At 41.8% G+C, this 108,331-nt stretch overlaps 2 protein-coding genes across 3 annotated transcripts; one reads left to right on the top strand and one right to left on the bottom strand.

Annotated features, from left to right (window-relative positions):
• Positions 1-320: 320 nt before the first annotated feature.
• ABCB7 (ATP binding cassette subfamily B member 7) lies at positions 321-76,890 on the bottom strand. 2 transcript variants are annotated; one of them, XM_060692037.2, is made up of 16 exons: positions 76,861-76,890; positions 60,084-60,161; positions 52,224-52,310; positions 44,778-44,897; positions 27,284-27,416; positions 26,590-26,858; positions 23,166-23,254; positions 22,997-23,084; positions 20,344-20,518; positions 18,891-19,048; positions 18,206-18,369; positions 17,910-18,039; positions 16,508-16,679; positions 10,503-10,606; positions 8,760-8,867; positions 321-2,015 (listed from the first exon to the last, which is right to left on the bottom strand). In XM_060692037.2, the coding sequence occupies exons 1-16, from the start codon at positions 76,873-76,875 to the stop codon at positions 1,797-1,799; spliced, it is 2,109 nt and encodes a 702-aa protein (XP_060548020.2). In that variant the 5' UTR covers positions 76,876-76,890; the 3' UTR covers positions 321-1,796. The 2 variants fall into 2 exon arrangements, with proteins under 2 accessions (XP_060548020.2, XP_060548019.2); XM_060692036.2 differs by lacking the exon at positions 76,861-76,890 and adding an exon at positions 71,046-71,247.
• A 1,311-nt stretch (positions 76,891-78,201) lies between these two features.
• Positions 78,202-102,643, top strand: UPRT (uracil phosphoribosyltransferase homolog). The gene is made up of 7 exons (XM_034435120.3): positions 78,202-78,714; positions 94,615-94,657; positions 96,957-97,026; positions 99,938-100,000; positions 100,257-100,418; positions 101,250-101,348; positions 102,199-102,643. Exons 1-7 carry the CDS (start codon positions 78,368-78,370, stop codon positions 102,303-102,305), a joined length of 891 nt encoding a protein of 296 aa, XP_034291011.2. The 5' UTR covers positions 78,202-78,367; the 3' UTR covers positions 102,306-102,643.
• The last annotated feature ends 5,688 nt before the right edge of the window (positions 102,644-108,331 follow it).

Below are 108,331 nucleotides of genomic sequence, written 5' to 3'. Positions count from 1 at the left end.
TCCCTGGAGGATTAAGTGAAGTATGACGTATTTTTCTAGGTGTTGCATCACATGTCCGTAATATTCTAACTTTTGCTTTTTAATGGTTGAAATCCACCCATCTTAAAAGTCGCCAAGGTTGATAAACATCATCCTAGAGCATGCTTGCAGTGATGTCATTTTGTTGCAAAGGTACTCTGGATATAAAACTGCTGAAATAAGGCCTAAAGTTGCTAGGATCATCGTACCAATTTTTACAAGGAACCAATCACAGTTCAAATTGACTTAGCCCCGCCCTCCAACATTTGCATGGAGAAGATCAGTAGGCTTGACACAGATGATGTATTGCTTGTAGTTCTGGTGAAAAGTATTTATTCAAATGACCATTGAACATAGCTGATAAGTTACAAATCACAGCGCTATGAAGCCTCATTTACACACACGCTCCATGAGTGCAGGATATGTGTACCTTTCACTGGAACAATGGCCAGCTCATGAAGCTCTAGTGGAAGAGGCATGAACCCTCCAGGGAGGCACAGATGGTGCCTGGAGGTATATACCAGTCTCTTAAGATAGACGAGCATTTTCATTTTGGGAAAGAAAAATAAACACTGAAAAGAAAAATAAACACTGAAAGGATAAATTATACCGTCAATTGTTGGAATTTAATAATGACTGTTTTTTCCTCTTTCCTCCTCCAGTGGCCCGGAAGGAAGGAAGGAAGGAAGGAAGGAAGGAAGGAAGGAAGGAAGGAAGGAAGGAAAAAAGGAAGGAAAAAAGGAAGGAAAAAAGGAAGGAAAACTTTTTCCATTAATGCCATCGAAGAGCAACTTATCCAGTTGAAGAACGAATCCCCAATTCCCACTCTGACCTATTACCACATATGAAAGGGATTTATTTGCAGGGCACAGCAAAAGTTTCTCATCTTTGTATTGAAGGGCCTCACATTTCTTTTCCAAACAATACATTTCCTTCATCAATACTTATTGACATAACTGGGCCCAAATGAAAGGCAGTCCGGATAATGCCTGAGGAATGAAGATACTCTGTGCCTTGCTACAGAAAAGCAACTTATTGGCAAGACAATAATTCTAACAATATTTGTATTGAATTATCATTAGAATTTAATAGAAACATTTCCTTGTGCCGTTCTGGGAAGATTACAGAACTGAGATGAACCAGCCTTTACTGCTTTGCTTTGAAAGACGCACTGATCATTTTGAGATGCTCTCTTTTGTTCTTAACACTGAAAATTTAGTCCTTGCAGAAATATGTACTTCTTTTGAGGGAAACCAGTAAATATTGAGGCAAAAATGTTTCTGCATTGAACTGCAAACCCAATGCCTCCTTTATAAAAGGATACAAACTCTATCAAATGCAACAACTAAAGAATATTAACGGCATCCTTTTCCCCCATGTATATTCGTACTTGATTTAATTGGTTTCTCTTAAAATCAATATCTTAAAAAACACCTTTAACTCTGCAGTAGTGAGGAACAGCACTAGAATGCAACATCTTAACAGTGAATGCCAGATAATTTGATTCTGGCCGGGTTATAGCCATTTCTGCCACGTTACAAACAATTCCAGGTGGATTTGAACCTTGTCTGAGATTATTATCAAATGTAAGTGTTAATGAGGCAGTCCAGGTCAGTTTTGACTAATCCTCACTGACAAGCAGATATAAAATCCTTTGGCCACCAAGATCCGGTTTCATGGAGAAAGCAAACAAAATCTCATCAACTCTGTACTTGGTTGATTGCAGCTTCAGTGCAAACTTTACTTGGCACCAACCGGGGGTGGATTTAGACTCAGGCTCAGCAGGAGCAATTCCCACAGCCTTTCACACTGTTGATTATTTCTTCTTGCAGTTTCTTCCTTTCCTCCTCTTTGGACATGTGGTTGTTTCTCTCCTCCCACCTCTCACTGGTGCTTCTGTTCAGCATCCGGCTGCTCTGAGTGTGCCACATCTCGTAGTAGAGGCTGCTGGGGCTGGTAAGCAGATCAATATGCTTGCCACGCTCTGCAACTTTGCCCTGTTTTTAAAGAAAGCAGAAGTCCGTCATCACACAGCACTGCTTCTCTGGAACAAGGAGGCCATACCTGCCTTAGGAGAACATACCTGGAACCGTGTGGCTTCAATAGGAAAGAAGCAGCCCATTAGCAACAGCAATAGCACTTACACTTATATACCACTTCAAGTTGCTTCACAGCCCTCTCTAAGTGGCTTACAGAGTCAGCCTCGGTAACCTCTCGGAAGGATGGAAGGCTGAGTCAACTTGAGCCAGTCAGGATCGAGCTGCTGGCAGTGAGCAGTGAGTTAGCCTGCAATACTGCATTCTGACCACTGGGCCACCACAACTTGGCCTTAGATTAAGCTGAAAACATCAGTGGATTTCTAGCTAGAGGGCTGCATACTTCTACAATTGCAGGGACCCTAATATCCAAACCATAAGCTCTCTCACTCATATCGGTAATAAGCCAACCATTGTTTACAGGTAGTCCTTGACTTACAACAGTTTGTTTAGTGACCGTTTGAAGTTACAATGGCACTGAAAAAAATGACTTATGACCGTTTTTCCCACTTTCGACCATTGCAGCATCTCCATGGTCACATGAACAAAATTTGGATGCTTGGCAACTGACTCAATTTATGATGGTTGCTCTGTCCTGGGGTTATGTGATCAACTTTTGTGACCTTCTGACCAGCAGCGTCAATGGGGAAGCCAGATTCACTTAGCAACCATGTTACTAACTTAACAACTACAGTAATTCACTTAACAACTGTGGCAAGGAAGGTCATAAAATGGGGCAAAACTCAGAATGCCCCCGATTCTGAGGTTGCCTGGACTGAGTCGCTAACAGCCATATTTTTCTCTCTTGGTCGTTTATGGATGGTTTTCTATCCATTAATCTCCCAGCCTCTCTACATTCTCTTATATAAGTCTGACCCATCTGAACTATTGGCTTTTTCTTTTTCAAATTTTCTGTATTCCCTTTTCAAAATGGCTGAGTGGTGTATATAATCTACCAGAAGCCACCAGAAGGGTAAACTCTAAAACAACCTTCGGAGGAAGTGATCTAAAGGGATTTACCAAAGCAGGGGGAAATAATGCAGTGACCCCATAGATATGTATTACGTCTGGCTCAGAAAGCAACAAATGACTGACTCAAAATCAGAGATTTTGTACTACAGAGCCTGTAGTACAGTGGACTAAAGGACTGTTATTAACATCTGCTGCTTGCAATTACTGCACGTTCAAATCTCACCAGGCTCAAGGTTGACTCAGCCTTCCATCCTTTCAAAGGTAGGTAAAATGAGGACCCAGATTGTGGGGGCAATAAGCTGACTTTGTATAAATATACAAAAGTATGAAGGCTATTGCTTAACGCATTATAAGCCGCCCTGAGTCTCCGGAGAAGGGCGGCATATAAATTAAAGCAAAAAAAAAAAATGACATATTTTTATTAGAGGAAGGAGATGCAGATATTCCAAAAGCCTTTTAAAACTTTCGGGAAGAGTTTGCTGTCCCTGCCTGTTCCAATGTCTGGAGGTTACAGTGACATCAGAAGCAACAGTTTTGATTTAAACTTCTGATTTATAATTGAAGCTTGCAGCTTCCCAACATCTGTTGGGTGAACAAAGTGGTAAATCAACGGGACTCTTATCCACATTTCTCTTTTGCTTTCAATCATTTTTTTTTTAAAAAAACCCATCAAGCTCACAATAGGTCAGTCTTAATTTACAATTCATTGGTTAAAAAAAAAAAGAACCCTGATGCGTTTGAAGCCGTTTTAGAGGAACAGAAAGCTTCCTATTCAGCAATGAAACTGGACAGATTGTCGTCATTGTGTATTTATTGCACTATGTGTATTTATTACAACTACTGATTCAGAGTTTTATTATACCCTAAACTACAAATATTTATGCTGAACTGGGAAGGGGTCATAGAAGAAGTCATTCAGCCTTCTCACCTCACCTCCTAATTTATTTTAATATTTCCGTCCTGTCTATCTTTAGCTGTGCTGGTCCACAACACTTTGAGCTATCTATTTTCTAAGAAACCAGCATTTATGAGACAGCTGGGAGCCAGGCATGCATGAAGCCACCTCACTGAGCTCATCACAACATTTCTACTCTATAAGAGCTCACAAAGGCAGGATATGTAAGGGGGCCTAAGCGTTCTCTGGCATTTCATTATTACTAATGAGCCAGCCCAACTGGGCCTTTTAAAAAACCCAGTAACAATGATATAATGGCCCTATTAGGCCAATACTTTACAATGGTTAAATTTCTTTCATACAATGGTCACGTAAAATGAAAATATGAAATCATGGAGGTACCCAGAGGAAGAATATATGAGAAAGATGGCCAGAGGCAGCTTCATCAAGGATAGTTTTTGAAAACAAATGCTTTGAGAACCTAATGCATCTTATTTGTTGCTTGTTTTCTTCTTCTCAAACTAATACAATGCTCAGTTTGTTTTTAACTTGTTCAGGGAAGCGGAATGGGACAACTTGTCACGTGTTGTGGCCTGTCAGTGGCCTGTGCAGTTAGTAGCTGATTCCGACAGCGAGGAAGCTGGTGTGGTGCTGCGCCAGCAGCCTGTGCAGCTGGCACTCGAGTCAGACAATGAAGAGGCTGGAGAAGATGTGGTGCCAGAGGCGGGGATTCAGCCAGGGCCTTCAGAACCTCCAGAAGCTCCCATAAGTGAAGAGGAAGAAGAGGAGGAGCCTCTTCTCAATGCATGAGCGTGCAGAGCTGTTAAAAGGCAGGAGTGGCTCCTCAGGAGGAGGTCTCCTCGAGAGTAAGGCTTGGGGCTAATTGGCCACTCCCCTAGCCTATTTAAGGAAGGACGACAACTGATGCAATTTGCAGGAAACAACTTCGTTCACATTCCTTCACGCCTTGATTCCAGAAACATTTGATCGGCTCTTGCTACTCTCGTCAGTTTTCCTGCAAATTGCTTCTGGGCATTCTGCCAACCACAGTAAGATTACGGCTATCTGAAATACTGTACCTCAGAATTGAGTTATTATTCTTTGGATTCTTGTCGGCTGTTAATGAAGTTAAATTAACAGCTCTTGTTCAGAAAAGACTGATTTAAACTATACTTGTATTCGAACAACTAAGAAAACTCATTAGTGGTCCTTAATTAGTAAACTAATGTTTGTATGGACTTTGTGTGTGCTGTGTTCTTTGGGATCTGTAGCTGGGGCAGAACACCATGGCCAATTCAACATGGCCAATTCACCATAGCCAATTTGCCACAGCCAACTCACTATGGGACAACCTGCACCGGGGCAATTCAACAATTCAATTTAATTATTTAAAACAATTAAACAATTATTTTTCATTATTATTTAAAATTATTTCATTTTATCCATTCTTTTGCATCCTTTCTTTAATGATTCTGTTCCACCATTTCCTCAATATTAGCGTAACTCTTGTCCTGCAGCGAGTTATTCCATGGCAAGTTGGCCCCCAACAATCCGAGTCCTCATTTTACCGACCTCGGTATGATGGGAGGCCGAGTCAACCTAGAGCTCCGTCAGGCTATGGGCAGAGTTAGCCTGCAATGCTCTAACTACTGCGTCATCACAGCTCATATACATAAAATGTATAAGGAGATGACAAGTGAATCCACAATTGCACTTTTGCTGGAAGTTATTAGCTAGCAGACTGAATTTAAATACCTTGAAAGTAATAAAAGTCTTTACATTTGATAATAGGTAAGAAACATAATGATCAGCTGAATGTTTAGGAAGCGGTAATAAAATAAGGAAAAACAAGCCATTGAATTTATCATTATTAAAAGAACTCAAAAAGAAGAATGTGGCCACCCCTCTCGATGGTTTCAGAGCCAGGAAAAAGGGGACAATCCCATTATTAAAAGGAACATCTCTGAATCTACCGTCCCACAAAGAGAAGGAAGGGCCCAAGTAGCTCTCCAGGAAAATATTTTCTTCCATATGGGACACTGTTAAAACAGTAACAGGGGCTGGTTCGTATCTGGATTCAGCTTTCAAGAGTTGAATTTTTCAGGAACTCCACCAAAATCATTTTGATAGCTTTCACGGAGACTAGAAAATCTGGTGAAAGACCAGATGGTAGCAGCTTCCTTCAAACAGCCTTCAGCTGGCACTAGAGGAAGACATCAGTAAATATCTATGGAGATCCTCAGTCATCCAGGTCATGGTTGTCCCAAAGGTCCTTTTTCAGAACTGAAGAAGCTTCTTGGATAGGAAGCAAAAGGTCTTCAAGAAAAAACGAAGTCCAGTTGCCTCTTGAAAAAACACCTTTGGGGCATCAGTAAATACAAGAAGCACCTGGGAGGAATAGGAATTTGAACCTAATCCCTTACTAATGACTGGTTGTTTAATGACCGACTGTCCAAAGCTACAAGGGCCCTGAAAAGAGTGCCAAATGACCCCCCACCCTCACCCCCAAGAGCTCACATCTGCAACCAGCTGCTAAGCACCCCATCATCATAGTTTCTCTATTTACAATCTTCTCTGCTGGCTTCCCCAGAAAGTCAGTGGGGAAGTTGGCAGGGAAGGTTGCAAGCAAAGGGAATGGAGAGGAGCTGAAATCTTTCACAGAGCTGTAGAAATGTTTGAGAAGACTGCCTGCTGAAATCCTTCCAGCAGGCAGCTCTTGGGGAGCAAAAAGGCCAGCTACCAGAGGATTTCGGCCTCGTGGAACTGAAATCCTTCAACTGGTGGCTTTTCTCTCCATCTGCTTAAGGTATTGGGAGATCACTTGACAATTGCAATGGAGAGTGCTGGGATTGTGATCACTGAGCTGAACAGTCACATGGGCATCTTGCTTAGCAACTGCTTTGCTCAACGACCAAGATTCTGGTCCCAATTGTGGTCATAAGTTGAGGACTACCTGTAGGTAACATACGAACCCACCTAATGATGGCTTGGCATGATTTTTGAAAAGTTTACCATTTTCCTCCTTTAATGGTAAACATCAAGATACAATTTCCAGCTTTTTTTCTTTGCTTGGACCCACTTAGTGTCCCTTTCTAATTTACTAAGGTTGCTAAAATGGCAAAGTGAGAGAGACAGGGAAAAAAAAAAAGACTCTGCTTGCTTTAGATTTTTGATGCCTGCATTTAGGCACATTCAGCATGAACTTGCACACCAAGACAAAGGAGTAACTGTCACATACTGATAGTGATAGTCGGGGGGCTTTGGACTCCCAAGGCTTCATCAAGTGGAGGGTGGCAACAGAAGACCTTTATTACGATCATTGACCAGAGAAGAGAAGGACAATTTGGTGGATGTAGCTGATCTTTAATTTGGATTAGCTTGGCTTGATCACATTTTTGTAATCATAATTCTGCATTATAAGCATATTAAAGAAACAATGCAGACCTAAATTAACGGAGCAGAATCTTAAATCGATCAGGGCATTAAAGCTATGCAAAAGGGAACCTGTTACACTGCAATGGCTCCAAGGAAGACAATTCGACCCTCTTGTCCCTAAGCATCTTTTCTCATTATCTAAAGCTCATTGCCATCTTGGTTTCCAGGGAGATCAGAGCAAAGAAACAACAGGGGGAATAATTCAAGTATAGGTGACATCTGACTTGGAATGTCCTTCAACCAGGGACAGATTCTTTTACAACGCAACCCCAATTGACATCAGTCATACTGTTTTAGAGGTAAATAAAAATCATATTAATCTCCGGAATGTCTTGATGTCGCTTGGATTTACTGGTTTTGTTTTTTAGCTGCTGATAATTGCTTGGGCACTGTTTGGATTGCGTTTAATTAAGCATTCCAGTGTTTTTCAAACTTGGCATCTTTAAGATATGTGGATTTCATTTCCCAAAATTCTCCATCCAGCACGTCATGGCTAGCTGGGGAATTCTGGGAGTTGTTCCACATATCTTCGTGGTGCCAAGATACTAAACTCTGCTGTTTTGCTTCTTGCAGGAAATGCTCGCAGGAAAGCACAGATAAAGGGTTTTTTTTGGCCAACTACACCTTTTTCCGATGATACTCCATTCCAATCTTCCTTCTGAGGCTTTTTACTTACCGCTTTCTCCTGACTGTGTGATCAGACAGCATTCTATGGTCACTGAATATGCTCATGACTCCCTTTATTTGTGTAAATCTTGAATTGCTACACATGGGTTGTGTAGTCTTCCTATACAACGATTGGTACTCTAATTTTGTTACTGGGCTATAAGTCACCAGTGGCATTTATGTGAAAGCGGGAATAGGACAAATATATATTAATGACACATTCTAGAGAGAGCCAATACCAACACAAATTGTCAAACCTATTGTTTAATAGGAAGCACCTAACCCTTCACAAATGTTCATGGAAGCAGGATAGAGCCTGTTTCTATCTTTTTCTTTCTTTTGAAAGGAAACATAAGGGGCGTATGTGTAATATGGACTCCAGATATATATTCTTGGAACAATAAAACTACCATCAGATTCACATTAGGGGATCTAGCCTAATAAAAACACAAAATCATTAGAATTTGAAAAAGGGGTATAATGCTCGTACCATCGCTGAGCCCCCAGGGAAACTAATTAATGATAATCCACTTCAAAACCCAACATGTTGTTCCCTCAATCCATCTGTCTTTCTCTGTCACACACTCCACATACAAATATGCATCCCCACATTCACGACGTTTCAGTATTTCAAATCAAAAGCTTTTTAGGGAAAAGTGGCACTGGGAAATTGCGTAGCCCCAAATGACATTTGCATGTCTGCTGAAGTTCCTTCCCATCAGGAAGCTGGGTCTCACCTGATCCAGGACGATTATTTCATCAGCATCAACCACTGTTGACAACCTGTGTGCAATGAAGACGGATGTTCTGTGCCTTACGATGTCTCTCATGGCATTCAAGATGTTCTGAAAGATTAAAGATAGGTGGCAGGAGGGGGAAAACTCATCTTAAAATAAATTAGCAAATGAGAATGATTTAATCACACATAGAAACAAGCTGTCAGCCATTCCAATGTCATCAACAAAGAAAAAAGTCACAATTTGAGGCACAGGTAGTCCTCCTCTTACGACTGTTCGCTTAGTAACATTTTCAAAGCCACAACCAATTTCCGCAGAGCTATTTATGACTCGTGTTTGAAATCACAATGGCCGCATCGTCCTCCCATGGTCACATAATTGCATTTCAGATGCCTGGCAACTGGCTCACCTTTACGACAGCAGGGTCCTGTGGTCACATCTCTGTGATTTGCAATGGGTAATTTTTTTGCCTGTTTACTTTTGGTTTCCAGCAAAAAAAAATAAAAAAAAAAATAAAACACTCACTGGGGGAAATGGATTCACTTAATGACTGCATCATTTAAGAACTGCCAGAAAAAATGGCGAAAAAATTGGGTCCATGATGCCTTGACTTGACTTGTGATCGCACCGACTTATGACTATAATTCTAGGCTCAGCTATAATTGTAAGTCAAAGACCACCTGTGTTTAATTTAATGTACATGCTATGAAAACTACGAAAACCACAAAAAGATTCCTTCATTGTGAAATCTAGATATCCCAGGGGAAACATTAGGGGAAACTTTAGTTGCTAAACAGGAGAAATGTGCCTGCTCCAGCAGTGATTTTTTTATTATTTTTTTTGCTTCCTTTATAATATAGGAAGGCAACAGACAAATTCTGCTTTTCCTTAAATACCCTTTTGATTGCCTGTTGCACACTTTGGGGGGAAAGGAGTCATATTTTACTAGCTGCTTTTAAAGTGCAGCTGTGTTGTGTAAACATTCAACTTCATTTGACAACCTCATAATAAATATAGCAAAACGAACGGCAACAAACAAGTAGAATAAACAAGCTCACTAAAAATTCTTATCATGATCAGTGAACGGAATCCAAGGAGATTTTTCTTGACAGGTGCATCTGTCTCCTTCTATTCTTTAGAAATGAACTATGCGTCAGCCATCCACAGACCCCCTTTCATGATCAGAGGTCCTGCTATGTCAAGTAACCTAACACAAACAGACACGGTGAGCTTTGCCTTCGGACAAGACAACTTAGCGAAGTGGTCGGGGGTGCAAGTGTCCATGTATAATATTATGAAGCTGCCACTGTGATGTCACAGCACCTGTTTCACAACACGCTCATGCTTTACAGCCCTACCTGCGAATATAATTTGGTGCCAAATGAAAGCATTGTCCACAGTCAACTCTCCATCCCAAGAACGATGCACCATGGTTCTATGGCCCACGTGCAGAAATAATTTGAGAGGGCCAATTTTTATGAATATTAAGTGGCAACCAGCTGCTTTCCTTCAAATTAAAACCTCACCTCTTAAGAGTGAGCAGGTCAAGCAATTCCAACTGCTCTACTTAATACTTTTGGGCTATGATTTATTCAGAAGTGGGTTCATTTCTCCATCCAATTCTAGGAAATTCGGTTCTCCCACTGTTCCAAATTTGATCTTGGGAGCCTGGGATAGCAAAATGTAGGACTGCAATAAAGATGTTGTGTGTGTGTGTGTGGGGTTGGGGGGTAGCCAACCTACCTCTTCTGTAATGGAATCTAAGGATGACGTGGCTTCGTCATAGAGAATAATGGGAGGATTCTTCAAGATGGCTCTGGCTATTGCAATCCTCTGCTTTTCGCCTCCTAAAAAAAAGAAGACACATGCACATAAAGTCAGTGAAAACTATTTTTGCTTGGAAGGCCATTCTGAAATGAAGGACACCAGAGAGCCATTGTGGCAGAGTAGCAGAATAACAGAATTGGAAGGGACCTTGGAGGTCTTCTAGTTCAACCCTCTGCTTAGGCAGGAAGCCCTGGCCTATACCATTTCAGACAAATGGTTATCCAATCTCTTCTTAAAAACTTCCAGCGTTGGAGCATTTACAACTTCTGGAGGCCAGTTGTTCCACTGATTGACTGTTCTAACTGTCAGGAAATTTCTCCTTAGTTCTAGTTCTTAGTTCTGCAATGTTCATAAGTCTGGAAAATGGTCATAGGTCACTTTTTTCAGTACTGTTGTAACTTCAAACAGTCACTAAATGAACTGTCATAAGTTGAGGACTATCTGTAACCGAGACTGTCACTTTGTCCCCCCCTTCGCCCCCAAGGATTTCGGTGTCTTCGCATGTTCTCCACTATTAAGAACAGTCTTTGCTCCCATTCTCTAAGGCTACAATTAGGGCTATTTTTCTAGGCCACCATATTGCCACATTATTACTTTGGGACGTACAGCCCTGCCTTAAAATATTTAAAGTCCATTTCGGATTTTGGAGGCCTTGAAAGTAATTAATGGTTATATATGCGCCTGCTTTCTTGTGCTACATGTCAAAAATCTGACAAGCTTCCATTTTAATGTTTTCATGTTCCTGGCGATGTGCCCTTCTAACTAACATAGCCTTGTTTTAGCAAGCCACTTTAGGAGGATAATAATCTCATTTCACTTTAAGCCTTAAGTGGCTGTCCTGAAGCTGAGCAATAAACAGAAATTGAACTATTCACCCAAGATGTGATTTCTGCTTCTCACTTCCTTTATAAAATGCTCACCCTGAAGTGCATTGTATTTGCTATTGGCGGTATTTATAAAAGCAATGCATTGGTCCATAATGCAAGGTCTTTTTCTCAGGTCTTCCTCCAAACCCATTTCAAAGACCACCCATGACAATCTCAGGATAAATGTGAGAAGGAACTCTTCAACGTGACTGAATCACAGTCTGGTTCTTAGAACAGTGTGGGAAGAGAACCATTTCAGATCCAATAGAATTACAAAGTCCTTCTGTTTAAGATACAACATGAATTCTGTGCAATAGTCACAGCTGCTTATACACTGGAAAATGACCATGAGCTGTGGCATCCTAGCACATACACTTGCATTCAAGGACTGTCTGTCTGTCCGTCTGTCTACCTGTCCATCCATCCATCCATCCATCCATCCATCGGAACCCCAAAGGGTTGGTTTGAAAGAGGGGTCAAAGAGACCATCTACATTAAGATTGAACGGCCCTCTCTCAATGGGGGAGGGGTGGGGTGGGGGGAACAGGGATACAACACCACCTACTGTATCTCCTGTTCACAACACATTCCTTTCACCAGTTCCAAGAAGCCTCCACACCCCTTTTGCACTATTCAGATGGCCCTGAGGGTACAGATTAACCTCCAAGTGGCCTCAACGACTCTCAGAAAGAGTGCTAATGACCAGATGACTGCAAGGAATATAAATCCTTCCACCCTCCACCATTCAGTCAGAACTGAAGAAGCTTCTTGGAGGAGAAGTGAAACATCTTCAAGGAAAAACAAAGTCCGGTTGCCTTTTGAAAAAGCATTTTTCGGACAACCATGACCTGGATGACTGAGAATCTCCATCAGCATCTATTAGATTTATATGACTCTCAGTGACTCTAGGAGGCCTACAAACAATAAAAGAGCCAATATAAAAAGAATAAAAACTATAACCCACCATTACGATCTCCCATGATGGTCATATTATATACATTTCCCCATAATTTTATTTATTTTGTCTCCCATCTTTATTCATTTTAACTAATAACTCAAGGTGGCAAGCATATCCAACCAACCTTCCTCCTCCTGGTTTTCCCACAACCTCCACCCTGTGAGGTGAGATGGGCTGAGAGACAGTGACCGGCTCAAGGTCACCCAGCTGGTGGTATTCATGGCTAAGGAAGGACTAGAACTCCCCACCTCCCGTTTTCTAGCCTGGTGCCTTAACCACTAGACCAAATTGGCTCTATGAGAGCTATTACTAACCGTGGTTTATGCAAAAGCCTTTCATAGTATTTATAAAGTCAAGGAAAACCAGATTTTAAATATACTCATAAAAATCATTTAGAACACTTCTTGACAATGCATTTCCAGCAACATGATAACATAAAGGGAGAGGAGTTTACCATCTGTAATGTCCACAATGGTTATTGCATCTACTTGGGGAAAAACAGGTTTCATTTCTGCAGCAGGGACCTTCCTGCAAACCTTCTCAGCATAAGTCAATGCCATAATTAAAAGTATAGCATTTGATTAAGGAACAAATGGCCATTTCTTAAACTGAGTTACTGCGTGGCTGCAATTTCCAAATTAGAAATTAAAAGTCCAGTAAGAAACAAGAAAGACATTTTACCCTAATAAATGCTGAGCTTCTATAAACAATGCATTACATAAATCATGAACAAATAACATTCCTCTCCCCTTCTTTAGGTTTAACGTTTATAAAAGTACCAGAAACAACTCTGAACAGATTTTCAATGGAGATCACTATCACAGATTTAACTATCCTGAAAGACTTAGGCATGCAACTCTTGGCCTGATACCAGGAAATCTCCCAGGCCACCGTAAGATAAACAGCTTAGCAGAAACTGGGTTTTCTGACTCTAGAATCAGGGAGAGGAGAGAGGGGGACAGGGGCTCATTTGGAGAACAAGATTCCCTGCCTCTCATCCAAAGCTTCCTTGAATAAGGAGCTACCCAAACAGGGGCAGTATCCATAGGAATTACAGACTGCGAAGTCCCGAGAGAGATTTTAGAAGTGCAATATGTTTCAAAATGTAATACAGGTAGTCCTTGACTTACAACAGTTTGTTTAGTGACCGTTCAAAGTTATAACAGCACTGAAAAAAGTGATTTATGACCATTGCAGCATCCCCATGGTCACGTGATTTACATTCGGATGCTTGACAGGTGGTTCATATTTATGATGGTTGCAGTGTCCCTTTTTGCAACTTTCTGACAAGGAAAGTCAAGGAGGAAGTCACATTCACTTCACAACCATGTTACTAATTTAACAAGTGCAGTGATTCACTTAACAAGTGTGGCAAGAAAAGTCGTAAAATGGGGCAAAACTCACTCAACAAATTTCTCGTTTAGCAACATAAATTCTGGGCTCCGTTGTGGTCGTAAATCAAGGACTACCTGCAGTTTCCATTTCATCAGAGGCTGCATATTAGTGGAAGTTGCTGCCCTGTTACAGGTAAGAGCCAATCATGGTTAAACTAAGTTTATTCCATGAAATATGCAGCATTTGATTCCTGTTTCTTCCATTGTTATAACTGTGCTGGGCAGTATGGAATAGTTGGCACTGGATGGGGGTTCATTTATTTACTAGAAGTTTATCCTGCATTTATTACTTTATATGTAACTCAAGGTGGCAAACATGCCTAGTACTTCTTCCTTATCCTGTTTCCCCCACAAAAACAACCCTGTGTCCCTGCTGAGACGGAGAGATTGGCCTGGAGTCACCCGGCTGGCTTTCATGCTTCAAGTGGAACTAGAACTCACTGTCTTCTGGTTCCAGCCTAGTGCCATAACCACTAGATCAAACTGGCTCTCAAATTACAGCACAAGTAGTCCAGCTCCAAATTTGTCCGTGCTAATACAGCTACACATCCTCCCAACGAATAATAAACCCTTTTGTTTGCATTTTCCTCCAACCCATCATGTCATACTTTCATTTATGGTGATGCAAATTAGATACAGAAATGAAGGCAAATATTATGTGTCGCAGGATAATGTTGTAGGATCCAACTGAAGTCAGTTACCGGAACCAAAGGTTTCGTTTTCCAAGCTTTCAGAGACTCCTGCTGGAGCCCATCCTCAGGGAACGTCTCTCTCACCAGAATGTCTGCTTTGGGCTATTGTGTGAGTAATGTTTATCCCTGGTTGTGTGTGGCTTTTTAGTTGTTGATTGGGGTGTTGATGGCTGATTATTAAGTCGTTGGTTCTTGTTTCCTTGTGCTCGGCGCATAGAGTAGCCCAAAGCAGACATTCTGGTGAGAGAGAAGTTCCCTGAGAGGATGGGTTTGGAAGACTGAACATCTGGTCCTGGTGACCGACCCAGATTGGATCTTCCAAATTAGATACAAATTCTATAGCACTATATAGCATCTACTTAAACAGTGATTCTTCCCTTCTTTCGATCATATATTTAGGCTGTAATGTCAAACAATCTTAGAATGCATCATCCCTTAACAAAAATACCTTTTTCTACAATACAACACATGAATGCTTCTTTCGTATCATTTAAGACTCTCACAAGGAAAATTAAACAGGATTATCGTAAGTGTTCACTATCATCACTGCCATCATCCCCCTCAACTAAACGTTGCCATTAAATAGTCAGTTAAGAGACACACGTCAACCTTTAAACAATTTGGACATCTACTGCTTCCAATTTTGATTTGTATCAGATATGTCAGGGGAAACTTTACAAATTTCCTTGTACAGATGGACAGACAAGAAGTTTCACCCAAACCCCAGCAACCCAGAGACAGTGTGTCATTTTTTTCCTGGCGAGGGGAGTAAAGGGGCAAAGTAAGAAAGATGAATGGTACCCATTTTAACCACTTAACCCAAGCCAAACAAGCCTCTCTGATATTTTGGACTGAGAGGAAAACGGAAGATTTAAGGCACAATCAGCTTACCTCTCTCCCCACCAAAGAGAGTCACCCTACTGTGACTGATAGCTTGCTGGTCTAAAGTACTCACAGCTATGATGATACCATGTTTGGATGTTATCCTATGACATTGTGATGAGTCGAATGTCTATGAAGATTCCCAGTCATCCAGGTCATAGTTGTATCAAAAGTGGTTTTTATCTTCCAGTTGCCTTTTCAAAAATAAAAACCACTTTTGATATGGTGATGAGTCCTTATGGAGACATAACAACAATGATGATGATGAAGATACAATTACTGGCTGCACGACAGCTCTGTATTCCTCCATCTTTAAATCTGTGCAGCTACCGCTAATTGTCCCCATCTAATCAAATACTTCTTTGGCCATCATCCTGGGGAGGAGCGTGTGAAGAGCCTACCAGCCCTCGGTTCCTGACAATAAAGCTTTCTGAGCTGCTTCCAGAGAAGCCTCAGACCAGCTGCTGGATGACCATTCAATATTAAACTTGGCATCTATCTGCCTGCTGAGAAAGGTCAGGTTAGGGAGGCCTACCCTTTACTTACTTTACTTTTACTTTTATTTGATTTGTATACCGCCCTACTCCCGAAGGACTCAGGGCGGTGAACAGCCAACAATAAAATACATATATACAAAATTTTAAAAGCAGAAATAAAATCGAATTAAATAGTTTGGCCCAGACAAATTAAAACCCCAATCAATTTAAAACAAATTTAAACTTTGAGTATTAAAAATATTAAAATTATTAAAATTGTTTAAAAAGAGGGAGAAAGTTAGGTCAGGCCCGCCTGATGAAATAAAAAGGTCTTTAGAGCGCGGCGGAAGGTGTGCAGATCCGGGATCCTCCGTATCTCCGGGGGGAGCTCGTTCCAGATAGTAGGTGCGCCCACAGAGAAGGCTCTCCCCCTGGGGGCCGCCAGTCGACATTGTTTGGCCGACGGCACCCAGAGAAGCCCCTCTCTATGAGAGCGTACCGGCCGGTGGGAGGCTATTGGTGGTAGCAGGCGATCCCGCAAGTACCCAGGTCCTGAGCCATGGAGCGTTTTAAAGGTGGTACGCTGAGCATCAAGCCTGAGGCAAGACAGGAAAAGGGAGGTGCAGAGACCAGCGGCCCATTGATTTCCTTACCTGACAGTTTCAGACCTCGCTCGCCTACTTGGGTGTTGTACCCATTGGGCATTCTGAGAATGGCATCGTGAATTCCTGCTAGCTTTGCCACCGCGTAGATGTCTTCCACGGAGGCATTGATATTACCATACTGGAGGTTGTAGAAGATGGTGTTGTGGAAGAGAACAGCATCCTAAGATATACGCAGACAAAATAAATACATGTGGTCCTCAGCTTACAACAGTTCATTTAGTGACCGTTCAAAGTTACAACACTGAAAAAGGGACTCAGCACCGTTTTTCACACTTACGACCATTGCAGCATCCCCATGGCCACGTGATCAAATTCAAATGCTTGGCAACTGATTCATATTTATGACGGTTACATGTCCTAGGTTCATGTGATCACCTTTTGCAACTTTCCGACAAGCGAAGTCAACGGGGAAGCCAGATTCACTTAACAACCGTGTTACTCACTTAACAACTGGGTCAAGAAAGGTTGTAAAATGGGGCAAAACTCACTTAACAAATGTTTTGCTTAGCAACAGAAATTTTGGGGCTCAATTGTGATCATAAGTCGAGGACTGCCTGTATCAAATGCTAACTGGCAATACAAAGGGCGTTTACAAAGTCAGAGTTGGCTAGAATTTTTCAAAAAACCACAGAGCTCCCGGGACATTTGAAGGGTGGTCCAAGATGCTGCTGCAAGGGTCATTCTAACCCAAGCTAGAGCGGCCGAGAGGAAGAACGGCCCCCATAATAGGATGAACATTACTTACAAAACAGCCTGGAAAGCTGACGTGGCAGGACAAGCCTACCAAGGGCCTACAAATCATTCAGATTTCAACTCTCAAAGGCTCTAATTGGCGTCTTGCCAAAAATGACAAGAGAGTGTAAGGACCAACAAAACAAACCAGAAGGGCAGGAGGCTGTTTACCCCCTTTGTAGAGTAATCTGGAATGCGTTAAAAGTGAGAAAACATTTCCAAGCCAGTGCCATGGCAAGAATCACCTAACCTGAGCATTATTAAGATACGACTGCTTCTCTGGAGCAGTGTTTCTCAACCGTGGCGACTTAAGTGTGGACTTCAATTCCCAGAATTGCCCAGCCAGCAGCTTCCACGGGATTATTTTGCTCCAGCTCCAGAAGCAACACAGGATTTAGCAGGAAATCCTTTTGGTGGATGTTTTCAGCTTTTGTGACTAGTTTCAGAAGGACATCAGTCTAGACCTTTTTTTCTGGGGGATTTTAATCATCTGATAAAAACTGTTTTATTCACACAAGCTGGGCCTGCTGATCTGATCTGGTTTTGTTTTTTTCCTTCTTCTATTTGGCTTCATCGCCTGAGTTTCCTCATTATTACATCAGTCTCTGGGCCTGCAACATTAGGATGATTTTCAAGGGAGGAAAAAAAAAAACCATACCTGTGGCACAACTCCTAAAGCCTTCCGCAGGCTTTCCAAACTGACATTTTGTATATTCTTGCCAGCGACATAAATCTCTCCCTTCTGAGGCTCATAGAAGCGAAATAATAATCTCATAATTGTGCTTTTCCTTCCAAAAAAAAAAAAAAAAAAAGGAGACTCAGGGTTAGAACCATGTTTTGCACATTGTTAAAATCCAAGTTTTACAAAAACCGAAGTTTTTATTGCCGTTAAAAAAAAGAAAAGAAAAAAGAAATCAATCAATGATGCAGAATTTTGTGCATCCATTTACCCACCCTGACCCACTGCCTCCTACAATGGCCACTTTTCTTCCTGCAGGGACTTCAAAAGACACGCCACTGAGGACTTTCTGCCCCTCAAGGTATTCAAAATGCACGTTATCAAAGGCGATGGTAGCCGTCTGTGGGGTGATCTGCAGGGGTGGAGCCAGTTCTTTATCCTATTAAGAGAAGAGTCCCGCTTTACACACTGCCCGGAAGGTATTTTAAAGAGCTTAACAAGCTAAACAATCGATCTAATTGAAAATGAGGCACAAGCAAATGCCTGAAAGAAGTTAAAAGTAATGATAATTTTTTTTTAAAAAAACAAACCCTAGCAGTTTCAGCCACAGGTAAATTTCTTTCTTTCTCTCTCCCCTTTTCTTTCAAGTTCAATAATTTTGTTTGCCAGAACGGTCTGGCTCCAAAGCAGCCTTTCGCACAATCAATTCTGCATCATTAATTAAAATGACAGAATAAAATTTCAATGCACAGGGCACACTTATATAAAATGCAGAGATTACACATACCCGCTTGGCGGCCCCCCCCCCTTTCCAAAAAATGCTCTTTCAGAAATGCAACATTAAAATGAAGGATCTTCAGTAACTGCTCAAATCTTGCCATTAAAAACAAATCTGGATTCCTTTTAAACTAGCATACAAGACCAATGTTTAAAAACGAAGATTTTATAGACAATACTCACTTTGATTTTAGTGTCGATGTTAAGCAGTGTAAACAATAAGTTCATGTCTATGAGCGCTTGCCTTGTCTCTCTATATACCGTCCCCAGGAAGTTAAGGGGCAAGGAAATCTGGAACAGCAATCCGTTCACCATGACCAGATCACCAACAGTCAAATCACCTTCGTGACAAAGAAAAGGCAGATGAGCAATAAGGCAGTTGTCAGCTGTGTAGCTTAATGGTTCAAAATAAGATACAGCAGGCTTATTTTTTCCAAAGCACCAGAAGGCAAGGCAAGAAACAATGGTTGGAAACTAACCAAGGAGAGAAGCAATCTAGAACTAAGGAGAAATTTCCTAATGGTGAGAGCAATCAACCAGTGGAACGGATTGCCTCCAGAAGTTGTGGGTGCTCCATCACTGGAGGCTTTTAAAGAGAGACTGAAATGGTATAGGGCAGGGATGGCTAACCTTTCTGCCATCGCGTGCCAGGAGCGTGGGTAAGCATGGGGGGGGGTGTTGCATGCATCTGTGCCCACACCCATAATTCTATGCGCCTCGCCCCCACGCATGCACCCCCCCACTCCCTCCACTCCTGGCACACAATGGCCCAGTGGGCCTGTTTTTCTGTCTCCCCAGGCTCCAGAGCCTTTCTAGGAGTCTGGGGAGGGTGAAAACAGCCTTCCCCATCGCCCCTGGAGGTCCTCTGGAGGCCAGAAACGCCCCATTTGCCAACTTCCAGTGGGACCGGAAGGCCCATTTTTTGCTCTCCCCAAGCTCCAGAGCCTTTCTAGGAGGGCCTCCGGAGGGGGGGGGAGGGAGGCCGTTTTTGCCCTCCCCAGGTTCCTAGAAAGGCTCTGGAGCCTGGAGAGAGAGAAAAACAGGCCTCCCCCCCCAAGACCCTCCAGAGGCAGGAAACAGCCTGTTTCCTACTTCTGGTGGGCCCAGAAGGCTCAAAAATCAGCTGGCCGGCATGCGTATGCACACTGGAGCTGAGCTTGCGTGCCCATCAATATGGCTATGTGTGTTACCTGTGGCACACGTGCCATAGGTTCGCCATCACGGGTATAGGATCTCTTGCTCGAGCAGGGGGTTGGACTGGAAGATCTCCGAGCTCTCTTCCAATTCTATTATTCTATGTTCAAAGCTATAATGAACCCGACTCAAATTCATATTCAGCACAGATTCATATTAAAGCTGAAGTCAGCGGACAGCCACATGTTTAGATCACATAATTACAGAAAGGTAGCAGAAAAAAGGGAGGGGGGACCTGCAACCCCTTGCTGCAAAACCCGCCTTCCTTGTCCTTGGTGGTGCCAGCTGGCGTGGCTGGGGGGAAACACCTGGGGGGCCACCACAAATACAGGACATGCATTTGAAAAGAGCAAGGAAAAGGATCAACCTGTGGTAGAGCAGGGAGGGGAAGTGAAACATGAGTTTAATATGAAGAACTAGGTTTGGACGCGTTAAGAGGTACCTGCAATAATTCCCTTGCTGGCCATCACCATGATGGCCGTTAGTCCAATGCTGAATATAGCGCTTTGTCCAAAATTAAGAAGAGCCAAAGTTGAGGTAGTTTTCAGTGAGGCATTTTCATAGGTCTTCAAAAATCCATCATACCGTTGGGCTTCATAATTTTCATTATTGAAGTACTACGAAAAGGGAGAAAAGATGGCACCGGGTTCATCTCCTTAGGAGAATCCTCGGCATTTTATGATTTAGGATGCAATTACAGGTAGACCTCGACTCATGACCACAACTGAGCCCAAAATTTCTGTTGTTAAGTGAAACATTCACCTTTTGTTGTGGCCTGTCGGCCCTTCCAGCAGCCGAATCAGAGGAGGAGGAGGAGGTGGCGTGGGAATCAGGGCCAGCATCAGGGCAACCTGAGGGCTTTGAGGAGGAAGAGGGAATGGAGCTGGCAGAGAGAGAGAGAGACAGAGGCGGAGTCTGGGCCGTCCGTCAGCCCTCAGATGGAGAGTCAACAGCCTCCAGGTCTGGAGGTGGCTGATGAGGAAGAGGAGGAACAGCTGGGTCCAGTGCCTGATGTGGGGATGTGCAGAAGGCAGAGGAGAGGAGAGCAGCAGAAATCTATGGGCCCATCCTTGGGACAGAAGAGCCACCGCTGCTAGCGAAGCCCCACCCTAGCTCTGGGGATAAAGGACAGGGGGTGGAGATGAATAGATGTGGCAGACAACTATTTGTCTCCCTGCCGGACAGACTTGTTAGCCTGCGAGAGAAATTTTTGCCAGGGCTGCTGGCGCGCCTAATAAAGGAATCATTGCTTCAGCTACAGAGGGTTTGTTGTGTTTGGGGAGCTGAGTCAGAACACCTTTCTTGCCACAGTTGTTAAGTGAATCACTGCAGTTAATAAGTTATTAACCCGGTTGTTAAGTGAATCTGGCTTCCCCATTGACTTTGCTTGTCAGAAGGCCGCAAAAGGGGATCACTTGACCGTGGGACACAGCAACGGTCATAAGTATGAACCAGTTGCCCAGCATCTGAGTTGTGATCACATGATCATGGGGATGCTGCAATGGTCGTAACTGTGAAAAACGGTTCCATTTTTCAGGGCTGTTGTTACTTTGAACAGTCACTAAATAAATTGTTGTAAGTTGAGGACTACCTGTATCTGTGTTTTCTGTGAATCAGTTGGACCAACCATTGAGTATGATCTGGCGCATCGAGACATACCATGTTTCATATGTTCTTACCGGCCAAATGCAGTCTTTTCATCCTAATAGCACATTCTCTTGTAACACTGATCCATGGCTCATCCTCAGTGGTTAAAGAGCCAGGCAAGACAACAGGTGTCGTATGGGGTTAAAGCTGACCGTCCCAGAATTACTATTCAGTTTTCCAGATGAGTATGGATTCAGATTGGGACAACCCTACTTTTACAGCTGCACCCAGGAAACATTAATGATATTGTTCCAATCTGCGTAGCAAACTGAGTTGTAAGCTTTTGAAATCCTTGTCAAATATTGATAAATAAGAAATGCCATGTGTCTGCCCAATGAATACTGCAAACTTGGCTGATGTGAAAAAGTTTCCTGCAGAAGTGGGGAAGGCAACATTTTTAAAAATGGCTTGCCATTGCCTTCTTCCTAAGGCTGTGAGAGAGTGACTGGCTAATTCTTCTGGAGTCATATACCAGCGATACATCATTTTATAGAAATTTTGTTTTAACAAAGGTTTAATGAAAATTTCAACCCTTTCCATGTTTTCTCACTCTCCCAACAATATTCTATTTGAAATTCTTAGCCCATTTTATCATACTCTCTTTCATTTGTTCATCCTCCGTTTCCAATATCAGTAAGAGTTCTTTCATTTTAACAATTACATGTTCGCCATTTATACATAATTCAACTTCAAATTCTTTCTTTTGTTGCTCAATTCCAAATGTCCTGTTATCTACCTTAATTCGTTCTCTGAGCTCTGCAAACAAAACACATTGAAAACTAAATCCCCCCCGGAGCCAATTGTTCTTTTGATTTCATCTTATATTTTCTCCATGTTTTTGGTCTAACAACTCTCAATAGGTTAACCGTTTCTCTTTACCTGCTGTTTCTCTCCTATAAAATGCTGCTTCTGCTGAAACCAAGAAAAGCATTTTTGAACAGAGTCTAGGTTTATACTATTCCATATTCTCAATACGGCAGTTCTTGATATATTGATTTTTAAAATTGAGATTAACCTTAAGTTTATTCAGGCCATCCACATTAGCTAGCCCTTAAACTGTGTTGCCCATCATGGCTTGGTTTCTGAGCTTGCATTTCTGCTTTTAGTTGAACAGGAATGAACAAACTGCCCTACAGCTGGTCAAACACACTTAAGCAGAGTTTTCAGTGAAAAAAGCATCTGGCTCCTTTAAGACGCAAATCAAGAGGGAAAGTATGAAAGGAGAAGCAGCATTCTTATATTACACACAGGTAATCAACAGCTTATGGCCCACGTAGGTGAAAATTTGTTTACCTATTTAGGCTAAGAATAATCCTTTCAGTCATTATTTGTAACATCAAAAAATCATCTTTTTTGAGTAAAGGGTACAAAAAAAGACATGCCTTGTTAATAATACTTGTTTACCCAAGAAATGACAATATGAAAAGTTAAAAATATTAATGGCTTACCTTCACAGTTTCATAATTCAGCAGAGAGTCAATGGCGGCGTTCCCTGCATCGTTATCTGCTTTGTTCATTTCGATCCTAAATTTAGTTCTGCAAGACAAAAGGTTGGCAGAGACAGTTGTTCCCATCCAGTTCCACCAGGCAGTCAAATCTCATCAGGGACTGTCTTACCTCCACTGCGTAAGTCCTATTGTGAATGCCGTGTATGCTCCTAATGTCCCCAAGGTTACAAGTGCAAAATGTGCACCACATTTATAATACTGCAGGGAAGAGAAAAGAAAAAAAGGGGGGGGATTCCAATCATTTTAGTTAGAACATCGATGTACAGAAAGCTCTCTGGACAAGACATACATATAAGAGATAACATAATAATTGTCTACAAGCCAAAGAGAAGTGGAATGGGAAGATTATGGTACAGGAAGTTTAGCTCCTTGACACCATGTGCACTTAGGAGCAGCTCCACAAGGCCACAGACTCTCAGATACAAACACTTAACTTGTGCTCTTGAGCTACTGCACTTACAGCAGAGGAGGGGAAAGAATCTTTATCTACAAGAAGTGCATACAGAGAGCTGTTTTCAACCAAAATGAATGGAAGTAATGAATGGAATCCAGGAGCTTTGATTCAAGAAAAAGATGGGCAGATCTTACCAGATTTGTCAGGAAATAAGCTGCAATGATTCCAATTAAGATAAGATAACCTTTATTGTCACCTTTTTCTGCGTACACACTGGCATACATTAAAAATGAAAATTCTGATGCGCGCTCTCAAAATACACACACACACACATAAATTAATTAATCACAGTCCATTTTGAATACATACCGGTAGTAGGAAAAAAAAAGTCTTGAGAGTTAACAATAGCAATAGCACTTAGGCTTATATACTGCTTTACAGCCCTCTCTAAGCAGTTTACAGAGCCAGCTTCTTGCCCCCAACAATCTGGACCCTCATTTTAGCAACTCTGGAAGGATGGAAGGCTGAGTCAACCTTGAGCCGGTGACACTCAAACTACTGGCAGTTGGCAGTCAGCAGAATTATCCTGCAATACTGCATTTTAACTACTGTGCCACCAAGGTTGAACCTGTACAAAGATATTCCAGAACAGTTTTACCTCTTTCACTAAATATCTCCATATCCAATATGGACTGGTGGTCATATAACAGTCTAGCATTACTGTACAATTCTGCTTTCTTGTCATAATTCTTAAAGAATCACTCAATCTGGATGGATCTTTCATTTCCAAAACCCCAAAACTTGAGAGCTGAAGCAGCTGCAGCCAAGCGAGGCATTGCCGTAACTGTGAATAAGGCGCCATTGTATGATGATATTTTAAGCCCATAGAAGTGACTCCAAGATTTCCAAAGGAAAAATTGCTATTCTCTTTGAAAGTTTTGGGATAGTCCAGCCTGGCATATTTGCACGACCTCAGCTTTGATGAATGAGAGCTTCTGGGCACATTTTACCATCAGCAGCAAGGGCAGGAAACAAACCCAAGGCACCCTAAAGCCTCTGTTTCTTTTCCTTTAGGCCAGTGTTTCTCAATCTTAGCAACTTGGAGATGTGCAGACTTTAACTCCCAGAATTCCTCTGATAGCATAACTGGCTAGGGAATTCTGGGAGTTGAAGTTCACACATCTTCAAGCTGCCAAGTTAAGAACACAGTCCTAAAATGATACTTATTACTCTGTCATGTGTGAGTCCTTGGCATTTGCTATCTGGAGAAACAGCTGTGAGAGATTTCATACTTTAAGCTCCAATTAGAATAGGGTTTATTTCCTTTTCTTGGCACAATGCAAACCCCACCCATTTAAATGAAAGATACCGGGCGTTATTAACTCAAAAGCCACCACTGTTTGACTTGGGGATGCGTTTCATATCCTGTCTTTACATTCCTGCTTGAGATTTGGCACAACACTTATGGGTCTCCGGCTTGAAAGCCTGGCTAATTTAAGGAAGGAGAAGGATTATGTGCCTGCTCTTAAACGTCAACCTGGTTCAAATGCTGTGAAATATTGAGAACACCAGATGGAAAGCATGGAATAAGAAAAAAAGCATCTGGGCTATTGTAACTATACTGACAGCTAGCCTTCGCGGCAATAATCTGTGAGCGTTGCTCTCTCTTAGTTTATATGCTGCATTATTGAGAAGTAGAGGCTATCAACAAGGGGTTTTTTTTCCAGAGAAGTGGGGAGATATTATCCAGGCAGTCTTCGATTTAGGACCAAAATTGGGCCAGGAATTTTGGTCGTAAATTGAGGTGACCCTTAAACGGGTCACCAAATGATTGTAAAGCGAGTCAACATGGTCATTAAGCGAACCACACGGATGTTAAGCAAATGCAGCATTATCCAATGTGCATTTTTTTCTGTTTTCTCTGGAAAGGATATTGCAAATCACGGTCATGTGACCATGGGACGCTGCAAACGCTTATAAATGTGAACCCAGCATCCAAAATGTAGTCATGTGCCTGCATGGGGCGGGTGTGACATTTTACAATTGTCAGAAGTGCTTTTACAGGGCATAAAGCACCCTTTCCAAGGCCGTCATAATGGTCACTAAGCAAGACCTACCTCTACTTGTTAGGATCCTCCGGTCACTGTAAAGTAAACATGGAGCATTTTGCAACGTAGGGAAGAAGGCTGTGCAAAGGAGGCTTTTGCAAAACTCACTGGGGCAAGCAAAGCACTCATCCTCCAAGCACCAGAAAGAGTAAAGCTCAGTGCAATGGCTCTCAAGGCTTTCCTCAGCGGCTTCTGCGTGCCCAGGTTTGGACTGAGCTTTTGCCTTGCAAAGTGGCCATTTCAAATGTTTTGCATGAGTCTGATACAAACGGAGCTCAGGTGCATTTAAGTTGTAGAAAATGCATTCTTAAAGTAAATGCAGAAGCAGCTCTACAGCTAAAGAGAGGTTTTCAAACAGACACTGGGTACTTCTCCTGGAATCAAGTTAGGTTCTGCTGTCTTTATTCAACCAGTTAGCTTGCTTATCATACCAGCTCCCTGTATCAGCATCACATTCAGATGATGTTTAGCGGATGCTTCTATTTATAGATTAACAGCAATGAACATCCAGTGGGGCCACTTTTTCTATGTCTGTATTTCCTTAAGAATAATAAAGCACCAAGAGCTGCCCTGGGGATGCCAAAGCAATAGCAATAGCACTTAGATTGATATAGTGCTTCACAGTGCTTTACAGCTCTGTCTAAGCAGTTTTATAGAGTCAGCATATTGCTCCCAATAACGGTCCTCATTTTACTGACCTCAGAAGGATGGAAGGCTGAGTCAACCTCGATCCAGTCAGGATCGAACCGTTGGCAGTGGGCAGAGCCAGCCTGCAACGCTGCATTCTAACCACTGCATCACCAGGGCTCTCAAAGGGGGTGAAACTGAAGCAAAGGGTGGGTGGGGCCATGTTAGATGGCTGCAACAGCCCTCCTCTGCCTTTCTGACCCCTTCTTTTTCCTCTTTTCTTCAACAGGGTTCTGGGAAAGGCAAAGACTGGGCCACACCTATTGCCAGGGATATCCGAGAGCCACTAGACGTGGATCTCAAACTAACGATTGGTGCCGCAATTGAATGAAAACAACACGTACCAAAATCCCACTCACGAGGGCAACTTCAAACAAGGTGGGGCCCAGATTAAACACCAGGGCACTGAGCACAAAGCTGATGCCGCGGGTGCCTCGATCGATGGCTTTGGACAACGCTCCCGTTTGCCGACTCAGATGGAAGCCCAAGTCCAGCTGATGCAAGTGGAGGAAGACATTTTTGGCTATCCTCCTGATGGAACTCTGGGCCACTTTCCCAAAGACGGCGTTTCTGGCTTCGTTAAACAACGCCGCGCCTGCTCGCGAGGTGCCGTCTGGTAAAAGGAGGAGGGGAGAGAAAAAGGCTTTAATTTCTAATTAATTTTACTTTATTCATTTTCAGCAGATTTTAATACACCCCCCCCCCATGTTAATGTTTCTGGATGAGAAGTCAAAGGTTATCAGTTAAATCACTTTGAAACAGATTTCATCTTCAGATATTTGGATTAAAAAAAAAGAAGAAAAAAAAAAAGAAAACACAACGCAAAAGCAGGCCTGGAGACTAAGCTATTATTCCAGCAGATAACACAACTCAAGCGAATCGCAGTTCTGTTCATTCTTCATGATAACAAAGTAGGAGAGACTCCAGCGGACAACGTTCACCCCAGATGCTTCCCCGTGAAAGGTCAGGTGCACCAATGTTCCCAAGCCTTCCCGAAGAAAGTCAGCACCTGTCAGCAGATTAAAGCATCGCACTTACATCCAATCAGAACAGCTGTTGCCATGGTTGCAACTGTATTGGGTGCATCACTCAGGTTCAGAACATTTCCAGACAGCTGGTTGAGGTTGTCTACTGCATATTTAAACATGAAGGGAACCACTATGTTCATAGCCTAAAAAGCATAAGATATTATGCAAGATCATTATATACATGGTTATGCAAGACATGCTAAAAATGCTTTATTTATAAAGTATAAATGTTTTCTCTGAAGAAGCTGAATGATGATATTTTGCTACAGTCTACTTACTGGCAGAGCACTGCGGCCTTCAGGCACAACAGTGTCAGAGTACAAGGCCTGCCTGCCCAGAGCAGAAGTGACGAGTTTTCATAAACTTTTCATAAAAAAACAGCCTTCATCTCCACTACCCTTGGTTGAGAAAGTGCTCGTTAAAGTGTTGACAAGACTGGGAGACACAAAGGAAAATAACTCTAGCCTGCATGGAATGTATTTTTAGAGCCACTGGAAGCTGCTCAAAGCGTTTCAACCCCAAGACTTTGAGGACGGAACTCCATGGCCTTTCTTGACAAGGCAGACATTAAGCCAAGATAAACCTGGTATATCAAAAGGCACAACGGGGGAAAGGTTACCAGGAACCTTGTCAGACAGAAACTGAAATTCATCCCTGAAAATTGGCTGAGGGGGAAGAGGAACATTCCTATACAGGTAGTCCTCAACTTACGACCACAATTGAGTGCAAAATTTATGTTGCTAAGTGAGAAATTTGTTATGTGAGCTTTGCACCATTTTATGACTTTTCTCATCACATTTGTTAAGTGAATCACTGCAGTTGTTAAATCAGTAATCCGGATGTTAAGTGAATCCGGATTCGCCCCATTGACTTTACTTGTCAGAAGGTCACCCTGGGACACTGCAACCGTCATAAATATGAGTCAATTGTCAAGCATCTGAATTTTATTCACGTGACAATGGGGATGCTGGCATAAGTCTGAAAAATGGTCATAAGTCACTTTTTTTCAGTGCCGTTGTAACTTCAAACGGTCACTAAGCAAACTGTTGTAAGTCAAAGACTTTTAGTTTTTACAAAGGATGTGCTCAAGGTAGAAATGAAATTCAACAATTAATTTTAACTTATTCAATTTTGGCGTTGCCTGACTCCAGATAACTCTGGATGGCTCACAACGTAAGAACTATAAAATTTAGCACAAGAATAATTTTTAAAAAAAGAGAAAAAAGAGCTTGAAAAATAAAAGACACAATGGTTGTCTAGCCAACAATGCACAGTGAGTGCAGTTCGAGTGCAAAAATTCAGCACCATGCGGTCAATTGAGAGCAACGTGGTGCACCTAGGATATCGTTTCCTGATTTGGATCTGGACCTTTTGCAGGTGAGCTTCTTGTTCAGGTAACTGTACCAATGTGCATATGCAATTGCACACACAGCTGTGCTGCCTGCTGCTGCTTGTAAAACCTATGTAACATTTAAGAAACTTTTGACCCCTTTACTCTGTGTGTACTTGGCATGGATCAGGATGGTAGCTGGGAGGGAGGCAGGTTTTTCTAATATGTTTGAAGCTGGCAGCAGCTCGGGTAATGATTTCATAGCATTACTCACACGGGAGGTGAAAATCCTTACCGGTTTCCCATTTATAGGGGGATATCCCTCCCCCCACCTTTTTTCTTCCGGCTACACCTAACTAGTATACAACACACAGCTTGATGAGAAATTATATACACGGTTTGGGGGTGGGGATACTGGAACCAGATATCACTTTCAAGATTCGGGTATGTGTTGCTGCATTTCAGAAATGTGGTTCTGGTAGGCTCTGAAGATTACCAAAAGGATTCCAGATAGTGATCCACCTCTGGGTTGCCCAGTGCTGATACACAGGTAAAACGGACCATTTGGCGGACCATCTGCAGCCAGCGACAGCTCCCCATCGCCCGGTGCGTTCCCACAGGGAGGGCCTCCTTGGGGTGCCGTCGGCCAGACAATGTCGGCTGGCAACCCCTAGGGAGCGGGCCTTCTCTGTGGGTGCACCTACCCTGTGGAATTAGCTCCCCCTGGTGGCCCCTAACCTTCGCTCTTTCCGCCGTGACCTTAAAACATGGTTATTTCGCCTGGCTGGTTTCGACTGAAGGGGTTTTAAAGGGGATTTTAATGGTCTTTTTATAATCTTATTGGGTAGTTTTAATATTTATTTTTCTTGTTTTTATTGTTGTGAGCCGCCCTGAGTCCTTCGGAGATAGGGCGGCATACAACTTTAAATAATAAATAAATAAATAAAAACACAACAGCACCACAAGCACACTTCTGATTCACCGCTCCTTTTAAAAGCTGGAGAAAAACCAGCCATTTTCCTCCTTCTTTGCAAAAACCAACCAGCGACCATCGGGTGCTGACCTACTCAGCAATCGCTTTTTCCCCATGCTAAATTCAGTAAGACAGCCTGGTTTACTTTCATTTTGACTTTATTTTTAAGCTACCTGCCTGAAGGCGACATAGGACAGCAGCAGAACTTATAAGTGTAAAAAAAAACCAAAAACCCAGCAATGGCAACACTTTAAACTTTTATGTAATATAAAATACATTAAAATCTATTTCACTCAACTGAATACACTCCTAGCAATCCCCGCAGGACTAAAACATCAATAGAGGAGCACTTCCCTAATAAAAGCCAGTTGAATCAGGTAACATTTTTAAAGTCAGTGCAGTTATGGCAGTAAACTGCGCACAAATTGATGGCTACGTCCTTTTGGTAGATTTACATAGATGTTAAAAAGCGCCGAGGGCATGCTCCAACCCTGGGGAGTCGTGAATGCCACAGACCAGCATTATCTTCTGAAATAAGGTTCACATTACACACTAACCCGAAATGAGATTGCTTTAGCCTCTCCCCTATTGTGTGATACAAGACCACCAATTTTGGATTACCAATTAATCATGGCTTACAGCAATGTGCAGAACCAGCCTGAGATTGCCCTTCCCTAGCTAACTCAGATACAGAAGCAGAAAGGATACCAAGCTAGAAAGTCATGAATGCTGAAGAGCAACTAAAAGTAACCAACATCAGAACATTCCTCCTATCTGGAGTGGTACATTTTTCCAGGGCCACCACTAAAAAGGCCCTGAATAACACAACCCCCAATGATCTAATGTTTAAATAGGATAAGGCTTCATTAAAGAGAGACCAAAGTTTTAGAGAGAGACTTCTCTCCTCTCCTGTTCTGTCCCTCAAACTGTTCACTGTGGTGGCTGCTTTGGGGGTATTAGAGACGTAAATGCTTCACATCACCATTTGATATTGGGTCTTGCTTTGCCTCTAGGAGTTTACTTGGATTAGAATTACACAACATCCCTGAAGGTTTCACACATTTAAAATGTTACAATCACAAATCACAGTCAGTAGGAAAAAAACCAGATTGTTGGAAAATTCAGACATAAAACTCTAAGGAATTAGAGAATGTGTTCAACAGATGTTAAAGCTTAAAAGAAGCATTTTGTTTTAGAATTTTAATTTCTAACTATGCTTTTCAGATAAGCAGCAACAAGGGTTGGTCAACTCCCTTCGGTCCGGCTTGCCTGGAAACTCAATTTTAATTCATTCTTCTGTTTTTGGCACGATACCACTCCATCTGCACTACATTGTGGTGACCATCATTTAGAGGCCATAAAACCGGTTTCCCTGCGAGAGCCTACTCTGTAGTAATGACATTTATTATAATGACAATTCTGGAAAGCTCCCTCCCCAGCTATTTTTTTTTTTTAAAAAACAGGCTATACACCACGGTGAGTTTTAAGAGATACATATTTTATATGTATATAAATATACATACATACATCCCCAAAGTTAAAAGGGTAAAGGCTCCCCACCAACCCTTTAGGTATCCATCTGAATCTTCAATTAAATTAATTGGCTTTACTATAATTTTGCAAAAAATAAATAAATAAATCCTCCTCTGATACCCTACCTTTGAAAGTACTTACACACATTTTAAAATCGGTCTCTCCCATTCCCAAAGGGTAAAAGTATGAATCTGAATGAGGCACCACAATATTACATCCCATCGTCTTCTCATTTTCCCTCTCCTTCACCACTTACTACCCGTCAAAATCAAAAGTGTCACGTTCAGCTTATTTACCTTCCTCCTGTACCAGTGACTGATTAACAACTAAAATGAATTTTTCCAGAGAGCCACTTTAGGAATTCCCAGAAGGTCTCGTGATCATCCATCAAATGCTTTTCAGGGGTTCTAAAGTTTTCATACCTGAAACACGTTCCCAAAATTTATGGTAAGTATTAAAGACTTTACAAATATTTCAATGACCTACCTGCACTCTTTCTGAGTCTCATGTACCACCAGTTTAAAACTATTACTTTAATAGCAAAACACCCCTTGTTTTATAAAAGCAGAAATAAGTTTTAAATTCCCTTCTGCTTTCAAACAGTCTGTAATTGCCAGATAACTTAGAGAACCACTACAAGCTGCAGCTAAATATCTCTTTAGGCAAATAAAATTAGAATGCATTTCTTTGGAGCGAAGCCATGCTTATACAAGCAAGAATTGGTTTTCTAGAAAAGAATCCTTTAGTATTCATGGAAGTATCGAAAACTGACCAAATACTTGGTTCTAAGTTGAAGTTTTTAATTATGCGCCACCATCAAGTTGGTACTGACTTAGTGACCAGAGATTTTCTCCATAATGGTTAACTTGGTTTTTCAAGTCATCGAATAATGTATTCATCACAAATGTAACTGAGTCCCTCCCTCCTGATGCTGGTCAGCCTCTTCTTCTCTTACATTATAATCTTTTCCAAAGAGCTACAAAGTGGAATATTTTGAGCCTAGTCATGTGAGGCCTCTTGGTTGATTTGATCATCCATTTCCTATCCTGCTACTTATCACTGCTTCAAATATTCTGATGTACTGTGATATTGTGGCATCTGAATATCTTCTCCAAGGTCTTCGTGAGTAGTCTTCCAAGCACTAGTAGTAGTTTTAATCATCCAGTCATGTCCGACTCTTAACGACTTTATAGGCAAGTACTCTCCACGCTACCCTGTCAAACATGGCTTCTTTCGGTTGATGGATGATCATCTTTGTTTCAATTTTGACGTTATCAAGGCAGCAAGTTCTTTGCTTGCCAGGGGTGAGTTCTAAATTTTTTTACTACCGGTTCTGTGGGCGTGGCTTGATGGTCATGTGACAATTCTTTAGGATTTAGCAGAGGTCCTGGTCTACCAGGCTTTTAACTGCTTGCAGAGCTGTACCGGTCTACCCATTTATTTTTGCAGGCACTGATCTACTCATGTATTTTTGCAGGCACCGGTCTACTCATTTGTTTTCTTTTAACACTGATCAGCTGTAGGCGGCTCTTTGAAGCCCCGCGGCAAGAGTTTAAACAGTTTTTTTCCCTCTAGCCATCAGCTGGGACTCAGGAGGCAGCAATAGATTGGGGGTGGGACCAAATAAAAGGTAAGAATAACACAGGGGGCGGGGTGTGGGGGGGCGGGGGCAGGGGGGGCAGAACCGGTTTGGTGACGTTATATCGTCACCACTACCGGCTCGGCAGAACTGGGCCGAACCGGGAGGAACCCACCACTGTTGCTTGTCCCTTCTTCTTGACCCATTAACCATTCCTAGCATCATTGCCTTCTCCAATGAATTTGCACGCATGAGGTGGACAAAGTAAATCAGATGCAGTCTTGTAAATTTGGCTTCTAGTGATGTTTCTAGTTTTATACAATTCAGCACCTCTCTGACGGTTGCTCTGGCTGCCCATGGCATATGCAATACTTTGCGCCAGCATCACAGTTCAAAGGCATCAATTTTTTGATCAGCTCTTAAGTGTCCAACTCTCACATCTGTACATCATTACAGGGAAACTATTGCTCTAACTAGCCTGTTTTTTGTATTTATATCAGTATCTTTGCTTCTCCACATCTTATTCATGTTAACCATTGCAGGGCGGCTTAAGTTTATCCTGCATTTGATTTCAAGTGTACAACTGCCATCATGAACAATTTTTGATCCAAGGAAGATGAATTCAATTTCCACCTTGTTGATTTTAAACATTTCATGTCCATCTGCAGCTGTTATTGTTCCAAGTGCTAGTCTGTGGCTTATTTCTTAACTACCTCTTTCTGTATGGTTGATGTTCATCCTAAAAGACAGATGTTACCTACCACTTCAATATATTCAATATCAATTCTGAGATTAGTTGTTATACCTGCTGTCATTTGCTTGGTCTCCTTTTAATTCCATTTTTTCACTGTGTTCCTTCACTTTTATTCCTAGAGGTAGCAGATCCTCTGCATTCTTGACTATCAGAGAAGTGTCACCAGCATTGAGCAGGTTATTGATGTTTCTCCCTCTAATTTTAAAACAATCCAGCTTTCCTTATGTCTGCAGCATTTAAGTTGAGTAAGTAAATAAATAAGGGAAGAACATACAGTCTTATCTCACTCTTTTGTCAACCTGGAGCCAATCCATTTTTATCACCTTCTGTCTGTAGTGTGGCTTCCTGATCTGTATATCTAATATTTCCAACTTTGGCATTCCGGTCTCCACTCACAAGCAGCTCATCTCGGTTAGCTGTTTTGTCACTTTCAAATTGATCCAAAAATTTATCAACCTCTTCTTCTGCATCGGTGATTGCAGCATAAACTGAATATGAATGATCACCATATTAAAGGAACATCCATGAAGTCTAATTAATATTATCTGGTTATTGATTGCATTGTAGTAGAATATTGTTTTTACTGTAACCTTCTTAATTATGAAAACAAGATTATTCCTTCTTTGTGTCTCATGCCCCAACAGTGTGATCTTCTGGCTGAAAGTATATCTCAATTTGCTGATGCCTAATATGTCAATCTGTAGTAGTTTCATTCCATCTTTCACTGTGTTCTTCATACTTCTTTGTTCCATCTTCCATCTTATCCAGGATGACAATGAAAATTCTTATAAGGAGGAGGTGAAGGCTCTGGTGGGCTGATGCAATAAAAATAACTTGGTTTTGAATATTAACAAAACAAAGGAGATCATTGTAGATTTTAGAAAGAGCTGGCAGTCATACTCCACTTTGTATCAAGGCTGCAGCTGTGGAGGTGGTCAATAGTATTAAGTGTCTGGGGGTGCAGATAACTAACAATCTGAAGTGGTCTCTCCGCACGTCATCCTTAGTGAAGCGTGCAAAGCAGTGTCTGCGTTTCCTGCATCGGATGATGAGAGCACATCTTTCTCCTTCTGTCCTGGCCACTTTTTACAGAGGCCCCATTGAGAGCATTTTAAGAAACTGCATCACTATTTGGTTTGGTGGCAGCAGTGCCTCAGATAGAAAGTCCCTACAGAGAATGGTGAGGATAGCAGAGATTATAGGAAGCTCACTTCCTGTTATTCAGGATGCTGCTTATAAGCGCTATGTGCCTAGAGCTTGAAGCATTTTTAGAAACCCCACACACCCAGTTTACGGTCTGTTTCTGTTGCTCCACTCTAGGAGGAGGTTTCGAAGTATTTCTAGCAGGACTACTAGATTCGGTAACAGCTTTGTTCCTCATGCCATCCATCTTGTAAACTCATAGGATTCTCTTTTTTTTGCCATGTATATGTATACAGCTGAACTAGGCTGTAATGTTTATCTGTGTCATATATGTTTGTGTATGTGAGTATATGCATAATATTTATCTTTTGAGAGCTGAATGCTACAAAATTTAATTTTAATGTATAATGATTAGTGTACATTTAAAGTGACAATAAAGTTTCTATTCTACCCTACTCTTCTATCTTTGCAGCTTTGGGTTTTCTCTTCCTGTATGGCAACTTGGGCAACAAGACCTCCCAAAGACTTTAACTATGTCATAAATACAACTCTATATTGAGGGTTAAGCAAACTACTGTAAATGATGATAAAAGTAGTTAAATGTACATAGAATAGAACATAGAATAAGAGAATTGGAAGGGACCTTTGGAAGTCTTCTAGTCCAACCCCCTGTTCATGCAGGCTCAAAATGGTAAAATCTACCATTTTAGATCAATGGTTGTCCAGTCTGTTTTTGAAAGCCTGCAGTAATAGAGGACTCCCAACTTCTGAAGGCAAGCCATTCAATTGGTTGACTGCTCTCACTGTTAGGAAATTTCTCCTTAGTTCTTCTAGGTTGCTTCTCTCCTTGGTTAATTTCCATTCATTGTTTCTCATCTTGTCTTTTGGTGCTTTGGAAAATAGTTTGTCTTTGTAGTTAATTATCCTAATTAATGGATATAAGAGGAAGCCAATATTCCCCATTTAACCTTACTCTGACTGCATGGTAAAATATGGGGAAGTGTTATTTTGATAAATCTGTCCTGGCAGCAAACCCAATTTTTAGTTTGCCCTGGAGCTCTGCAAAGGAAGAACTTTGTGCCCGGAACAGAAGCAGCTGACTCTTTTGGTCCTACTCTTTTTAGCTTGTATTCACTGTTATTCACTACTGAATAAGAACTTATTTTAGTGAGCATTTGGAATGCAATGATGGTTAACTTCTTAAACTGAGGATGGTTAAATATTATGATGTATTGCTTTAAGAAACACTCATATCTCCAAGCATTTGTGAAACATAAATATCAATGTGGCACCTACATAAGTTATAATGCTACAAAGCTGCTCTATTTACATCCAATATCTTTTTGATCCTTTATATATATAAAAAAACGATGGAATTTTAAAGGATTACTCCTTCCTGTTCAATCTGACATGCTAAACGTACACTATTTCTTTCTTTCTTTCTCTCTCTCTCTCTCTCTCTCTCTCTCTCTCCCCTTCTCCCCCCCTTCTGTTTTTATATGTTGTTATCAATTTAGCCTGTGTAGAGACCCAAGGATTTCAAAGCCTCTCTTGCTGGCAGATAATTTCTCACGGGAGAGATAGCAGTTCACATTCCCACAAAGAGAACAGGAGCAGGGTTTCCATTCCAGATCCGGTAATGAGACGAGACAGCCCGGTGCTCTCGGAAGGGAAGGCAGACACGGATCCAATATGGGCACCCAGAGCAAGAGCCCAGCTGCCTCAGCATAACATGGTGCTGGGGAAGAACTAGCGAGATGAGCAGAGTTTTCTGGGGTGTTATGCCTGGAGGGGCATCTTGGTCCTACCAGCAGCTGTGGGAGAAGCAAGCTGAAGATGTTTCATTAAAAGTCCTCCCTTAAGGGTCTATATCGCTGACTCCAGCTAAATGAGTTTAGATATTGCCTTGACATATCCCTTGCTGATTAGGTAGATAAGACATCCTCATGAGGCGAGCGTTGTCATCCATTTTAAAGTTCCCCTGGCACTCACTCGGTGCACTTCACATTTCCAGCCAGTTCCCCTCCCAGATACAGAAAATTAGCAGTCAGAGGCGCTACAGAGAAAGACATGCCTGACTCATAAATAATGGATGCTAGGCCCATGAGCAAAAGGCCAAAATGATGGCAACTGTGACAGGAGGTGACAGCAGCTCTTATCAAATTCCTGAGTTTAATCCAGCTATTATGGGGAGATGGATGGATGGATAATATCTATATATATCTCCTCACCACCTAGCTGGCTAGGGAGCGTAATGGTTAAAGCACAGTCTTTGATGCTGGAAATCGAGGTTTAAATTCCAGCTGAAATCTGGTTGGGGTCCTTGTCAAAGACCCACTAATGCAGGGGTGTCGAACACAAGGCCCGCGGGCTGGATGTGGCCCGCGATGTGGTCGGATCCAGCCCGTGGGGCTGTCCGGGAAAATATAAGGAGCTGGCCCACATTGCTTCGGCCCGGTCTACCCAATGCAAAGAGAAAACATCGGGCCAGCATGGCTCCAGCCCAGTCTACTAAGTCCAAAGAGTAAACATGCCAGCAGTTTGGAGAGTGGCGTCAAGCTGGCTATGCCCACCCAGTTGCCCCCACCCCGGTCAACCAAAGCCCCGATGTGTCCCTCAATGAAATTTGAGTTTGACACCCCTGACCTAATGCTTCACCTGCCTACCTCAAAAATATGAGTGACACGAACTAGGGGAGTTCATGCTGGCTTAGATGTCCCCCAGGCTGAACAAAGTCCACATCAGATATTGAGGAACCAGGACAATTTGCTGATAACTGGAATAAACCATACATGGATGAGACAAGAGAACTTGACACTGATGGAATGCTACTACAACAGGAGATAAACGAAATGCATGAGGAAACTATGGATGGATAGAGGACCTATATCCACACTAACTGAGAAACACCTTGTTACCCAATGCTTCAACACAGTGAAGAGGAAACTCTTCTCACAACTTGAGACAGACCAGCTACACATTACAGACTCAAGAAGCCTCAGAAGAACTGCACAGCTGCCACCTGACACTGGAATGTCACCACCGCCTCTTCCATTATAGAGCACAGCAACTAATATGAAGTATGAGATCATGGATAAACTAGCCACAGTCAACACTCACGACTGGCTACTGATAGTTCCCTAAAAGGTGTCAATACAAACCTCACAACAATCTCCAATGAACTGGAATACACTGCAGCTATTGTAATCCTGGAGATGTTTGGCTACGCAATCAAAATAGTAGTACATACCCACCCCACAGAAAATAAAGTTGAAGGCTAAAATCAGTGACTTGGAGAGAGGTTAATCAGCTGGTAGAGTTACAGAAAAATGTGAAGATTAGAGTTAAGACTGAAAAAATATAAGGGGCTGACTCCATCTGAAGCCCTGGAGACTGCTAAGGCTCACGGCACTAGCTACCAGGCTAAGGAGATAAACTAGAAAAGCAGAATCCAAGAAGATCAATGTCCTGTTCTCCAAAGAACATCCAAGGTCTACTCCCAACTGCAGTGCAATAACAGACTAACAGCAGAGCCACCAACAGTAGAAACTGAACACTACTAGAAGAACATATTGGAGAAAGAGAAGGCATGTAACAGTGATGTAAAGTGGCAGCAAGACCTGAGATGATAGCCACCAAGCTATGGGACCATATGGCCAGGACATGAGCACAGCTCAGAAGGGCACTGGGAATACCAGGGGCTCAAAACAGCAGTTGCTCATAGATAGAGAAGTTGTCCAAGACTCAAAGTCTAGAAGACCAATCTGAGCACAGCCTGGATTGACTTCAGGAAAGTTTACAATTCAGTGCCACACACATGGATCTATGAATGCCTGGCACTGGAAAAAGTCAACAGAGCACTAAGAACCTTTCTCAAGAACTCAATGGGACTGAAGAAGACAACACTGGAAGTCACCTTAAGACAGCTCACACAAGTGATCATTAAATGTGGCATACACCAAAGTGATGCACTGTCCCTATTGCTTGATTCCCCTCATCCAGATAATCAAAGGACAGGATATGGGTATAATTCAAAAATTGAACTACCATCAGCCACTTCATCTATGTGAATGATATCAGGGTGTATACAAAGAGTGAATGAGACATCGACTTGCTAATCCACCGGTCCTGATTGGGTAACCAGAGCTCTAGTGAGGGCATTAGGATATCATTCAGACTGGAAAAGTATCTGGAGAAGTGTGATCTGATAATAAGAGGGAGAATAATCAGATTGAAGGGGTGGAACTACCAGTAGCAGACATACAGACCTGTTACAACTACCTTGGTATTCCACTATCACAAGGGAGCTATGATGAAGAGGCAAAGAAGACAGCAACATCCAAGTACCACTAACAATCAGGCAGGTCCTGGAGAGCCAGCTCAATGGGAAGAATGAGATCCACACCATCAACATGTATGTTCTGCCAGTCATCAGATGCCCTTCTGCTACAGTGAAAGGAGAATGTGGAAACTGCTGATGTGAAGTCCCAGAAGCTCCACACAATGTGAGGAGTTTTCCACCTCTAGTGCAACAGAGACTGTACACCAGCCAGAAAGAGGGTGGGTGGGATCTAGTAAGTGTCAAAGCTGCTGTCATGGATGAAACCCAGAGCATCCGGAAGGACATCAGCAAGACAGCACCCAAAGCGGAGTTTCCGAGAGAATGACTGAGGCAGCAGCAGATATGGGAAGATGATCAAGTAGAGGAAGCATTAGGGCAAGGCAAGACAAGACTCTGTGTGGGCTGTACCATCAACAGGCAGTTGAGGTGGAAGACATTGGAAATCCCTACCAGTGCTGGAAAGAGCTGAATAAAAAGACAGCACTTCAGCTCCAGATCCCATAGCAGCACAATAACAATAACACCACATCCATAGGAGCAGGGGTCTGTCACACTAGACAGGATCCAAGGTGCAGATTATGCCACAGAGACAGTCCAACATATAGTGGCAAGGCGTAAGATGCAGATAGAAACAGCATCAACTGAATGGCACAACCAAGTAGCTGGCATTCTGTACATGAACATTTGCAGAGTGTATGGTCTAGACCAGTGATGGCTAACCTTTTTGCCATCACATGGGAAGGGGGGGGTGTCGCACGCATGCATGCCCACACCCATAATTCTATGCGCCCTGCCCCTGCGCATGTGTGCATGACCCCCCCCCCCCGTGATGGCCTGGTGGGCCTGTTTTTTTGCTCTCCCCAGGCTCCAGAGCCTTTCTAGGAACCTGAAGAGAGCAAAAACGGCCTTCCCCACCCGCCTGGAGGCCGGAAACAGCCCGTTTGCCAACTTCCGGTGGGGCATGGGAAAGGCCATTTTCACTCTCACCAAGCTCCTAGAAAGGCTCTGGAGCCTGGGGAGAGCAAAAAAATGGGCCTTCCTCACCACCCCCAGGCCCTCCGGAGGCAGGAAACAGTCTGTTTCCCTACTTCCAGTGGGCCCAGAAGGGCCGAAAATCAGCTGAGCTCGTGTGCCCATCGATATGGCTCCGTGCACCATCTGTGGCATACATGCCATAGGTTCACCATCACAGGTGTAGACCTCCTAAGTGCAGATGGGAGATCCCCCAGAAGATCATGGAGAATAAAAAAGCTAAGATCCTGTGCAACTTACAGATCCAGACAGCCAACCAACCAGACATTGAGGTAATAGACAAGGAGGCAGTGGTAGATGTAATAGTGCCAAGTGATAGCAACGTGAAGAAGGAGTATGAGAAACTGGAGAAGCACCAGGGTCTGAAGGAGGAACTGGAGAGGTTATGAAAAGGCCAAAATGTTCTCAGTGGTGGTAGGAGCACTGGGGCTGTGACTCCCAAGCTGGGACAGAGGCTCCTGTCAGCGTTCCAAATTAGGCTTTCTTCCAGCGCTGACATAACAAGTTGAAGCAGAAAGAGCGGAAGCTTGATTTATTGCTGAGATGAACTTTTACCTAGTTTTGTATATACAGATAGGGTTTCCTGGGAGACGAGGGTGGGGGCTGCATTCCTGTGAAAAGAACGTGCCGGGATGTAGAGATGGATCTGTATGATGGCCAATGGGACGTGGGGGCTGGAGAGCGGAAGAGGAGGGGGTTGGAAGGAGGGGCCAGTTTGGCTGCAATTTTGAGTCAGAAATGTCGGATTCTGCTATGCTTAAAAATAAAATGTTTCATTAGACAGCTTGCGCTTGAGAATGAAGTTTATTCAAGATAGCACCGAAACCTGGCAGCTCCAACAGATCCCGGGAACAGAATGGGGCAACACACCACAGCCAACTTGCTGCGACCACGGGACAACTCGCTGTGAGACAATTTAGCAATTCAATTTAATTATTTAAAATAAACTAAAAATTATTTTAAATGTTGTCATTCACATTTCATTATGTCCTTCCTTTTTCACCCTTTCTTTAATAATTCTGTTCCACCATTTCTTTGATCTTAGTGTAGCTCTTGTCCCGCGGTGAGTTGACTGTGGCAAGTTGGTCATGGCAAGTTGGATGCGGCAAATTGTCATAGACCCTCAACAGATCCCAGGAACATCAGAGCTCTCTTTCCAGAAGAGTGCAGTGCCAGGCACAGCTAAGTGCAAGCCGTCTGTGCAAACCCTCAAACTCCCAGGCGTCTGGTAGAGAGGATCCAAGATTGAGTAAGACACAGACCCCCACAAGGGTGAGAATTTTTTTTCCTCCCTGCCCTTCTAGCTGAAATAAAGGGCTTAAGCATATTGGACACCAATGTCATCTTTGTTTAATTCCAAGTACTTTAGATTTAAATATATTACAGGCGCAGTTGTCAGCATTCTCAAGAGTGGGAAAATGTTTTGAAGAATTAAGCAATCTGGGGACTGGCCTTCTCTAACTCTACTTTTTAGATGTTTTGACATTTCTACTCTAATCCTTAGGCTAAGATGGTCTACAACTGATTGGAATTGTAGTCCAGAATGTTGAAGGCCACTAGACTTGGGAGAAGAGTGCCATATATCTTAAAAAACAAACAAACCTGGCACTCCCTTCTCGAGTATTTTTCATGACTGCAACCTTGGGGCATAGGCTGGGCATAGTGGCTGTCTAGATGCCTCTGGGGTGCTCTCAAATCAGAGATGGCTTCAATTAATTAATTAACTGAATACCTGCAACCGCCCCTTGAAGATGTACTGATTGCTGGCTGGGTCTTTTGAGAATTATAGTGCAAAACAACATCAGTATTTGCCCTTTGAGCTCAGCCATAGTTAACACTGTAAACTCACTCTCATTTTCTGCACTGGGCATATCATACTAAACGGTAGCCTAACTATACGAGTCCTGCATTGGTAAAACATCCCAGGCTAAGAAGTTATACTGCAGGTTAATTTGTTATTCCATGTGCCATGTGAACTACTGCTCCAATTTACAGTAATTACACATTATCCTTTGGTTATACAAAACCCACAACTGCTGAAGCTGCGTTTCTCCGGTGAGGGTTATTTCTTTTCTTGTTCAAAATGAGAGCTGGCATTTGAAGGCGCACTTTTATTTTATTAAAAGATTTAGTGGAGAATACCAAAATCCCCTCTTCCAATGAAGCAGCTTTCCATCTCTTCCCAGTTCTAAGACAAGACAGCGTATTCTGATCTCAGCTGCACTTACCTGGCCAAGGCAGCTGCTCTTGCAGGAAATTGAAAATAATAATAAAAAAAAAATCTGTAAGCACATAGGTGCTGGAATATATAGCGCTTCAATTTTTAAAAAGTTAGTACTTGTCAAGGCACTCCCTGTGTAATTCAAAGTAAAAGCTGAAGTTGACAAGGGATTCCCACAACAGTAACAGTAGAGGCAGAGAGCTTGATAAAGGCAACCCAGAGGGATGGTGAGCTGGTGTGATTACATGTGTGCAGATCAACTCCCAGATGATGCAAGCAGCACCTGATCAACCCAGGCATGGAAGCTCTCCACTGCTGTGATGGAAGTTCACACAATGGCTACCTTATAATTCAAGCAGTGTTTATACTCCAGTCAAGAACTTACTGAAGGGGGGGGGGTATTTCCATGAGTACAAGTTGCTGTTCCCCACTGAATCACCTCAGACCTCCCCCCCCACTTTACAGGGGTTTCTTCAGGGAGGAGATCAACACATGTCACACATTAAAAAGGGGTACAACTCTGATGACCCCACTGTGGCCTCTTTCCCCTTTTTGGCCATCCTGCCTTCCTAAAGCCTCCTCTTATTCTCTACAGACCCCTCAAAGCTGATGAAAAGAGTGACCGGATTGTCTCTAGCTGCTTGGTGCCCATCACTTGCTAAGAATGGCTCTGCAACCTGGTTGTGGGGAGAGGGTTCGGGTTAGGGTTCTTAAATAAAATGAAATGAAAGGAGATTCTGTGGATAATATGTAGTCTATCTAAGGTAAGTTCCTGGTTGCCTTCTATGAGATCTAGCAAGGAAGCTCATTTCCATACTCCATGCCCCAATGTAGGCTGGGGAGCTACTTGCTTAAGATAACTTGCATTGCTCTTTGTCTCAAGGTTTCTGACTGGCTTTCCCAGAAGCCCTTTCCTTCCTTTGCAGCTTAAAGCCATGGCTTGAAGTTAGTGCTTTAATCTGCTGGACTCCTTGTTCTTTTCTCTCCTGTGCTCTTATCTTAAGAAAAAAACAAAGTCAATAGCAATTCTTTTGGGGGGGGTTGTTAATGTAAAATACAGTGCATTACATTATGGATGGGGAGATCCAGATATAAAGCTAGCCTTAGCCATGTTTGCTCGCTGGACATATTTGGGAGAGCTGTGGGTTCTCTGTCTAATAAGGCTGCTTTTGAAGGGAACACGGATTGGTGCAGAGAGTGCTCCTGTATGTACATATTTAACTATGCAGGCTGCAGAGGTGTGCATAATTCCCTTAACAATTTCCATGGGCCAAAATATTTATTTGCATTCTGAACCCCAGCCCTGCATGGTAGCTGCATGAAGGATTAGGTCAGATAGTTGCCTAGGAAAAGACATCCTGCCAACCTTTTTCCTGTTTCCCCCTCCTTGAAAGTGTTAAAGTGCCCTCCTTTACCGGCCTCATGTACTCTCCCTGCAGCCTCCTCCTTCGCTTTCTAGTAAGGAAAGTCTGGTGAATGCAGATAAGAGAACACTTGATTCGACCTGGTGCAGCACCAAAGGCAGTATATTCTATTAATGTGAGGCTCTCCTCATAATAAAATAATTCTTTTTATTTTGGAATTTAAGCCCACTGGCAAATTCACTCCAGCACCATGGACTGACATTGCTTGCTATACTAAGGCACTAGTCTGAGCTACTAGAATTAAATTAACACTTATCAAAGATGATTTCTTTGGGTCCTTGTTAGAGAGAATACAAAATAAAAAGCCCACAAATAAATGGCTGTCTTGAACAAAGAAAAAAATACGTTCTTCTTGTCATACTTTCTGTCCTCTTTCAGAATAGCCAGTGACACCACAAGCATATATTACAAGCCTCTCTCTCCAAATGCTTGCAAATAAGCTACCAAGAATACACTTACGGGTATATTCTATTTCAATACTGTCCAATCTCATCAACTGTGGTGAAATATATGATCACACAGCCTGGGAAACTCTCAACAGAAGAACCTTAGCAAATACCACCAAGAGAACAATTTGAGTTATTGTCATTTAAATTCAGTCTCTATTAATGACAGCCTGCATAAATTAATTCCACAGCAAAGGATTCTTGATTTGAGCCTAACAGAAGATGATGTACTATCTCTGAGGGCTGCTTCAAACTGGAAGGGATGAAGGCCACCAAGAGATAGCAAGTTGTCTATTCAGAATTGCCACAACGCCTACAAGTGATATGAGCTATGCATATTAACTGCAAGCTTATCAAAATGAGTGTCTGCACAACTGCATAAATGAAGATTAAGAGTAGCTAGTTTTGGGGTTGAGGGCAACAAGAAGGATGGGATATGCAGCCTGGCTTAGCCATGGACAGGACATTGTGAGCAGCGCTTGAGAACACGCTTTTAATGTTTTCACCAAATGTCTACACCAATGAAAATATTTTATAGGCACTTATAGCAGTCTCAAAGCACAAAGGAAAATAACGGTTCTTCAAGACAGCCTTTAATGGATCTTCAAAAAGGGTTTGTGAGAATAACGCCAACCAAAGTATTTTGTATCAGCTTCTCTTTCCCCTTACAATATTTTGTCTGGCACAAAGCCTGGCCACCAATTTCAGCTTGTATTAGTGTTCTTACCTTTGCACCTGCTAAAAATCCCAACGATATGGCAACTCTGGCACGAAGGTCAGGCCGGTCTTTGGGCCAGACATATGAAAGCATTGCTTTGAGGATCTTCCCACCATGTATTTCTTTCAACTGTGGAGAGAAAAAAGGTTGTGAGATGGAAAGGATGATCTCAACAGGTTTCCAAATGACGTTGGTTCCTGAGTCCCAATCCAAGAAATGTGAGCTATTTTTAGTTAGCAACAGGTAGATGAGAACTTTTGAATTAAAATCAGCATTAAAGGGAATTGGTTCAATGGATGTAAAGTAATAGCACTCTTAAGATTAAGAAAATTGTTCTAGGTGGTTTAATTGCATGTAAAATGTCAAATCTTTTGAACTAAATGGCTATGAGGTTGAGTAATTGAGCATTACAAGGTTGCTAAAGATTCAAGTACAGAACTAAGTTTCCTTCATAAACTGATTGTCCTGTCCTGTATTATTAATTCCTTTAGAGCTCAAGTGAATTACAGACACCCTTTTTGTCACTTCAAGGGTATTTTTAATCAGTGAAACTAAAAACATAGGGATAATTTTATTCAAGCATAAAACCTCCTGTTCCAAAGATCTTCAATTGATGTTCTCACATTACAAAATTGTAAATAATATCTACAAAATGTAGACCTGTAAAAAAAATGGAGATGTATCAAAAGCAAGTTTGTAAACTGGATTTAAGGATCAAGGCACCTGCTTCCCTCCATGCTGGAGAGGAGGAACACTAAATCAAAATTCCAATAACTATGAAAGATTCTGAGTTCTAAAAGTTAGCATACTTTTAACATACAAGATTTGGGCAAGCACGGCTACAAGCAAAAATTAAATGCTGGATGAGGGCATGTGAAACCCAAAGAAGCTTGTGAGGAGGTGGAAGCAGGTGTGAAACCTTTGTGCTTCAGTGCTCTTCCTTAATCAGCATTAACAGCCAACTAGCATTTGAGTCAGACTAGCTACTAGCAATCAAACGTAGGAAATCCAGATGTAACAGTATTATATGGAAGCCTCTAACCCTTTTGGGCCAGAAAGCTCATCTGGAATTTTGGGAGCATGTTATGGGACACTCTATAAAATGGTTGCCATGGTGGACATAGCTAATCACAAGCCACACATTTAGCAGAAGGCAAACTAACAATGGTGTACAGCCATCAACCATTTTATTTTTTAAGAACCCTTTAGGAGTCTATAAGAAGCCCCAGAAGTATTATTGGAAATCTAGATTTCCATTCATCTTTCTTCAAATAACATTCTAAAAAGTTTAAATTTAGCAGGTCAAGAAGCTTAGAAGGCATCAAGAAACATGTCAACAGCTGCACAGTAGCTCCTGCAGTCCATGTAAGGGTATAATGCCTGCACCTGCTCTAAACCATAGTTAAAAATCATCCTTAGGAAGATTTAGACCAGGGGTGTCAAACTAGTGGCCCATGGGCCGGATGCGTCATGCGCGGGCCACGCCCACCCTGGCTCTGCCAAGGCAAAAATGTCATGTTATGTCATGTGACGCAATCGAATTTAACACCCATGATTTAGATTATAGATTAAAATCAACGATGACACCAAGATGCAGTATTAACTAGTAAACTGGTTTCTATTTATGGTAAGGCAACTTTCAATTAAAACAAAGCTCATTTTTAATTTTTCAAATTTTCAATCAAAAGAGAAATGGGCTTCTATAATTTTATAAAGAACAAATGGTAAGCCCAGATGGAGCAAAATAAAAAAAAATCAGATTCTGCTCTGTTACTGTATTCTCTCACACATTGTTCTACATACAGAAACAACAACAACAAAAAAAGATATACTTGTTATTGACAATGTTTGACAATACATTTTCACCAAGTTATACAACAGTACAAAATTTTTAATTAGATATGCTGTTTTATTGCCCTATTCTTTTTCCCTTCCCTAATAATTGTATAAATTATTTCCTTTTCCCAATAAATGCTGTATTACACTATTTCTCTTTTTACTGCATTCTTCTATTATACATGCTGGTCAAAGTCTGTCATAAAGATATTTGATTTGATTTCACAATACAATGTTTGTGAACAGAATCAAATACAAATCCCAAAGGTGCTTTTTCAGGAGGCAACTGAAATTTCTCATTTTTTTCTTTTGATGATGTTTCACTTCTCATTCCAGAAGCTTCTTCAGCTCTGACAGGATAGTGGGGAATGGAAGGATTTATACTCCTTGCAGACAGCTGATCATTTGCATTCTTTTAGGTGGTCATTGAAGCACTTGGAGGTTTATCTGTGTCCTCAGGATCTCCTGAGAATCTCTTCAGACTTTTAGCTATACAATTTGGGATGAACACCCTTTGAATGGTGTGGGAGTAGGAATGGATTTCCAGAGGAAACATTGCAGACTACAGGAATCAGGAGCACCACTCAGGTGACCCTGAGGACACAGATAAACCTCCAAGTGCTTCAACGATCCTCCAAAAGGATGCAAATGACCAGCTGTCTGCAAGGAATATAAATCCTTCCATTCCCCACTATCCTGTCAGAGCTGAAGAAGCTTCTGGAATAAGAAGCAAAATGTCTTCAAAGAAAAAGCAAGAAAATCCAGTTGCCTCTTGAAAAAGCACCTTTGGGACAACCTTGGTGGCGCAGCAGACTAAAGTGCTGTTAAGTAGCACTTAGCTGCCAGCTGCCTGCAATTACTGCAAGTTTGAATCTCACCAGGCTCAAGGTTGACTCAGCTTTCCATCCTTCCGAGGTAGGTAAAATGAGGACCCGGATTGTGGGGGCAATAAGCTGACTTTGTATAAAAAAAAGAACACCGCTTGGGGGGGGGAAAGCCCTACTAAGCAGGTATATTCAAAAAGTATGAAGGCTATTGCTTAACGCATTGTAAGCCGCCCTGAGTCTCCGGAGAAGGGCAGCATATAAATCGAACCAACAAACAAACAAACAAACAAACAAACCATGACCTGGATGACTGAGAATCTCTACAAATCAGATATAAAGGCTAAGGCTTAAAACAAGAATCCTGGCAAGTTCCCAGCATTCAAACAAGGCACATATCTGTAGCCAATTAGGATAGCTTGATCCTTGTCGTGTTTCCTCTCATTTCTCATCCAGGCTAAATGTCCGTTTGTGAAGGTGGGGTACTATGCACCTGTTCACTCTTTTGCCAACAGGGATATCGGTCAGTGCAAGATGAAACTCTCACTCAAAGTGATACAGTGGGCCACATATAGCTGCACAGATTTATGCTGTATGTGCAACATCAAATGACAGCTTTCAAACAGCCTTCACTCATGTGTAAAAAGCCACAGCGAAAGGTGGGCAATTAATCTTCCCAAGAACCACAGGAGAAATTGGGATTATTATGGAGGACTGCTACCACCCCCTCAACATCATTGGCCAGTCAAAAGGCCTGAGATGGCCTGCAGGCCGTAAAATGCCCAGGTGTGCCATAGAAAGTGACTCCATGTCTTTTTTAGGAGAATGACATGGCAAGAAAGTTCAGACAGGCTCCAATTTGCCAGAGAATATGCAGCTGCTGAAGTCTTTCTATTCCCCAAACGTCTACAGAGATTCTCAGTCATCCAGGTCATGGTTGTCCCAAAAGTGCTTTTTCCAAAGGCAACTGGACTTTCTTAAAGTTTTTCTTAAAGATGTTTTGCTTCTCATCCAAGAAGCTTTTTCACTTCTGACTGAATGGTGGCGGATGGAAGGATTTTTATTCCTTGCAGTCATCTGGTCATTCGCATTCTTTCTAAGAGACATTTAGGCCACTTGGAGATTTATCTGCTATTGCTATTCCCCAGTTTTCCATCAGAATTGATGTTTGGTCTCCACTATCAGCAAGAAAAAGTCCAGCAATGAACTGTATTACATTAAGCAAGAGCAATACCAGAGAACAGGAATCCGCATGCAACTGGAGACAATACCAGCTTCCAACTAGCCACTTAGCGGTTAATATTTCTAAATGGATCTCCCCTTTTGTTTTTCCACTGTCCGTCCTTTGTGATTCTTCCCTGCAAGCCCAAAGGTACAACCCTATGCTCATTTTCATTTAATGCCATTCGCTAGGCTGGAGTGAATTCTAAAAGGATATGACCCATTTTGAAAGACAGTGTTTGTTTAACAAATGGGGCAAATAATCATCACTATTAAAAGCTTGCTGATTTAGGCCAGAGGTAAAGCTACCCCATGCTGGCTTAAAGCTTCACAGAATAAAGGAATTGGAAAGCTCCAGTAAACATGTCCTAATGATGCTGAACAATATTGGACGGAGACTTGAGCAATTAAGCCAGTTCATAATATGGGCCTCTCTATAGGCCTTATGCATTCTACCCTTTGCATCCAAACCATAAAAACACGACTACACTGGAGCCGGTCAGGATCTGCGGCATTATATCCCACTGTTCCTTGTCACAGTGGATTCCTCTTAAAAGATCAGCAAGTTCCAATTCCCTGATTTGATCTAGGGTGGGTATCCATGACTGCATGTCGCACTAAGCACATTTGGCTTAGGAAAGTGTGTGGCCCCATCTCGTGACAGTGCTATGTTTCCTTTTAACAAATCAGAATTTGAAACGGTGATTTGTCACAGTCTTACTAATGATTCATATCATGCCCAAATCATGGTTTATTGTCATTTTTCTTGTCCTCTTAGAATTTACCTACGAAGAAACTATGGATGGAGGAACAAATGTTGAAAAGTGAAACCTTAGGACAGTGCCCGCCAACCGTTTGGGCACCAGGGACCAGTTCCGTGGAGATTTTTCCCAAGGACTGGAGAGGGTGTGGTTTCACGTACTGCCTGCATCCCTTGAATGGGGCTTCGCTTGTTTGCAGGGCCTGGTTTCTGGCATGCCGTGGACTGGTGCCGGTATACGGCCCAGGAGTTGGGGAGTCCTGTCTTAGAAAACCAGTATTATTCTATATGTTTTACCTATGTTATATATTCCAGTTTAATGTGCCTGAAACCTGGATTAAATCCCTTGCAGCTACCTGGACACATACAGCTCATTTTAAGTGTGTGTGTGTGTGTGTGTGTGTGTGTGTGTGTGCAAATTGCAAGGAAAGGAAGTGCAACAAAGACAAGCAACTGAAGATAAAAACCACGGAATTTCTTTCCATCCAGCGCTGGTCTCTACAAATTCTTAGGTTCAATCAAGGAAAGTGAGATCATTATAGCCAATTCAGATGCTGTTTCCTTGTTAGATTTGCCCTCACTGGAACTACTCAAGGAAGGGGCACAATCTGATTCCAACAATATTGTATAAAAGTTTAGAGTACAATGCCAGATCTTGGCAAGTTAATTTACTGCTATCTCCTCCGAAACACTTGGTGGGAAAAAGAATGGTACAGGTGGTCCTCAACTCACAACAGTTCATTTAATGACTGTTTGACGTTACAACGGCCTTAAAAAAGTGAATTATGATTATTTTTCACGCTTATGACTGTTGCATCATCCCCGTGGTTACGTGTGCAGAGTTCGGACTCTTGGCAACTGGTTCATATTTATGAATTTTGTTGTGTCCTGGGGTCATGTGATCTCCTTTGGCGACCTTCAGACAAGCAAAATCAATGGGGAAAGCAAATTCACTTAACAACCACGTTATTAACTGAACAACTGAAGTGATTCACTTAGCAACTGTGGCTAAGAAAAGTGATAAAATGGGGCCAAACTCACAACAAATGTCTCAATTTAACAAATGTCTCAACAAAAATTTTGGGCTCGGTTGTGGTTGTAAGTAAAGTACTACCTGTATTCAAATCGCTCCTCATAACACAGTGTTTCTCAACCTTGGAAGCTTGAAGATGGGTGGACTTCAACTCCCAGAATCCCCGAGCCAGCAGCGCTGGCTGGGGGATTCTGGGAGTTGAAGTCCTCCCATCTTCAAGCTTCCAAGGTTGAGAAATACTGTCATAACGGAAGGAGAAGAAATTAATAGTTGTATCACATTCTTGTCCAATCACTGAAACATGTCTATTTTTTGTATTTTTAATACAAAAGGAAATTTTCATAGCATCATCTAATAATGTATTGCATCATAGCATCATCTAATAATGAACTAAAAACAGTTTGCCAAATGAATGATGGTCCAACAGGCCTCATTTTATAAGCAATATTGTCTTGGCTCTTATAAAGGCATAGCTCCTTTTTCTTTTGCAACACCTTAAATAAAGGTATCCCACTGTGCTCCTTGCATATAAACATATTCCACAATCTTGGGAGTGCTACAACTTTGACAGGAACCAACTTTGTTCTTTTAGAAAATTTCAGTACAAGCCCACTAGCTCTCCACAGTGTATAGATTGTGTGACATCTGATCAACTTTCCTCCATCTCTGAGTCAGCAGAAGTAGGAAGAGTGGCTTGTTTGTGTAAAGGGAGTCCTGTCATTTTCCCAGCTCCACAGGAATAGAGGGAAGCTGGTGTGTTCTCAATAAACGTGTGATCGTAGGCTTGGGAAACCAGGCAGTGTAAAACTTAAACATTGTGCCTTCAATAACCAATGGGTGGGACTAGACACTGTTGCCTAGAGATAGGCCTATGTAATTTTAAGGCAGCTTTAATCAGCTTCAATCCAGTTTTCCCCAGCCATTCTTTCCTGCCAAAGGTAAATAGCCATTGGGAAACTTATAGGATGGGGGTTGAAGTCTATCCTTCTAAACTTACAGAAGCTGCCTTCCTGCAAATTTTACATTCGGAAGTTGGATGTGGCAGGAAAGCGGAGAACAATGAATACTAAACTGAAAAATATGAATTCATGTCAAGAGCAGGAGTTTAAAGAAGCAAGGTCTATAACCCGAGAAGTCAGTTACCGATATATTTAAAAATAGTTTGATATTGCCTTTCAGGGCATTTTTTCAATGACGACCATGAAATAATAACTATCTAAAAACTGACTAAAGCAGCTGAATAGGATATGGCATCCCTTTTTTTCATCCACCGCCACAATTGAAGAATCCTGTGTTTCTTATATATTAATTTGCGCTGCTTGTCAGCTGCCCCAGAGGCCTGTTGTCAGAAAGATAGGAACATTTTAAATAAATAAAACAGATGCTGTCCCCCGCTAAGATATAATCAAGGAGGAGAGCGGAGGAAAAGAGGCATGAATGTGTAATGGAAAAGGCAGTCCTCTCCGTGATTTTTCACACTGGTCAAAGCCATCAAAAAGCTTTAAATTGACACCTTTCTCCCCAGGATGCAGTCATTTCCAATCACAGGCAGATAAGCTGGTGGCTTCCTTCTTCTGTCAAAACTAATTTTCTGAACAATTTATGCAAATAGGAATTTGCTTCCAATCAACCTGCTTCAGAGAACCCAAGGCAAACTTAAGAGAAATCGACAGAAGGATTCCCCCCTCCTTGCTTCCTCGGAGGCAAACACGCCAGCAACTGTGTAGACATGTGTTTCTTGGGTGCAGAAAACCCAGGATGGATTAAGGGGTGATATTTACCGCATTCTTCGGGTCTGAATGGAGGCCTCCCCCGGCATGCCCATGCCAACAGGTTCTTTTGTCTATCTGAGACCACCCCTGCAGATGCTGGGAGAAGAACACAACAGAGAAGGATGTCAGTGGTTGTACAGTCACAGTAAAATCCATTACAGGTAGTCCTCGACTTACGACCACAATTGAGCCCAAAAGTTATGTTGCTAAGTGAAACATTTATTAAGTGAGTTTTGCCCCATTTTACAACCCTTCTTGCCACTGTTAAGTGAATCATTACAATTGTTATGTTAGCACCACGTTTGTTAAGTGAATCTGGCTTCCTCATTGCCTTTGCTTGTCAGAAGGTTGCAAAAGGTGACATGACCCCCACCCCCCAGGACACAGCAACGGTCATAAATATGAGCCAGCTGCCAAGTATCTTAATTTTGACCATGTGACCACGGGAATGCTGCAATGGTCATGTGAAAATCGGTCATAAGTCATTTTTTCAGTGCTGTTGTAACTTCGAATGGTCACTAAGCAGACTGTTGTAAGTCGAGGACTACCTATACAGTCCAATCCCAACTGAATTTTGCTAACATCTTACAGTGGCCGAGGATGGACTGGTGACTAAAAGTTCAGGAACATTACGGGAAACCAGGTCAGTAGAGTCGAGAAGCCGTTCATTTGTAACTGCTCTCTCTATAAATTACTTCTCTCAGGAATCCTTGCAGGCGGCTGCATAAAGCCTGACTGGAGTCTCTTTGGTGTAGTTGATACCTCCTTATATTCAGAGAGATGCTTAGAAAGCAAATGCTACAGCAGGGCTCTCCAACCTTGGCAACTTTAAGCCTGGAGGACTTCAACTCCCAGAATTCCCCAGTCATTTGGCTAGGGAATTCTGGAAGTTGAAGTCCGCCAGGCTTAAAGTTGCCAATGTTGGAGACCCCTGTGCTACATCTACTTTGAATTTGTGTAATGAAAGACATAATAAAAAAGTAAAAATCTTTAAATACAGGACGACTCAAATCCTAAAACGTTTCTTCCTTCAACAAGAGCAGAACTCCTCCAGAAGATAAGAAATGCTTTGGTTCTTATACAGGTAGCCCTAGACTTACAACAGTTCATTAGTGACTGTTCGAAGTTGCAACAGCATTGAAAAAAATAACTTATGACTGTTTTTCACGCTTGCGGCCCCTGAAGCGTTCTCGTGGTCATGTGATCAAAATTTGAATGCCTGGCAACTAGTTCATATTTATAACGGTTGCGGTGTCCTGGGGTCACGTGATCGTCCTTTGCGACCTTTTGAGAAGCGAAGTCAATGGAGAAGCCAGATTCACTTAAAACCACGTTATTAATTTGACAAATGCAGGGTTTCACTTAACAAATGTGGCAAGAAGGGTCGTAAAATCAGGCAAAATTAACTTTAACACCTGTCTCACCTAGCAAGATAAACTTTCGGCTCAATTGTGGTCGTAAGTCAAGGACTACCTGTATGGGGAGCATTGGACTAGAATATCTAATCAACAGCAACCAAAGTCTTGCTTCCTAACATCTTGCGGGTATCTTCATGTCAGAGCAGGTCAACTATTAAATACAGTCCATTCTGTGGATGGCATATTGCAGCAGAAAAACCGCAAGACACTGGTGTAGGCATGTGTGTGCGCACAGGTGTGAACCAGGTCTACAGTTCTCTGAGTCTTGGGTGAAAGGGCTTTTAGAGCATTAGCAGAGTGCAGGTCCTGGATGATAAATCCAGCAGTTTTGGGGAGAAATGGAATCAGTTGCAGCTTCTGCCACCTCTCAGCTCATCCCCATGGTTGTGTAATTGTCACACAGTGTACCACTTGAAGTCAAATGAACTAACAACACAATCTCCTTTATTTTTAGCCTGAGCTCTTACATTTTCGAGTAAAAAAAAAAAAGAATGATATATTCGGAATGTCATTTCTGAAAGTGCATCTAGGCTTCAAAGAAAATGCTTGATATCTCTATTATGCTAGAACACCAAGAGCAATTTGGTGAGCAACATAAAGCACTTACAAAGAACTTAAGAAATGCTTGCAAATACATAAAAGTGTGAGAAAGCATTAATTCACAACCATTCTTCACAGGAAACATGATTGTTTCTGTTTTTAAGAAGGGGAACCAGGAAGTTATAGGGAAAGGAGGAAAATGAAAGAAAATGGTATTAACATTCTATTAATAAGCATTTTACCAAAAACCACTAGCTATATGACATGCTATACGCAATATATGTGGGTCAAATTAATGCTGTTGGTCTATTTTAAGTATTTATCTTGCTACTTGTTTCTTTAAATTTACATACCACCAAGGATTGACATCAGCTAACAACATAATAAAAACCAAATAATTTAATTCAAATGTCCTAGTTAAAAAAAGGAATAGAAAAAAGGAACAAACACAGACCCAAGTAATAACAAAGACTCACATTATTAGAGACTATACATATGACTCTTCCAACATTTTTATTCATAATTTTTATTGTATGCAGTATGTAAAATAAAATAAAATAATATATATTTAGATGTATGGGTTGCCCAAATTCCAATCTGTTCCATACCAAGAGCCTTGGTACTACAGTGGTTTAAAGCACCCTGTTATTAACACAGCTGCCTGCAATTTACTGCTGGTTCGAATCTCTCCAAGGCTCAAGGTTGACTCAGCCTTCCATCCTTTCTAAGGTAGGTTAAATGAGGACCCAGTTTGTGGGGGCAATAAGCTGACTTTGTATAAATATACAAAAGTATGAAGGCTATTGCTTAACGCACTGTAAGCCGCCCTGAGTCTCCGGAGAAGGGCGGCATATAAATCAAAATTAAAAAAAAAAAAATATTGTTCTTGAGATGTTCAAAACATTTTAAGAATAATCTTGACATTTCTACAAGCTGGAATTTAAACTGACAAATTTTCGGTAAATTTCCCCCCTACAGGACCAGTTTTTCAGGAAGATACAACTGGAGGAAAAGTGCAGGAAAGTCCCTTCTGCTAGTAAACACAATTCTTTTAAAAGCCTCCTACACTTTGATACTTTTAATGATGATCAGATAGCTTTTTTTTTTAATGGATATTTTTATTTGACAATGCAGCCTGCATCTTCTGAATTAATGTCCTACATTTGAACATTCCAGATGGACAGAAAGGTGACAGAATATATTTGTAGCTGGGTTTGCATATCATGCTAGTCTAGGCCAGGGGTCTCCAACCTTGGCAACTTTAAGCTTTGCTTTGCTGGCTGGGGAATTCTGGGAGTTGAAGTCCCCCAGGCTTAAAGTTGCCAAAGTTGGAGACCCCTGGCCTAGGCTATAGTGAATGGATTTACAGTGTTGTGGGATCCAGTCTTTATCTTCATGTGGTGTGTGAGAAAACATTGTTAAATTATAATCGGAATTATTCATTTCGGCAAAGCAGATGAAGTGAACACCGCCATTTTGTCCTAATCACCTTAGGGTTAAGCATGCTGCGTGAATGAAATGAAAGTGGTTAGAATGCAAATTGCAGGCTAACTTTGCTCACACTGCCAGGAGTTCAATTCCTTCCATCCTGACCGGCTCAAGGTTGACAATGATTCAGCCTTCCATCCATGGAACTGTGGTGTGCATGTGATTAAAATGCAGTACTGCAGGCTAATTCTGATGACTGCCAGGAGATTGATCCTGACTGGCTCAAGGTTAACTCAGCCTTCCATACTTCCGAGGTTGGTTAAATTAAGATTCAGATTGTTGGGGGCTGACTCTGTGAATTGATTAGAGAGGGCTGCAAAGCACTGTGAAGCGATATATAAATTTAAGTGCTATTGCTATTGGTCTGCTAGTGCTAAGTGCTATATCAACATTTGATTGAGAGCATCAATAGGCTGCCAGTTTCTCTGACGTGCTTCAAGCAATATTTCCTATGCAGCTGACTACTTTTATAAGGTTCCAACTTCTCCTTCCTATTCCTAAATGTTCTTGGGTGCTTTCTAATTTCCACAAAGTGGCTTCTCTCTTCCGGGAACTCAACAGCAAAATATTAATCAGATTACAAAGTTCTATTCCAGTTGAGATGTTTAAAAAACAAAATTAAAAATAAAGGAAGGAAAATTAATCATTTGTACACTGGATCTACAACTAGGAGTATATTTGTGAATGCAGTGGAAATCTGTACTTAGATGCTGAAGATAAATTCCTTTCTAGCTTGGGAGCATGAGCTTAAAGGCTCTCATTTATTACTTTCAAGAGTACAAGTTGTGCATGACCAAATATAAATAGGGAGTACAGTCAGTTCTCGAATTACCACATTAATGGAGCCTACCCATTGCGGTTGAAACATGTGACAGTAGTAACAGTCAATTACATTTTACAACCTTTTCTGTGGTGGTCATTAAGCAAATCACAGCATACCAATGGTTCCCTATGGTGTGGTTTTGCTGAAAACCAGAAGTAAATTCCGGGGTTCAGGAAAAACGTTGTGAAATGTGGTCACATGCTGTGGGATGCTGCAAATAGCCATAAATGCAATCATGCTGCTGAGTGTCTGAAGTGTGGTCATGCGACCATCTGGGAGTGGGGGGAGGGGGAATCATTGTAAATTTGAATCTGGGTTGTAAGTACCTCCTAGGTAAGTCTGTCAGAACAGTTGCTAAGTGACCGGTTGTAAATCAAGGACTACCTGTGTGGCTGTATACTTGGATTAAGGATGATGGAGTAGTAGTTCTTTCTTTCTTCCAGCTTATCTCTGGAAGATCTGACATCACCTTTTAAACCATGCTTCCCATTTCAGGCTGAAGAGGAAAATATTGATAGGTAGGCTTCAGAGGTGCTATTCAACCGGTTTGCACCGGTTACCACAAACTGTTGGCAGAAATTTGGCCAAGGTCGCCAAACCGATAGCGATGGCCAGCTGGCCACACCCCTGACCCCCAGTCGCCGCTCGTTCACCCTGCCCGCCATATTCATCGCCATGTTCTTCGCGCAAGCGTATCCCATTGCCTTGCAAGTCCAATGGGATGCATATGCGCGAAGAACATGACGGCGACGGCAGCAGCTTTTTCCGTGACCTCCGGTACTTTTTGGTGGCCTGTGGCCAGCCACCGTAGTCGCAAAGCTTGAGAGGCTTCTTTGCCAGCTGCTTTCCAGCAGCGGCGGCTGGCTGGGGGCTGCCGAAAACTCCGGTCAGCTTGCCTTCTGGACTCTGGACCAGCTGCCGCGGAAGGTAAGCAGCCCGAACAAGAGGCAGTGGTGGGGGAGGAAGCGGGACTAGGGCAGGGGCCGCTAAAGGAGGGAAAACAGGGGCGACTGGTGAAGGGAGGGCGGGGGTAGATAGGTGGAAATTCCCAAAATTTTCCTACCTTTTCCTGTAGGCATGGCTAGGTGTGTGTGTGTGGGGGGGTGTCACGTGACTGAGTGGGCATGAGTGACGTCAAGTTGGCCACCCTCACAAAGTCACATGCCCATCTAGCCACACCCACTTAACCGGTAGTGAAAATTTTTGAAACCCACTACTGGTAGGCTTGCTTCTTGTTTTCAAGACTATGTAACTGAGCCTCAGCGTTGCCTAGATTGGGGCTTTACGATAAAGAATACTGATAAGTGGTTATCCTTTAAAACAGACATTTGCAGCCAGATTAGCCTTGCTGGCCTTGGGTTTATTTCTTAGGCTCAGTGTGCTTCTGAACACAGCTCTGCCTAGCATTGCTGGTCACTGGGAAAACAGGAGGCCTGTTGGGACACCAAACGTGGCTCATGAGATGCAGTTAGTGAAGCCGTCTGCCCACCGTGGGGCCACTATTTGAGGCCTTTTTCTAATGATTTTGGTAAGGGCTGACTGGTGGCCTGTCCATTTCAGATGCCTGCAATGCTGTGTACAAGGGAAGTTGCTGGTGCTCAGTTTCTAAAATGGGCAAAGTAGGAAGTTTGTTTTCCAGGCCCTTCTGGATAGGAATGCTTTCACATGCACTCAAAGATACTACTAGGGTACAAGCCTAGATTCTGATTGGCTGGTAATTTACAGGTAGTTCTTGACCGTTGTGACCGTTCAAAATTAGGCCAGATCCCCCCCCCAAAAGTACTTCTGAAGTTCCAATGACCACTGCCCCCCCTATAGTCACATGACTACATTTCAGGTATTCAGCAACCAGCCGACATTCACATGGCCACAATTCATAACATTTTTGCTCAAATCAGGGTTTACTTCCAGTTTTCAGCAAAAGCACAGATAACAAACAATTCACTTACGAGCATGGCGGTTGCGTAATGTTTGCCACACATGCAGTACTACTGCCAAAAGGTCATAAAATCTGGTCCTGTCACGTGATGAACCAGTTTACGACAGTCACAATTTAGGACTATAATGGGCAGACTCCACTACAGTCATAACGTGAAGACTACCTGCACTACAAAGCCTGAATCTATTGTCAAACCTGTTGCACTCTAAGCCTGGCTTTGGTAACCAGAAGTGTGGTTAGTTCAAAATAAAAGTCGCGACTGCTAACCTAAAGTAGTGGCAACTCATTTCTGTAGGGTTGCAAAAAGACTTTGGATTCTGTTTATTTCTAAGAACAACTGGAAAGCTTGCCAGCTTGGCATCAGTGCAGCTGGCAACTCCCTGACCTATAGACTTAGGTCATCTTCATAGACTTCCCCTTCAGCCGCTTGGTGTGATGGTGTTCTCGGATGGAATGGGACAACTTGGTGCAGCCAATTCACCATGTGTTCTGCCCCAGCTACGGACTCCAAAGAACGCAGCACACACAAAGTCTGTACAAACCTTAGTTTACTAAAATAAAATCAGTTTTTTCTTCAAACAAAGGCTGTTAATTAACTTTCTTAACAGCCTGCAAGAATCCAAAGAATAAATAATCTTAATCTTACTATGGTTGGCAGAAAGCCCAGAAGCAATTTGCAAAGAACTAAGATCAAGGCACGAAGGTATGTGAATGAAGTTGTTCCCTGCAACTTGCTTCAGTCGGCATTCCTCCTTAAATAGACTAAGGGAGTGGCCAATTAGCCCCAAGCCTTACTCTCGAGGAGACCTCCTCCTGAGGAGCCACTCCTGCCTTTTGGCAGCTCTGCGCGCCCGTGCATCGAGAAGAGGCTCCTCCTCTTCACTTATGGGAGCTTCTGGAGGTTCTGAAGGCCCTGACTGAATCCCCGCCTCTGGCACCACATCTTCTCCAGCCTCCTCATTGTCCGACTCAAGTCCGACTCAAGTCGGACAATGAGCTGCACAGCTTCACAGGCTGCTGGCGCAGCACCACACCAGCCTCCTTGCTGTCGGAATCAGCTACTAGCTGCATAGGCCGCGTACGGGCCACAACATCATGGCCAACTTGCTGTGGGACAACTCATTGTGGCCTACTTACCATGGGACAACTTGCTGTGGGACAATTCATCAAGTATTTAAAATAATTTAAAAATAATTTTAGTTTCTGCCAGTCACATTTCATTCTGTCCCTCCTTTTTCAGCCTTTCTTTAAGATTTCATTCCACCATTTCTTCAATATTAGTGTAACTCTTGTCCCAGGGCAAGTTATCTCATGGTGAGTTGTCCCGCAGCAAGTTGGCTGCGCTGAGTTGGCTGTGCCAACTTGTCCTACTAGACCCTCCTCCAAAGCGATACCTGTACTAGAAAGAAACTCTTTGTTGCTGCTGAAAGCTTGCTTTTATTTTTACAATCACATCCATTTTCTTGAGTCTTTACAAAAATAGTTCTCTAAGAAGAAAGTTTTGCTTTTTAAATCTAAATTCTTTGGAGTTGGAAAGCAAAGTTATAAGGATTAAGTAAAAAGCAGGACATAAACTGGGGCCAAGCTTGGAGGGAGAGTCTACAAGTCTTTCTCATTAGCAGAATGTCAAGAGAGAAAAAGAAAAAAATGCTCAATACTACCTTTGCAGCATCTAATAGTTGCCTTGAATAGCATTTCCCTGAGCTGTGCCATGAGGGCCGATTTAAAATTGGTAGAACCTGGAAAGAAAGAAAAAACAAGGCTGTAATAATTAATAGCACAATGTCCACAACTGAAACACTCCAATCATTTTGCAGAGACACGTCCGGCATAATGAAAGAGCATTTGGTTCTGAAAAGAAACAAAAGAAAAAATGAAAACTGTTGGGGAACATGTGTAAGTTATAGTAGCAACTATTTAAAGAGCTAAATGGCAATTCTCTGCCTGCTCCCCTTAATATTTCTATTACCTCATATTATTTCTTTATTAAATTTATATGGCCACCCACCTCACAAGAAATAAATGGGTGGAGTTTAGCTAAAGAGGTATATAAACAATGACCATATCACAAAGTCAGTGAGAATTTCAGATGGCTCCATTACAATCGAATTTCCTCCCTCCCTCTCTTCAGGGCCTTCCAGAAAACAAGGAGGGAAAGAGCTACTCAGACTTTGAGTGGGGAATATATTGCATAAGGCAAGCACCACTGCAGAGAAGGCCCATCTCCCTGGCCCCACCAAGAGGACTTCCTTGAGGGACGGGACCTGCAGAATGTTTCTCTTGGCAGATCTGAGGCGACGAGCAAATATAATTAGGAGTTGATGATCCTTCAAATAACCTGGCCCAGGACACAACATTTTTAAACTTAGTATTATCTACTTGTCAAATATATTAGATACAGATAGTCCACGACTTACAACCGCAATTGAAACCAAAATTTCTGTTGCTAAGTGAAACATTTGTTAAGTGAGTTTTGCCCTGTTTTATGACCTTTCTTGCCACAGTTAAGTGAATCACTGCAGTAGTTTAGTTAATAACACCATTGTTAAGTGAACCTGACTTCCCCATTAACTTTGCTTGCCAGAAGGTCGCAAAAGGGGATCATGTGACCCCGGGACACTGACACCATCATAAATGTGAATCAATTGTCAAGTGTCTAAATTTTGATCACATGACCATGGAGATGCTATAACAGTTGTAAGTGTGAAAACTGCTCATAACTCACTTTTTTCAGTGCTGTTGTAACTTTGAACGGTCACTAAACAAACTGTAATTCTAATTCTACCTCATTTTCTGTTGTCCCCTTCTTCTTTTGCCCTCAATCTCATTAGGCCCTTCTCTAGTGAGTCCTTCCTTCTCATTAAGTGGCCAAAGTATTTGAGTTTCATCTTCAGGATCTGACCTTCTAAGGAGCAGTCAGGGTTGATCTCCTCTAGGACTGACCGGTTTGATCCCCTTGCAGTCCAAGGGACTCACAGGAGTCTTCTCCAGCACCAGAGTTCAAAGGCCTCCATTCTTTGGCGCTCAGCCTTCCTTATGGTCCAACTTTCACAGCCATACATTGCAACTGGGAAAGACATAGCCTTGACTATATGCACTTTCGTTGGCAGGGTGATGTCTCTGCTTTTTAGTATGCTGTCTAGATTTGCCATAGCTTTCCTCTCCAGGAGCGTCTTTTAATTTCTTGGCTGCAGTCCCCTAATTTAAATGAATATCAGACAAAACAGTAGTCCAAAATACTAGTGTCAGGGATTGCTAAGAAAATTATCAAAAAACTGTTTAAAAGTGACGAGATTGTACACATTATTTGAACATATAAGAATGATAGATCATAAAGTTATTATCTTGGCTTCAAAACTTTCAAAACATAAAATATTACATCTTTATCATCATCTAGGATTTTACTTATTGTACTTAAATTTTTATTTGGGGATTTATGTTTTGTCTGTTATTTGATTTACAATAAACTGAGCTCAGTCCAAGTTATTTATGCATGTACCAACTATAAGGGGAGAGCAAGTATACTCTTCCATATGAAATCACATACAAATTGGCACATTTTATACCTCATTCTCATTCTGCATCAGTAATATTAATACATTCTATATTTTATTACAGAATGTATACCTTGCAATATTTATAAAACCCTAGATAAACTGTATCCATTAAGATTAATTTGCCCTTTGCAAAATTAAATAGGATTTTGCTAATGAGTGAGGAATTTATTACACAAAATGCAGAAAGTGATGCTCCTTCTTAGTTTTCTACTTATGGCATTACTGATTCAAATAACATCCAGTCTCACAAGAAAGGCCACAGAGTCCAAATTAATTAGAGTCCAAACTAATTAATTAAGATTAATTAGTTAAACTTTCATTTTTCTGAACAACTCTTACAAGGCTACCAATTACTTGCTTTAATAATGATTTTTAGAAGAATCAAAATGCATGATACATTTTATATTCTTTTTTTAAAAAAAGATTCTTTAATCTTTTTTTTAATACAATGCCTGCATGCTTTAGAGCAAAGTGCCAAGCTCAACTTTATTTACAGCAATGCTTTGGGATCTGCCAGGCTTCTACCTGGACAGCAGAAAGCACCTTGGAAAGCTAGCTGACTCTGCAAATCAGGCAGGAGCCATTTATGAAGGCTAAGGACTGCATTTAACAGCGGAGGCTGGCCTGACAGTCATGAAGTGGCTGGGGCCGCATCAGGTGGTCATATACTACTTTTAAATTACGGTTTTTACTTATGTTCCATCTCATAAAAGTGGGAAATTTATAGCTTCAGAATTTGGCATGGGGGCTGAGGGCAAACCGAGCCACTGTGTCTGGAAGCAATTACTGAGCTTTATCTGGAATATTCAGGTACCTCTGGGTGAAATATTGTGCACCGGTGATCAATAATTTATCTTTGTTTCATTTTTGCTAAATGCAGTATCTAATTTAGCATGATTACAAATCCTGGTTTTGAAAAACCATATATGAGTTCAACAGATACTCACAGACATACCTGGGTATTTCCCTGAAGTAACGTTGCTAGGCTGATAATCATCTATATTCAAGTTCCCTTATCTATTTGGTAAGTTCAAAATTGGTGAAGTTATCACAAATTCTAACATACCATTTTTTTTCCAGAATACTGAATACTAAGAACACTCAATCAATTACAATTACACAGGCCCATTAAATTTTTGCTTTAAAAAAGGAGAAGCGAAAGACCCATGGATCGATTATTTTCCACCAAATCACCAGTCACTGTCTAAAATCAAGATACTGAGATTCCCCCGGCAACCAATACTGCCAAATGCATGTAAGCCTGAGATGGTTTAAAGGGGAATAACTAACTTATTCCCATTCTTTCAGCCAACTGTCCCCTTCCCACAACTATTATGTATTAGCACACAAACTGATTTTTTAAATAAATGGTTTGCTTCAGGCCGAAAAAGACAAAGAAATAACACAGAATAACAGATTGGAAGGGACCTTGGAGATCTAAGGGGGCCTTGCAGATCATTGGCTGCCTATTCTTGCCATGTACTAGCTTTATAAGCCACACAGCTTGGTGCAAACAACATGCTAAGCTAACACTAAATAAACCTTATTTTAACTTAATAGAGGAGTTCTTAAACTGGAGGTTGTGATCCTGAAAGGTCTGAAAGAAAGCTGTTTTGAGCTTGTACATAAAAACAGAATTATTGTCAGAATTTGCTCCTGTTTTGCCTGGATAAACCAATACCAAAGTCCACAAAAGTTAGCAACCATATGATTGCAAGGAATTCCATTCTCCACTATTCAGTCAGAACTGAATAGGCTTTTTGTGTGAGAAACAAGAAACCTTCCAGCAAAACAAGAAAGCGCCTTTAGGACAACCATGACAACCATACTCTCTACTGAGAATATCCAGATATTTAATCCTGCAAACTGCAAGTATTATTGCTTTAGTATTGCAAACTATGATCTTATTATATGATAAAAAAAAATTAAACAACATATTACTTGGTCATTATATGACCAAAATGTCTATGGAGACTCTCAGTCATCCAGGTCATGATTGTCCCAAAGGTGCTTTTTCTTGTTTTAATATGACCAAAAATTTAAATAAGATATTGGAGAGGAATGGACACTATTTCAGAATGTAGGCAGCATTCTATGCTTGTAAATATTGCATTTGTTTGCTTGATGAAGCAGAAATTTGACAATTAAAAGAAGTTCTATAAATCAATTGTGCTTCATGCACAGATGAAGTCGTTATTTACAGAACAGATACATAAAATGTTACCAACATGATCAAACAATGTAACTGAAAAATTGCAGAATTTGCTATTAGTTCCCAAATACAGTGGTACTTGAGTCTTTTTCAATTTTCAATATTTCTGCACAAGTATGTCTTGAAACATGATCTGATCCCTAGTCAGGTCTTAAAAGTAGCTAAAGATAAAAAATTGTACTTAACACAGTGGTGAAGTGAATGACTGCAGTTGTTAAATTAGCAACATGGTTATTAAGTGAATCTGGCTTCCCCATTGACTTTTCTCATCAGAAAGTCATAAAAGTGCATCACATGACTCCGGGACACTGCAACCGTCATAAATATGAACCACTTGCCAAGCACCCAAATTTTGATCACGTGACCATGGGGATGCTACAATGGTCACAAGCATGAAAAATGGTCATAGATCAATTTTTTAAAGGCCACAAGTCAAGGACTACCTATAAGTATGTTCCCTTTTCAGAAGCAATAGCTACTGGATATTTCTGACAACTGTTGGTTAGTCCTTTACGTTGTGTTGTGGGAATTTTAGTCCATTTCTCTGTACAGAACAGCTTCGACTCAGGGATGTTGTCAGCCTTCCTCACATGAATTGCCCACTTCAGGCAATTCCACAGCATTTCTATAGGATTAAGGTCAGGATTTTGAGTTGACCATTCCAAAATAATAATAATAATAATAATAATAATAATAATAATAATAATAATAATAATAATAATAATAATAATTATTTTATTTCTATACCGCCCTTCTCCCGAAGGACTCAGGGCGGTGTACAGCCTATTTAAAAACACAGACAAAACAATGATATAAAATTTAAAATAATTAAATAAGTGGCTCAAATTTAAAACCCCAATAAATTTAAATACCCCAATTTAAAACTATTGTGTTGATAGCCCGGCCTGGCGGAACAACAGGGTCTTGAGTGCACAACGAAACACCCGGAGGTCGGAGATCTTACGTATTTCCGGGGGCAGTTCGTTCCACAGGGCTGGGGCTCCCACAGAGAAGGCCCTCCCCCTGGGCGCCGCCAGTCGACATAACTTGGTTGACGGCACCCTGAGGAGACCCTCTCTGTGGGAGCGGACTGGTCGGTGGGAGGCTATTGGTGGCAGAAGACGGTCTCGGAGGTACCCGGGTCCTATGCCATGGAGCGCTTTAAAGGTGGTAACCAACACCTTGAATCGCACCCGGAAGACCACTGGGAGCCAGTGCAGCTCGCGCAGGAGGGGTGTCACATGGGCACAACGGGTTGCGCCCATAACCACCCGCGCGGCCGCATTCTGGACCAGCTGGAGCCTCCGAGTGCTCTTCAAGGGGAGCCCCATGTAGAGAGCATTACAATAGTCCAACCGGGAGGTGACAAGGGCATGAGTGACCGTGCGCAAGGCGTCCCGGTCCAGAAAGGGCTGCAACTGGCGAATCAGGCGAACCTGATAAAAGGCCCCCCTGGCCACGGCCGTCATATGCTCTTCTAAAGACAGCCGTGCGTCCAGGAGGACACCCAGATTGCGAGCCCTCTCTGTGGGGGGCAAAGATTCACCCTCAATAGTCAGCGATGGCACCTGCTGACTATATCGGGGCGCCGGAAGCCACAGCCACTCGGTCTTGGAGGGGTTGAGTCTGAGCCTGTTCCTCCCCATCCAGACCCGCACGGCCTCCAGGCAGCGGGACATCACATCAAGGGCATCGTTGGGGTGGTCTGGGGTGGAGATGTACAGCTGAGTATCGTCAGCGTACAGATGACACTTCACCCCAAAACCACGGATGATCTCACCCAGCGGCTTCACATAAATGTTGAACAGGAGGGGTGAGAGGACCGACCCTTGCGGCACTCCCCATGCGAGACGCCTCGAGGTCGACCTCTGCCCCCCTGCCAACACGAACTGCGAGCGGTCGGAGAGGAAGGAGGAGAACCACCGCAAAACGGTGCCCCCTATTCCTAACCCCCTCAACCGCTGCAGCATGATACCATGGTCGATGGTATCAAAAGCCGCTGAGAGGTCTAACAGGACCAGGACAGAGGAACAACCCCTGTCCCGAGCCCTCCAGAGATCATCCACCAACGCGACCAACAAATACTATTGCTATTCAATGTTCTCCTGATGGTAGTCTCATGAACACTGACATTTGTCAATGCAAGAGAGATCTTTAGTTCCTTACATGTTAACCTGGGGTTCTTTGAGACCTGCCAGATTACTACACGACTTGCTTTTGATCTGATCTTGGTCAGCCACTTCTGGGGAAGGTAACAATGGTGTTAAATGGCTTCCATTAGTACACCATCTACTTCAGGGGTGCTCAACCTGCAGCCCAAGGGCCTCATGTGGCTAATACATTACAGCTAATAATACAGCCCCACAAGATTATAACTTTCTCATAACTTGGAGGACAGCTCTATATTCCCTTACAAACAGATATGCTACTTATGCTACAATGGCTAATGAGAAGATTGGAGAAAGAAAGAAAGAAAGAAAGAAAGAAAGAGAGAGAGAGAGAGAGAGAGAGAGAGAGAGAGAGAGAGAGAGAGAGAGAGAAAGAAAGAAAGAAAGAAAGAAAGAAAGAAAGAAAGAAAGAAAGAGTTAGTTTGTAGGCATTTTTATAAACTTCTCATTTTGTCAAAGATCAACCAACAGCAGCTATGATTTTAATGATTTTTCATACGTAAAACATTATCAAGATCAATACACTTCCCAAAAGAATGAAGAAATTAGTTTTAAAGTAAAGAAAAACCACACAAATCTTCCCTGTACGGCACACCTAGCTCTGAAAAAATCCTAACAGAAGAAACTGAGCTGGAACATACATTGCAATGAGGTAAAGTACCAAGTCAAGAGGTTACCAACATTGGCGGTGAACAGTGTTAGTAACATTATCAGGAGGGAGGGAAAAGACATTTCTTCCTCTTCTAGAAAATGACCAGTCTTAATGAGACAAAAATGGAACTAAGGTAGATAAAAAAATTATAGAGAAGGTAATTGAATTATTTGCCTCTGCCAAACAGCAGAGAAAATGCAGGGTAGATGTGCAGATAACTTTAAGAAGAATGTCAGAAAACGAAGGCAAATGCAACTACTGGCAAGATAGCTTCAAAATCTGAAAATAAATTATTTTGTCTGGATGATATATCTCTGTTTAAATTTTCAAATATGAAACTGCCAATTATTCAACAAAATATGTAACATTTTCCAAAGTCTGTATTTAAAGACTGCAGAAAGAGTAAAGTAATGGCATTTCTAAAAAATGAATTTATTAAATGCATGTACTCTTGGCAGTTTCAACCAAAATATTTTATTTGTTAAATAAAATTCCATTTTCCTCAATAAATAAAGGTAAAGTTAAAGCTTTCCCTGTCCAGTCATGTCAGATTCTACGGGGGTGGGGGGGGGGTGGGGGGGGATGTTCATTTCCATCTGCTAGTCAAAGGAGCCAGCATTGTCTGAAGACATTTCTGTGGCCATGTGGCCAGCATGACTATAGACTGAAGAGCACAGAACATTGTTACGTTCCTACTGAGGTGATGACTATTTATTTTCACAAATTTTAAAGTATTGTTGTACCATCACAGCCATTAAGCTAAATTAAAATGTGATATGTTTAATTTTGATAAGGATGTTGTGTGAATCCACCCAGTTGATTTGTTCAGTGTCCAAGAAAAGCAAACTATTCCTGTATAACAAAAGTAACCACTTCAGGGGCTCTGGTCTTCCCAAGTACCAGTTGGAATAACATGGAAAGGAATATTGTGCTTTTGTGTTAGGACCCAAAAGGCATGGCATTTGTTAAACGGTAAGATAAGATAGGTCCTTGATCTGCAATCTTCTTATGCACAATTAACATGTTCTGGAAGCTGTATGATTAGCCTAAGATCTTCCAAGAAAATATTGCTTTTAAAAATGTAATGCTAGCCTTAAATGTGCAGATGTCAACTCAGTTATCAAAGACCATGTAGCATGACCATCTTTCTCTACTATCATAGTGTAGGAAGTTAGCACCCACCCCTTTCCTAGAAGAATATTTTAGGAAATATTAAAAAGGCAGAATATTATGTTTCCCTGGTTGAGAAATGGAGAAACATGTTTTAAAGACAAAGCAACTCCCACCTTCCTGCCTCCCCCCCTTTGTTAATGGGCCAGAGGCAGAAACTCAATCTTTGACAATAGGACCCATCTAGCAACAGAAACTCACCACATGGCACCTGGGAAGATTACATCAGCCAGCAAGGCTAGCTAAAACCCCCACCCCCTGGGAGTCTGACAACCAATCAGGATACTCTTTTGGGGCCCCAGGAAGTTCAAAGCCAGAGAGAGCATAAAACCCAGGGACTTGCTGTATCTCGTCCCCTTTTTTGTTCAGGAACTCAAGCCATGTGATCCTGTCCACCATTAAACCATCTTTCCAAGCAGTCTCCATATTTCCAGTGTCTTTTTCCCCACTTGGAACTGAACCCAGAAGGATATTTCTTCCTACAATTGAAATAATAAAATTGCACAAGACACAATTTTTAAGTGAGACTTTCCTTTCATGCTCAGCAAAGCTTCATACCTTTCCTAAAAATATTTGGTTTTTGTCAAATCGGCCTGAGCAAATTCACTGTATTCATTGCTGTGGCAATCAATAGCTTAATCAGTAACTTAATGAAAGCAAATAAAAGAATCTGCATTAGAAGTCTAACATTTAAAATCTAGCCCAAATATCAATTGGGGAAAAAAATCATTTTTGCCTTTTTATAAACTCTTTGTTCCACTTAGCCAATATAATAATTCAAAGAAACGAATACCTCTCTGTCCTAGAGCTAAAGAAAAAGATTTGAAGATAAACACAATATGACAGATACACTTTTATATGTTGATTATAAAGCAAATGACTACATTCTTATGAAATTATGAATACATTTTTAAATTTTGCAATGCATTTCTCAAAAGAAGAAATATCCTCAAAGAGAAAAGCATCTTAAATCAATGTTCTCCCATTTAACATCAACACAAGAAGCCTAAGATTCATTCACTTTCTCCAAAAAACCAAAACCAAAAACCCTTTCCCACAACTTCTGTACAGCAAGTAACGTTCTAAAGCACATTCATTTACTACATGGCAACTTGGCCAGAGCAAGAAGTTACTTTTTTAATGATTATGAGTACAGACAATCAACGATCCTGACAGTCATTTCTGAAGCAGATGGGGTCTCCTGTGCAAAGCCACTTTTGAGAGGAGCTCAACTCTGAACCAAACACCGAAGTGCGAAATGCTCCTGTGCAAACTCCCAGCCCTATTTTGGGACACTTGTTGTTTGCCCCTTCCCACGGTTACTCCTTTCAGAGAATCATACCACCTTCCGACCTAGATGAATTATTTAAAATGAAGGGGGTGAGGAATTCATCCTAACAGCAGTGTCAAAAAAGAACCTTTAAAAATCCCCAGAGTTCTTGGTGCAGGGTTTGCCGGCTTGTTTCCGGTGTTCCAATATTTGAGGAGCTGCTACAAAGAAGAGGGGTGAACCTATTCTCCAAAGCACCAGAGGACAGAACAAGAAACACTGGATGGAAAATAACCAGGGAGAGAAGCAACCTGGAACTAAGGGGAAATTTCCTAATAGTGAGAACAATGAACCAGGTTCAGGGGCGGGCAATTGTGGCTCTTTTACAACCTGTGGACTTCAACTCCCAGAATTGTGGACTCTTTTACAACCTGTAGACTTCAACTCCCAGAATTCCTGAGACAGCCAAGCTGTCTCAGGAATTCTGGGAGTTGAAGTCCACAGGTTGTAAAAGAGCCACAATTGCCCACCCCTGAACCAGGGGAAGGGTTTGCCTCCAGAAGTTGTGGGTGCTCCATCACTGGAGGATTTCAAGAAGAGATTGTACAATGATTTGTCTGAAGGGGTACAGGGTCTCCTGCTAGAGCGGGATGGGGGGGAGGGGTTGGACTAGAGCAGGGGTGAGCAAATGTGGCTCTTTTACAACCTGTGAACTTCAACTCCCAGAATTCCTGAGACAGCCCCCACCTGCCAAGCTGTCTCAGGAATTCTGGGAGTTGAAGTCCACGGGTTGCAAAAGAGCCACATTTGCCCACCCCTGGACTAGAGCCCTGGTGGCGCAGCAGACTAAAGCACTGTTATTAACAGTGCCTGCCTGTAATTTACTGCAAATTCAAATCTCACCAGGCTCAAGGTTGACTCAGCCTTCCATCCTTTCTAAGGTAGGTGAAATGAGGACCCAGTTTGTGGGGGCAATAAGCTGACTTTGTATAAATATACAAAAGGATGAAGGCTATTGCTTAACGCATTGTAAGCTGCCCTGAGTCTCCGGAGAAGGGCGGCATATAAATCACCCCCCCCCCAAAAAGAGCAAGGCTCTCCATCCTTGGCCACTTTAAAACTTGGGGACTTCAACTCCCAGAATTCCTCAGCCAGCAAAGCTGGCTGAGGAATTCTGGGAGTTGAAGTCCCCAAGTCTTAAAGTGGCCAAGATTGGAGACCCCTGGACTAGAGGACCTCTACGGTCCCTTCCAGCTTTGTTATTCCATGTTCTATGCCTGCAGCTGTTTCTCTGTCCAACGAGGCAACTTCAGCACCTTCGGAGAAACCGGGAGCCAGAATGCGGGGGAGGGGGGGAGAAGGGGGGAGGGGCACCCCTGGAATTCCTGGACACACTCAGGACAACTACTTTAAGCCGCCCAGCCGCTCTTCCCCTCCCCGGGTGGGGCCTAAACAACTTCTCCACGAGCGTCCCCGCTAAGGCGGCCCGGCCCCGGAGTCCTTCGCCTCTGCCGGCCTCCCCGCTCTGTCCCCGGCCCCGTCAGGAGGCGCCCCCGCCCGGCCTTTCGCTAACGCCAGAGCCCCGCCGCCTTACCCGAGAGACCTCCGGGAGCGACCGGCCCCGCCAGCGCAAGCAAACCCGAAGCGGCCTGGTCCGAAGTGCCGTGGCCGCCGCGCGGTCACCTGAGAGGCTCGGTAGAGCCCTCAGCAGCGCCATATTGGGGGGGGGAAGGGTAATGACGGGGGAAAAAGCGGAAGGGGCGGGCGCCGCCGGCGGAAGTGGGCCTAGGCTCGCGCGCGCGGGGCAGGGAGAGAGAAAAACAATATCAGGACGATAGAGTTGGAGAATAGAGTTGGAAGGGACCTTGGAGGTCTGAAAGAGGGAGGAGGGAAGGGGAGGGAGGGAGGTTGGCTAGGAGCAGAGGTCTTCCAACTTGGCAGCTTTAAGACTTGTGGACTTCAACACCCAGAATTCTCCAGCCAGCTATGCTGTCTGGAGAATTCTGGGTGTTGAAGTCCACAAGTCTTAAAGCTGCCAAGTTGGAAGACCTCTGGCTAGGAGTGTGAGTTGGGTTTGTGGAGCTGCTGAAGATGGTTGTGTGTTGTCTCCCACACTATGAGGCGTGGTGGTGCGGCTGGCACACCTTTTCTCCAGCACCCGTGGAGGCTCCCCAGGCTGACTTGATGGGTGGATAAACTGAAATCCAAGGATTGCTTCCTCCTCCTGGAGTTGCCTCTTGTTTATTTGGCTTGTTGTTCATTCATTTCAGGGGTGGGGAACGACTTGTGGATTTCAATTCCCAGAATTCCTCAGCCAGCCATTTACTACATGGCAACATAAACCAGAGCAAGAAGTTTACATTTTAAAAAAAATCCTGGCTCAGGAATTCTGGGAATTGAAGTCCACAAGTCAATAAAGGGTCCCTCGTTCCCCACCTGAGAGCTTATTCCGTCGCTTGCTTCTTTCCTGCCGAGCAGAAGCCACGCCTGTGACTTGATATGTATCCATTCCTTCGGTTGATAGGGACACCTTGCTCACTTTTATGGGACTCGAGATGGCTTCAGTATCGCTTTTTCATGTCTCCAGCATGTTCTAGCTCATTTCTGCCGGCATGCTGCAGCATGGATGTTGCACTTCACAGAAGTCAGTGACAAGAAATGGGCTGGTCTCTTCTTGCAGAATCACAGAATACAGGGAGCCTTCGATTTACAACAGTTCACTTAGTGACTGTTCAAAGTTACAGCGGCACTGGAAAAAGTGACATGACGGTCACGTGATCACAATCCAGAGACTTCATATTTATGATTGCAGTATGAGGTCATGCAAGCCATTTTTGCAACCTTCTGACAAGCAAACTCAGTGGAGAAGCCAGGTTCACTTAACAACCGTGTTACTAACTTAACAACTGCAGTGATTCACTGAACAACTGTGGCAAGACAGATTGTAAAATGGGGCAAAATTCACTTAACAAATGTATCACTTAGCAACAGAAATTTTGGGTTCAATTGTGGTCATAAGTTGAGGACTACCTGCAGGGGTGAAATGCTCCCGGTTCAGACCGGATCGCCTGATCCCGTAGCGATGGTGGTGGGTGGTTCGGAGAACTGGTGGCAAAAATCCCTGCGCCCCCCCTCCACCATGCGCAGGTGAGCCGCACAATCATCAGAGGTTTTTTTTTTTTTACTTTTAAAAGCATTTTTTCTACAACCTCTTCCGAAGAAAAAATGCTTTTAAAAGTTTTTTTAAAAAAAGCCTCTGATGATCACGTGGCTCAGCTGGGACCATCAGAGGCTTTTCAAAGCATTTTTTTCTGCAACCTCTTGGCCGAAGAGGTGGTAAAAAAAAAATATTTATTTTATTTGTCATATTTCTATGCTGCCCCAAAGTATACACCAAAGGCAATATACTAAATAGCATATTGCCCCCAACAATCTGGGTCCTCATTTTACCCACTTCGGAAGGATGGAACCTTGAGCCAGTGAGATTTGATCCGCTGATCTGCTGAACTAGCAAAAAAAAATACTTTGAAAAGTCTCTGACGATCCCAACTGAGTTGCCTGATCGGCAGAGGCTTTTCAAAGGATTAGAAAAAATGCTTTGAAAAGTTAAAAAAGAAAAAAGTTGGCCACGCCCACCCAGTCACATTACTCCCCCAAGCCACGTTCACAGAACCAGTAGTAACAAATTTTACATTTCACCCCTGACTACCTGTACTCCATGCATCATGGCTGTGTTCTGAAGAACACAGCCATGATGTGAAGGAGCCATGAAGGAGCCTGAGTGGCGTAGGAGGCTAATGCCTCCTACTAAGGCAGCATTTAACATCCAGCTGCCTGCAATTACTGCGAGTTCAATTCTCACCAGGCTCAAGGTCGACTCAGCCTTCCATCCTTTCTAAGGTGGGTAAAATGAGGACCCGGTTTATAGGGGCAATAAGCTGACTTTGTATAAAATATACAAAAGTATGAAGGCTATTGCTTAACGCATTGTAAGGCATATAAAAATAAATAAATTTAAAAAAAGACCTGGAAAAGATCCTAATGTTATAGGACAAGCCAGATCCTTGGAGGTGCCGCCTGAGATCTGCAGGAAATTCCCTTCACTTATACCCACACATCTATTAACCGTTAAATATTAGAAAATGATAACATTTATTTTCTGTATCAATAATATATCTCTTGGAATATTATTATTCCCTTGGAATTAGTATGTGGCACACCCATCTGCCTTACTGCATTGTAGGTTTTTTTCATATCCTGCTGGTCAAAAGAGTTTACAAGTGTCTCTTTCTGTCAGAACTAGATATAGAATCAAAGTAAACAGTAGGTGGTCAGAATCACTTCATGTATGAGATTTGTGTGCAATCATTCTTCAATCATCAGGATGCCATTGGTAGATCCAGCACAGTTGAAACTGATGAGAGCCTGCTCATTCAGCAAAAATGCAATGTGGGAAGACTGTGGAGGAAACAGGATTGTTGGACACTGCTTCATACCTGCTGTTGACAATTAGTCTGCATCAACACTGGCAAATGTCATCTGTTTTACCTGGCTGCATAATTGTAACAGATTGTTGTTGGCATGGTAATATAAATTGGAAAATATTCCCAATAAAAGTTACCACCATCTGTCAATCATCAGGAAGAATTTGGGAATCCTATGTGTTATACAAACACACACAGCGGAGGTATGTAGAATCTCGCCAAAATGAAGAATACTGGGGTGTGATTGACAATTACCTCTTTGATTTTAGATACTGACATGATAATCATAACAAGGATATCTGCATTCTACATCATATCATATTTTTCAGCAACATTCATGTAATTGAATCATTGATTGCTGAACTTTTGCAGAATTTCCCAGTTAATTTATTTGCTGCCAACCAAAATCTTTTAAATAAAATATCACTAGTGACTGGCAAAAAAGGAACAAGAGCCTTGGAGTGATTAAGAAAAGAAAGTTATACTGGGGATCTATAGTAATGAAATACTAAAATTAATTGACTGTCCCCTGAATTGGTCATGCTTGCAATGGACTCTTTGAGATAAATGGATATAAAGTAAAAACACTTTTAAAATTAAGGGTTATGAATTAAATATAACTGTAAATTTAATATAAATGATTATTCTATTGATCAGACACCTGAACACATTTTTTATTCTTAGAGTTAAATGTACAATGTTGCAGTCTTATGTACAACAATTTATAAATAAGGCTTAAAAGATGGGAGGGGGTGTTCCATATAAGTAACAGGAATTTAGGGTGAAGGAAACAAAGCAAAAGTTTTGAAGACTGGAATAAATTCAAAGATAAAAATCCTTTCTTGCAGTTATAACTTTGTGATCATTCATCCTGCTGAATCTTTTGCTTATTTTTTGGGCTGATGTGCACATTTAAAAGCGGAAGAGCTAGAATAAGGAACAGGAGGAGAGGAGAAACTGAAGTAGAGGTGTTCCTTGATTAACAACCCTAATTGGGATTGGAATTTCCATCACTTAGGGAAATGGTTATTAAGCGAAACATCTCATGACTGCACCAGTACTTCTGTAGCCCCGTTTGCAATAATTAGAATAACGCTGCATTGTCATTAGTCTGTTTATGTTCTGCTGCACTCATTTCTCCCCCACCCACTATCTTCCCCATCTCTGCCCTATTGGCTGCTCTACACTCTACCACCCTTGCCACCTCCCCAGCTAACCTTCACTGTTTTCTTCTGCTGCTGACAAGGCACACCCGGCCTGGCCTTTCCTGAGAAAAGATTCATTGCACAGCCAGCAGCTGCCTTGCAAAAGGCAGGCCAGGCACGTCTTGTCAGCAGGGCAAGAAGACAGTGAAGGTCAGCTGGGTGTGGCAGGGGGGGAGGGCAGAGGGAGTAGCAGAGGCAGTAGAGTGCAGGGCATCCAAAAGTTGAAAATGCAGGCAGGCTGTCAAGCATCCAAATTTTGATCACGTGACTAAAAACATGAACAGTTGCAGGAATTGGGTACCGTATGTCTAGTCTAGTGAAAAGAAGAATTAGGGGTGACATGATAGCAGTCTTCCACTATTTGAGGGGCTGCCACAAAGAAGAGGGGTCAACCTATTCTCCAGAGCACCTGAAAGCAGGACAAGAAGCAATGGATAGAAACTGATAAAGAAGAGAGCCAATCTAGAACTAAGGAGAAATTTCCTGACAGTGAGAACAATTAAGTAGTGGAATGGCTTGCCTCTGAAGTTCTGGGTGCTCCATCACTTTTAAGAAGAGACTGGACAGCCACTTGTCTGAAATGTTATAGGGTCTGCTTGAGCAGGGAGTGGACTAGGTCCAAGGTCCCTTCCAACTCTGTTATTCTGACCATGGGGCCACTGCAAAACCCATAACTTTGAGGACCCAACCTAAGTACCAATTGTTCAGTGCAGTCACAACTTCTAACAGTCACTTCATTAAATGACTACCTGTAGTCCCGCCCCCCCAAGTGAAATTTTAAACTGCATCTTGATTCAATATATGTATACTCAAGATGGAAGGATGGCAATTTTGATCATTTTACAGGTTGTGGAGTGTTTTCCGTACTTTCCACGCAATCCTGAAAAATGATCTAGTTTTATGGCTCATGATGTAAGATAAAATAGAACATGATGGAATTGTCTATTAATCTAATGTGCTGGCACCGTTTCCAATACTATTAACTCAGTGCAAACTCTCTTCTACTGAGGGAAACACAGCAGCCAATGGATGGAGTCCATTGGCTTTATAAATTGAGCACCAGTCTAATTGGACAACCACCTGAAAAGGGCAAATCTAGAACATTTGGAGTGATTAGCATCTTTTCTTTTACATATCATTTTATGAGAATAAATTGCGCTTTATTTACTTTGATTTTAATATCAAGTCCTTAGTCTCTTTTATGTTATTTAAGCATAATTTAAATTACTAAGTAAAAACCTCAGGTTTCTTTTCTTGTGGCTTTTAAATACAAAAAAAGTAGTTAATTTTGGAAAAACAATTCTGAACCACACAATTCAATTTAATTTTCTGAAGCTCAAAATATTTAAGTATAAAATAAATATTAAATGAAAACAATACATTTAAAATCAGAAAACAGCAATGAAATTAATATAAACAGAGGGACGGAAAGAGAAAAAAGTTGTAAAACTAAGTGGAAAGAGGTAAAAGTTTGCACCTGTTTCTTCAAAAAACTAGGAAAACTAGGACACAATTGGTACGGACCTTCGCTGTACAAACTATATTCTATATTAGGATGAGTGTTTCTGTTCAAACTGAACTCTGTATAAAAGAGAAAATTAGATACTATGGTGTTATACGCTGCACTATAAACCTAAATACAGACAGCGGCTACCAGTAATCCTCGGCTTGCAACCACTCCTTTAGTGACCATACAACAGCACTGAAAAAAGTGACTTACCACCGGTCTTTGCATTTATGACCTTTGCAGCATCCTTACATCAAAAGTCAAGCTCTTGGCAACCAGCATGGATTCACAACCGTTGCAGCTTCCTGGGATTGCCATTTGTAGCTTTCCCAGCCAGTTTCAGAAGCTCAAGGGACTCGATGTGGGATTCGCCCTGGTAGCGCAGCAGACTAAAGCACTGTGATTAACATCTGCTGCTTGCAATTACTGCAAGTTCAAATCTCACCAGGCTCAAGGTTGACTCAGCCTTCTATCCTTTCTAAGGTAGGTGAAATGAGGACCCAGTTTGTGGGGGCAATAAGCTGACTTTGTATAAATATACAAAAGGATGAAGGCTATTGCTTAACGCATTGTAAGCCGCTCTGAGTCTCCGGAAAAGGGCGGCATATAAATCAAATTTAAAAAAAAATTGCACGACTCCCTTAACTGCAGTGATTTGCTCAATTGCGGCAAAAAAGGTCGTAAAATCGGTTAGGACTGCTCGCCAACGGAATTCTGCTCCCCATTATGGTAATAAGTCAAGGGCTGCTTATATCTGCGATTTCAAAGGCATACAAAAGTAGCTCTCGACTTCTCAGATCTAAAACAGAAGGGAAATGCGTCCTATTTTCGCCCCCTGGGCAAATGCAGCCCTTGCGGTTTGCCAGCAGCAGGATCGGCGGCTTGTCTGCCTGAAGACGCTCCCTTGCGGTTTGCGCGCAACCACAGCCGAGGCAGCCCTGCCTGCGTGGAACGAGAAGGGGGCCACGGCAGCAAAGGGCCAATTTTCCCACCCACAATAATATACTGCTCAAAAAAACTAAAGGGGAGACAAGCAGAAGACATCCGAGATCTGAATGAATGAAATAGCCTCTTTAAATACTTTGTTCGTTACATACAGTAGTTTTGTGTTCCCTTTAGTTGTTTGAGCAGTGTATAAACTACGGTATGTAACGAACAAAGTATTTAATGAGGCTATTTCATTCATTCATTTCTCCGATGTCTTCTGCTTGTCTCCCCTTTAGTTTTTTGAGCAGTGTAATAATAATGTAAGCCGCCCCTTTAAGAGGCCTGGTTTCGCGCGAAGGATTCTGGGAAATGTAGTTTAACGATTAGGGCGCTGGGAAACTTTCCACCGGCGCGAACTCTCTTTTCACTCAGGGAGACACAGCAGCCCATGGACGGACTCCGGGGGGGCCCACGCGAGGCCAGCAGCCGCCCGGCCCACGGCACTTCCTCGCAGGTGAACGGGCCCGGGACGCAGGTCCTCAGGTGTGCCGCGCAGCTCCTGCCCAGGCCGGAAAGGGGCGGGGCTAGAGCCCGCCCGCGCGCTCGCTAGGGGGCGAGAGTGGGCGGGCCCCGGCCCCTCCTCCGAACGGCGGGAGTGGCGGCGCGGCGCCGAGCGGCAGGCGCGGCGGCCAATGGGAGCGCCCGAGGCCGGCGGCGTCACGGGCCGGCACGCGGGCCCCGGGCTGAGGTAAAGCGGAGCGCGTGGCGGGGCTCCGTGGCTCTTGGGCGGCGCATGGAGGCGATGCCTTGCCGCGACCGGCGCGTGGTGGGCCCGGCGGCGGCAGAGCCCGGGATGCCGGCGAGCGGCGAGGGCGGGCCTCGGCAGCTGCGCTTCGCCGACCCCGGCCCGGGCAGCGGCGACAGTCTGAGCCCGGACAGCAGCAGCAGCAGCGCCGACGGCACCCGATGTTGCTGCGCCGGCGGGAACGGCTGCTGCGCGGGCGACGGGAGCGCCGAGGCGGCCACCCCCACCCCCACCCCCACGACGCTTCACGACTGGCCGGGGTCGGCGGCGGCCCAGCTCAAGCTCCTGCCCATGAACGACCAGATCCGGGAGCTGCAGACCATCATCCGCGACAAGTAAGCGCGTGCAGGGCGCCGCCCCCGGGGAGGGTCCCGCGCGGGGGTTGCAAGCTGAGCGCCTCTCCCCAGACCGCAGCCCCGCGTCGCCGCCCTGCCCAGCCAGCCAGCGGGCGTCGGGGGAGAGGAAGCGAAGGGCCGGCCGGGCTCGGGGCTTCGTCGGCAGGTGCAGCAGAGAGAGAGAGATCTTTTTTTCTCCGGGGGTGGGGGGGGGAAGAAGGGGGAGGGCAACTAAGGAAAGGCTGGAAAGTTGAGTGGCATCTGATATTCCAGAAGGAGAGATGGCTCTTGTGATATCAATATCTATCTATCTATCTATCTATCTATCTATCTATCTATCTATCTATCTATCTATCTATCTATCTTCCTATCTACCTACCTACCTACCTATTCTATCCTATCTATTCTATCCTATCTAATTTAACTTGCATCTGTGTATATTATATAGGTCACCTCAAGGCAGCGAACATCTCCAATAAGTGCAGGTAGTCCTCAACTTACGACCACAAAGAGACATTTGTTAAGGGAGTTTTGCCACATTTGTTAAGTGAATCACTGCAGTTAAATTAGCAAGATAGTTGTTAAGTGAATCTGGCGTCCCCATTGATTTCACTTGACAGAAGGTCGCAAAAGGGGATCATGTGACCCCAAGAAATGGCAGCTATCATAAATGAGTCAGTTGCCTCTGAATTTTGATTACGTGGCCATGGGGATGCTGCAATTGTCATAGGAGTGAAAAATGGACACGGGTCACTTTTTTCCGTGTCATCGTAACTTTGAACAGCCACTAAATGAACTGTTGTAAGTTGAGGATTACCTGTACGTCTGCCTCCTGTTTTCCCTACCACAACAACCCTGTGAGGCAGGTTGGACAGAGAGAGAGAGAGACTGCCCTCACTCACCCAGCCAGCTTCTGTGCCCAAGGGAGAGGCTAGAACCCACCTTCTCCTGCTTCTAGGTCAGCATCTTCACCATGACACAAGGCTGACTCTCTATATTGTGCCAGGTGCAAAATTGTCTGGAAGAGAGTTCTTTCTTTCATTTTTCCCTTTTTAGTGCTTTAGTATACAGAAAGAAACAAAAAGTGTTAGAAACAATGTTACAGTCTTCTTTAAAAAAGTGAATTTAAGATAAAGCATTACAGCTGACTAGTGGAATTATTTTCCATCAATTTTTTAAATTTATGTTTTGAGAAAGAACCAACTTTGTAAGCAGAGAGGGGTCTTTATAGGTAAGCCTGATGATGTAAAAATGACAGCCATGCTTCATGCAATGCAATGCTTCAGCCATTAAATGAGTACACGTATGTGGATTCTTGGTTCAGTTCCTCTGAAATACAGGCATGTTAACTCTTGCTGCGTAATAATAATGCTTGGGGTAATATTTATCAGAAATGCATGATAGATAGGTGAGTCATCCATCCAGATTTTACCCAGCTTAGAGGAGTATTACGAAAGTACAGCCACACCAGATGACACTGGCCCAAGGCATCTTCTATTCTGTAAAGAGACCAACCTGGGTGGGGGCAAGTGCCGACGTCTTTGAACCATCAAAGGAGTGTAGAGAAGCCTGTTCTGAAAGGCAGGCATTCAGGGTAGGGCTTTCAGTTCAAGTCTGCGTCAAAGTTCATAGTGTGTGTCAGTGCAAATCCGCCTCTGCTGTCTCACTGTTCTTGGCTTGCTCTCCGATCTAGTTTTGTCATAGTACTGTAAGACTTGATGAGTCCAGCTGTCTTTTATTAAAAACATTTTCCTTTGTACGTAGATGCAGAAGAGCTTTTTGGCTAGGCAGACTTTTGAGATGAAATGAATGTTCTTGCAATAACCTTGTTTAATGGAGACTGATGGATTTCACACATTGCACAGACCTGTATGTGGTTAGCTTGCAGCTTAGCATGGGGGTGCATAATGTGAGAAAGACCAAATGTTTGTCAGCACACTTTTAAATGTATTGAATTCATTTATTATGAATCAAACTTAGGTGGTTTTTTCCCTCCTGGCCCCACCCATTTGGCTGGGGGCCCTCATGCCACCCAAAGACTCAAGTGTGCCTTTATGCAAGAAAGGTTTTACACTACACCCCTGACTTAGCATTACTGTGAACTCAACCACTGTGCTTATAAAGCTACATGGTTTGACCTAATGTATAAAGCTCATTGTGATTTATTTAGTAATCTTTGTTAACAAACTCATCTTACTGTGATGCATTAACCCAATTATTATAATATTAGTGAAGCTGGATGCATTAACCCAGTTATTATAATATTAGTGAAGCTGGAAGCAAAAGAACCCATACTGTAGCTGCAATATGAAGCCAGAATTTTGTGTTCTCAGAACAATTTCAAAACCTATTTTTCCTGTTTGCTTGTAGGCCACTAAGTAAACAACACACTAGCAAAGTATATGACTCCACCTCAGGCTTCTTGCCAGCTCTAGTAGTTAAAGTGCATAGAGGCATCCGGGTTCGTTATTTGTTGGTACACATAAACCAGGTTCTGAAGTTTGTTCTTTTTGAAACAAGTCACAAAATTTGTGCAGAAAGAAGCTACCGGTATTTCTAATTCTGCAACATGCTTTAGATGGGTGGCTCTTCTAGAATATGCCACACATCTAATGTGGATGCTTCACTAAGTGCCAAGGGGCTTGTTTGAACAAAGGGCCAACAATAACTGTATAAATAGCTAATGTATTCTGGGCATCTCAGTGTTATAATTTTGATGCTTTTTCTTACCTATTCTGATTTTGGTTTTATAATTAATGTGATAATTACATTGCTTTGCAATTTGTTGAAACCTGTTCAAATGATGTTATGGCTTTTAAATATAACTACATTAAGTAAATGGTGGGATTGTATCATTTTCATTGGTCTTAATATCAAGCAATTTTTAACAAATGAAACACAGTGAATGTAGATATTATAGACATTGGTACTGTCTTATATACACCTTCATTCTAGAATTATTGAACCAGTAGAGTGGATCTTGCTTTAAGGTAATGTCTCATTTTTTATTAAACCGATTTGGGAAATATATCCAAGCTTATGCAGCAATTCTACAACTTCTCAACAAGTCCTGCTGTGGTAAAAGCTGGAAATACCCTCTAATCTAGATGACATTGCAAATTGGGTCTTGGAAATTTTCTAGTGCAACACCTACCACAAATAAATAAATAATTTCTGCTTTATGAAAATAACTTTTCAGTAGAAAGAACAATGAAACTTAAGGACATATTTTTAACGTGGAGGATGACCTTTTGTTTGCATAATTCCTGAAATCTGGATTTTATTGTTTAAACGACCATTTCTTCCTTGAAAAGATGATCAGAAATGAATAAAGCGATCCCTAGAAGCCAGGGGTGGATTCTACTTACCTTTACTACTGGTTTGTAGCGGGGCCGCACGCTCTTCTGCGCATGTGCAGAAGCATTTTGATGATGGGGTCGGTGGGCGGGGCCTCCTACCGGTTTTACTACCGGTTCTATAGAATCGGTGCGAACCGGGGGCAACCCACCACTGCTAGAAGCCAACATGGGCTTGTTAAAAACGAACCATGCCAGACAAACCTTACTGCCTTCTTTGATAAAGTAACTAAATTAGTGGATCAGGAAAATACAGTGGATATAGTTTCCTTGGGCTTCTGTAAGGCATTTGACAAGTTGATCACAGCCTACTTTTTGGAAAGGTAGAACAATGTGGGGTAGACTGCACCACCACCAGATGGCTTCACAGTTGGCTGAGCAAATGAACTCAGGGAGGGTTAATGGAACTACATCTGCATGGAGGGAAGCATGCAGTGGGGTACTCAAGGTTCCGTCTAGGGCCCAGTACTTCATCAATCATCTAGATGAAGGGATAGAAGGGTGGAGCTCATGAAATTTGCAAATGACATCAAGCTGCCTGGAATAACTAACAGTTTAGAAGATAGGATACAGAGGGATCTTGACAGATTTCAACACTAGGCCCTATCCAACAAAATGCAGTTCAGTGGTGAGAAAAGTAAGGTATAACACTTAGGCAAGAGAAACCTAATGTACAGGTATAGAATAGGCAGTACCTGACTCAACAATTGTAACTGTGAGAGGAGGGTGGACCGCTATTTAAGCATGAGTCAGCAGTGTGCTGCAGCTACCAAAAACCCAGTGCAGTCCTAGGATGCATCAACAGAGGGCATCAAGATCACAAGAAGTGATAGTATCTCTATATTGCACCAGTGAGGGCACACTTGGAATTCTGTGTCCAATTCTGGTTGCTACAATACAAAAAAGACACTGAGACCCTAGAAAGAGTGCAGCAAAGAGCAACAAAAATGATAAGTGGTCTGGGGGCCAAATCATATGATGAATGGTTGAGGGAGTTAGGTATGTTTAACAGGGAGAAGTCACTTTTGAGACTGTATAACATCAGTCCTAAAAGAACTGTTCTACAAATTTGGATTTGACTCTAAGGTCACAGTAATGTTTCAGGTTCTTAATTGTTTAGGGTCATATTCACAGCACTCGGCAAAATAGATGATTAAGATTGCCAAAGCTGATTCTTCTAACGTACAGAAAAATATTTGCTGGCTCAGATCTGAAGTGTACTTGAGAAAAAATTACATTAAGATCAGTGGCTTGTTTCTATTCCCTTATGTAGATAAGGTGATTTCTATCCATTTCTTATACTGATGGTATCTTGCAGTCAAAATAACATGCAATCATGATAAACAATACAGAAATATAAACATGAAAGCACACAAATAGGATACAGTAAAAGCTTTGAAACAAGATCATTGCATGCTCTTGGACAACGATGAGGCAGGGCATTGCAGGACTCATGAGAAAATTTTAAGTATGAGATCTACAGTGCCATCTGTAATGGCAAATTACAGCCTTTTGCTTCAAATGATCTCTTGTGTCTTCAATAAAATGCTATGAAAATAAATGCCACTTTACTATTAAAGATTTGAAAAATCAGAGAGCTTACCCCACAAATGTCTTTGTTTCTCACCTTGTAAGAGTTCACTAATTTATTGCAGTGTTAATCTCATAATGTGTAATTATATACTTCCTGTGGAAGCATTAGCTTTTTCACTTCAAAGCATTTTGAGTTTCATTGTGTATAAGGCTTCCAGAGCATTTGCAAAGATCAGTAGCATGTCATTCTTTGCTAAAAGAATGTTAAAAAAAAAGTGGGGAAAGATGGATAAAGTCTAGTTCTGCAACAAATTTAAGGTTTAGGTTCATTATACAAATCCATTATCTGCAATGAGTGTTTTTTGCGGAAACTCGGAAATAAATGCCAATTTCCAGCAAAAACCTCAAATTGTACTTGCCAAACGCTACAAATGGTTGTAAAGACTGAGTGCCCAGAGTGTGCTTGTGTGACCACAGGCAGGGGGAGGATCAGAACTTTGGATCCGGGTGATAAATATCCCTGGGGAGATCCACCATCACTTCAAACAGTTGCTAAGTGGCCAGTTGTAAGTCGAGGACTACCTGTTCTTGCTAACCTGTGGGGACATCGGGTCTCTTACCAGAATCAATAGTTTTCTCCTGCTTTTCTTCTTTTCCTGATCAAGCGGTTCTCATTTAATCAACTTACTAGATTTAGATTCCATTCTTTCCTCGCCACAACAGCCTTGGCAGGCTGAGCTCAACTGGGCAGGATTGGCCTAAGAGATCTCCTGAGCTTTCATGGCTGGGGGCAGACTTTCCGCAAGGGTCAGCCTCCAGCTTCACTTGGCCAGGGATATTTTGTCCTAATATAGTCTGTGGATGTGGTCATCTTTGTAAAGAACACTGACCTGATTTATTTTAGTGGCTCATGGTGTTGTGCCTACAGCCATTCCTTTTTCGAAAGCTGTTGCAGCAGCTACTTCCAAACTGCCCGTGTTCTGACTCTCTGCTTTGGGATAAGCCTCAGTGGGTGGCAGCACCTGGCTGACCGTGTCTGGGTTTGTCAGCCGAGCAGCTGTGGGTCCTGCTTCGGGAAGGCAGTGGCAACACCCTTCTGTATTACTGCCCAAAATTAACGTGGGCACATGGGCATGTCCATACTGTCACCGACAGTTGAGTTGAATTTGAAGAAAATGTTTCCCTTTCCTATTGAAAGAGACGATCGGCGAGAGCTTTTCCTCGTGTACAAATTGTACTCGGCAGCCTCCTGATTAGTTGCATGCTCCAGGGCAAGTAGAATTATTGCTTGCTTTCGCTGACTTCATACATTTGTTATTGCTTCACTCGGCAGTGACCCACTGTGTCAGGAGCAGTGTAATCCTGTTATAAAAATGTCTCACTCAAATTATTTCCTATTAGTATTGAAACATTTATAGTTTTAAATATCTAGAATATGTTGTACGATTAATGTGCTGAAGGATTCATTAATGTATAACTCAAACGATGCAGAAAGCAGCCGTGGAAAGTGTGAAATCCTTAATATGGAAAGTTGTCTCTCACCAAAGGGCATTTTTCTAAGTTCAGTCTGCTACTGTCTTTGTGTTGCATCATTAGAGAAATGTGTGTTATGGCACAGAAAAGCGGAGAAAGAGGCTGATGTAAGAAAGAATCCATGTGGATGTGTTATCAAGCTGATAAGGAATACTGCATGTAAGCAGGTGCAGAATTTCTGAAAATATCCTGTAGGAATGGGGGTTTTTTGGGGTTTTTTTTTTTTTGGTGTAATGAATGATCTCAATTATTTGTTTTGATGGAAGATTAATATTTTACCCTCAAAGTATTTACATTAGTATATATCATTTGTTCTAAAGTTTAATGCTAGTAATGTTCCAGAATTATTGCTCCCCACCTCCCCCAAATCAATACTGTAGTGTAGATGCTTAATAATGGAATACTTGAAGCAAATTTCAAATGGGCGATTCTTCTCTTTCACTCAGTAGAGAATAACAGCTCATTATCCTGGACTATTACAGGGCTAGAAAGGAGAATATGAAATACAGTTAGGAAGAGTAAGAGACAGACTTCTCTAAAAAAGATGTAGAATTGGACTAGGCTGAGTCACTACAGAAACAGTAGAATCAAAGAATGCTGAGTGTGGTGATCATTGTTCCAGTAGCACTTTGGTGAGGTGCTCTCTGTGTGTCCCCATCTGTTTGCAAATGTGTTATGTGTGTATTTGTGTACTTTTTACTTCAATTCTTTTAAAATGAAATTCCGTATTATCCCTTTGATGTGTGTATTCCAAGCAGGATGTTTTAAAAGCCGTGCCCTTTATTCTTGCCAGACGTGGCATACAAAGAGCCTCTTCTAGGAGTTAATAAACACAAACAAAATGGATGGCCATTAGCTGTGTTTTGCTTTTTTCAATTCTGGAGGCAGTGTGATAAAATTTGTGCTAGTCAGAGAGAGAAAGTTAAATTGATTTCATGCAGCTGCTGTAGGAAGTATTCCCATGGAATACTTTTCACATATGACCCACAATCAAGGGAGATTATATCAGAGTACAGAGTCTATTGAGAAAGCCATTGATGCCCGCCCTCCCCATCCTGCCAGAAGAAGCTGAAGGATCAGAGATTATGCAGAATTTTTAGTTATATCTTAATAATGAGATTTTGTTTTCAGACAATTGTTAGCAAAAGCTTTCTTATATAGATGCTTTAGCATTGTAAGTCAGCTTTTGGCCAGGATGCATAGGTGTGATTAAAGTTGTGGACCAGAATATTTAGGGACACTGTGTTAGAAATTGCTAGCAACCAAGATTTGTGAAATTATTGGTAGTATTGATTATGATATTCTTTTGAATTGCCTTCCTGAGCTCAATTTCAGAGGTTTGAAATGCTGGGATTCTAGTCCTGCTATCATGAAGTTTTAATAGGGGGCTTCTTTTGAGGCTATTGTTTTGTACCATGGCACTAGAAATCTGCTGTTGCTCATAGAATTTCATACGGTTTGGTTGTGTCCCAATGCCTTTTAATATTTCTGTGAAACCAATATGTGGTTTACATCCAACGGAGTGCTTTTTGACATGTAATTTTAAGACTACAATTAGAATCCATAGAAATAATTTGGATTTGACAGTGGGTTGATGACAACCATGTTGAAGGTTAATTCTGAGTGATAAATATGCTATTGGTTAATAGAAAATTAAGCCAATTCCATAGAGATTTTAGTCAGTTCTAGAGGTAGGGAATTTGTGCCTTCCGCAAAAGAGTAACATTACCTTCCTATTTCTTTACACTTTTAATTATTAATTAAGGTTTGCATTGGTTTAATTTTCTATTTTCTACTTTTAATAATTGTTTGGCCTAAGATACCCAGTTGAGCTTTTTACTTAACTGAGTGGAAAGTAGAATGTAAATTAGATAAGTAATTGGCCCTATACTGATAAAATTTCTAAGGAGGTGGCATAGAATATGCCTATCCCATTATTTAATGTGTTAGCTGCAGTAATTCATGTATTGGCTTCATTTGTAGCATAAACACCTTTAAGTGATGATGAAACTCCATGTGCTCTATAATGAGTTAATCTTGGAAAGCATTTGAAAATAGCTGTGGACATAATATGCAGCATCCAAAGTGCTATTCAGGGCAAAGTACAATGATCAGATCATACCAGTATGAAAACAGCTGGTTATGAAACTGTCCAGCTGTTAAATATCTTCAGCAAAGGCCCTTTAGGGTATTCCCTCATTTGCAGAGACCCATACAAAGGATTTCAGTACTCATTTCTTGAGTGCAACATTTTGAGTGAATTCACATATCTTTTAAATTCAGTATCTCAAGTACTTACAACTATGGTCTTAATTTGCTTGTACATTTTGCTTTCTGCTCCTTGCCCTAAATATATTTCTCAGGTGAAAAGGTAAGATGTGAATACAATAAATGTCACTGAACCTGGCTAGACCTATAAACTGCATAAACTGAATGTACATCCTAAAATACTCCACTCTTCTCATATAACTGGACTTTACAGGTAAAGATTGGTATAATGGGCAAGTCAGTTTGTCAAGAAACAATGTATAATTGGTAATCACAGAATGAAGTAGATACGATACAAACAATTTGGCGTTTTTTCTCTGTGTTTGTGTTTTCTTCAAAGCAGATGCAGTTGGTACAGAAGCAGAAATACAATTTTCTTGCTTCATGTTTATCTAATCTAAATCATTCCCTAGAAGTACATATTAAATTAAGGAAATATGAATTCAGAAAAAGTTATATCTGTTATTAAAAAATCGAGTGCTAACTAAAAATCCCAAAAGAAATATTTTAAAAAATTGGCATCCCCTGACAAAAATGTGGAATGGAGCAAGTCTTTTGAAATTCCTAGTACGATTTGACAGCTTATTAGTAAGTATTGTATCTTTTTATTCTTGATGAATGTATTTTATTCTCCTTATGTACACTGAGAGCATATACACCTAAGACAAATTCCTTGTGTGTCCAATCACACTTGGACAATAAAGAATTCTATTCTATTCTAAAAAAGAAATCAAATCACTTAAGCAGTGAATTCAATTCTTCACTTGGTAATGTGCACAAAAGAGCAAAGATTGTATTGGTTTTGCATAATTGGCACTTTTGGTTAAATAGGCTCAATCCATTATTAATTCAGGAGGCAATCACTCCAGAATTCTTCAGCGTACTGTTTTGTTAGATTTATATTCTATCTTTCGTTCCAATTCTTCATTTTATTCCCACAAAGACAACCTTGCAAAATAGCCGAACTGAGAGAGAATGAATAGCCCACTGTTACACGGTGAGTTTTCATAACTGCTAGTAGTCTCATACATGTGTATTCTGGATTCTAGTCCAACCTTTTAATCAATAAACTACAATTTTAATTATTAAAATATTACCTTTTTCCCCCTGTCGGGCATCTCGTGCTGTTGTTGGATGTTAGAGGATTTCAGTATGCTGCAGACAGTTCTTTGAGGTAGTGGGTGAGGGATGTGGAACCAGTCTACAGAGCTACTGTGGAACATGCCCTTAGCTTTTTATCCTGATGTGGCAGAAAAAATGGTGGTGGCAATCCTAGTGATGAGCAGAGAGCAACCCCTCTCTGTTGGTGTGCTCAGCTAGGCAGCCGGAGCATGTCGGGCTGCCAATGGAGGTTTGATGGTCTGGAATGACAATGACACAGCATCCGTAGAGTGCAGCAACATTGATAAATGCCTGTTTTTCCGACTGGAGTTATAGGAGCTAGAGGTCAAATTCAGGGTTCAGGAAGCCAGTGAAGGATTGTAGGCAAGTAACAGCAGCTGGATGTTTTTCTGGGAGGCCATCCTTGAAATTAGCAGTACTAAACGATGTTCATTTAGTCTCTATGCTTGCCTTTCTGACAAAGGTCACAGAGAAGGTGATAGGTCAAGATCCTGCTTGTCATCTTTAAAGCCCTACATGGGATGGGGCCAGGTTATTTGTGGGGCTGCCTCTGCAAATATTTCTGCCTGCCGTTGAGTCCTTGGAAGACTGCCTCCTTTCTCAGGGCACCTGTCTTGTGGATCAAATGTCCTCCTGGAGATACAGGCAGGCTTCCCAGGAATGTGAAGACCTTGGTTATTCTCCCAGGCCTTGGAGTCAAAGTGCTCGTAGGAGCTCTGATACAAGTAAGGTGTGTTTGTTCCTGAGTTCACTACCGTTGATGCTTTGGATTGTGTTTCTGTGTCGTTTTTAGCTGCCCAACACCCAAGGTGTCTGTGTTCAATAAATAAATAAATACTAGTGTTTCTTATTTATATCAGTATGTTGAACTTTTTGAAGAGAATAAATTTCACAAAATATTTGGGCAGAGGTTGGTTTGCTTGATTTCAAGGCTAATGGTAACAGTGCCGCAGTTGACAATAAAAACGGAGATTTGGGGCAGCTGATTTTGGGAGCTGGTTTCCATAGAAGCAGCTCAGAACAGTATGTGTCTATTAGTGAAATCCATAATTAACTAACTGAATGCAAACATGGGGGAATTCTTTATGTTTCTGTTCTGCCGATAATTGTTTTAGGTTACTTAACACTTCTATAAAAATTCTGTTTACTTCAGTTGAAAACTGACTCTGCTTTTTTTTAATGAATCAGATTTAAGCTTTAGGTCTGTCAGAATCAATATTACAATTGTTCTTTGTTATAATGCCCAGGTTTCTTGTTTTCTTCAATTGAGAACAGATGTTAAAAAGGTGGGTGGTGGGGAGTCTGGAGTAGGAAGCAAGGAATCCTGGACCAGATACAGGTAGTCCTTAACTTACAACCAGAATTGAGCCCAAAATTTATGTTGTTAAGTGAAAATGTGTTAAGTGAGCTTTGCCCCATTTTACGACCTCTCTTGCCACAGTTGTTAAGTGAATCACTGCAGTTGTTAAGTGAGTAACACGGTTGTTAAGTGAATCTGGCTTCCCCGTTGACTTCGCTTATCAGAAAGTCGCAAAAGGTGGTCACATGACCTTGGGGGGACAGCCATGGTCATAAGTAAGAACCAGTTGCCAAGCATCTGAATTTTGATCACATGATCAGAGGGATGCCACAAAGGCGGTAACTGAAAAATGGTCATAAGTTCCTTTTTTCAGTGCTATTGTAACTTTGATCAGTCACTAAATGTTGTAAGTCGAAGACTATCTGTAGTGTAGGAGAGGACCAGGCTGAGCCTGAGGGAGGGGTCAAACAAATCATAAGTCATGAGTCCCTGCACCCATCTAAATCCAGCCCACCTTGAATGCCTTTCTTATCTATTTTCCCTCAACCCTTAGTAGTACAGACTCTTGTCGAGAGCTTAAGCTTGCAATAAATCTTTATATTCATTTGAACTGCCTGAATCTTCTAATTTCCCCAGCACTAGATACATATAGTATCATTTTGAAAGCCGCATCTAGCCAACTGGCCGGCATAAGAACCAGGTTTGAAACAATTTGTTGCATTTTTTTTTACTATTGTGTTGTTCTGTTAGGAGAATGATTTAGTTAGATTCCGTATGTAGCAGATTGGCTCAGCCTATAGAGTGGTATGTTGGAGGTCTCCAACGTCTTTTGGGAACCCTCCAAATATTCACCCCTTGTTCTGGCTCCTGCTGTGGGTTGGTTAATACCACCAATCAGTGCCTTTCCTGACATCCTTACCTTGCTATGGGTGAAAGATCTGGTGGCTCTCACAACCTGTGCTGTCCCATTGGCAGTTAAAAGGTACTAATGAAAAAAAAGGCTCTAATGCAAACTCTGGCAAGTGACTAGAGAATTTAACTCTTCCTTGGGAAATAAATCAATTTCACAATTTCGCATTTTTTAAATGCAGAAATCCCTGTTTACAGAGTTAAATGCAAATAGTCAGGGTGAGTAAAGAGAAACTACAAAATAGATAATGCGATGCTCTGGACAGAACACAAGATGATGCTTGTAATGGGCTGTGAGAATAATCTTGAGGAAGAGGAGGAAGAGCTGCAACCAAAGCAACAGTCAAATAAGAATCCAAAGCAGGAATGGAATTTGAGAAAGCATCTGAGACTGGAGCCGCCTCTTTAGGATAAAGGCATGGAAGGGAGAGGCACTTTCAGAGTTACAAGATTCTTTTACTGTAACTGTATAATAAAAGTAGCTTTAGTATACATGACTTTGGTATTCAAGTCTGGCCTACCTTGCAGGGCCGATAGCTCTGATCTACTGCAAATTCTCTCCTGAGGCATTTGAAACAGGAGTCAAATTATCCAAGAAAAATGTATTTTAATAAAATTAATAAACTTGTACACGTGAGTTTTATGTAAATTAGACATAAAGCTCAAATTTATAATTAGGAGAGAAATGGAAAAATCAGCACCACACAGTAAAAAAAAAAAAAAAAATCAACATTGTAATATGGAATCCTGCTAATTACCATATTTTTTTCACTATAAGATGCTCCAGACCGTAAGACACACCTATCATATTTTTTGGTGTATAAGACGCACCTTTTTACCCCCAAAAAGGGGGTGAAAATCTGGGTGCGCCTTATACGCCGAATGTAGCCCTGCCGCCTGAACCTGCGATCCCCTTCCCAATTCCAAACATGGGGTGTGCAGAGGCAAAAAAAAGTGCACCGTGTTTCAGGTGGCAGATCTGGCCAGGAGGAAAGAGAAGTTGAGTCTGCTGAGAAGAAGGACGGGGGCGCGTGGCTCTGCAATGTGCAGAAAAACACTTTCAGGTGGCAGCGCTACAATCTCCTCCCCAAATCCAAAGCACTTCCCAGTTCCCCGCTGCACATTGCAGGGGAACTGGCTGCCACCTGAAGCGCGACTCTTGAGAATTGCATTGGGGAATCCGGGCAATGGGGAGTGAAGTCAGCGCGGCCAGAGGGGTGACCAGCCGCAAATCGTGGCACCCGCCTTGTTCCCCGAAGTTGCAGGGCAGATTCACCCCCCCCAGACCATCCCGAAGAGGTTTGTTCCTCAGGCTGTGCTCTGTCCCTCCCCCCAGAGCATGCGAGGGGTCTCTTTGGGGGAAAGCGAGTAGTCCCTGCACCTCTCGCTTGCAGGAGGAGGAGGAGGAGGGTGGCGCCACCTTAAATGCTGGTAGGCAGAGGTAAAATACTTTTTTCCTCATTTTCCTCCCCCAAAATTAAGGTGCGTCTTATACTCCGGTGCGTCTTATACATCAAAAAATACGGTAGCTTTTGGGGAGGAAAACAAGAAAAAAAAAATCTGCCTCTGCCTCCCAGCATCCATCGGTATTCATCTGGCTAGCATCTTTGCAGCAAACAGCCTGGTCAGTTTCAGCACGTTACCACAATCTGATTTAGCACAAGCAGCTGATTGGTGGTTGGATCTGCCTCTCAGAATACCACCAATCAGCTGTTCCAGGCTGCAGGGATTGCCACAGCCCATTGCCGCTGCCACACATCCTGTTTTCGATCTCCACATGCCCCGTTTTGGCCTCCGTGTGTCCCATTCTCTGCCCATTCCAGGCGGGTATCGCTGCTGATCGCCTCTGCCAAGGAACGGAACTCTGGAATGGGCTGAAAACAGGGCATGCGGAGGCCGAAAACATCCGAAGGGTGGGGGCCGGCAAGTGGGGGGGCTTCAGAAACATTCACTCTATAAGACGCACAGACATTTCCTCCCACTGGAAATGGGGGGGGGAGTGCGTTTTATAGTGCAAAAAATATTTTTACCTACACCTACAGAAATAAATACTGTTATCTGTTTTAAATTACCTGGTTTTTCTTCAAATTCCTGGAGATTCCAAATGGAATCAGAAACTGGGGAGAACACGTGTTAGTTATTGGCTTTTCCCAACCCAGTTCACAGCTTCTGCTCTTGTTTTTCATTCTTTTAGGACTTCTTTTATGGAAATCCCTGACTCTGTACATGACAAGGCATAGATCTCCTTTGTGAATATAGATTGAATTTGAGATGAGGGAACATATATTCTGTGTCTGAGTTTGCCGCTATTGCCACCTACAGCCGCAACTCCATCGAAGGTTGATAATGTTAACAAGGCTTTGAAATCTGTGGAGTTATGAGAATGTAAGACAAGGTAAAGCCTGCTCCTTAGGGCACCAGATTAGCTATATGTCAAGCCACCTAGTAGGGCAGTAGTACTACTATCCTTCTCATCTTTCCTATTACCTATTTCCTTAGCTTCTCATGACACAACTTTGTTGTTATATCTTATGATTTTATGTTGATCGTTTTTATTGAGTATCCTATTATGATTTATGTTGATTGCTTATTTAGTATCCTATGACTATCACTGAGTGTTGTATCTTATGATTTATGATGACTTTATTATGGTTGGGACGTGGTGGCTCAGTGGCTAAGACGCTGAGCTTGTTGATCAAAAGATTGCTAGTTCAGCGGTTCGAATCCCTAGTGTCGCGTAACAGGGTAAGCTCCAGTGACTTGTCCCAGCTTCTGCCAACCTAGCAATTCGAAAGCACGTAAAAAAAAAATGCAAGTAGAAAAATAGGGACCACCTTTGGTGGGAAGGTATCAGCATTCCGTGCGCCTTTGGTGTTGAGTCATGCCGGCCACATGACCACGGAGACGTCTTTGGACAGCGGTGGCTGTTCGACTTTGAAACAGAGATGAGCACCGCCCCCTAGAGTCAGGAATGACTAGCACATATGTGCGAGGGGAACCTTTACCTTTGCCTTACTTTATGATTATGATCATGATTTATCACTTGTTGCTTGTATCTATGCTGAGAGTTTACGCACTGGAGACAAGTTCCTTGTGTGTGTCAATCACACTAGGGCCTAGGCCAATAAAGAATCTTATGCTATGCTATGCTATACTACACCATGCCACACCACTCTCCACTCCCTATTCCACTCCACTCCACTCCACTCCATTCCATTCTATTCTGCGTGTACAACTGGTAACAGGTAAAGGTGATTTGCTATTTGAGGATGGCCCACAGCTTGTTTGTTGCAAACTTTTTTCATATCTTAAAATAATGAATAAAGGCTTCAAAAAGATAAACGATAACATGTTTTTGTCAGATTTTTAAAATCTGATTAGAAGGACTAAAAGAAGCTAATTTCATAAAATGCATAGGTATTGAATGTTACTGAGCTCTGAGAAATGCAAGATCCATTTTGTTTTCTTTATTAAACTTACTATGCTGCTTATTTTTGAGCTTTTTGACGGGGCTAAAAATAAATATAGAGTTTTGCTCATATGCTTACAGATAATCTGTCTCCTTATTGTCGCCCAAAGAAATGAATAAAAAGTCCCACAGATTCCATAGCAGGATGGCTTCAGTAGATCTTTCTGATGGAGTTTTTCTCTGACCATATTGGCGGCTGCTATAATGATTAATGTTGAAGGGCCTTGGTGATGATATCAGATGTAAATGTAAAGTCTAGACATTCTCTCATATAATAATAGATGAAACGAATGTGCATGTTGCTAGTGTCACACTTTAATTATGTTAAATATTCTGAGATAACTAACAAAGTAATTCAAACTGAAGTTGAATCCTTAATAAAACTGATTTCTTGCTGCTTTTTTGTTCAGGACAGCCAGTAGAGGTGACTTCGTATTTTCTGCTGATCGTTTGGTAAGCCATATTTTTCATGTACTATGTTATGCTCATTAATGATGGTATTATTACCATAATGACTCCATCTTTAAACATAGATTATTTAAAAATCGGTCATTAGCATTAATGGTCTAGTTACATTCAGAGTGGATTTGATTTAAATCGAGTTGATTTAAATCATGATTTAAATCACTAGTAAAAAGGCTTGATTTAAATCAACTCGATTTAAATCATAATTTTTAAAGAGCAACTGTCATCTCTGCTACTCTTTTGACCCACTGTTGACTCACCGATAGTCCCAGTGTTGCAGAATACACAGCCTCATGCTACATAACTAAGCTCCATTTCATGCTGAATAAACTAAATTATTTATGTATCTTAAATAGAAAACTATCTTACGATAGATTTTTACCCCAAAAGTTTTTTATTAAAATAAATTCGATAAAAATAAAAAAAAATCCGATTTAAATTTAAAAAATCAGATTTTTTTGATTTTTTTAAAAAAATCATTGATTTTTATCCACCCTGGTTACATTATTATATTATGTTTTCATATTGTCCCATTCCCCATTTATGTCAGGGGTATGGTTAGGGTGCTTCCGAGTTGAAAGAATTAGCCTGTGACATCACTGTTGCCCACGGGATACCTGGGGGGGGCTCCCAAAAAGGAGCTGGAGTGAATGACAGGAACTCAACCTGCCACACAGCAGCACTCAGGTCTCACAGGTGGGCTTGCTAACTTCCAACCTCCAGGGCCCCACCACGTGAGCAACTGTGCTCCTTCTTTTCATATTGTAATTCCATCAAAGTTCAGTGAGATTTCTTATCCAATTCAATTCAATTTAATTCAATTCAATTCAATTCAATTCAGACTTAAATACTATTTTTTAAAATACTGTTCTTTTCCCAGTGGCAAGATATATTTGCTTGTTTTACCAAGTAAAATATTTCCATATAACCATAAATCTTTGGGATATATATTCAGGAATACATAACGGATTCTGAATCAGTTGGTATTTTTAGTTAATATAACCAGTCTTAAACTATTGGACAGTTATTACTGTATTTTCCAATACCAGTTTTCTTGGAAATACCTATTCTGTTGTTTGCATTGGTTCAGCAGTAATGCCAATAGATAAGGAGAGAATCCTCCAAGATATTCTGTTTATCCACCATTGTAGCTGTCCTATGCAGTTAGACTTCAATTTATGACCATTCAACGACTCAAATTACAACGGTGCTGAACGAAAGGACCTGCAACCTGTGCCCAAAGTTACAGCTGTTGCAGACCCCCTATGATCTCATGATCAAAGCTCAGGTGTTCAGCAGCCCACTTACACTTAGAACTGGCCACAACTCCTCTTACCTGCCTATCTTCCCCCCCTCCCTCCATTCATTTATGCCCTTAAATGCCAGGGAAGTTCCAGTGGTGCCGCATGAAGCAGCCACCCTGCCAGGGCCAAACACCTGGGAAACCTTCACAGCAGGGTGCAAAACAGCTGCCCACAGCTGACTCCAAAGGCCAGGACACTCCAAGAGTGGGGAATGCCTGGGAAGCTCCAGCCCAGCTGCCCTCAGTGCCCTGCACTATGCCAATTGGCTTTCGCTGTTTTCTTCCTCCCATGAGGCAGCTCCACTTGGCCCTTAACTAGGAAGAGAAAGTTAAAGGCAGCCACTCAGCTGCAGTGTCTTAAAATGCCCCTTTCCCCATTTTCCTGGGTGGGGCTGGAGGACCGCAGCTGCCTTCCCGGTGAAAGAAGAAGGGGGGGGGATGAAGAGCTGCCCTTACTTTCTGACAGCTGTGTAAGCCACTCTCAATTCCAAAAGCAAAAGTTTAGCACGTCTTTCCTTCTTTTTCTGTGCAAAGGGCCAGACTTGGCAACCCTCGTAAGCTCAGTCAGAGTTTTAGTTTTAAGAACTTTTGGCTTAACTTTCCTGGGTTAAAACCATCAAGCACCCATTCCTAGAAGAGATCAGTTTCAATGGAAATGACCCCTGTGATCTTGTAGCACTTGGCAACCAATCATAATTGCGAGTCAGTTGCCAAATGCCCAAGATGCAATCACGTGATTGCAACCGAGGGGGGGGGCAGGCAGAGGCAACATTTTATGATGGCAAGAAGGGCTTAATGGCCATAAAACAGCCTTTTTCTGAGGCTTTGATAATGGTCATTAAACAATTGGTAGTAAGTGGAGGGCTACCTGTAAGCTTATTTTAGACTACGCAGGAAACAAATTTTGCTTACAAAAGAAGTGAGAAACGCTTTTATTGAAACTTCGATTTTGTTGTGGTTATTTGAATTTTACCTCTCTTGCAGATCAGACTCGTAGTTGAAGAGGGATTAAATCGACTACCATACACAGAATGCACAGTGACCACTCCAACAGGTAAGTGAAGGTAGAAGCTCCCAAGGCGTGAGGGTGTCCCAGGCCAAATTATACAAAGGTTAATAAACATTTGCTCCGACGCTCCTGAATGAGGAGACATGTCTGGTCCTTGAAATTGGGTTCATTGCAGCGTTCCCACAAGCGTGTGATTGCAATTCAGGTCCTTGGCAACTGGCTGGCAGACTCAGTCAGTATCCCACAATCATGAGATCACCATTTACAATCTTCACTACAGGTTTCAGACAAGCAGTCAGTGGCAAAGCTGGGAGGAGGTTGCAAATAGTGATCATGCGACATTGGGTTTAAACCACTGGGACTGCCATCAGAAATTGATGCAGTCATGTGCTCTTGTGCATTATGACCCTGTCATTTAGTGACTGAGTTCCTGGTGCCATTTACTATTGCTAACCAAGGACTAACTATATTTAGTCCAAAGCTGAAGGAGATAGATAACAGATGGATAAGATATCATAGCGTTAGCACAAACAAATAAAATTATTAAACAAAACACGGAATACTTTTTAGCAGCAATGTTAAATAAAATTCTCAGGAGATTGCTGTCCTTGTCTGGTTTTTGTTGTCCTAAACATCAAAGAACAGCAAAATTTATATAGGACTAATAGATTTCCAAAGAGATCACATATGTGAATTGCCTTAAAATTATAAAGACTAAATAACATTCTGATGTCAATATATAATATATAACAGAAACATATATGTTTCTGCAGCAGATGGTCTACATGCTGGAGAATTCCAGTTGTTTTATAGGCAGTACAGATTAAGCAACTAAATCTTGAGGTATGCAAATAAACATCCAGTAAATAGAAGATTGTTTTAGTTTTTTAAACTGTAGGATTGATCATTAGATCAATGGATGGTCATTCAAAGGCAGGTAATCCTCATTTAGCAACCATAATTGGAGCCAGCAACTCTCACTAACCAAAGCAGTCACTAAGTGGGAAATCCTGTGACTGCAACTGTATTTTCCTTTTACTCAATGACCCCACCCTTTGGAATGCTTACCCTGGTGCTAGCAGAAGGAAACTACGTTCAATGAAGAGGAAGGATTACAGGAAAGTAAGCAGGTGAGAGTGGGGAATATGATGGCCCTGGTAGCCCCTGAATGCAATTGGCAAACTAGTGTATTCTCCATTGTTCCTCTCTTGTAATCCCTTCCTCTCCAGTCTCTCTGTTGTGCATGGGGGGGATCAGGTCAGGCACAGGAGAGATTGCTTGATCTTTTTTTTTTCCCCCAGTCCCACCCTTGCCGAACAGAAAGGAAGGTGTTGGAAAGGAAGGGGTAACAAGAGAGGGAACAGGCACACAATGGGAAATATACCAGGCTGTTTGTGTAGCATGCTCGTAGCTGCCAGTGCCAGTGAATTGCTTTAAATGTGTATTTCCGTTGTATGCCTGCTTCCTCTCTTTAAATCCCTTCCTCTTCAGAGTTTCTACTCAGTAAGGGAGGGGGGATAAAAAACAAAAGGTCAGACACAGAACAATGTGCACTGATTATAATGGTGACATGTGACTGAAAGATGCTGTGTTTCCAGCTGATTGGAACTTTGCGATATTGTGCATCTGACCCTAGATTTGATTCAAGTCGGTCTGAGAAATGTTGCAACTATAATTAACTAGAAGATAAATTCACCTATTTTGTATCAATACGTCCTTCTAATATAGTTTGAGAGCTTTTATGTAAGCAAGAGCTTTATATTTTCTGATTCATAGATTAGATCCAGATAGGATCAGTTAGCAATAAGATTGCGTTTCTTATTTTATCATCTTATTAACAGGAGTCTAAGCTCTGGTAAAGGTGAAGATATAAACCCCTTTAGGCTGAGCATTCTTCCTGGAGTTTTCATGACTACATCCATGTAATTTTCTTAGAAACCATGTACCCATGTCTCTAAATATATTTTGATTTCCCAGCCTGGGATTTCCTAGAGGTCTTTCATACAGGTTCAAATTGGCTATGCGTTTTGTTTATTCGTTTGTTTGTTTCTGCTGTGGTTGGCTAGGTATTAATTAGCTTCAGATGTTCAGAATTATAAACTAGTTTTCTAAGCAAGAAGCACTGTTGCATTCTATCAGTTGGCTTTTCATTCTGGCAGAAATGGCTGAACCAGCTGCATTATCAAGCCAGAGTCTACAGTATATGATTGGAACAATAGTCTGAAAATAAATAGAGTTGTCTGTAGAGTCTGTAAATAAATAGTCTGATAATAAGTAGAGTTGTTCTCTTAATTTTGCCTGGAATCTTGCTCAATGCATTAGCCTAAAATAGCTTTTTTGACCTGATTCGTTCCTACATGCAGGCTGCAGTTTTGGAAGTCACAGGGCAAACCTCTTGGAAAGCTGGGGAAGGCTTCAGGAAACCAGTCAGGGAGCTTCCATAGTTATTTTGGTACTTCTTTCCAGATGTGACTGGATTCTTTCCTCAGATTTCTGACTTGGAGTCAGAATATGAAAGACATACACAACTAATTATTCAACAACAGCAACTCAGTGAGTTTTTCTTTCTCTGTGTGTATCCCTCCAAAAAAGTATGGACTAAATTTTAGAAAGGAAATTTATTAATTGACTACTGTACAGATGGTAATGAAATTTCAACGCTTAAAAAGAGACACCTCTGTAAATGTTTGCAATGAAAGTGCATCTTAAATTTTATTTCTCATCACTGAAGGTCAACCATTGCAATATTGTCCTTTCTTTCTGTTCCAAATTTATAAGACCTCCTGTTTCCTTATTTGAACATGTCATTGCAGTAAAAGCTGTCTGGGAAATGAAGTTATTACATTTACTACTGAATAACGTGAAGGATACCAACTCCTGAAGAAACTTCTTTACTCTTATAAGAATAAAAAATCCTTTATAACAAATAAAAATAATATTTATGTCTTTTCAACAGGGTACAAATATGAAGGAGTGAAATTTGAAAAGGGAAACTGTGGGGTCAGCATAATGAGAAGTGGTAGGTCACTTAAAATTTTCTTGTGTGCTTGTTAGTATTTCTTACTGTTGATCATTGTACCACGTTATCAATAACGCCAGAATGCAGATTGAAAAACAATGCCCAGGACTCACCTATGTAAGAGAGTCAACCCTATTTAGGAAAACAGCATAGAATTGCAACAAGGTTGAAAGTGCAAATACCAGTTTTTAAAGCGAGTAACCCCCTTGCCCTTCTTTGCCCCATCCCGTTTTCCTCTTTTCCTCTCCCAATGAAGGGGAGGCAATGGAACAGGGCTTGCGCGATTGCTGCCGATCTATACGAATAGGGAAGATCCTGATCCAGAGCGACGAGGAGACCCAGAGAGCCAAAGTATACTATGCAAAATTTCCACCAGACATCTACAGAAGGAAAGTCCTCCTCATGTACCCCATCCTGAGTGAGTGCTTTAAAGACGGTATTGGAAGCTGCTCGGTTGGAACAGAGAGAAGCCAGCGAGGACAGGCTTAGCTGCTTGGGAGATGCAAAATACACCAGTTTCATGCTTTGCTGAAAGGTCTAGTCCAGTGATGGCAAACCTTTTTGCCATGGCTTGCCAAAAGCGGGGGGGGGGGGAGAGCATGGGGGGGGGGTCGGGTGTACGTGTGCCATACCTATACAATGCTCCCCCGTGTGCTCCGCCCGTGAACGTGACCCCTGCACACTCCCCCCGCCCATCCCCGCATGTACGCGACCCCACTTCCCCCCGCGCACGACCCTCTCACCGCGTGGGGGTGGCAGTTCTCCTCCAGAATCCTGGGCACAAGTGGCAGGGTGAGAACTGCTGCCCCCCCCTTCTCAGCCACCGAGAACAAGCAGCGCTGCCCCATCACAGGTCTAGTCCTTAATCTAATTGAGCTGGCAAAACATTGATCCTATGCTGCACATATTGAGTAAGATGTGTGTATTCATATAAAACAAATAATTGGAGTTTGCTAATTTAAGTGATGGCATGCCTATGTAGAATTCCACAGATTTTTAAATCTTCATGAGATACTTGATAATTGACTATTTTTTCCCAAGTTCCTATTCTGTTTAGCCAATTCCTTCGTAGAGGTTTCTCAAAAAGAATTGGGAATAGATTGTGCCATAATGAGACTCCAGTTGTAATCATACCGAAAGGAAAGATGACTCTGACACACACACAAAGTTTGAAAAGACAGTTGGATATTTCACCTCTGCTTTCCTCCCCTCCCCCCTTTTCCACTCCTCTCCCCCACCCATTTATCAGGCACTGGCAACACTGTGATCGAGGCCGTAAAGGTCCTGATAGAACACGGGGTTCAGCCCAACGTTATAATCCTGCTGAGTCTATTCTCTACTCCCCATGGTAAGTTCAGGCTAACCAGTAGCAAATCATAAAATAAGGGTATTTGTGGGAAAGAATTTAGCTCTCGTTTCATCTAAGGGGATCCATACACATGCTAGAAATGAAATTATTATAGGCTATATACAACAGTATAGTTGATTTCTTTAAAAAGTGGCAGACGGGATGTTTCAGCATAGATCTACAACCAAACGAATATGTAAAACTAATGAGAACTTGATCAAGCAATCTGTTACATGGAGAAACATAATCTTAACTCGTCTGCTGCAAGATTTTGAAAAACAGACTGTCTTTGGTGTACTTCAGAAAAGGCATGGATGTGAGCATCTTCAAAATATTGTAGATACAAATTGAGATGGAGTGAATAATTATGAATATAATCCTTGAACATTTGAAAAGATTTTCAACATTCCTACATAGTGAAATCCTTTCATGTTAGAAAAGCCAGATTAAACGAAAGGAATGGTGTGTCTGTTTGTTTGATGCCTATGAGGACCCATCTAAGTTTTTTTTCTTATACAAGTCTGTTTGTTTGATGCCTATGAGGACCCATCTAAGTTTTTTTTCTTATACAAATAAGAATATTCCAGAGTGTCATTTCTGTATTATAGAAGTATAATTGAATTTCTTGTTGACAGCTGTGGAAACTGTCACATGTAAGCTTTCATATAGAAATTAGCTATATGTCCAAAGAGAATGCACCTGTTGAATTCACAAAATACTGGGAAAGGGGGAAAAAAGGAATTTATGTCAACTTTTGATTAAAGCTTATAATAATTGGATAAGGGCACATTCCAGAAGTAGAAAATCAACATAGCTACATATATAATTCACAGTTTTCTTTCTTTTTAAGGTGCCAAATCAATAATCCAGGAATTTCCAGATATCACAATTTTGACAACAGAGGTTCATCCAGTTGCACCTACACATTTTGGGCAGAAGTATTTTGGAACAGACTGAAGTACTTAACCCATTTGTGTTTTGTTACTGTAAGATATTATACCATTTTTCTACATTTTATAATTTGAAGTGGAGGTATCTGGGAATATTTAACATCTTCGGATTTTTGTTTTTGTTTTTTTTGTCCAAAGGTGGAAATAGTTGACCTGCACTAATTTTTTATTTAAATGGATAGATACTTGATCTTAAGTCTAGTTTTTGTTTTAATAATGAGATGGGGCAATAAAGCAGATCACAGAAATCTAATGTTGGGTTATTCAAATTGCTGCCCTCTACTTTATTTATTCTTTGTAGCCAATTTGGCTGATTGCAACAGTAAAATAAAAACTATGAAGGCACCATTGTCTGTATTTTTCATTGTTTTTATAGTGCAACTGGACCTTTTCCTGGAACAGATGGATTTTTCACTAGAAACTGTTGACATATTTGTGCCAGTCTTGGGATATGATTTTAGTTTTTGTAGATTGCATTCTTAAACTGTATAGGAGTTACGTAACTGTAATAAAGATGTGTAAACAAAATGCAGGCACAATTCAAAAGAGGATGTGTCCAAAACATTACACTGCTCACACTTGCTCACATATGAATAGATGGACTAATGGAAGAGGCAATGCATGCCCATCAGATCTGGGTTGCAGAGTTCTGAATACCCACCCCAGGGTAGCAAAGGGATACAGAAAATGCTTCGCTTTTTCTGCCATCTGGTGGTTGCTCAGATTTTTATACCACAGGTCAGCTAGTTTTCTTTTGATAGTAAATCTTATTGATTTTTAAATTAAATACAATTAAAAGAGAATGAGAACAATTAAAGACAAAAGTAATGTTTCATTTCATTACAGGTGACTTGTACACAATTTTAAAGCAAACCATTTCAGAGAAATCATTGCTGTATATTGTCCGGACAATATTTTTAGCTTGGCTATGATCTATCAGTAATTGTCTCCTGGTTGCTGATCAGCTGGTACCCTACAACCACAAATCATTTGCATCTTTTGGGGAAAAAAACAAACCAGGAATGTTCTAGTTCTGTTAACTTTCATTTTTCTGTTCATCATCAGACCTAAGGGTATTTATTTTCATTTCTTTAAGAGCGCGTTTTACTTCTTACTAAAATATGTTTAGGTATTGGACATTACTGCTAAAACCTTAAAGAGAGATGGGTGGGTGAGATGTCCCCTGGTTGGAAACTCAGTCTGTGACTAACAGACCCCGAGTAAAAATAAGCTAAATCAGAATAGCAGAATACTTCATGCTAAGCAAGGGAAATACATTAACCCACTCTGGACTCCTGGTACTTGAATTTAAAAAATGCAGCATTACACAATACATTTTAACATATTTAAATATTCACATGTGATTCTACAAAACATTTTTATTGTAAAATATTTCCATGCTTTAGATTGCTACATGATCACGAACATACATTTTTCAGTTAATGAACCTGAGAGAATGTAACCGTTAAACATTCAGGAGACCCAACATGAACAGCAGAATATGATACAATCCTTAGGAATGATTATGCGCCACTATACTCTACTTAATTGATCCATTTTGTATGCTTCTCATGATAAAATCAAATGGGGAAATATCATCAATGAAACAATTGTATCTTGATTATACAATACCAAAGAAAAAGCCAGGAAAGAATTACTCTAGATAATGAACAAAATATTTAAAAGTATAGAATAAAGGGCTGTGTAATTTGCTGCCACCCCCGAGACCATTAATCAGTAATATCCAAACTAAAGGTTAGTGCAATTTTACAACATCCCTTAATGATTAAAACAAAAAGACTTGGCAAAAGTATTTTGCAAAAGTGCAGTCAAATCAATAGCTGCTGGTGGCTCATGCAAACGTTTGACCGGATTCATCCGTTCCTTACTTACCTACATGTAGTCTTTCACTGAATAATCTTTCCTCCCTGCCATAGGAAGTAACTATTATTTAAACCACTCTTAAAAGCTCAGAGAAAGAATTGAAATCTAACTCCAGTGTATTAAGTGGGAAGTATTTTTGAGAAATAACTGGTACCTTCAAGTGAATCCTCTGCCTCAAATGTTTAATTTTCTTTTTAAACCAACAAGAGACTCATCTACAACTCTGCTATAAGAAACACAACCAACTTTAAAAATTCTACGATGGTAAAATCAGCTCTCTTCCTCCATCAGCCGTGACCAACACAGCCATATTCTTTCTCTTAATATATTAATGCATTTATCAGTGTTTTCATGTAGGTCCTGATATACTTGTTTTATTGTGATGGGAAGCAAGCAGCGGGACTGGCAAAACAGCAAACCTCTTTTGCTTATACTGGCACATTATTACAAGGCAGACATTTCAAGAAATTGAGCTAAAGCAGCTTTGGTGGTACTCACAGCCCTGTTCTGCATATCTTAAGTGCTGACGGGTCACAGACAGATGGGGGAGTGCAGCTATATTAGATCTCCCCAAAAGTTGAGAAGGGGGTGGAGAGGATACTCAGTGTTTCTTAACCTTGGCTGCTGGAAAAAAGCTGGCTGGAGAATTCTGGGAGTTGAAGTCCAGCCATCTTCCAGCTGCCAAGGTTGAGAAACACTGAGCTATTATATGTCCCTGCCTCTCTAATATATTTTTCCCCACCCAGGTGAGGAGAAAGGAATGGTGTGTATGTCACATTCAATTTGTCATTACAGATACGTCACGGTCCTGTCTTGTTACAAGTAGAGCAAATTGTGCTTTTTTTTTTTTGCTTTAATTTATATGCCGCCCTTCTCCGGAGACTCAGGGCGGCTTACAATGCGTTAAGCAATAGCCTTCATACTTTTGTATATTTTATACAAAGTCAGCTTATTGCCCCCACAATCCGGGTCCTCATTTCACCTACCTTAGAAAGGATGGAAGGCTGAGTCAACCTTGAGCCTGGCAAGATTCGAATTTACAGTAATTGCAAGCAGCAGATGTTAATAACAGTGCTTTAGACCACTGTACTACAGGCTTTCAATTGTGCACCACACCTTACATGAGAAAGAGTTATAGGCTGGGACCAAATAAACATTTCTTACATCGTACTAGCTGACTCTTTCACTATACCAGCATGCAATGACGATATTATTCAACAATTCTGATGATCTCCAAAATTAAGCTATATACAGAAGGCCAATTTTTAAAACACAGATTTCCTACCTAACTACATTTGTCTCGCTGTCCTTAGCAGACACCAATGGGATGATTTCAGTTTTGTGGTGAGAATGGGATGCATGTTGTTTGCAAAGGTTGGATTCCGAGGACCGCTCTCCGCTGCTCCATCTTCTCAGAAGGACATTTTATGCCCAGGAATATGTGGGCAATGTGGAACTGTGGAAGCCTTTGAGAAGTTTCTGAAGCTGGGATGTTCCAGCATGGAAAAGTTCCACATACATCAATGCCAACCGGTTCCATGAATAATGCTGGACAAGGTGCAAATTTTATAGTTCCAGTACACAAAGGTTACTTTGTTCCGCAACACAAGGCAAGATTTGCCACAAATGAGTCCAGATACTGGGAAGAAGGTACTTCTCATAATCAATTCACAACCCTAAGTTACGTTTAGATTGATGAAAATGTGTGGCCCCTTGCACACCCGTGACTGCTTTAAAAATGGCTTAAATAATGTATGAAAATTATACCTAGTTGCTTGCAACCATAAAACTAATAAACAATAGGAATTTAGAGACAAACATTACAATATTGGATCATAATTCAAATGCTATAGAACAGTGTTTTTCAATCTTGGCCCTTTTAAGGTGGGTAGACTTCAGCTCCCAGAATTCTGGGAATTTAAGTCCCACCCAGTTTAAAGTGATTGAGAAACACTGCTATAGAATACTATCAAATTCCTTAAGTAGCCATTTAAGGTCTTTCAATTTCTTCCTGATGCTCAAAAGAATATGTTTGCAAATAGTCTATTACTACCCTTCCTCCCTGCTGCTGAATTTCAGTTAGTCCTAAGAAATCACACAAAAAAAGGCTAACTAGATTACCAAATACTAGTCATAATATTTCTAGACAGAACACTGCCACGAATTCTTGGGTCTGTGTCGTCCGTTAACAGGCAGATTGTTGTGAGCCGGAGTTGGGCAGCATAAACGTTTAATGACTTCTCATTATCTAAAATGAGAAGAAAATACTGTCTGCTCTTCAGAACATTTGTTTAATTGTTTCAGGTTTTGGGCGTCTCCATATCCTGGGTCCTCATGTGAGTACATGAAAACCAGAATGACCTGCAGCAATTGGATAAGGACTGAAAGTGGCAATACTGGTTGGTGCAAAGTATTCCAACAAACACACTTTTATCCCAATAAACTGAAAAAGTTGCTTTAATTACGAAACAGCCTTTCCCAGTCTGGAAGCCAGCATGCCAGCGCATGAGGAAAGTACTCCCAGCCATCACCCCAGTCCTTCTGGAGGGCGCTAAATGCAGGGAAGATCCAAAAAGTCAGTTCAACTTTGTTTCCACTATTCTTGCATAATGGGCCAGGTTTAGCAGCACCATTCAGACAAGATGCTTCGTTAGTTTGACCCTTAGGTAGGTTTTCTCAATTTGTGCCAATCTGTAGGTAGACTTCGACTTACGACCAAAATTGAACCCCAAATCTATGTTTGCTAAGTGAGAAATTTGTTAAGTTAGCTTGGCCCCATTTTACGACTTTCCTTCTACGTTTGTTAAGTGAATCAGTGCAGTCGTTAAATTAGTAAGACGGTTGTTAAGTGAATCTGGCTTCCCCATTGATTTTGCTTGTCAGAAGGTCGCAAAAGGGGATCACATGACCCCGGGACACTGGAACCGTCATAAATATGAACCACCTGTCAAGCAACCAATGTAAATCACTGTGACCATAGGGATGCTGCAATGGTCATAAGTCTAAAAAACGGTCATAAATCGCTTTTATTCAGTGCTGTGGTAACTTTGAACAGTCACTAAATGAACTGCTGTAAGTCGAGGACTACCTGTACTGCAAGGATTCAGTGTACAGTATTTGTGCAACAATGAAAATGGGTTAATTTGGCAATGAAATGCATACAGATACAGCACTATAGAGGGGACTGGCTCTGTAATCTATCATGCAAAAAAACAAACAAACAAAATCCTCCCATAACTTTTACAACCCTGCTTTGCAGGGATGGGCATTAGGAGGCCTTTGATTCTGAGGAATTACTGGGGCTGAAGTCTTCCTAACCTGATTTAACAAGCCCATTCGCTTGCCACAAGCCAGTTACTCAGATGTTTCCAAAGAGAATTTATTTTTGGTCACCTGATCATATCTAATTTTATTAAATTAAGCAGTTCTCCCTCACCCCAAAATTATTTAAAAATATAATTTGCACGTATTCCACTTGGGCCATTTCAAACTCAACAGCTGCCCAGCTCCCAAGGAAGCTGGCAGAGAAGAGGCGCTACAGCTGGAGGGGAGTTTGGGAGAGGCTGCTAAGAGAAAAAGACTTCAGGCCTACTGGAGTTTTCCCTGCGTAGAACAGATTGGGTGAGTTATACTAGCTGCACAAAGGGTTCTTGTTTTTGTTTTCCTCCCAATGATTTAGCCACAAGAACACCAAGTAGACTTTATGCTTCAATTAGGCTGCTGAGGTGAGGGAAGCTTTGGAAATCATCTGAGTTCAAGAAGTTCTAAGCAGGCCTGGCTCAAGCAAACTGGTTCCCATCACCAAATAAATAATTATGCAAAGGCATAGGCCCACAAAAAGCTGTTTTATGGAGAACCACGCAGAAATATTAGTGAGTGCAGGTATAGTTTTCCTGGAAGCAAATGATGACATGGTTCCTGTGGATCATAATCACTGTTCCACAAAGGTAAATGAAGCAGGGCATTTGAAAGCCGCTTTTGCAGACAAACAGTCATTTTCCCTTTAGTACCTTTCACGGCTTTTCAATCACGGCTAAAGAACCCACCTTCCTTAGCTGTTTTTTCACACAACTGTTAAGCAGAAGAGTGCTTGGACTGCTCATTGCCTTGATAATGGCTTACAATGGTGTTTCGTGCTGACTTTATAAG

This window comes from Pantherophis guttatus, chromosome 12 (assembly GCF_059756535.1).
Source record: "Pantherophis guttatus breed Tessera chromosome 12, ASM5975653v1, whole genome shotgun sequence".
In the NCBI taxonomy this organism is placed as follows: domain Eukaryota; kingdom Metazoa; phylum Chordata; class Lepidosauria; order Squamata; family Colubridae; genus Pantherophis; species Pantherophis guttatus.
This window is presented reverse-complemented; position numbering and strand designations above follow the sequence as displayed.

Excerpts from the sequence above, each read along its gene's own strand:
- ABCB7 (XM_060692036.2), bottom strand. The coding sequence starts at position 71,168 with ATGGCGCTGCTGAGGGCTCTACCGAGCCTCTCAGGTGACCGCGCGGCG. Across the intron at positions 27,417-44,777 it reads GATTTTTAGCAGGTGCAAAG|GCTATGAACATAGTGGTTCC; the intron begins GTAAGAACACTA and ends TATGCTTTTTAG. Across the intron at positions 26,859-27,283 it reads AACAGCTGTTCTGATTGGAT|ACGGCACCTCGCGAGCAGGC; the intron begins GTAAGTGCGATG and ends TCCTTTTACCAG.
- UPRT (XM_034435120.3), top strand. The coding sequence starts at position 78,368 with ATGGAGGCGATGCCTTGCCGCGACCGGCGCGTGGTGGGCCCGGCGGCG. Across the intron at positions 97,027-99,937 it reads CACAGTGACCACTCCAACAG|GGTACAAATATGAAGGAGTG; the intron begins GTAAGTGAAGGT and ends TCTTTTCAACAG. Across the intron at positions 101,349-102,198 it reads TCTATTCTCTACTCCCCATG|GTGCCAAATCAATAATCCAG; the intron begins GTAAGTTCAGGC and ends TTTCTTTTTAAG.